Below are 141,852 nucleotides of genomic sequence, written 5' to 3' on the forward strand. Positions count from 1 at the left end.
TACAAGAAGAAATGAAAAGCATAATTATAAAAATTTTAAAATATTGAAAAGACTACATATTAAAACTTATGACAGGCAGTCAAAATTGCAACCAGAGGCAAATTCATACTACGAAATGGTTTCACTATTAAAGAAGAATAACATACGGGACATATGAACAGATTCATAAAACAAGGAAAGCAGAAGGAAGGGATCAATAAAGATAAAAGCAGATATTGGTGAATTTGAACACACACAAAAACAGTTGAATTGATAAACTATTCCCAAGAACTGGTTCTTTGAAAAACCTCTAAAATATACACTCCTCTACCTCACCTAATAAAAAAAGAGATAAAGTACACATATACAAAATTAAGAATGAAAAAGATGATATAATCACAGAAATAGATACAATTTTATTATCAAAATACTATTTCTAATTCTATGTTTAGAAATATTTAAATCTCAGAAAAATAGATTATTTTCTAGGATTAGCTTTGAAAGAATCATGGAGCACTCGCTATGTGCCAGACTCAGTGCAAGATACTTTATCTCTTTAATTCTCACAGTGGCCCTCTTAGCTACAGGCTCTCATTAACCATTTAACAAGTGAGGAAACTAGCAATTAGGGAGAAGACATAGTTTTCCCGAGGTCACATGAAAAATGACAGAGCAAGAATTTGAACCCGGGCTTCCCTGGTGGCGCAGTGGTTGAGAGTCCGCCTGCCGATGCAGGGGACGCGGGTTCGTGCCCCGGTCCGGGAAGATCCCACATGCCGCGGAGCGGCTGGGCCGGTGAGCCATGGCCGCTGAGCCTGCGCGTCCGGAGCCTGTGCTCCGCAACGGGAGAGGCCACAACAGTGAGAGGCCCGCGTATGGCAAAAAAAAAAAAAAAAAAAAAAAAAAAAAAAAAGAATTTGAACCCAAGTTGCCTGATTCCAGGGCCTGCACATGTAAACGCTGAGCTATATCAGGAAAAGAAGCAAACATTCTAAAGATTTAGAAAATCTGAAGAATCCAATAAATACGGAAGAAATAGGAAAAGCTGCCAGAATTATCCCAGGAGAGTTATATGGCTGAGTTCTTTCAAGCTTTCATGAAATAGATCATTTAAATGATGTATATATGGTACAGAATACAGAAAAAGGTGGATGGTTCCCTAATTCATTTTACAAAGCCAGCATAACTTTGAAATCAGATGAACAAAAAATTAATTTGAGATACTAGCGGACCAAATCATGTAGTATATTAAAAGGCCAGTATACCACAACCAGGTAGAATTTGATCCAAAAATGTTTCTAAGTTATGAAACATTATTATAATTCATTGCATCAACAGGTCAATGGAGAAAAACAACACCAATATCTCTATAGATATCAAAAAAGTATTTCATAAAATTCTAATCCATTCCTGATTTTAATCGTACATGAAATAGAAATAAATACTTAATTAGCATTATAAAAACATACAGCCTTAAAAAAGTATCTGTTATCATACTTAACATGAACCAGAAATGAGATAAAGTTTTCTGTTATCAACAATTTAATGTTTTGGAAGATCTAGCCAATACTATAAGACCAGGAAGAGAAATAGAAGAGATAAAATTTTTAAAAATTTGCTGTAATTGTATAGATATGAATGACTCTTTACCTAGAAATTCCAAAACATTCAACTAAAAACTTGTAGAACATATGAGAGAATTCAATGAGATAGCCAAAACAATACATACATAATCTCTTCCCTACATACCAGTAACAACCAGTCAGAAAATATAAGAAAACATTCACAATAGAAGCAGTACTTAATTCCTTGAAATCAACTTAATGACAAATTGTGAATCTGTCAAATTTGACAAATTGTGAATATATATATTAAACTGCAGAATATGTAAAGCCACAGTATCAAAAAATACCAATTCTTTTTAATTTACAATTTTATAAAATTCCACAGAATATCTATAAAGCATGTTTTTAACTTCACCATATTACTAAAATTCACCTGGAAGAATAAACAAATGAGACTAAACAAGAAAATCTTGAAAAATAAGAATGAAGGAAGACTATTGCTATCAAATAATAATACATATTACAACTATACAATATATTATAACAAAGCAATACTAGGGTAAGAATAGACAGATTAATGGCATCCTAGAAAGCCACAATGAGAAACAAAAACTATAAAAGTATCTAGCATGTGGTAAACGTGGAAATGAAGGATGCAGTTGCTTCTCACAATAATTAAAGGATTAAAGATTCAATATAAAGAAGAAATCATGAAAGAACTAGGAAAAAATAAAAGTGACTAATTATATGAGCTTCTAAGCAAGAAGAAACTATAAGAACAAATTAGTGATAGATTTTTAGAACTTAAAATTTTTTTAAATAAAAATGTTGAGAGCTCCATGAACAAAATGGAATGGCAAATGAAAAATGGGGGGGGGGAATGTTGGTAATATAGGATGGAAAAAGAGTTACTATTCTTATTTTGAAAGGTATTATAAAATAAAAGATACACCAGTAGAGAAAAATGGGAAAATAACTTTCAGTTCAATATGGTGAATTACATATAGATATTCACCTTGATATAGATATTCTCTCTTGAAACTGCGCTAAATGAAAGTGAAGGGATTTTCACCTGGAACATGAGGACACAGGGAAGAGGACAAGAAGATAGGGGAGTGGTAACTGATTCAGAGCTGGGAACGCTAGACTGGCAGTGAGGAAAGCTGAAATAAAGGCCAGGGTATGCCATGGAACCCACTGAAGTCTCAGGACTTGGCAGTACCAGGTGCCTCCAGGAACACCTGGGCCTAAATAAGATGAATTGGCTAAAAGTCTGTTAAAGAAGACAGAGCCCCAGATCTTCACCCATTAGGCAAAGCCTTCCCTAACTGTGAGAGAAGACTGAAAAGGTATTACACGCAGAAAGCAAAGCAGAGGTGACTGGAGCAGAGATGCACCAGTTGAGGGCAAGAGTCCTCAAGTTGAAAAAGAAGGCCAAGCTTTGCAAGTTGGATGCTGAGACCACCCAGTCTTCCTCTACAAATCTCCCAGAGCACTGGCAGCCAGTAATACTCTAGACCAGAAACTGAAAAACTTTCTTTGGAGCATCTGAGCAATCTAAAAGAAAAAAAGCATAAAAATGCTGAAACCTGGGTTCCCCAATGAAAAAGACCAGTTAGTTCACTCTACAGTAAAGCCCATCGTTTACAGGGCTCAGCCACATACTGAGAGCTTCCAAATACCTCATTAGTGTATTTGGATGCATGCATTACAGATGTGCATCTATATCATCTATATCTATATATCTATCTATATGACCAGAGAGTTGAGAAAAGCACCTAACATGGAAGTTAGAGACTCACTTGGAAGGAGGAAGAGACAAAAAAAAAAAAAAAAAGCTTGGAGACTCTGTGAGAGAAAGAAAATTTCAGAAAACCTATTATTAATATTTTCAGAAATATCAAAGAAGCAATTACCTCCATGAAACAAAATGCTATAAAATACTGTTCAGGGTATAATTAAAAAAAAAACCCTTGAATATCAGAGATTGCAGAAGTGAAAACAGGTTAAAAGAAGAAGACAGAGAAATCTCTCAGGAAGAGAACAAAGAGGTGAAGAGATGAAAATCAGAGGAAAAATACATGAGTAGCAGAGAACCAGTCAAAGAGATCCAACATACAAACAATATAAGTTCAAGAAAGAGAAAAGTGATAGGACATTGTCCAAGGAATCGTTTAAGAAAAATTTTCACAACTGAAGGACACATATTTTCAGATCAAAAGGGCCTGGAAAAATGGATGAACGCAGATCCCCATCAAGACGCACACACATGAAATTCAAAGCACAAGAAGACAATGAGAAAACACTGCAAGTTCCAGAAAGGGAGGAGGAAGAAAAGATCACATACAAGGGATGAGGAATCAAAAAGTTTTCAGACTTCTGGTCAACAGCACTAGAAGCCAGAAAGCAATTATATATGCTTTCCAAATCTGAAGGGGAAAAAAGATACTAACTAGAATTCTATTCCCAGACAAGCCATCAACATCAGTGCGGACTAGACATTTTCCTTTTCAGATGTGAAAGGTCTCCAAAAATTTACCTCCCATGAACCCTTTCTCAGGAAACTGCTAGAGGATGCGCTCTAGCTAAACAAGGGAGTAAACCAAAAAAGGGGATAACACGGGATTTACAAAATCAGGGATCCAACCAAGGAGAGATGGTCAAGGGAATCCCCGGGTAGAGAATGAGGAGGAGATCCCAAGATAAGGGCAGGAAGCCCAAAGATGAACGAATCCAGAAGAGAACAGGCAAGGAGGCTCCAGGAAGAGATTTCTTCAAAAAGATAAAACACATTAAATACAAACAAAAAATACTGATGTGTTTGACTGTCTTGAGAGGCTGGGGATAAAGTTGTGATAAGTTCATTAAAAACTAACCAACCAATCAAAGGGAGAAGGAAAAAAAGAAACAAACAAACAAAAACCAAGACAATTATTACCTCCAGAGAAAACAACAAGTTGTAAGGAGAAGTAAATAAACATCGTGCTGTTGTTCTGCTATCAAGAGTATTTACACTGTTAAAATAATGTAAACACTGAATACCAATCAAACCAAAAATGTGAGCTAAATATATGGAAAGGATGGGACAGAGAGGTCTTCCTGTGTGTGGTGAGGCCAAGGGCATTTGTGAAAGAGATTTAAATCTTCATCTTCTGTGGCTGAAAAGTCAAGATAATGCTTAAGCTAAAAAAATTTTTCTGAGAACTAGAAAAATCAGAATGTTACTTAGAAAAATGGTTGTAAATGTCAAGAGACTCAGTTAAAAGAGTTAAAAACTGTTGCTTCTGTGGAGCAGGCTATGGGATTGGAGTGGAGAAGGCTGATGCTTCTACAAAATTTTGTAAAACTATTTGATGCTTAAAATGACGTATGTGCATGATTTCAACAAAAATAAAACTCAATGAAAAATGCAAAGAACCTGAAATGACAACTCAGATACGAAGCACCAATAAAGATATGGGAGGAAATGCTCTTATCGCAGGTAATAAAATAACTGAAAATGAGAACAATGAAATATTGCGTTTTGACAAATTGGCAAATGTTTTAAAACTTTGATAATTCCCAGAAAAACGGTCACTTCTTAAACTAATTCTGAGAATGTAAGTAAGTTGGTACAAAGGAGGGCAATTTGGCCATAAAATGCTCACACCTTTTGACATGGCCATTCCACTTTCAGAGTGCACTGCAGGAAACTGAAAGATGAAAAAAACAAAGTTGTTCAGCCCAACTTACACCATCCAACTATTAAAAATCATGTAAATATCTGACAAGAGCAGGTCAATTATATCAATTATGATTTAGTCATTTGCTAGGATACTAGGTCAAAAAATCACAAGACAGGAAATTACTTAATGGCATGGGAAAATGTTCAGGATGTATAGTTAGGTGAAAAATTAGGATGACTGTGATGAACCCAATTTACAATATAGAGACATATGTGTGTACACGCGCACACACACACACACACACACACACACACACACGCGCGCGCATACACACACACTTTTGCAATTTATGGGTGAAACCAAAAGACCAGAGGCTGGTCACCAAAATGCCGGCAGTGGTCATCTCTGAGCAGTGAGACTCTTGTTCTTTTTAGTATTTTACAAGTTTTCACAATAAACGTATTTCTTTTTTCTAGAATTATTACATGCAATAAAGTTTAGTTATCAGCTTAGTAACTTTTACGGGAAAAACTCACATGGCTCCCCCGTCATCATTCTCCACGACAGAAATGAGTTCACAAAACACAATTATCTGCATAAATTATAAGAGACTCAGCGGGGGACAGGGGTGTGAAGGTAACCCTGAGTCCCAGCTCAAGCGGCCAACAAGGACTCTGGCGTCTGGTCAGCTGCAAAGTGACCACTTGGGTGGGACCAGAGATGAGGGCCAGGTATCTGGGGTTGGGACCCTGCTGACCTCCCTTCTATGCTCGGGGTAGCTTCTGAGTGGCTTCATCCTTCACTCAGAGAAGCAGCTGCCAGAAACGGCCCAGCCTCTACCTGCCACTGCCCAGGTGGGCAGTGCGTGCACTTGGGCCCCTCGGAGGCCTTCACACATGCTAGTATCGCCTCTAGTCTTTACCTTTTCTAGACCAAGCCTGGCCCTTAGTCACGGGCACACAAGCCTCTTAGAGTGTAACCAGGAAAAGCACAACTCACCCAGCGAAGCAAGGGCTCCACCCATTGGAAGTGTCCTCGGGAAGCCTTGCGCTCAAGCAACCACACCTCCACGGGCTCCGTGCGAACAACCTTCCAAGACAAGAGGGCTGAGTCACAAAACCATGTCCAACTGTGTGAGCACGTGTCTGACCCCCAGGGTCCATCCCTGGAGGGGTGGCTGGTTAATGGTGAGGCCAGCCCTGGGGACGTGGGGCCAGAGCAGAGGCAGCTCCCCGACTCAGATGCTCCTAACCCAACGTGAGACGAACGGGGCAGATCTGGGTCGGGGTGATAGGAGGTGTGAATGGGGGAAGGACGAGAAACTCAGGCTGGAGCAGGGCGGAGGGGAGGAAGCAGAGGATGACCTCGGTTTCGGCCAGTTGGGACGTCTGTCAAGATAAAGAACACAGGGGCCTGTGGGATTGGCCTAGCCGATCAGTGCCCTCGGACCTGCACCCGTCGAGTTAGCACTGTTGTTAGCATCACTGTCATTGTCTATTGTATCCAGGGATACATGGAGTTGGACTGATGACAGTCTTCATCCCATGACACCAATCATCACTGGTCCACGAAGGGCTCTTTTAGTTTATTCTTTTTAACTTTTTAAGGATTTAATGCTCATTCATAAACCCACCAGAGCTCCAAACCAGAGCTAGGACACTAACTGTAAGTTGCATCCCCCAGGGCTGGGTGGCCATTCCGTAGAGCCCCGGGGTCATGGGGCTCCCCTCCAGCCCTGCCATTGGAGGCTGACACCCCCCGATGCTGGATTTGGGAGCCACGCCCCAGCTATTTACTCCCTGCTCCGATCCATTCCAGCCACGCCATTCCTGGCCTGGGAACTAAGCGAGGCCAGGCTCTCGACACTGTGAAAGAAACGGGCTGGTCTCAGACAAAGGCCCAGCTGGAGTTCTCCCTGAGGTCACAGAAGCCAGGGTCTGGGGGCAAGTGGGCACCAAGTGGGCTCTGGGGCAGGGGGCAGTTCGGGCGGGCCAAGGGTGGCCCGACACCTGCTCCCCTGATGGTTGGAGTCTCGCGTTAAGTGTATTTTGAAACATGCTGTTTGGGGCAACACTCAGGAGCGGAAGAGCATTTTCCAGAAGGTTCCCTGCAGGGCTTTTATGAAAGGTCACCACGCTCGCTGGTGGAGTCGGCCTGGAACATTTGTTCAGTTCTTTCATCCTGATGAGCAAACCATAAATACGTGCTTTCCTCAGGACCTGACCCCTTGCACAGAAGGGGACACTGCCTCCGATCCCACAGGTGAGGACAGCAGACACCCAGGCTCTGCCCCCAGAGCACCCCTCCGGCTTCACTCTCTCCTACCCTACGACCCAGGGAGGTGACCAGTGCCGGGGCTGCTGCGGGACCCAGGGGACCGGCGCTGGGCTCAGGCACAGAGCTGGGCTCATCACATCTGAGCCTTGGTTTCCTTCTTTGCAAGGGGGAGCCAACGATGTGCCCCTGTGGCACTGGGGGCTTCGGTGAGGTGCAAATGAAGCAGCACCCTCTGACTCAGCCAGCTCCCGGGGAGGGGCGGGAAGGGAAGGGAGAGCAGCTCCTGGGGCGGGGGGCAGGGAGGATGTGCACAGGTGGGCTGTGGGTCCCCGAAGGGCCTCTCCCTCCCTTGTGTCTCCAACATCTGCCCAGCATTTTCTAGCTCATAAAACCCTTCCCTCTGTGTGCCCTGTCGCAGCCCAGAGAAGGGCTATCATATGGGGAGCCTCATCTTCCAGCCATCCCCGCCCTCACGTCCCCCAGTCTCCCTCCAAACCGGGCACCGAGCGCAGTCCCTGAGAAGGCGTGGCAGGGAGAAAGAGTTGGGCGGAGAGGCTGGGAGACGTGCAAAGTGAAGGACTCAGACCGGAGGGTCCCAGTGGCCCTCTCACGCCCTGTCTTCTGCGAAGGGAATGAGTCTCCTTTGGTGACCTCCCCGCCCTTCAAGCTCGGCTCCTTCAAAGTGTGATGAGCGCCCGCCAGCTGGATGAACAGCCGAGCGAGGAAGGTAGGCTCACGGCTTGCCGGGGTACTGAATATCTGGATATGCGACCTGCAGATCAGCGGGGTTGTTTTGTGGGGAGGGAAGAGGGGCCGGGCAGAGGGTCCATATAGAGAGGAGGGGCATGAACAGGAGGAGGCATGGGCCCAGAGATGCAGGGGGAGGCCAGGGGCAGAGGCAGCTGGACACATGGCCTTTGAGAAGTCTGAACGTGGGCCGGGGTTCCCCGGAGAACCCCACAGGAGGGGCCATCAGAAAATGAAGCCAGGATCCCGGCGGCACCAGGGGTGGGCGGTGCAGCAGGGGTGAGTGGACAGCTGAGGCTGCAGCAGGGACACCTGTGCCCGGGCCCACCTTCCTCCCCACTGGGCAGCTGCCAGCAGCTCGGGCCGATACCAGGAATATCTGCCACAGACAGGGTCCAGCCCCCACCAAGCTAGCGGGACTGTCATCGCATCATGTTGAAAAACCACGTGCTGGGAGAAGCCTTGGATCTCAGGGAAAAGTAAATAAAACTGGGGACTTCCCTGGTGATCCAGTGGGTAAGACTCCACACTCCCAATGCAGGCCCCAGGCTCGACTCCGGGTCAGGGAACTAGATCCCGCATGCATGCTGCAACTAAGAGTCCACGTGCTGCAACTGAGAAGCCCACATGCTGCAACTAAGACCCAGCAAGCCAAAATAAATAAATAAAATAATAAATAAATATTGAAAAAAAAAAAAAGAAAACTGGCCCCAAATTACAAGGGAGGCTCAAGGGCCTGGAAGGACAGAAGAGAGCAGGGTCAGGACCACAGTGAAATAGGGAGACATCTTTTCTCTCTCCCCAGCAGGCAAGACATCACCCTTCTTCCAGGTCTGCAGATGGGGAAACTGAGGCCAGGCTGGGTGGCCACTGGCTCCAGCTCGAGTCTCAGATGCTGGAAGGAGGAAACATCACCCTCTGTGAGGGTCCCTGGGGGATACTGAGGTCCCCTGCGAGCCTGGGAGGCCAGTGGAGGGAAGACGTGAGGACGAAAAGGCAAGTGGGAGATTCCTCGTGTGAGTGAGCACCTCTGAGGCTCCGGAAGGGCAGGGACAGGAGAAGAACCCATGGCACGGCACACGCTCCACAGGGGCGGAGCTGCATGCAGGGGCCACGAGCTCTGGTCAGTGCACAGCTCTTAGCCCTTTCGAGATGTCTGCAGAATAAATGAATGAAATTTACTTCCCTTTTACAGATGACGGGCATGGGACTTGGAGGGGCCTGGTGACTTCTCCAAGGGCACTCTCTGCTATCTTTCCTGGCAGAGAAAAGAACAAAGAAGTCAGAAGAGAACGAGAGACAACAGAATCACCTGTCCTTGGGGGCCAGTCCAGGGCCAGTGTCCACTCACCGAGGACAGCAGGGACAGGGGCCACGGGGCGTGAACACTGAGAACTGATCTCCAGGGCTGTGTAACCCTGTGCCCCACCGCCACCGCTTCTGTGGTCCTGAAGCCCGGCCTCAGGCTTTGCTCTGTGTGTCGGGCGCCCATTGAGGAAAAGCCCAGGGAGAGCGCAGGATGTGGAATCAGGACTGTCTGGCTGAACTGCGGCCCTGAGGGGACCCAGGGCACATCTCCACCCCTCCCCCCAGGCCCCAGTGACCTCGTCTCCACAGTGAGGAATGAGTGTCACCCATCTCCAAGTGAGATGTGGACACTTTGGGCTGTGAGAGCAGACACGCTATAACGTCATTATTCTTTCACCCCAATGCCAGGCCCACTGAGCTGCAGTGCACAGCCCCTCCGGGGCCTGCTCCCAAAGGGAAGGGGAGCCTCTGGTCGCCGTGGTCCCCCAAGTGGGGCTGGATGGTCCCCGAGCCTGCCCCTGAGCATCTCTCTCCTCCAGGCCTGGGCCAAAGCCCTGGTCCCTGTAGCGCTCACACACTTGTCCCATTGATTTCAGGACCAGCTCAAACTCCCCTCTGGCTTCGGGAGGGTTTGAGGCTTCCGCCGAAAGTTTGAAAGAAGAGCTGATGAGGGTGACCCAGCCCGCTCAAGTTTCATCAGAGAAGCGAAACCAAACCGCGGAATTCTGTCTTGCAAACCTTCAGCCTATTCGGTGACGGCTGAAGGTTTGTTTTCAATCTTCCCTTCCCTTCTTTGGGAGGAGGCCCCAGCGACCCCCACAAACCAGACTCGGCTCTGGCCAGTGGCCACGGGGTTTCAAATTCTGAAACGGGCCTTTTGCAAAATGTTCAGTTTCGAGCCCTGGTCCGATTGCCCACATCCTGTCCAAACTTCCTGGGGGAGCGAGATTTATTTAAGAAAGGAATAAAATCCCCATGTTCAGGCCATTGAGTGAAAACACGCTCCATCACAGGCAATTTCAAGGATTAAGGTTACATATCTCTTAATGAGTCACAGGCAGAAAGCAAAGTGGAGTTGGCTGGAGGAGGAGGGCCGGCCTCGGTCCTGAGGAGGCGCTAGGCCTCAGCGCCAAAGACCCCGGTTCTCTGCCAGGGATATAATCTGCCCCCCAGCACGGCCTCACAATCATTCTTTTGTGCATTCATTCATTCTTTCACTCAACCCGTATTCTTACTGATGGATGAGCTACTCTGCACAGGTTCTGTACTGGAGAGTGGGAAGTCCGAAGCACCCAAGACCGAGCACCCCCAGTCGGGAAGCTCAAGGTGTGGTTGGGAAGGCAGATGCCTAACCAGATCACGGCCAAGCAATAGGACCGGTTTCCGCATGGAAGTCAAGTTCATGGCCATGGAACAGTTGTGAGTGTGGGGGCACTCATCCCATCTGGAGGGGCAGGACAAGCCCTCCGGTGATTGAGCACTGTGGGGAGAGGGCTAAAGGGTGAGCTTGTGCAAAAGGCACAGGGGCACAGATGCACGCGAACTCGGGGGGGGGGATGGTCTGCTGGGTGATGCACGAGGTCAGGGAGCTTGTGATGGGAGGCCAAGTCATGAGGATCCTTGAGCATGAAGCCAAGGAGCCTGGACTTCACCCTGGGGCTTTGGGAACTCATGAGAGAGCTCTAAGGAGCAGAGGACTCTTTCTCAGTCATTCTAGAAGGATGCACATGGAGGAGAGCAAATTGGAGGAGGAGCAAGAAGACCAGTCGGAGGCGGATGACAGCCCAAGGAGCCTGGACCAACATGGGGGTGATGGTGATGAGAACCGTAGACTCATGGGCTCCCTGGAGAGATGCTGAAGGGGGTGGACTGGAGTTGGAAGCAGAGGGAGGGAGGCATCAGGGATGGCGACTGAAACAACGTATGCCCATTTGCCGGGGGTGCTGTAGAACATTCTAGTAATGTTAGTGATAGCCAGTGTCCCAGGCAGCCATTTTGAGAAACTCAAAGAAATATGGTAGAGGGAAGCAAAAAGGTCAACATATATTCCATTCTACCCTCGGTTTGTCATTTGGCAACACATCTAAGAGAAATACTTGAAAGTTGACAGGGCAGATCAAACCCTGACACTCAACAGAACTTTCCTTAACAAGCACGGTGCTTGAGTGAATGTTGTGTTGGGCTGGCTGGTCACAACTGCCCAGGAACTGACCAGGCAGCAGCTGCACAAACTCCAAAGTACACTTGTCTCTCTTTCCTCCAAGGATGTCCAAAGACTCTGCTGACCTGATTGACCCCAGGGAGCCAAAGCCATCAAGCAGCTCCCACCAAGTCTATAGCTTTGTCCTCCTTTCAGTGGCCCCCAAAACACAGGAGAGAAGCAGATTCAGCTTCTTATGAGGGTCAAGACCAGTCCAGCTGGCAGGTTAACAAAGCCCCGGGCACCTGGGCTTCATAGCACTGGTCACATATGTAATCAGGTAATTTTGCCATATGCATAGTTGTTTAAAATCTATCTCCCACTCAAGACTTGACGCTCCACCAGGATAGAGATGGGATATGACTTATTTCTTGCTATTTATCACCCAGCCTCTGGTGCCATAGAAAGGGCCCAATATTTTTTGAGTAAATGAAAGAATGAATGATTAATTCGCCAAGCATTTCCAGATGCCCAGACCTTCTGCTGGGTGAGCGTGACTCAAAAAGAAGACCCCAACTTCAAGAAGTTCAGAGCCCTTTGGGAGAGACTGGTGGCTCATAATTTAACAACGTAATATGGGCTCTGTCAGTGGTACTGATGAAAGATGAATGAGTGAGGAAGGGCAAATTTGGACACAGGGATGTGGGAAGTCAAAGGAGGGGCAAGGGACTGTGGGAATGTGAGAGGCAGGTGACATCTGTGTTAGGCAGTGAGGGAAGCACACCTCGTTTACCCAGGAACTCTGGGGAAATGTGAGAACCTGATTCCCATATGTGTACACACTTGACAGCCGAATCTTAGCCTCTGGCCCAAAGGCATCAATGCTGACCATACTGCTCACCCTCAGCATGCGGAGGGCCCACCTGCTACCCACATGGTCTGAACGCCTCTCCGGAGGGACTGGAGTTTGCCCAGATGGGAGAGAGTTGACCCAGAAGACTCAAAATTAGAGGCCCAGACGCCCACAGTTAAAAAGGGGGATTCTACCTGATTCAGGTGAATGGTTTGAGTGGACATCAAATCCTTGAGAAGGAGATGGCTATATTCCAAGCCAGATGACCAAGTACCATCACCAAGTTCAAAGGAAGGATGCAAGACCAGGAGTGGGAGACGGAATCCAGGGTCAGGAGCTGGTCAAGACAAGAGAGGAAGAGTAGTGGTCGGTATTAGGTAAATAGTGGATACTGAATGTGTAATTTCCGGGGGGGAGGGAGGGAGGAATAGAAGGAGGGAGGGAAGGAGGACGGGAGGGAGGGAGAATCTTGGGCAAATGCCCCACACAGTGCAAAATTGTTGCCAACTCACATTTCTTGTTGTCTGTCCCTGGTAGAGGGTATGATATGATGCCTTAAATGTGCATGGTCTGGGCTGGCCTGTCCCACCCAAACTGGTACTCTTCCAAAACTTAGTTGAACTCTCTATTCTTCTGGGACAGGGGAATTTGGGTACCACATCCATTTGGGAGCTTTTAAATGAATGCAGTTGACACCATCAATTACACCTCCTTCAGGTAATTTCTGAGGCATCTCTTTCCTCTCTGGTACCATACTATTATGTATAGGATAGGTATTACGCCAGATAAGGGCCTTATAATAAGCTCCTGTTAGACAAGGTTAATTCTCACAACAATCCAGCCAGGTAGGTATCATTATTCTCATCTAATAGGTGACACTGAGGCTGGAGGTCCGGAGTGCTTCCTGTCTAACCCAAAGTTCCACAGCTAGAAGCAGGATGAAAGACAAGGAGTGGCCCCCCTCACTGGAGGCATGAAAACAAGACTGGGTTATTTTCAATCTCCTGTCTTGGCAGAGGCCGGGGCAGCTTTCGGGAAGACCCAGGGCTTCCATTCCACCAGTCCAAGCCAACGTTGCCCAAGGATGGGCCAAGGTCCAGGGCAGTCAGAACTGCCAGGATCCTGTCTCACTGTCTGGCACTGGCCACAGGAAGCTGGACTCAAGGGAGAATTTGCACTTGGGTAGGAGGATGCCACAGACCATCTGACACACAGCACACCTCCCTGCAGAAGAGTTCCCGGGCCATTCTGAGAAGGGCCATCCCGGTTCCACAAAAGCACGTGTATTTTTAGCTATTCATTCAGCAGTAATTTACTGGGCGCCTCCTAGGCTCAGGCTGGGCAGGCCCTGGGGAGACAGAGAAGAATTTGACCCAGTTCTTGGCTCATGGAGCAGGTCAGTTTAATGGTGACATGTAAACAAATGCCCACGACGGAGTGGGATGGGTGTTCCATGCGGTATTTAGAATGTGCTCTGAGGCTGGGGTGTGGTTGACTTTGGACTGGTCAGGGAAGGAAGCCCAGTGGGACCTCATCTACTCATTGCCTCACACACGGGTCACTGACTCATTCATTTACTGATTCGTTCACTTATTCACTCGTTCATTCATAGAGCACTCAATTTATTCTTGGATGACATATTCACTGACTCGTTGAATCACTCAATTATTATTCTTTTATTCAATGACTCTAAGATATTCATTCCTCCATCCATTTGCCTGTCCATTCCCTCATTAATTTGTCTCAGGCCTTGACTTACTTATCTAGTCATTAGTTAAATTATTCAACTTTGTCCTCTTTTCATTGACTTCTTTATTCCCACACTCCTTTTTTGACTTATTCATCAATTAATTCATTTGGTTCCTCATTGACTCACTGGCTCACTCATTCTTTCCTTACCAATTAACTTTCACTAATCCATTTATTGATAAACTCATTCTGGAATCCACTTATTAATTCACCCATCTGGTTGCATACTCATCTTTCTCTTATTGAGTCATTGAACAGCTAGTCTTTCATTCATTCCCTCCTTCACTTACTCATTCATCACTCGCCATCCGCCTCTTGACATCTGTACCTACACATCGACTCATCCACTCATGAATTCATCGTACACTTAAGTACTCATTGACTTAGTTACTCTACGCATTATCAATGTGTTCACTCATTTGTGTACTCCACATTTTCACTCCTTTTTTTCCATTCCTTTTTTTACTCAAAGACTCATTCAGGGGCTTCCCTGGTGGCGCAATGGTTTTGAATCCACCTGCCAATGCAGGGGACACGGGTTCAAGCTCTAGTCCAGGAAGATCCCACATGCCGCGGGGCAACTAAGCCTATGTGCCACAACTACTGAGCCTGCGCTCTAGAGCCTGCGAGCCACAGCTACTGAAGCCCGTGCATCTAGAGCCTGTGCTCTGCAACAAGAGAAGCCACCACAGTGAGAAGCCCTCACACTGCAACAAAGAGTAGCCCCCACTCGCCACAACTAGAGAAAGCCGGCAGGCAGCAACAAAGACCCAACACAGCCAAAAATAAAATAAATAAAATTAAATAAATAAATTTATTTTAAAAAAGACTCATTCACTTACTCGCTGCTTCATTCATTCATTATTTCATTCACCTGTTATTCAATGACTCATCCAACAATTGTATTACATGTGTTCTTTGTGCAGTGCGTAGGAGGAGTGTGAGTCCTAACGCCCTGGACCTTACAGCCCAGGGAGGTGGTCATTGGCACAGGCATCTTCTCTTTTATAAAGCATCTGATACTTTAGACTGAGCTGAAGTCCTGCCATCTGTGCTTCTGGAAAGCCCATCTACTTGCCCTATTTATATTGAATTATTATATTTATCAGTAGGTCTCCACCTAATCCCAAAGAGCTACTTGATTGCTGGAACTAGATCAGATTTAGATATGAATGCCATGACCAATACAGAGCCTGACACAGATCTGGATCAATACTTGTTGAGCTGAAATTAGTACCTTAGTATCAGTTATTCTTGCACTCTCTCAGATACCAAGTGCCAGAAAATTTTAAAATATGGGGTACAGGGACCTCCTGCCATCACCTCCAATCAGGTCATTAGTATTTGTTCCTGAGATAGGGTAAAAAAAAAAATCCAGATAAGCAGCATGCAAAAATATCCAAATTAGTTCAGTACAACAAGAACTGCACACTACGTACTATTAAAACAAACATTTTAAAAAGTGTTTTATTTTTATAAATGTCAGTGGTGCAGAACTGTAATAATCATAACCCTTGTTTCAAAACACATTTCCATCACTGGCCCTCTTCTAATTTACTTTTTCATAGATTGATTTACTAAACAATAATAATAATGATAATAGTAACACCCAAGAACCCACTAAAATACAACAACAAATATTTTAATATCTATGTCCCCCTTATAAACAGAGGTAACAGATTAAATCTTTTTGGTTAAATGGATCTCAGCGAAGCAAAATTGGGCCCCTCATAATTCTTGTTTCATAAAATGTTATCATTGAAGTACTCTTGGTCATTTTAATTTTCTTTATATATGGATTTTCTCTTATTTATTAATTTAGTCAGGTACTCATTTTCAAAAGTAAAGTCAACAGCAAAGAATCCACTTCCAAACAAGAGGGTAAACTTTGACTATTACGTCTCCCTATAAACTCCTTAAACAGAGTGGTACAATAGCTGACTTGGGTTAAACAAATCCTTGTTTCATGAATAATCACATCATTGGTCATGAGTGGCCATTGTGATTTTACTAGCATATTTATCTTTAATTTGTTCAATTATTTATTACCCAAGGAAAACACAACCAACCCAAGAACAAGATCTTTGACTAAGCCTAGAATTCATCTATGCTCTTCTTACTCTAAGAGGTAGCAGTCTAAATCTATTTTTTAACAGAAATCTTTTTTTTTTTTTTTGGTTTTGCAAAATGAATTAACCACGATCCTTGTCAGACAAAGTCTTGTCATTGGTCCCTGCATAATCTTCTTTGATTTGTTCTACAGTTACATGAAGTCATCTATTCTTTTTAAAGAATATAGTCATCATCCATAAACAAAATGACCAAACCAAGAATAAAAACTTAATCTCTTACTTACCCTGATCTATACTCTCCTTGGCCACATAGGTAACAGTCAAGATCTTCATCATGAAATAATGACTAAAACAACCAAGGTGTGGCCATTCTGGGGCACAAAGCAGATGGAAAAAAGAATAACATGCACTGATCATTGGTTCCTATTTTGCACTCTTTCATTTAGTTAACCATTTGTTTAATCCTAATTTTGTTTCCTTCATGAATCAAACATCTAGTAACCCACTTCAGACTAAAAGCTGAACATTGATTATTAAATACCTCTTTCTAGCTGCTTCCTACACAAAGTGGTAACAACTTTATGTATATGTTTTCTTATTGGGCCAACATATTTCAGAACTGAAGTAATTATATTCCTTATTTTATAACACATCCTAAAAATTGGTCCGTGTTTTGACCTCTCTTTCTTTTCTTTTGAATGTATTTGTTTATTGATCCATTCATTTATTCACTAATAGTATAAAACCAATGTCTATGAACTAGATTCTCAAACTTTCCTGAGATCATTCCCAAAAAAGTCATACTCTAGTTCTCTTTTTGCCATGGACCTCAGTGGTTCAAAAAATGATTGATCATAATTTTTATTCAGATGCATTCCATTCACATCATTGGTCCAGGTGTGGCCCTTCTGCATTTAATTTGAACAATTTTTAGATGTTACAATGAACAACCATGAAACTGTTGTCCTACTCAACAACTAGAGTACTGACTTCCTAAATGAGTAACAGCCTAGATCTTTATCAAGAGGGGGATGTTTAAATAATCAATGGGACAAACATAAAATGGGACATTTCAGTTTTGAAATGAATGGGAAAAGTTAAGTTTTTTTCTTGTACTTCATTTGTGCTAAATTGCATTAATCATAAACTTTGGCTCATAACACATTCTCATTGTAGGTCTATGCATGGCATTTAATTTTAATTACATTTATTCTTTTTAAATGATACAACGGAAACCCATGAGCTAACCACCCAAACCAAGAACTTTATTACTTACATGGCAAGATATGGTCCTCCCCCGGAGGGATTAGGCAAATATCTTCATGATTGGAGAATAATTTAATTAGTTATAGTTCATCCATCCTGTGGAATGTAAGAGGCTGACAAGTGAGAAGGCCTGGATTGGGGTTTTAATTTAGTGAACCTGAGGTAACCATGACAACAGTTAATTGTAAACAATGATTTATGCCACATTCTTATCTCTGCTTCATGAATGGACCTCCATTTTATTAATTAATGTATTCAGTTACTCATTTTAATAACACAATAAGCACCTGTAAATGAACACCCAATATAAGAAGAACTATGAGTGTTGCAGACAAGAGACTCTAGGTCCCTTACCCACAGAGCTAAGAAGTCAGAACTTCTTTTTTTTTTTAAATTGGGGTATAGCTCTTTTACAATGTTGTGTTAGTTTCTACCATACAGCGAAGTGAGGTAGAATTCCCTGTGCTACACAGCAGCTTCTCATGAGTAATCTATTTTATACATATTAGTGTATAGATGGCAATCCCAATCTCCCAATTCATCCCACAACCCCCTTACCCTCCTTGGTGTTCATACGTTTGTAGAACTTCATTTTTTAAAAGGTGTCTGTTGTGCTGAATCAGATTCTTCACGAACCTTGGTTTACGACACAATCTTATCATTGGTCCTTATGTGGCCTTCTTTGATTATAGTCCATACTTTCTTTTTTTCAATTGTTCGATCTGCAAAAATCAGGAGTCACTATCGGACAGACAATCCATCCGCATGGTGCTCTGAGTGAAAACAGATCAGCTTGCTATATGATGGACTAAAATCCCACTACCCAAGACGTAAAGTAGTGAGAGAAACAGCCATCAAATGTATTCCATACTTTTAAATCATACACTGAATATTCTAAATAAGTTATCCCAACAAAGACAAGAACTTGACCATTACTCACATTGAACCATGAAGGTCTTGATAATTACAAAATGATTATCCACTCATGTCCATTCTGTGAAGCACAAAGCAAAGAGCACAAAAAAGGGCGGGGGAGGAAATGAATACGGACTCTTTTATAACTTTAAAAATGTTAAATAAAATAGGACAGAATATCTTTTGGCCAAAAAGGCAAATATGCAAAATTCTCTCCACTGATTCGTGTTTTCCACTTGATTGACTTGCTATTTAGGTATTAATTCATTTCATTATTTATTTCTGTTTCTCTTAATTAAATAAACTAGAACTCACCACTGCTCTAGACCAAGAACATTGACTATGACCATTCTCTGTCTAAATGACCTTCATCCCAAACAGGTAACACCTCTGATTTGTTTGTTTATTAATGAACCTGTGTCCTAGGATGATATTTAAAAATATATAGTTCAACAGTTGTACTGACTGGTTACATACTAATCCTTGATGTATAATTCATTCTCATCTCTGGTCTTATAAATTTTTGTGTACGTATATAGGCATTTATCCATTTTTTGTAATACAGCGAACACCCATGAGCAAACTACCCACCCAAGGATGAGAACTTTGTGTACCACGTATACGGGCCTATAGGCTTCTTACCCAGAGACTCCCCAGCCATGACGTTTAACCATGAGAAGATATTCTGGGGAGTAGAAAGCAAATGTTAAAAAGAATGAAACAGCCTAGATCTTAACTTTGCTCTAATACGCTAATGGATGCAGGGTGAGCAGGTTGAGATTAACCTTAAAACTTTGGGCCATGTTACTTGCTACAATTGGCAAAAAAGTAACCCCTCTTTTAATTTAATTAATTCAATGATAAAGTTTACATAAAAAAGGGATACCTTTGAATCCAGTACCTGAATCAGGGACAGGAGCATCTGTGAGCATCCACACATACATACAACCACCTGAATCTCTGAGCCTTACTTGTGCAGAATTAGATTCATCTCAGCCCTTGTTCCAAGGTAATTTCATACCAATGAACAATATTAAATCCTACTTTATTTATTCATAAATTAATTCGGAAACTATTCATTCTTTTTAAAGAAATGGAACGTTTAAAACCTCCAAAACCCTGAACAGAAATGCTACTGTATGTATCAATGTTCTTCTTACCCAAACTAGCAGAATTTCTGCCCTAAGAGGGACATCAACTGAATGGAACTGGTTAAATCATAATTATTTCAAGACACGCTCATTACTGGCCCACACTTTGTCCCTTTGAGCTAGTGATTGTTATTAACTTATCCATTTATTCACTGTAATGATAAAACTGCACACGCTCAAATGCAATAGCATGAATAATAGTAATACTTGCGCAGTTTGCTGCTCATTAGCAAGCTGAAAACAGACTGGGTAACTCTGCAATGGAATTCAGTGAGCACAATAGCTCATGCTGCCTAACAAACTTTTATCACTGGCCTTCTTTAATTTAAACGGCACTTAATCTTTTATTTAATTTTATAAACATGTTTCCGAATTAGTAATAAAACAAACAACCAGTAGACCAAAGACATCCCAGAATGAGAACATTGACAATTCATGCATCTGTCTGTACGTGCTGCTTCTGAGAGATAAGGAACATGAATCCCAACTCCTCAAAAATAGATTAGTACTGACACTTGTTTCATCACATCTGCGATAGTTAGTCCAGGACTGGCCATGTTTTTATTCACTTATTCCTATTTTTTAAACCTCCATGCATTAATTCACTTATACTAATATAATCATTACCCTTGACCCACAAAAGCGCAAAAACAGGATAACAATATTCGAAACAACTGTCTATAAGATCATTTCCAATACAGACATAGACTAGATTCTTCTTGTGGTGGACCTCAGATGTCCCGACACATATTATTCAACATCCTTGACTCAGACATCACCAGTTGTTAGCAAAGGTCCAAGCACAGAATCTTTTTTCTTCATTTATACTTTGCCTCTTGATTTTATTTATTAAGTTACGACTTACAAATAAAGAAATATACATGAATCAGAAAAAACCCAAAATAAGAAACTTGATATCCCTAATGTAGATCTATAAAATCATTTCCTAGACACCAGATCTGTTTCTTGAATTGACCTCAGTGTTTCATACATGGATACCTCAACATGTTTCCATGTCCATTATTGGACTATGGTTGCCCTGCTCTGATTATATTTCCTATTTCTTAATAATGCATTGACCACCATAAACCACCCAAACCAAGACAAGGACTTTGACTATTACTCACACTGGTCTCCATGTTCCTAAGACAACTGAGTTTGAGGCCACAGTAGAATGCTAAAATCAGTGCAGGAGTGACCGTTCTGAGGAGTAGAAAAAATAACAAAAAGTAAAGTTTGAGACCTTCTATGCATTGATTGTTTGCGTTCCACCTTTCATGGACTCAGTTATTTAATATTTATTAGTTTATGGTAATTCTTTCCGGTTGGACCTCAGAGTTCCAGACACGTATTCATCATGTACGACTCATACGCCACCAGTAGTCATCATCAATCCAGTATTGCCCCTCTTTTTCTTCGTTCATTTCTATGTGTTTATTGATCAAATCACTAATTCACTCATAACAATTTTAAATCACTATGATTCACAAAAACCCAAGAAGAGTTTTTACATACATAATCTGTACACAGAATAATTCTCACATCAATATATATTTCACTATATCCTCAGTTTTACAAACATTCCATAAACAATACAGTGCATCATATCAATCTCATATTTATTGCTAGTCTAGAGTTGACCATCTTTGATCATTTTTCACACTTTTTAATAATATTTTGGATACTCTTAAACAAACCAACCAAACCAAGACAAGAACTTTGACTATTACTCACATGGTCTTCATGCTCCAAACACAGATGTAACCAGAAAGCTCCTGACAATGGAAGATGCTTAAATCAGCTCAAGTGCATTCATTCTGGAGAGTACAAAGCAGGACAAAGAAATCAAAAAAACTCAGACCTCATCTCCATTGATCCTTGATTTCTGCATTTCAGTTACTCATTGAGGTATTTATTAATTTTGCATAAATATACATTTTTCCTTAACAAAAAAGGACTAACCTTAAACTTGGAACTGATCCAGATCAAAAAACTGATTCTTACAAAACAGTGTCCAGATGATCCTAAACCAAAGAGGTAACATTCTTGAATCATTTATTTCTTAAGGAACAACGTTTCAATATTAACATGAAAACCTTTATGAGCAATATTTTTTGTGTCACCACATATGTTCATGTTGAAAAATGCTTCACCCTCCTCTTCTTTATCTATTTATTTATGTTTGCTTAATGGTTCTATCATTGATTCATTAGTAATAGCAAATCTAAATCTATGGATCTAAATAAGAACACGATATTTGTATATTGCTGACATCTGTCTATAGGATCATCTCAAACAGAGGGAATAGACTAGATCTCAGGTTGACCCCAAGTTCCACACACATACTACTCATCATCCGTGACTCACATGCCCCAGACATCATTAATGGTCCACATTAGACCCTCGTTTTCTTCATTTGTTTTACATTGGTATCAATTAAATAATTCATTCATGGATTTTAACAAAAATCAAATTATTTAAGAAAACACACGAACAAGATCCTTAAATATTCCTGAAGTCTGTCTACAGAATCTTTTCCCATATACACTATATTTTTTCATTAAGTGACTTCAACATTGATTAGTCAACACAATGATTCCTATGACATCTCTTATTATCTATTATGGATAATTTTTCATTATATTTAGTACTTTTTAATAATGCCAGGAATATTCAAACAAATTACTGAAACCAAAATAAGATCTCTGACTACTACTACTCATCCATTCTCTTTCCTGACACAGAGGCAACATAATCTTGATCACGACAGAACCTAAAATCAGCTCAGTGCATCCATTCTGAAGAGTACCAAGCAGACATAATGATAAAAAAAAGTTGAGATATTCTCTTCTCTCCATTTATCCACAATTTCCATCCTCCATGTACATAGTCATTTAAGTGTTTATTAATTCACGGTAATTTTTATTTTTCTTTCAATACAATAAATATCAAACATGCAACTGACTCAGGGCAATAACTGGCTACTACTTATCCCTGTCAATATCATGCTTATTTAGTTCAAGACATAATATATTTGGTCCATCTTATTATCTATTCCAGTATATATTAATATTCATTTTGCTGACTAAATATTTTATTAATTAACAATGCTTCACCCCTCTTCACCTTTATTCATTTACACATTTGTTAATTTATTCTGCCATGGATTCTTTTATAATTATATTTTTAAAATTCATGAGCACAAAGACCAAGAAAAAGATCACTGTATAATCCTGAAATCTATCTATAGTCGCTTAAAATATGATGAATAGACAGAGTCCCTTTGTGTTGATCCTCAGACTTCTGGACACGTAGAATTCATCGTATATGACTCATACACTAGTCATCATCATTAGACCATGATTGGCCAACGTTCTCTTTATGTCACCAATATTTGTTTACTAATTCACTAATAAGGAAATACATGTAAATCACCAAAAAAAGACAAGAATAACATTCTTGAATATCTCATAACATCCACCTATAGACTCATTCATTTCAATCATCTCTTTCAATTAACTGAACTCAATGTTCCATTTATGGATTAATCAATGTAATGCTTCATATTAATCTGATATTAAGCATCAGTATGGTTGGTTTTCTTTGATTATATTCAATACTTTTTAATAATACAGTGAATAGTTGTTTTTAAAAAAAACACTCAAACCAAGTCAAGAACTTTGACTATTATGCTGTTCTCCACACTCCTAATACAAAGATGCAACCATACAGCTTGTGACTTTGGAAGAACCTTTAAATAAGCTCGAGTGGGTCCATTCTGAGGAGCAAAATGAGGAGCAGATGATTAAAAAAATAAGACATTCTATCCATTGATCTATAGATTACACCGTTCATTTATATAGTTGTTGAGGTATTTATTAAAATAGGTTAATATATTTCTTCTTAATAAATCAAATTGTCAAACTGGAAACTGACTCAACAATAACTGACTCTTACTTACAAGGTTCTGTTATTGTCCTTTTGTCAAAGACAAAACACACTTGGCAAAATACACACGGTACGTTTACTGTCCATTCCAAATTATAATATTATTTTTCCTCATACATTCCTGCCATTAGTTTAAAGCGTCAATTCAAACAGAGATAATGAACTAGATTTTTTTCAGGTTGGACCACGTTCCAGACACACATTCATCATATATGACTCATACGCCACCAGTGGTCATCACTGATCCAATATTGCCCCTCCTTTTTTTCATTAATTTCTATAGGTTTGTTGATTAAATCATTACCTCATTAATAATCATTTTTAAATGTTATGATTCACAAAAACTCAAGAATACTTTTTGTGTCCCGAATCTATATATGGAATTATTCTCACAACAGTATATCTCTCACTAATTATCCTCAGTTTTTCATATATACATTGATATGATAACTTTATCCCATATTTATCACTGAGATAGAGTTGCATTCTCTAAATCTATTTTGCACTTTTTTTAAAATTAATTAATTAATTTATTTATTTTTGGCTGTGTTGGGTCTTTGTTTCTGTGTGAGGGCTTTCTCTAGTTGTGGCAAGCGGGGGCCACTCTTCATCGTGGTGTGCGGGCCTCGCACTATCACGACCTCTCGTTGCAGAGCACAGGTTCCAGACATGCAGGCTCAGTAGCTGTGGCTCACGGGCCTAGTTGCTCCGTGGCCTGTGGGATCTTCCCAGACCAGGGTTGGAACCCGTGTCCCCTGCATTAGCAGGCAGATTCTCAACCACTGAGCCACCAAGGAAGCCCCTTATTTTGCACTTTTAAATGAATCGCTTAAAAAAACAACAACACTGAAACCAAGAGAGTAACCTCACTATTACTCACATTAATCTCTGTCTTCCTAGTATATACAGGCAACCGTAGAGCTCATGAGGGTGGAAGATGCTGAAAGCACCTCGAGGGCATCTGTACTGAGAAGTACAACATGGAGCAGACAATTAAAAAAATGAGACTTAATCACCTTTTCTGAATAGGTATCAATGTTTTCAATTTTATTAATATCTTTTGCCATGCAACATACATTCATAATTGGACAATGCTTCACCCTATTGTTTTTAGTGTATGTATTTATATATGTCTAATGATTCTATAGTAATTCCATAATAGTAACAAATCTAAGTTATGAAATGAATACAAGAATATGATCTTTGTATATGTTTCACATCTCTTTATAGAAACAATTTCAACAGAGGAACAGGTTAATTTTGTTCTGTGTTGGACCTCCGAGTTTCAGACACAAATTGTTTCATCGTCCATGACTCCTATGCCATCAGACATCACCACTGGTCCATGATTTGGTCTGTTTCTCTTCATTTGTATGTTTGTACTGATTAAATTATGAATTCATTGATAAGAATAAAAATAATACATGGTTCATAAAAACTCTAGGACAAGATTCCTAACACTGGTTTACAGAATCATTTTCCACACAGACTATACCTTTTTCATTAATAGACCTCAATCCTGCACATTATTGATTAATCAACATAATGTTTCATATCCTATTTATCATTAGGAATATTTTAATGAATTTAATACTTTTTAATAATATTGTAAATACCCTTAAACACATGACCCAATCCAAGACAACAGTGTGGACCATTACTCACCTTGGTCTCTTTCCACACAAGGAAGCAGCAGACAATCTTGATGACAACAGGAGCTGAAGTCATCTCCAGCATCTGTTCTGAAGAGGACGAAGCAGACAAGATGATAAAAATGTTGAGACTTTCTCTCCACTGATTTAAAGTTTCCACCACTCATCTGCATAGTCATTTAGGCATTTATTAATTTATGGTAAGATTTATTTATTTTGCTCTTAAGAAATCAAATGTCAAAGTTGTAACTGAATCAGTAAATGACAATTATCACTATTATTCTCAAAGACATATACACTTGATCATTTTATTTTCCGTCCCAATTTACATCATCAGATTTCTTCATAATACCTTTTAACAATGAACAGTGTTTCTGCTCTTCATATTTATTTACTTACCTATTTATTTACTTATCCTGCCATTGATTTCTTAATAATAATACTTTTAGGTATTTCTGTACACTAAGACTAAGAACATGATCCTCATATATGCCTGGCATCTCCCTACAGGATCACTTCAAAAGAGGGGAGAGGGCTTCCCTGGTGGCGCAGTGGTTGAGAGTCCGCCTGCCCAAGGAAGGGACACGGGTTCGTGCCCCGGTCCAGGAAGATCCCACATGCCGTGGAACGGCTGGGCCCGTGAGCCATGGCCGCTGAGCCTGCGCGTCCGGAGCCTGTGCTCCGCAACGGGAGAGGCCACGACAGTGGCCCGCGTACCGCAAAAAAAAAAAAAAAAAAAAAAAAAAAAAGAGGGGAGAATGTTAGGTTTGTTTTGTGTTGGGCCTCAGAACTCCAGACCCGTAGTGTTCCTCATCAAAGACTCATACCACAAGTCATCATTGTTTATGCAGACTTGGTCCTCATTACCTTCATTCACGTCAACACTTTTTATTGATTAATTCATCAATTCACTAATAATAATAAAATAAATGCTTCACGGTCACAAAAACTTAAAACAAACAAGGTCCTTGGCTCTTTCATTTGTCTATAGAATTACTTCCCACAGAAACTGTCATTAATTGACCTCAAAGTTTCCTATATAGATTCATTAATATGAATCCTATATAAATTTATTAATGCTTCATATTAACCCTACTTTTACTGTTTAGCCATGGTCGACAATCATCAATTATATTTCACATTTTTTTTTAAAGATTTTTTGATGTGGACCATTTTAAAAGTCCTTATTGAATTTGTTACAATATTGTTTCTGTTTTATGTTTTGGTTTTTTGGCCCCGCAGCATGTGGGATCTCAGCTCCCTGACCAGGGATCGAACCCACACCCCCTGCAATAGAAGGCGAAGTTTTAACCACTGGACCACCAGGGAAGTCCCTCACAGGTTTTAAGAATGCAGTGAAAATCTTATAAAAAACAAAACCACAAAACCAAGAAAATAATTCTGACTATTACTCACTTTGCTCTCCAAGCTCTTAACACATAGATGAAACCACAGGATTCGTGACGTCGGTGGAACACTTAAGTCAGCCCATTGCAACGATTCTAAGGAGCACAAGACAAAGTAGAAGATAAAAAAAGAGGTTAAGATATTTTCATTAGTCCTTGAATTGCACATTTCATTCAGTCAGTCATTTAGGTAGGTAGTGAATTGGGATCATTTGTATTTTATTTTCTCCTGAGTAAATGAACAATATCGATCTTGACAATGACAGTGAACATGAAAATTTGACTTATCAATAACTATCTCATCCTTAGTCAAAGAATAACCCCCTTGTACCATATGTTTCCAACATACATTTGTTTTTAATATATATTGATAGTATTTCTTGTCTAACCACATATTTCTATAATTGGAGAAAGTTCCACCACCTTCATCTTTATTTATCTATTTATTATTTGATTGATCCCATTATAAAAAGAAAATGAATGAACATAAAACAAGATCCTTGTATACTCCTGACATGTGTCTATAGGATCACCTGAAATAGGGGCAATGGGCCAGAATCCATTTGCATTGGACCTCAGAGTTCCAGACGCGTATTCATCATACACAACTCATAACGCACCGAACAGTCATCATGGATCCAATGTTGTACCTATTTTCTTCATTCATTTCTACAGTGTTTATTGACTAATTCATTAATTCACTAATAATAATTTTAAAACTCAATTATTCGCAAAAAGCCAGAAAAGCCCTGAAATCCCTATTCTGTATATATAATAGAATTATTTACACATCAGTATATCTCTTTGTTTATATCCTTTGTTTTTATGTTACGTATTAATTCAGTATTTATCACTGGGCTACAGTTGGCCATTCTTATTATATATGGTACTATTCAATAACACACTAAATACCCTGAAAGGAATCACTGAATCCATACAAGACTTTGACTATTACTCACATTAGGTGTCTGTGTTAGGTGTCTGTTCTCCTAACACAGAGATGCAATCACAGAGGTCACCATCACGGTACACTGCTTAAATCAGCTCAAGTGTTTCCATTCTGCAAAGTACAAAGAAGTCGATGATAAAAAAACATTTAAGTATAATCCCCATTGATCCTTGATATCCACATTTCATTTACTCATGCATTTAGGTATTTATAAATTATTCACAAGGGAGATATTTGTTTGTTTGTTTGTTTTTGTTTTTTAAATTTACGGCTTTATTGAGCTAAGATGGACAAATAAAAATTGTTCATGTTTAAATTGTACAAAATGATGTTTAAAGCTATTCAACATTATTTAACACACATACAGATTGTGAAATAATCAATAAAATCATGTTAATGAACACACCCATCACCTCACATAGTTGACTTTGTGTGTGATGAGAACACTTAAGACTTACTCTATTTGCAAATTCCAAGAACACAATAGAGTATTATTAACCATAGCCACGAAGGTGTGCATTACATCCCTAGATATTATTCATTGTGTAATGGAAATGTGTACCCTTTGACTAACATCTCCCATTTCTCCCACCTCCCGGTGGCTCCTGGCTACTCAGCATTTTTTTTTTTTTTTACATCTTTATTGCTTTACAATGCTTTACAATGGTGTGTTAGTTTCTGATTTATAACAAAGTGAATCAGTTATACATATACATATGTTCCCCTATCTCTTCCCTCTTGCGTCTCCCTCCCTCCCACCCTCCCTATCCCAACCCTCTAGGTGGTCACAAAGCACCAAGCTGATCTCCCTGTGCTATGCGGCTGCTTCCCACTAGCTATCTATTTTACGTTTGGTAGTGTATATATGTCCATGCTACTCTCTCACTTTGTCACAGCTTACCCTTCCCCCTCCCCATATCAAGTCCATTCTCTAGTAGATCTGTGTCTTTGTTTTTTTTTTTTTTGGTCTGTGTCTTTATTCCTGTCTTACCCCTAGGTTCTTCATGACCTTTTTTTTTTTTTTCTTATATTCCATATATATGTGTTAGCATAGGGTATTTGTTTTTCTCTTTCTGACTTACTTCACTCTGTATGACAGACTCTAGGCCCATCCACCTCATTACAAATAGCTCAATTTCGTTTCTTTTTATGGCTGAGTAATATTCCATTGTATATATGTGCCACATCTTCTTTATCCATTCATCCGATGATGGGCACTTAGGTTGCTTCCATTTCCTGGCTATTGTAAATAGAGCTGCAATGAACATTTTGGTACATGACTCTTTTTGAATTATGGTTTTCTCAGGGTATATGCCCAGTAGTGGGATTGCTGGGTCATATGGTAGTTCTATTTTTAGTTTTTTAAGGAACCTCCATACTGTTCTCCATAGTGGCTGTACCAATTCACATTCCCACCAGCAGTGCAAGAGTGTTTCCTTTTCTCCACACCCTCTCCAGCATTTATTGTTTCTAGATTTTTTGATGATGGCCATTCTGACTGGTGCGAGATGATATCTCACTGTAGTTTTGATTTGCATTTCTCTAATGATTAATTATGTTGAGCATTCTTTCATGTGTTTGTTGGCAGTCTATATATCTTCTTTGGAGAAATGTCTATTTAGGTCTTCTGCCCAGTTTTGGATTGGGTTGTTCTTTTTTTGATATTGAGCTGCATGAGCTGCTTGTAAATTTTGGAGATTAATCTTTGTCAGTTGCTTCGTTTGCAAATATTTTCTCCCATTCTGAGGGTTATCTTTTGGTCTTGTTTATGGTTTCCTTTGCTGTGCAAAAACTTTGAAGTTTCATTAGGTCCCATTTGTTTATTTTTGTTTTTATTTCCATTTCTCTAGGAGGTGGGTCAAAAAGGATCTTGCTGTGATTTATGTCATAGAGTGTTCTACATTTTCTTCTAAGAGTTTGATAGTTTCTGGCCTTACATTTAGGTCTTTAATCCATTTTGAGCTTATTTTTGTGTACAGTGTTAGGGAGTGATCTAATCTCATACTTTTACATGTACCTGTCCAGTTTTCCCAGCACCACTTATTGAAGAGGCTGTCCTTTCTCCACTGTGCATTCCTGCCTCCTTTATCAAAGATACGGTGACCATATGTGCGTGGGTTTATCTCTGGGCTTTCTATCCTGTTCCATTGATCTATATTTCTGTTTTTGTGGAAGTACCATACTGTCTTGATTACTGTAGCTTTGTAGTATAGTCTGAAGTCAGGGAGCCTGATTCCTCCAGCTCCGTTTTTCGTTCTCAAGATTGCTTTGGCTATTCGGGGTCTTTTGTGTTTCCATACAAATTGTGAAATTTTTTGTTCTAGTTCTGTGAAAAATGCCAGTGGTAGTTTGATAGGGATTGCATTGAATCTGTAGATTGCTTTGGGTAGTAGAGTCATTTTCACAATGTTGATTCTTCCATTCCAAGAACATGGTATATCTCTCCATCTATTTGTATCATCTTTAATTTCTTTCATCAGTGTCTTATAATTTTCTGCATACAGGTTTTTTGTCTCCTTAGGTAGGTTTATTTCTAGATATTTTATTCTTTTTGTTGCAATGGTAAATGGGAATGTTTTCTTGATTTCACTTTCAGATTTTTCATCATTAGTGTATAGGAATGCCAGAGATTTCTGTGCATTAATTTTGTATCCTGCTACTTTACCAAATTCATTCATTAGCTCTAGTAGTTTTCTGGTGGCATCTTTAGGATTCTCTATGTATAGTATCATGTCATCTGCAAACAGTGACAGCTTTACTTCTTCTTTTCCGATTTGGATTCCTTTTATTTCCTTTTCTTCTCTGATTGCTGTGGCTAAAACTTCCAAAACTATGTTGAATAAGAGTGGTGAGAGTGGGCAACCTTGTCTTGTTCCTGATCTTAGTGGAAATGCTTTCAGTTTTTCACCATTGAGGACGATGTTGGCTGTGGGTTTGTCATATATGGTCTTTATTATGTTGAGGAAAGTTCCCTCTATGCCTACTTTCTGGAGGGTTTTTACCATAAATGGGTGTTGAATTTTGTCGAAAGCTTTCTCTGCATCTATTGAGATGACCATATGGTTTTTCTCCTTCAATTTGTTAATATGGTGTATCACATTGATTGATTTGCATATATTGAAGAATCCTTGCATTCCTGGGTTAAACCCCACTTGATCATGGTGTATGATCCTTTTAATGTGCTGTTGGATTCTGTTTGCTAGTATTTTGTTGAGGATTTTTGCATCAGTGTTCATCAGTGATATTGGCCTGTAGTTTTCTTTCTTTGTGACATCCTTGTCTGGTTTTGGTATCAGGGTGATGGTGGTCTCGTAGAATGGGTGTGGGAGTGTTCCTCCCTCTGCTGTATTTTGGAAGAGTTTGAGAAGGATAGGTGTCAGCTCTTCTCTAAATGTTTGAAAGAATTAGCCTGTTAAGCCATCTGGTTCTGGGCTTTTGTTTGTTGGAAGATTTTTAATCACAGTTTCAATTTCACTGCTTGTGATTGGTCTGTTCATATTTTCTATTTTTTCCTGATTCAGTCTTGGCAGATTGTGCATTTCTAAGAATTTGTCCATTTCTTCCAGGTGGTCCATTTTATTGGCATAGAGTTGCTTGTAGTAATCTCTCATGATCTTTTGTATTTCTGCAGTGTCAGTTGTTACTTCTCCTTTTTCATTTCTAATTCTGTTGATTTGAGTCTTCTCCCTTTTTTTCTTGATGAGTCTGGCTAATGGTTTATCAATTTTGTTTATCTTCTCAAAGAACCAGCTCTTAGTTTTACTGATCTTTGCTATCATTTCCTTAATTTCTTTTTCATTTATTTCTGATCTGATCTTTATGATTTCTTTCCTTCTGCTAACTTTGGGGTTTTTTTGTTCTTCCTCTAATTGCTTTAGGTGCAAGGTTAGGTTGTTTATTCGAGATGTTTCCTGTTTCTTAAGGTAGGATTGTATTGCTATAAACTTCCCTCTTAGAACTGCTTTTGCTGCATCCCATAGGTTTTGGGTCATCGTGTCTCCATTGTCATTTGTTTCTAGGTATTTTTTGATTTCCTCTTTGATTTCTTCAGTGATCGCTTCATTATTAAGTAGTGTATTGTTTAGCCTCCGTGTGTTTGTATTTTTTACAGATCTTTTCCTGTAATTGATATCCAGTCTCATAGCGTTGTGGTCGGAAAAGATACTTGATACAATTTCAATTTTCTTAAGTTTACCAAGGCTTGATTTGTGACCCAACATATGATCTATCCTGGAGAATGTTCCATGAGCACTTGAGAACAATGTGTATTCTGTTGTTTTTGGATGGAATGTCCTATAAATACCAATTAAGTCCATCTTATTTAATGTATCATTTAAAGCTTGTGTTTCCTTATTTATTTTCATTTTGGATGATCTGTCCATTGGTGAAAGTGGGGTGTTAAAGTCCCCTACTATGAATGTGTTACTGTTGATTTCCCCTTTTATGGCTGTTAGTATTTGCCTTATGTATTGAGGTGCTCCTATGTTGGGTGCATAAATATTTACAATTGTTATATCTTCTTCTTGGATTGATCCCTTGATCATTGTGTAGTGTCCTTCTTTGTCTCTTGTAATAGTCTTTATTTTAAAGTCTGTTTTGTCTGATATGAGAATTGCTACTCCAGCTTTCTTTTGGTTTCCATTTGCATGGAATACACAGTGGAGATATTTTTATCTTAACAAAATGAATAACAGCAAACTTGAGACAAACCCACAACAATATAATTGATTCTTAATTATCTGTATTGATATGATCCTTAGTCAAAGCGATGCTCTTGATCCATTTATTCCTGAGTTTCAGTGTTTTCAATTTTATTAATAGTATTTCTTGTCTAGCCACATGTTTATACTTAGACAAAGTTCACCCTTTTTTCTTTACCTGTTATTTATATTTATTTAATGGTTTTATAATTAATCCATTAATAATAATAAATCTAAATCTATGAACCAAATACGTATACTGGGTATATCTTAACATGAAATACAAGAAATACACTAGGTATTTTGTTGGACCTCAGTATCTAGACATATATTACTCATTATCCAGACTCATCTGCTACCATTCATCATCACTGGCGCATGAAAGCCCTCTTTCTTTTCATTCTCATAAACATCTGTTTATCGATAAATTCATTGCTAAATACACAGAAATAAAAAATAAACTAAAATATTGTCAATATCTATCTCTAAAATCTTTTCCAGAGACTAACTCTGTTTCAAAAGCTGACCTCAAGGATACATTTATAGATTAATCAACATAACATTTCATGTCACTCTGATACTAACATGGCATTTTTCCTTCTTTGATTATATTTCATATTTTGAATAATACATGAATAACCTTAAACAAACCACTGAAACTAAAACATTGACTATTACTCACATGGTCTTCATACTCCTGCAGCACAGATGAAACCAGAGAGCTCGTGACCATGCAAGATGTTTCAATCAGCTCCAGTGTGTCCATTCTGAGGAATATAAAGCAGAGGAGATGATAATAAAATGAGATGCTCTTCCTGACATCTGTCTATAGGATGCCTTCTCAAGTTGAGAATGGACTAGCTTAATTCAATACTGGACCTCAGAGTTTTAGACATGTATTCATTGTATATGACTCATATTGATGATGACCAGAAATCATCATCGATCCAATATTTGTCTTATTTTTCTACATACATTTCTATATCTTTATTGATTAAATCAAAAATCCACTAATAATTTCAGCAGTACAATTCAAAAAATAAAACAAGAAGAGCCTTGGTGTACATAGAAGTATTGTTACTTCCTCGATAATACATTGTTTTCCATATATACATTAATCAATATAATGGTTCATATATTCATACTCAGCACTGAGATGTAGCTGCCTTCTTTACTTATATTCCACATTTCTTAATAATACCGTAAATTACTTTAATAAAAAAACAGAGAACGTCAACTGTTACTCAGAGCTCCTGTCCATGGAAGATGCTAAATCATCTCTACTGCCTTCATTCTGAGGAGTACAGAACACGGAAGATGATAAAAATATTGAGACCTAATAACCACTGATCCTTGTTTTCTGCATTTCATTTACTCAGTATTTAGGTATTTATTACTTTTTCTTTCTCTATATACTTTTTATCTTGTTAAAAGAGAAAGCTTAATCTATAGTCTTAGGCAGAACAATTAAACTGTCTGTACTGATGCATTTCTATCTAAGCTTGGTCAAAGAGATGACCTTCAGCCATTTATTTAATGGGCATCAGTGTTTTCAGTGTTTACTAACAGTGTCTTTTGCTAAACCAAATACGTTCATATTTGGACAGTGCTTCACCCTATTTTTCCTTATGTTTATTTGTATTTGTTTAAGGGTTCTATCAGAGATCCATTAATAATAACAAATCTAAGTCTGTGAAATCCATACAAAGATATGATCTATTTATATTCCTGTCATCTCTCTATAGAGACAGTTTCACCAGAAGGAAGAGACTACTTATGGTCTGGGCTGGACCTCAGAGTTTCAGACATGTTTTCATCGTTCAGGACTCTTCCCGTCACGATCATCATCATTGGTCCATCACTGAGTCTCTTTTCTTCCATCATTTCTATATTTGTATTGATTAAATCATTAATTAATTGGTAATAATAAAAATAATATATGGTTCACTAAATATTCCAAAAATAAGACTCTTCAATACCCCTAACCTCAGTTTACAGAATCATTTCCCACTAAGGGCCCATCTCTTCCAATTTTCAACCTCAATCCTATCCATTATCAATTATTCAAAAGAATATTTCTTATATTTATCATTGAACTATGAGTAAGTTTTTGATTAATGTAATACTTTTTAATAACACCATGAGTACCCTCAAACGCACCACCAGTCCAAGACAACAACCTTGCCCATTGCTCACCTTAGTTTCCTTCCTGACACAGGGGCGGTGTGACAAGTGAGCACAGCAGAAGCTGAAATAGCAGGAACATCCATCCTGAAGAATAACAAGCAGACAAGGTGATAAAAATACTGAGATACGCTCTCCATTGATCCAAATATCACACTATTCATTTGCACAGTAATTGAGGCATTGACTAAATTATGGTAATATTTGTTTCTTTTTCCCTTAATAAATCACATGTCAAAGTTGTAACTGACTCAGTCAGTAACCAATACCTGTCACTTTCTATATCACCCAAAGAGGTAACACCCTTATACCACATCTTTCTCAATGGTTATCAGTCTCTTCAATATTTATTAATGTATTACTATATGATAGTAACTTTTGCCTAACCACATATTTTTATAATTGAAAAAGGCTTCACTTTCATCATTTTTTTATTCTACACATTTGTATATTGACTATTTCATTGATTCAATTATAAAAATAGAAAAAATGCACGGTAATAATAACCGAAACAAAGATCTTTGTATATTCCTAACCACTGCCTATAAGGTCACTTCAAACAGGACAATGGACTAGATTCCATTTGCATCAGACCTCAGAGCTCCAGACACATATTCATCGTACACAACCCATATGCCACGGATAGTCATCATCAGACCAATATTGTCCATCTTTTTCAACATACATTTCTATTTCTTTATTGTGTAAATCACAAATTCACTAATAATTTTAATCAGTACAATTTTAAAAAAACAAAGAGAGCCTTGATGTATAAAGAATTATTCTTACTTTAACACATTAATACAAGAATATGATCTATTTATATTCCTGAAACCTCTCAACAGAAAAAGTTTCATCAGAGGAAATATACTACTTATGTCTGCATTGGACCTCAGAGTTCCAGACATGTTTTCATCGTTTAGGACTCTTCCCGAAACGATCATCATCATTGGTCCATGATTGAGTCTCTTTTCTTTGCTCAATTCTGTTCATTGACTAATTCAGTAATGCACTTACAATAACTAAAAAACCCTATTATTCACAAAATCTTAGAAGAGTCATGATATCCCTATTGTGTACATAGATCATTCTCACATCAACGTATCCCTTTTTTTAAATTAGATTCTGTTTTTCACTGATGCATAATCAATTAATGTGTCATAAAATTCAATAGTTATCACTGAGCTACACTTGGCCTTCTGTTATTCTATATGGAACATTCAAACAATACAATGAATACACACACAAACAAAAACAAACAAACAAACAGAAATCAACAAAACTGTGACAAGAAATTTGACTATTACTCACATTGGTCTCTGTGCTTCTAACCCAGAAATGCAATCATAAGGTGCATCACCACAGAATAATGCTTCATCAGCGTGAATGTGTCCATTTTGAACAATATGAAGTACAGTCAATGATAAAAATAAAGGAAAGAAAATTTATTGTCATTGACTCTTGCATTCTACGTCTCGTTTACCCAGACATTTAAGAATGTATAGCTTTTTCTAATGTAGACATTGTTTTCTCCTGAAAGAAAGAAAAACCTAATACTTGACACTGACTCAGAAAAACAAAATCGACTTCCAATACTTCAAGTCTATCTGAATCTTAGCCACAGAGGTAACATCTTTCATCCACTGATTTCATAATGGGCACCAGTGTTGGGAGTTTCTCTTACTATTTCTTTCCTCACCATTTATGTTCACAATTAGACAATAATATATCTGTTCTTCTTCATCTATTATCTATATCTTTAAAGGTACTCTCACTGATGTATTAATAATTTTAAAACTCAATCTTAGAACTTGAACTTTAAACATTCATAACGTCTGTCCATAGGATGAAATAAACAAAGAACTAGAGTATGGAATGTCTTAGGCCTCAAGGTTCCAGACATTTTTCATTTGTCATCCATGACTCATCTGCTAATCATCACTGGTTCATTTGAGACCTAGTTTTAGTTCATTCATTTATATATTTGTATCAATTAAATCCTTATTCATTGATAATAATAAAATAAATACATGATTAACAAAGAACATGACACTCGAATACCCCTGACTTGTCTCTAATTAATACTAAAATAGATTATACCTTTCATTAATAAATATCAATGTTATATATTATCAATAAATCAACATAAGGTTTCATATCATATTTATCATTGGGCCATAGTTAACCTTTTGATGATATCTATCACGTTTGAGAATACAATGAAAACACTTGAACCAATTCCCCAAACCAAGACAGGACCCCACCCGGGTCTCTGTCCCACAGCAACCTGAAAAGGAGAACCTTGATCAAAATGCAGGCTGAAATCACCTTGAGCTTCTATTCTGAAAAGTACCAGAGAAGGTGATGACCGAGATTGAGACTTTCACACCATGGATTGGCAGATTTGTTGATTGATGCTTTCATTGAATCAATTAGCATAACCAATGAAAACGCATGAAGAGAAAGACCACATTTCTTGTGTATTGGACCTCAGAGTTCCAGACACGTAATTATTCGTCATCGATGACTCATATGCTGGCATTTACCGTCATCGATACAGAAAAGATGACCTTCTCTTCATTCTATATGGTTCACTGATTCATACGTTAATTCACTAATGCCAATTTTGGCACTCTTGGGTTTGCAAAATCCAGCGAGGCCTCGATATCACTCACCTGTCTCTAGAACCATTCTCACGTCATCATATCTCTCTCATATTTATTATCAGGTTTTTGCTTCACAACAGTTCCTTGTTTATCAGTGGGATAAAGATGCCCTCCTTTAATTTTCTTTCACTCATTTTGTTAGCACAGTCATTACTTTTAGAGAATCCACCCACCCCCAGACTAGGAACTAGATGATGCTCACATGGGTGTTCTCGCTCTTACAACCAAGATGTCATCCTAGGCTGGCACTCGAGGAGGAATCCTCATTTCTGGTCCAGTGTGTCCACTCTGAAGAGTATAAAACAAAGCAGAAGATAAAAATGGTGGAGACAATCCACTCATCCCTGCTTCCACATTCACATTGTTATGTAAGCTATCCCTAATGTAGCAGATATGTGAAATCTTATGAAAACGAACCATTTTGATCTTGACACTGCGCTACATGATGAAGATTGTCCATCACTTCTCTTGGCACCTCCATCCTTACCCTAAGTGGTAACAGTCAGGTACCATTCATTTTTAATTGAAATTCAGGGTGTCCGTGGTACATTAATAATATTTCTTGGCTCAGCACGTATTTCAGTAATTGGAAATTGTTTTACTCCATTCATCTTTATTTTTAATTATATATTTATTTACAGATTCTAGCATTTTCCAATTACAATAAAAGAATGACTATCCATGAACACAAAGACCACAAATAAGCCCCTCCTTTATTCTTGACATCTGTTTATAGGATGCCTTCTCGAGTTGAGCATGGACTCAATTAATTTAATATTGTACCTCAGAGTTCCTCAGTGCTCCAGAGTTCCAGAATATACTGGTATATTCACCATATACCACTCATAATGATGACCGGAAATCATCACTGATCCAATATTGTTCCTATGTTCCTACATATATTTCTATTTTTTATTGATTAAATAAAAAATTCACCAATAATTTTGGCAGTACAACTCAAAAAAAAGAAACAAGAAAAGCCTTGATGTATATAGAATAATTTGTACTTAAATATATCTCTCTTTAATACATTGTTTTCCATATGTGCATTAATCAATATAATAGTTTGTATAACAATACTCAACAATGAGATGTAGCTGCCTTCTTTACTTATATTCCACACTTCTTAATAATACAGTAAATTACTTTAATAAAAAAACAGAGAATTTCAACTGTTACTCACATAAATCTCCATCCTCCTATTATACAGAGGCAACCAGAGCTCCTGTCCATGGAAGATGCTAAATCATCTCTACTGCCTTCATTCTGAGGAGTACAGAACACAGAAGATGATAAAAATATTGAGACCTAATAGCCACTGATCCTTGTTTTCTGCATTTTATTTACTCAGTAGTTAGGTATTATTAGTTTTTCTTTCTCTCTTATCCCGTTAAAAGAAAAAACACTCAATCTTTAGTCTGAGGCAGAACAATTAAACTGTCTTTACTGATGCATTTCTATCTAACTTTGGTCCAAGAGGTGACCTTCACCCATTTATTTAATGGGCAGCAGTGTTTTCAATGTTTGTTAACAGTATCTTTTGCCAAACAAAACACGTTCACATTTGGACAATGCTTCACCTTATTTTTCCTTACACTTATTTATATTTGCTTAAAGGTTCTAACACAGATCCGTTAATAATAACAAATCTAAGTCTGTGAAATCCATACAAAGATATGATCTATTTATATTCCTGTTATCTCTCTATAGAGACAGTTTCACCAGAAGGAAGAGACTACCAGGGTCTGGGTTGGACCTCAGAGTTTCAGACATGTTTTCATCGTTCAGGACTCTTCCCGTCACGTTCATCATCATTGGTCCATCACTGAGTCTCTTTTCTTCCATCATTTCTATATTTGTATTGATTAAATCATTAATTAATTGGTAATAATAAAAATAATATATGGTTCACTAAATATTCCAAGAATAAGACTCTTCAATACCCCTAACCTCAGTTTACAGAATCATTTCCCACTAAGGGCCCATCTCTTCCAATTTTCAACCTCAATCCTATCCATTATCAATTATTCAAAAGAATATTTCTTATATTTATCATTGAACTATGAGTAAGTTTTTGATTAATGTAATACGTTTTAATAACACCATGAGTACCCTCAAACGCACCACCAGTCCAAGACAACAACCTTGCCCATTGCTCACCTTAGTTTCCTTCCTGACACAGGGGCGGTGTGACAAGTGAGCACGGCAGAAGCTGAAATAGCAGGAACATTCATCCTGAAGAATAACAAGCAGACAAGGTGATAAAAATACTGAGATATACGCTCTCCATTGATCCAAATATCACACTATTCATTTGCACAGTAATTGAGGCATTGACTAAATTATGGTAATATTTGTTTCTTTTTCCCTTAATAAATCACATGTCAAAGTTGTAACTGACTCAGTCAGTAACCAATACCTGTCATTTTCTATATCGCCCCTAGCCAAAGAGGTGATATACCACATCTTTCCCAATGGTTATAAGTCTTTTCAATAAATTTTTTAAAAAAGAATTATGGGGGTGTTTTTTGGATGTGGACAATTTTTAAAGTCTTTACTGAATTTGTTCCAATATTGCTTCTGTTTTATGTTTTGTTCTTTTGGCCACGAGGCATGTGGGATCTTAGCTCCCCGACCAGGGATTGAAACCGCACCCACTGCATTGGAAAACGAATTCTTAACCACTGGACCGCCAGGGAAGCCCCTCAAAAAATATTAATGTATTAATATACGATAGTAATTTTTGCCTAACCACATATTTTTATAATTGGAAAAGGCTTCACATTCATCATTTTTTAAATTTTACACATCTGTATATTCACTATTTCATTGATTCAGTTACAAAAATAGAAAAAAATGCCTGGTCATAATAACCAAAACAAACATCTTTGTGTATTCCTAATCACTGCCTATAAGGTCACTGCAAACAGGAAAATGGACTAGAATCCATTTGCATCGGACTTCAGAGCTCCAGACACGTATTCATCGTACACGACTCATACGCCACCGGTAGTCATCATCGATCCAATATTGTCCCTTTTTTTCTAAATATATTTCTATTTCTTTATTGTGTAAGTCACAAATTCACTAATAATTTTATCAGTACAATTAGAAAAACAAGAAGAGCTTTGATGTATATAGAATATTCTTACTTTAATACATCTCTCATTAACACTCTCAGTTTTCCGTATATTCATTAATCAATATAATGATTCTTATACCAATACTCAACACTGAGATGCAGCCGCCTTCTTTACTTATAGTCCACATTTCTTAATCATACACTGAATTACTTTAATAAAAAAACAAACTGAGAAAAGAACTTCGACTATTACTCACATTAATCTCCATCCTCCTACTATTCAGAGGCAAGCACAGAGCTTATGCCCATGAAATACGCTAAATCATCTCTATTGCCTTCATTCTGAGGAGTACAGAACACAGGAGATGATAAAAATATTCAGACCTAATTGCCATTGATCCTTATTTTCCAAATTTCATTTACTCAGTATTTAGGTAGTTATTATTTTTTCTTTCAATACTTTCTATTTTGTTAAAAGAGAAAGCTCAGTCTTTAGTCTGAGGCAGAACAAGTAAACTGACTCTTACATATGCATTTCTATCCAAACTGGGTCAAATAGGTGACCCTCAGCCATTTATTTAATGGGCATCAGTGTTTTCAATGTTTGTTAACAGTAACTTTTGTCACAAAGTTCCAATTTGGACAATGTTTCACCCTACTCTTCCTTATATGTTTATTTATACTTGCTTAATGGTTCCATCACAGATCCATTAATAACAACAAATCTAAGTCTATGAAATCAATATAAGAATATGATTTCTTTATATTCCTGACATCTCTCTATAGAAATAATTTCAAACAGGGAATAGATACTTATGATCTGGGTTGGACCTCAGTTTCAACCATGTTTTCATCATTCAGGACTCTTCCCATCACAATCATCATCATTGGCCCACGATTGAGTCTCTTTTTTTGTTCATTTCTATTTGTTTATTGACTAATTCAGTAAGTCACTCATAATAATTTAAAAACCCTATTATTCACAAATCCAAAGAAGAGTTATGATATTTCTATCTATAAATAGATCATTCTCACAGCAATGTACCTCTTTTTAAATTATATGCTGTTACTCATCTATGCATTAATCAATTAATGTTTCATAAACTTCTGTATCACTGAGCTGCATTGTCCCTCTGTCATCCTATATGGAATTTTCAAATAGTACACTGTATACACACACAGAGGAAAAAAAATCACTGAAACCAAGACAAGAAATTTGACTATTACTCACATTGGTCTCTGTGCTTCTAACACAGAGATGCAATCATTAAGGTGCATCACCACGGAATAGCGCTTCATCAGCGCGAATGTGTCCATTTTGAACAATATGAAGCACAGTCAATGAGGAAAAAAAACAAATTTATTGCCATTGACTCTTGCATTCTACATTTCATTTACCCAGTCATTTAGGAATTTATAACTTTTTTATAACGCAGACATTGTTTTCTCTTAACAGAAAGAACAACTTCAAACTTAAGATTGACTCAGAACAATAAAATCAACTCTGAATAGTTCAAGTCTATTTGATACTTGGCCAGAGAGGTGATACCCCTGAGCCATCCATTTCATAATGGACATCAATGTTGGCAATTTTTATTAATATTTCTTGCCTCATTATATATATTCCTAATTAGACAATAATTTACTGTTCTTCTTCATCTATTATCCACATATTTTTAATGGTGCTCTCATTGCTGTATTACTAATTTTTAACCTCGGTCTAAGCACTTGAACTTCTTAACATCTGTGCATAGGATGAAATAAACAAAGAAAAAGAGTATGGACTGTGTTGGGCCTCAGCGTTCCAGACCCTTATTTTTCGTCATCCATGGTCATGTGTTAATCATCATTGATTCATTTGGGCCCATGTTTAGTTCATTTATTTATATATTTGTATCAATTAAATGATTACTTCACTTATAATAATAAAATAAATATTTGAGTAACAAAAACCAAACAACTAGCCATTGGATATCCCTGACTTGTCTCTAATACCAACATAGATTATACCATTCATTAATAAATATGAATGTTATATATTATCAATTAATCAACATAAGGTCTCATATGATATTTACCATTGGGCCATAGTTAACTTTTTGATTATATTTACTACTTTCAAAGAATACAATGAAAACACTTAAACCAACTCCCCAAACCAAGACAGGAACCCTGGCTATAGCTTACCTGGGTCTCTGTCCCATAGCAACCTGAAAAGGAGAACCTTGATCAAAATGGAGGCTGAACTCACCTTGAGCTTCTATTCTGAAAAGTACCAAACAGAGAAGGTGATGACCGAGATTGAGACTTTCACACCATGGATCGGCAGATTTGTTGACTGATGCTTTCATTAGCATAACCAATGAAAACACATGAAGAGAAGACCACATTTCTTTTGTATTGGACCTCAGCGTTCCAGATATGTATTATTCGTCATCAATGACTTACACGCTAGCATATATCATCATCAATCCAGAAAAGATGACTTTCTCTTCATTCATTCTATATCATTTATTGGTTAATTCATTAATTCACTAATTACAACTTTAAAACAATATGATTCACAAAACGCCAAGAAGTCCTTGTTATTCCTGATATGTATTTTGAGTCATTCTCAAATCAATGTATCTTTGTTATTAATTATACAACTTTTCATAAATGCTTTAATCATTGTGATTCTATTAATCACATATTTGTTACAATGACACATTGGACTTTCTGGAATATTTTTAATTCTTTTTGTTAACACAATGAAGACCCTTAACAAAACATCCAAACCAAGGAAAGAATTTGCTTATTACTCACATAGATCTCTGGGATCCTAAAACACAGATCCTATCCTAAGGCTGTCAATCAAGGAAAGGTCCTTAAATCAGGTCCACTGTGTTGCTTCTGAGGAGAAGAGGGAAGAACAGATGATCAAAATGGTTGAGACATTCTCTCCACTGATCATTGATTGCTTTTACCTTTCATTTAATCAATCCTTAGGCAATCATTAATTTGGTGTGAATATTCATTTCTCTTAAGAAAATGAACAAGTTTGACCCTTGACCAGATTATGAACATTATGTAAGACTTTTATTCCCTTAGAAAACAGTTAACAGTCATATACCATTCACATATTTATATAATGGCCAATGCTTCACGCATTCATCTTTACTGATTTATATATTTATAGATTCTCTCGTTTATCCAATTATAATAGTAGATGAAAATGCATACACATAAGGAACAAATCAAGATCTCGGTATATTCCTGACATCTGTCTATAGAATACCTTCAAATAATGAAAATGGACTAGATTAATTTTATTGGGCCTCAGAGTTCCAGACACACACTCATCGTATATGACTCACATGCTGCCAGTAGTCATCATTAATCCAGTACTGTATCTCTTTTTCTTCATTCCTTTCCACACTATTTATTGGTCAATTCATAATTCGGTAATTATAATTTTTAAAATGGTTATTCATCGGAACCACCGAAGAGCTTAGAAATATCTTATATTTAGAATCATTCTCATGTCAACATCTTTCATTAATAACTCTCATTTTTCATTTTATGAATGAATCAATATAGTACTTCATATTAATCCCATTATTTCACACTGGGCTATTTGGATTTCATTGATTATATATCACAACTTGCAATAATACAGTCAATAGCCTTAAATAAAATATTGAAACTAAGGCCAAAATTTGTCTATTACTCACATGGTCTCCACAGTCCTAACACGTGAATGCAGCCAGAGCTCTCAGGACCACAGAAGAATCCTTCAACCAGCTTAAGTGCTCCCATTCTAAGGAGTACAGAGCAGAAAAGATGATAAAAAATTTCAGACCTTATCTCCATTGATCCTTGTTATCCACATTTCATTTACTCATTTAAGCATTCATGAATTTTTCATAGTGTAGTATTTTTTTCTCTTAACAAAAGAAAACCTTAAACTTGAGACTGACCCAGATCAACAATGTTGACTCTTACTTATCAGTGTCTGTATGATCCTTTCAGCAAAAGGGCAAGACACTTATTCATTTATTGCTTAAAGGGCATGAATGTTTTCTATTTTATTAATAATATTTCTTGCCTGACCACATATGATCCTGGTGGACAATGCTTCACCTTCTTCTTTTCATCTTTTTTTTACATTTTTTCAGGGCTCAATTACTGATTTATTATTATTAATACATCTAACCCCAAAAATGGAATATGATGCTTGTATTTTCCTAACATCGACCCATGGGGTCATTTATCACAGAACATTGGCTAGATTTTGCGTTGTGTGGAATCAGGGTTACAGACACATGGTATTCACCATATATGACTCCTATGCCTCCAGTCATCATCAGTGGTCCAGGAGGGGCTCTTTTCTCCAGTATCGTCTACATCTGTTTATTGATTAATTCACTATTATTTAAATGACTCCCCTGGTAGTCCAGTGGTTAAGACTCCATGCTCCCCATACAGGGGGCCCGGGTTTGATCCCTGGTCAGGGAACTAGATACTGCATGCCACAACTAAGAGCTCACATGCTTCAACTAAAGACCCTGCATGCTGCAACTAAAGATACTGAATGCTGCAACTAAGACCCGGCATAGCCAAATAAATAAATAAATATTTTAAAATAAATAAATAAACATAAGTCACACAAATAAATCATGAGTGAGACCCTTAAATATCCCTAACATCTATCTAAACCATCATCTCCCCTGACACTCAACTCTCTCATTAACTGAGCTCAGTGTTTCATATATGGATTAATGATCATATTCCTTGACTTTGGCAAGTTTGGACTTCTACTATATTTTTTAACAGTACAGTAAGTGTCTTTTTAAAAATACGGCTCAATCCAAGACACGAACACTGACTACTACTCACATTGTTCTCTATCCTCCTAACACAGATGCAACCATAGGGCTCCTGACCATGCAAGATGCTTAGATCAGCTCAAGGGCATCCATTCTGAGGAGTACAGGGCAGAGCACATGACAAAAAATTGAGAACTAATCTCCACTGATCCTTGCTTCTGCATTTCATTTTTCAGTGGTTTAGACAATCATTAATTTGGAGTATATTTATTTCAATTTCTCTTAAGAAAATGAACTTAAAACTTGATGCTGACCAAGAAAATGAGCAGTGATTATTACTACAATTGTCCATCTTTCTCTTAGTCAAAGATTTTTCATGTACCATTTATTTCTCTTTGGACTTCACTGTTTTCAAATTTACTAATATTGTTTTTTCTATCACCACATATGTTTATAATTGGACAATATTTCACTGCCTTCATCTCTATTTATTTATATGCTTGTTTATTGCTTATTTGATTAGCCCAATTATAAAATATAAAGAAAATGCATAAACATAAAGACCAAAAACAAGTCCCTTGTATATATCAGACAAGTGTCTCTAGAATCAACTCAAATAGGACAATGGACTAGATTCCATTTGCATCGGACATCAGACTTCCAGTCATCGTACACGACTCCTTCACCACCAGTAGTCATCATCGATCCAATATTGTCCCTCTTTTTCTTCACTCATTTCTACATGGTTTATTGACTAATTCAGAAAAATCAATAATAATAATTTAAAACAGTTTATTTACAAAACCCAAGAAGAGTCATTATATCCTTATTCTGTAAATAATTCATTCTCACAGCAGAGTATCTTTCTTAAAAATAATGATGCCGTTTTTCATCTAAGCAGTATTCAATATATATCACTGAGCTACAGTTGGCCTTCTTTTATTCTGTATGGAACTTTCAAATAAAACAGTGAATAATGCACAGGAAAAAAAAATCACTGAAACTGAGACAAGAAATTTGACTATTACTCACATTGGTTCCTGTGAATCTAACACAGCGATGCAATCATAAGGTGCATGACCATGGAATCATGGTTAATCAGCTCAAACATGTCCATTTTCAGAAGTACAATGCACAGTGGATGTTTAAAAAAAAGGAAAATGTATTGCGATTGATTCTTGCTTTCTAGATTTATAGTACACAAATCATGAAGAATTTATAACTTTTCATAATTTAGAGAATTTTTCTATGAACAAAAAGAACCTCAAACTTGAGAATGACACAGATCAATAAAACTGACACTTAATCATCACATCTGTATGATGCTTGGTCAAAGAGGTGACACCATTGATCCATTCATTTCCTAATGGGCATCAGTGCTGGCAATCTTCATTACTATTTCTTGGCTGACAATATATTTTCATAGGTACCTAATAATTTACCTTTTCTTCTTAAGCTATTATTTATATATCTTTAATGGTTCTATTATTTATCCATTAATAATACTAAATCACAATCTATTAACCCAAACTAAGAGCATGACTTTATATATTTCAAACATGTGTCCACAGGACAAAATCAATGTAGAAAATAGAGTGTGTACACTTCTTGGTCCTCAGGCTTCCAGATACTTATGGTTCCTTGCCCATTAATGCCTCATCCTCTACCCAACTTCATCGTTGGTCCCCTTGGGTCCAATTTTAGTTCATTCATTGGTACATCTCTATCAATTAAATCATTACATTATTAATACTAATGAAAGAAAAACATGAATACCCAAAACCCAAGAACCAGACCAGCGAATATCCCTAACTTCTCTCCAAACATTATCACCATACATGAGATCTCCTTGGTTAATGAATTTCCAGGTTCTAGATTATCACTTCATCAGCATAAGCTCTCACGGTTATTTATCAACAGGCCATCATCAACCCTTTGATATATATCATGTTTGAAAATACAATGAAAACACTTAAACCAATTCCCCAAACCAAGAGAGGAACACTGGCCATTACTCACCTGGGTCTCTGTCCCATAGCAACCCGAAAAGGAGAGCCTTGATCACAATGGAGGCTGAAATCACCTTGAGCTACTATTCTGAAAAGTACCAAACAGAGAAGGTGATGACCGAGATTGAGACTTTCTCTCCTTTGATCCGCAGATTTCTTGATTGATGCTTTCATTGGCTTAATTAGCATAACCAATGAACATGCATGAAAAGAAAGACCACATTTCTTTTGTATTGGACCTCAGAGTTCGAGACACGTATTATTCATCATCGATGACTCATACGCCGGCATTTATCATCACTGATCCAGAAAAGATGAATGTCTCTTCATTCTATATTGTTAATTGATTAGTTCATTGATTCACTAATTATAATCTATAACTCTATGAGTCACAAAACCCAACAAGGCCTTGATACCACTAACATGTCTCTAGAAAGATACTCACATAATTATATCTCTTTCATATTTATGATCAGTTTTTCAAATCTGCATTAATCAATATAATGCTTCATATTAATCTCTTTATTATCAATAGGATAAAAATAGCCTTCTTTAATTATACTTCAAGTATTTTATTAATTCAGTAAATATGTTAGAAAAACCACCCAACCCAAGACTACAAATTTGATTTTGCTCACACTGGTCTCTTGGCTCCTAAAACAAAGATGCCATCCTAGGCTGGTGCTCAAGGAAGAATCTTTCTTTCAGGTCCAGTGTGTCCACTCTGAGGAGTATAAAGCAAAGCAGATAATAAAAATGGTGGAGACACTCTCCACTTACCCTTACTTCAACATTCACACAGATATTTAGGCAATCATTAATTTAGTGTATGTATTAAGTCTGTTGAAAACGAACCACTTCAATCTTGCCACTGAGCCAGAATATGAAGGTTGTCTACAAATTATCCTGTCTACCTCATTCTTACCCTAAGTGGTAATGGTCATGTACCATTCATTACTAATTGAACTTCAGGGTTTCCATGATATATTAATAATATTTCTTGTCTCACCACATATTTTGGTAATTGGAAAGTGTTTTACTCCATTCATCGTTATTTTTAATTATATATTTATTTATAGATTCTCATAGTATCCAATTATAATAATAGAATGAAATGCATGAACACAAAGACAAAAAACAAGCCCCTCATTTATTCCTAACATTTGTCTATAGGACACCTTCTCAAGTTGAGAATGGACAAGCTTAATTTAATATTGGACCTCAGAGTTCCAGACATGTATTCATCATATACAACTCATATTGATGATGACCAGAAATCATCATCAATCCAGTACTGTTCTTATTTCTACATACATTTCTATTTCTTTATTGATTAAATTAAAAACTCACTAATAATTTTCGCAGTACAATTCAAAAAACCCAAGAAGACCCCTGATGTACATAGAATTATTCTCAGTGTAATACATCTCATACTAACAGTCTCAGTTTTCCATATATGCATTAATCAATATGATGGTTTGTATATCCATACTCAATACTGAGATACAGCTGCCTTCTTTATTTATATTCCACATTCCAAACAATACAGTGAATTACTTTAATAAAAAAGCAAACTGAAAAAAGAACTTCAACTATTACTCACATTAATCTTCATCCTCCTATTATACAGAAGCAACCACAGAGTTCATGTTCATGGAAGATGCTAAATGATGCATTCATTCTGGAGAGTACAGAACATGAAAGATAATAAAAATATTGAGACCTAATCACCAGTGATCCTTGTTTTCTACATTTCATTTAGTCAGTATTTAGATATTTATTAGTTTTTCTTATTCTCTCTATTTTTTGTCTTGTTAAAAGAAAAACCACAACCATTTGGCTAAAGCAGAACAATTAAACTGATGCCTACTTATGCATTTCTACCTAATCTTGGTCAAATAAGTGACCCTCACCCATTTATCTAATGGGCATCAGTGTTTTCAATGCTTATTAACCATATCTTTTGCCTCACAAAATACGTTCAATTTGGACCATGCTTCACCCTATTCTTTCCTTACATGTTAATTTATATTTGCTTAATGGTTCCATCACAGATCCATTAATACTAACAAATCTAAATCCATGAAATCAATACAAGAATATGATCTTTAAATATTCCTGACCTCTTTCTACAAAAGCAATTTCAAAGAGGGAGAGACTACTTATGTTCTGGGTTGGACCTCAGAGTTTCAGACATGTTTTCATCGTTCAGGACTCTTCCCGAAACGATCATCATCATTGGTCCACGACTGAGTCTCTTCTCTTCATTCATTTGTATATTTGCATTGATTAAATCATTAATTACTTGATAATAACCCCAAGAATAAGACCCTTCAATATCCCTAATTCTCAGTTTAAGAATCATTTCCCATTAAGCGTCCACCTCTTGCATTATTCAACCTCAATCCTGCCCACTATCAATTATTCAAAATAATATTTCTTCTCAGATTTATCATTGAACTATGAGTAATTTTTGATTAATTTAATACTTTTTAATAACACCATGAGTACCCTCAAACACATCACCTAATCCAAGAATACCAACCTTGCCTGTTATTTACCTTAGTTACTTTCTGACACAGAAGCAGCAGGACAACTGAGCACAGCAGAAGCTGAAGTAGGGGGAACATCTGTCCTGAAGAGTAACAAGCAGACAAGGTGATAAAAATATTCAGATTTATCCATCTATTTATTTATTCTCCATTTATCCAATATTCCGCTATTCATTTGCACAGTAATTTAGTCATTTACTAAATTAAGGTAATTATTTATTCGTTTTTTCCTTAATGAATCAAATGTCAAAGTGCTTACTGACTCAGTCAGTAACTAATACCTATCATTTTCTGTATCACTCTTAACCAAAGAGATAACATCTTTATATAACTTTTTACTTAAAAATGTCGTTTCAATATATATTAATGTATTTGTATATAATAGTAATTTTTGACTAACCACATATTTTTATTATTGAAAAGCCTTCATATTCATTATTTAATTTACAAATTTGTATACTGACTACTTCATTGATCCAATCATAAAAATTTTTTAAATGCATGGTCATAATAACCAAAACAAATATCTTTGTATATTCCTAACCTCTGCCTATAGGATCACTTCAAACAAGATAATGGAATAGATTCCATTTGCATTGGACCTCAGAGTTCCAGACACATATTCATCGTACATGACTCTTACGCCACGGGTAGTCATCATTGATCCAATATTGACCCTCTTTTCTACATACATTTTTATTTCTTTATTGTATAAATCACAAATTCACTGATAATTTTAGCATTAAAAAAAAACAAGAGCACTGATGTATATGGAATTATTCTTAGTTTAATATATGTCTCATATTAATGCTCAGTTTTCCATATATGCATTAATCAATATAATGGTTTGTAATAACATACTCAACACTGAAATGCAGCTACCTTCTTTACTCATATTCCACATTTCTTAACGATACAGTGAATTTCTTTAATAAAAAAAAACTGAAAAAAGAACTTCAACTATTACTCACATTAATCTCCATCCTCGTATTATACAGAGGCAACCACAGATCTGGTGACCATGGATGATTCTAAACCATCTCTAGTGCATTCATTCTGAGTACAAAACACAGAAGATGATGAGAATACTGAGACCAGAAGCCACAGATCCTTGTTTCTGGAATTTCATATACTCAGTATTTAATTATTTATTAGTTATTGTTTTTCTATTTATTTTTTACCTTATTAAAAGAAAAACCTAAATCTTTAGTCTGAAAAAGAATAATTTAATGACTCTTACATAGGCATGTCTATAGAACTCTGGTCAAGGAGGTGACCCTCACCCATTTATTTAATGGGATTCAGAATTTTCAGTTTTTATTCACAATATCTTTTGCTTCAACAAAGGTGTTCATATGAGAAAAATACTTCACCCTATTTTTCCTTATACATTTATATTTGCTTAATGAGTCCATCACAGATCAATTACAAATAACAACTATAACTCTATGAAGTCAACAAGAATATGATCTTTTGGTATTCCTGACATCTCCCTATACAATTTTAATGAAGGAAATAGACTACTTATGCTCTGTGTTGGACCTCAGAGTTTCAGACATGTTTTCATCACTAAGGACTATTCCTGGAACAATCATCATACTTCGTCCATGAATATGTCTCTGTTCTTTGTTCATTTCTATTTGTTTATTAACTGATCAAGTAATCCATTCACAAACATTTTTAAATTCTATTATCTGCAAAACCCAAAAAGAGCATGATATCCCTACTGTGTAATAGTTCAATTTCATATCAATGAAACTCTTTTTTGAATTAGATGCTGTTTTCATTTATTTATTAATCATTTAATGTTTCATCAAATTCTCTATTTCTTATTGAGCTTGGCCATCTACTATTCTGTACGGAAATTTTGAACTTTACCCTTAATACACACAGACACACACACAGACACACACACACACACACACACACACAAACACAGAAACCAACAAAACCATGAGAAAAAATATGATTAAATATTTCTTAATAGATCTTTATTGGAGTATAATTGCTTCACAATACTGTGTTAGTTTCTGTTGCACAACAAAGCAAATCAGCCATATGCATACACATGTCCCCATATCCCCTCCCTCTTGAGCCTCCCTCTATCCTCCCTACCCCACCCCTCTAGGTCATTGCAAAGCACCGACCTGATCTCCCTGTGCTATGCTGTTGTTTCCCACCAGCCAAATATTTTACATTCGGTAGTGTATATATGTCAATGCTACTCTCACTTCGCCCCACCTGCGCCCTCCCACCCCATGTCCAAAAGTCTATTTTCTATGTCTACCTCTTTATTCCTGCTCTGCATCTAGGTTCATCAGTACCTTTTTTCTTTTAGGTTCCATATATATGCGTTAGCATATGGTGTTTGTTTTTCTTTCTGACTTACTTCACTCTGTATGACAGACTCTAGGTCCATCCACCTCACTACAAAACTCAATTTCGTTTCTTTTGATGGCTGAGTAATATTCCATTGTTTACATGTGCCACGTCTTCTTTATCCATTCATCTGTCGATGGGCATTTAGGTTGGTTCCATATCCTGGCTATTGTAAATAGTGCTGCAATGAACATTGTGGTGTATGTCTCATTTTGAATTATGATTTTCTCAGGGTATTTGCCCAGTAGTGGGATTGCTGGGTTGTATGATAGTTCTATTTTTAGTTTTTTAAGGAAACGCCATACTGTTTTCCATAGTGGTTATATCAATTTACATTCCCACCAACAGTGCAGGAGGGTTCCCTTTACACCACACCCTTACCAGCATTTACTGTTTCTAGATTTTTTGATAATGGCCATTCTGACCAGCATGAGGTGATACCTCATTGTAGTTTTGATTTGCATCTCTCTAATAATTAGTAATGTTGAGGATCTTTTAATGTGCCTGTTGGCCATCTGTATGTCTTCCTTGGTGAAATATCTATTTAAGTCTTTGGCCCATTTTTTAACTGGATTGTTTTGTTTTTTTTTGATATTGAGTTCCATGACCTGTTGTATATTTTGGAGATTAATCCTTTGTCTGTTGTTTCATTTGCAAATATTTTCTCCCATTCTGAGGGTTGTCTTTTTGTCTTGTTTATGGTTTCCTTTTCTGTGCAAAAGCTTTTAAGTTTCATTAAGTCCCATTGTTTAGTTTTGGTTTTATTTCTGTTACTCTAAGAGGTGGGTGAAAAAGATCTTGCTGTGGTTTATGTCAAAGAGTGTTTTTCCTATGTTTTCCTCTAAGAGTTTTATAGTGTCTGGTCTTATGTTTAAGTCTTTAATCCATTTGGAGTTAAGTTTTGTGTATGGTGTTAGGTAGTGTTCTAATTTCACTCTTTTACATGTAGCTGTCCAGTTTTCCAGCACCACTTACTGAAGAGGCTGTCTTTTCTCCATTGTATGTTCTTGCCTCCATTGTCGTAAATTAGGTGCCCATATGTGTGTGGGTTTATCTCTGGGCATTCTATCCTATACCATTGATCTATATTTCTGTTTTTCTGCCAGTACCATACTGTCCTGATTACTGTAGCTTTGTGGTATAGTTTGAAGTCAGGGAGCCTCATTCCTCCAACTCCGTTTTTCTTTCTCAAGATTGCTTTGGTTATTCAGGGTCCTTTGTGTCTCCATACAAATTGTAAAATTTTTTGTTCTAATTCTGTGAAGAATGTCATTGGTAGTTTGATAGGGATTGCATTGAATCTGTAGACTGCTTTGGGTAGTATAGTCATTTTCACAATATTGATTCTTCCAACCAATTGATGGGAAGATCAACTGATCACCTCCTTAGGAAGATTTATTCCTAGATATATTATTCTTTTTCTTGCAATGGTAAATGGGAGTGTTTTCTTAATTTCTCTTTCTGATTTTTTGTTGGTGGTGTATAGGAATGCCAGAGATTTCTGTGCATTAATTTTGTATCCTGCAACCTTACCAAATTCATTGATTAGTTCTAGTAGTTTTCTGGTGGCATCTTTAGGATTTTCTGTGTATAGTATCATGTCATCAGCAAACAGTTACAGTTTTCCTTCTTCTTTTCCAATTTGTATTACTTTTATTTCTTTTTCTTCTCTGACTGCTGTGATTAGGACTTCCAAAACTATGTTGAATAAGAGAGGTGAGAGTGGACATCCTTGTCTTGTTCCTGATCTTAGTGGAAATGCTTTCAGTTTTTCACCATTGAGTATGATGCTTGCTGTGGTTTTGTCATATATGGCCTTTATTATGTTGAGGCAGGTTCCCTCTATGCCCATTTTCTGGAGAGTTTTTACCATAAATGGGTGTTGACTTTTGTCAAAAGCTTTTCTGCATCTATTGATATGATCATATGGGTTTTATTCCTTATTTTGTTAATGTGGTGTATCACATTGATTGATTTGCATATATTGAAGCATCCTTGCATCCCTGGAATAAACCCCACTTGATCATGGTGTATGATCCTTTTAATATGTTGTTGGATTCTGTTTGATAGTATTTTGTTGAGGATTTTTGCATCTATGTTCATCAGTGATATTGGTCTATAATTTTCTTTTTTTGTGATGTCTTTTTCTGGTTTTGGTATCAGGGTGATGGTGGCTTCGTAGATTGAATTTGGGAGTGTTTGCGCCTCTGAAATTTTCTGGAAGAGTTTGAGAAGGATGGGTGTTAGCTCTTCTCTAAATGTTTGATAGAATTAGCCTGTGAAGCCATCTGGTCCTGGGCTTTTGTTTGTTGGAAGATTTTTAATTACAGTTTCAATGTCACTACTTGTGATAGGTCTGTTTATAGTTTCTAATTCTTTCTGGCTCAGTCTTGGAAAATTGTACTTTTCCAAGAATTTCCATTTCTTCATGGTTGTCCATTTTATTGGCATATAGTTGTTTGTAGTAGTCTGTTATAATCCTTTGTATTTCTGCACTGTCTGTTGTGATTTCTCCTTTTTCATTTCTAATTTTATTGATTTGTGTCTTCTCCCTTTTTTTCTTGATGAGTCTGGCTAAGGGTTTATCAATTTTGTTTATCTTCTCAAAGAACCAGCTTTTAGTTTTATTGATGGTTGCTATTGTTTTCTTCGTTTCTATTCCATTTATTCCTGCTCTGATCTTTATGATTTCTTTCCTTCTACTGACTTTGGATTTTCTTTGTTCTTCTTTCTCTAGTTGTTTTAAATGTTTATTTGAAATGTTTCTTGAGGTGAGAGTGTATTGCTCTAAACTTCCCTCTTAGAACTGCTTTTGCTGCATCCCATAGGTTTTGGGTCGGTGTGTTTTTACTGTCATTTGTTTCTATGTATTCTTTTATTTCTTCTTTGAGTTCTTCAGTGATCTTTTGGTTATTAAGTAGCACACTGTTTAGCCTCCATGTATTTGTGTTTTTTACAGTTTTTTTCCTGTAATGGATTTCCAGTCTTATAGCTTTGTGGCCAGAAAAGATGCTTGATATGATTTCAATTTTCCTAAATTTTCCAAGCCTTCATTTGTGACCCAAAATGTGATCTATCCTGGAGAATGTTCCATGTGCACTTGAGAAGAAAGTGTAATCTGTCACTTTTGGGTGGAATGTTCTATAAATATCAATTAGATCTATCAGGTCTGTTGTGTCATTTTAAAGCTTGTGTTTCCTTATTTATTTTCTGTTTGGATGACCTGTCCATTGGTGTAAGTGGGGTGCTAAAGTCCTCTACTATTATTGTGTTACTGTCAATTTCCCTTTCATGGTTTTTAGCATTTGCCTTATGTATTGAGGTGCCCCTATGTTGGGTGCATAAATATTTATAATTGTTATATCTTCTTCTTGGATTGATCCTTTGATCATTATGTAGTGTCCCTCCATATCTCTTGTAAGAGTCTTTATTTTAAAGTCTATTTTATCTGATACGAGTATTGCTACTCCAGCTTTCTTTTGATTTCCATTTGCATGAAATATCTTTTTTCCATCCCTTCACTTTCAGTCTGTATGTGTCACTAGGTCTAAAGTGGGTCTCTTGTAGACAGCACTGGTCTCCTGGCTCCTAAAAAAAGATGCCACCCAAGGCAGATGCCCAAAGAAAAATCTTTAGATTAGCTTTGAATAGGACATCAAAGTTACAGACACAAATTCAACTTTCATGACCTATAAGCCACCAGGAGTAATCAGCCATACAATGTAACTTCTGTGACCTCAAGTATTTGGGCATTGTTTATTGAATAATTCAATACATCACAAAATAATTGAAAGTGCTATTAAACACAAAACCTGAGGATAATCATGATATCCCTATTCTGTAAATAGTTCATTCTCACAGCAATGAATCTCTTTTGTGAATTATGATGCTGCTTTTGTATTTTTTTTCACCTATGTAGTAATCAACTAATGCTTGAAAATGCAACATTTAAAACTGAGGTGTATTGGCTTTATGTTATCCTATATGGATCTTTCTAAAAATAAACTGAGTGTATGCTCAGAGGAAGGAAAAAGACTGAAAGAAAGGCAAGAAATTAGCTTATTGATTACATGGGTTCCTGCAGTTATATGATGCATCGCCATGGAATCGATCTATTATGGCCTTTCCTTCTCTTTGCTTATTACTACATTGTTTACTGATTGAAGAAATAAATCTCTCATAAATATTGGAAAACCTATTAATCACAAAATCTAAGGGCAGTCATGATATCCCTCTTATCAAAAGAGTTCATTCTCACAGCAGTGCGTCTCTCCTGTAAACCATGATGCTGGGTTTGTGTTGATTTGTTTTGTATTGTTTTGATTTGTTTGTTTTTTTCCATCCGGGCAGTAATCAATTAATGTTTCATAAAATGTAACATTTATCACTGATCTGCATTGGCCTTACTTTTCCTGTATGTATCTCTCCAATAATACACTCAATGCACACACAGAGGGACAAAAAAAATAACGGAAACCATGACATGAAATTTATTACCCACATGGGTTCCAGCAATCATAAGGTGCATCACCATGGAATACTGATAGCTTAATCAGCTTGAACATGTCCATTTTAATCAGTAGAAAGCACAGTCAATGAAACAAAAAAGAGAAAGAAAAAGGAAACTGTATGGACATTGATGCTTTCTGTCCAAATTTAGAGTTCTCAATATTCACGAATTGATCACTCTTTCATAATGCAGAGATTTTTCTTATTCTACAATCAAAAATACCCTCAAACTTGAGAGTGCTCCAGAACAATAAAATTGAATCTTAATTATTCACATCTAAATGATGCTTGGAAACAGTTGACCTCCTAGGTCCATTTGTTATTAACGGTCCTAACTGATGGAAATATTTAGGATTGCTTCTTGCCGAACCCCATGTGTCCACAGTAGACAATAATGGACCTTTTCTCTTAATCTACTATTTATATATTTTGAAGTGTTCTATCACTGATCGATTAATAGTATGAAATATAAATTGAGTAATGCAAAGTAGGAGCATGATTTTATATATTCCGAACATTTGTCCAAGGGAAGAAATCAATGTAGAAAATGAAGTATGTATCCTTTCTTGGACCTCAGGATTCCAGATACTTATAGTTCCTTGGCCATGCCTCATCCTCTACCGAACATCATCGTTGGTCCCCTTGGGTCCAATTTTAGTTCATTCATTGATACATCACTATCAATTAACTCATTACATCATTGATATTAATGAAAGAAAGACACGAAAAAACAAAACCCAAGAACAGTATACCCACAAACATCCCTAATTTCTCTCCAATCACTATCACCATACATGAGATCTCTTTCCTTAATGTATTTCCAGTATCTAGATGATCACTTCATCAGCATAAGCTCTCATGTCTTGTTTTTAAATGGGCCATATCATCAACCCTTTAATATATATCGATGACTTTTGAGAATACAATGAAAACACTTAAATCAATTCCCCAAACCAAGGCAGAAACCTTGGCCATAACTCACCTGGGTCTCTGTCCTATAGCAACCTGAGAAGGAGAACCTTGATCACAATGGAGGCTGAAATCACCTTGTGCTTCTATTCTGAAAAGTACCAAACAGAGAAGGTGTCGACTGAGATTGAGACTTTCTCTCCATGGATAGGCAGATTTGTTGACTGATGCTTTCTTTGGCTCAATTAGCAAAACCAATGAAAAAGCATGAAGAGAAAGATCACATTTCTTTTGTATTGGACCTCAGAGTTCCAGACATGTATTATTCATAATCAGTGACTCATACGCTGGCATTTATCATCATCAATCCAGAAAAGATGACCTTCTCTTCATTCTGTATGTTTCACTGATGCATGCGCTAATTCACTAATGCCAGTTATGACCCTCTAGGGTTCGCAAAACTCAGTGAGGCCTTGATATCGCTCACTTGTCTCTATAACCATTCTCACATCATTATATCTCTCTCATATTTATTATCTGGTTTTTGCTTCACAAGAGTTCCTGTTTATCAATGGGATAAAGATGCCCTCCTTTAATTTTCTTTCATCCATTTGGTTAGCATAGTCATTACTTTTAGCGAAAGTGCCCACCCCCAGACTAGGAACTAGATGATGCTCACACAGGTCTCCTGGCTCCTACAACCATGATGCCATCCTAGGCTGGCCCTCGAGGACGAGTCCTCGTTTCTGGTCCAGTGCATCCATTCTGAGGAGTACAAAGCGAAGCGGAAGATAAAAATGGTGGAGACACTCCCCACTCATCCTTGCTTCCACATTCACATCGTTACTTAGGCTATCCCTAACATAGCAGGTATGTGAGACCTGTTGAAAAGGAACAACTTCAATCTTGCCTCTGCGCCAGAATATGAAGGTTGTCTACCACTTCCCCTGGTCCCCTTCTCCTTACCCTAAGTGGTAACAGTCATGTCCCATGGCTTTAAAATTGAAATCCAGGCTTTCCTTGACATATTAATGGTATATCTTGTTTCCACCCATATATCCATGAATAGAAATTGTTTTCCATCATTTTTCTTTATTTTAATTCATATATTTATGAAGAGGGCCTCAGTTTTTCATTTGCACAAACAAAATGAAAAGGCATGAACACAAAGACTGCAAAGGAGCCCCTCATTCATTCCTGACCTCAGCCCCTAGGGTCACTTCCAATAGGACAATGGACTAGATTCCATTTGCATCGGACCTCAGAGTTCCAGATATGTATTCATCATACACGACTGGTACGCCACCAGTAATCATCATCAATCCAATAGTGTCCCTCCTTCTCTTCATGTATTTCTACATTGTGTACTGATTAAGGCAATAAATCTCTCATAAATACTGAAAAGCCTATTAATCACAAAACCCAAGGGCAGTCATGATTTCCCTCCTCTCTCCATAGTTCATTCTCACAGCAGTGTGTCTCTCCTATAAATCATGATGCTGATTTTGTGTTGTTTTGTTTTGTTTTATTTTATTTTTTTAATTGGGGCAGTAATCAATTAATGTTTCATAAAATGTAACATTTATCACCGAACTGCACTGGCCTTTTGTTTTCCTATATGAATATCTCGAATAATACCTTGAATGCACACCCAGGCAGACAAAAATAAACGGAAACCATGACAAGAAATTTGCTTATTACTCACATGGGTTCCTGCAATCATAAGGTACCTCACCATGGAATACTGATAGCTTGCTCAGCTCAAATGTGTCCATTTTAATCAATAAAAGCACAGTCGATGAAACAAAAGAGAGAGTAAGGAAACTTATGAACATTGATGCTTTCTTTCCACAGTTAATGTTCTCAGTCATGAGGAACTGACCACTCTTTCATAATGAAGAGATGTTTTTTTCTACAGAAAATAATACCCTTAAACTTGAGAGTGGCCAAGAACAATAAAATTGACTCAGTTATTCACATCTACATGACTCTTGGCCAAACAGTTGACCTCCTAGGTCCAATTGTAATTAAGGGGCATAAGGGGTGGAAATCGCCCACGTGTGTCCACATTTGGCAATAACTGACCATCTCTTCTTAATCTACTATTTACATATTTTGAATGGTTCTATCATTGATCGATTAAAAGTATTAAATATAAATTTAGTAAACCAAACTAAGAGCATGACTTTATATATTCTAAACATCGGTCCATAGGAAGAAATCAAAACAGAGTACGTATCGTATCCTTGGCCCTCAGGCCAGTAGTCATCATCTATCCAATACTGTCCCTCCTTCTCTTCGCGTATTTCTACATTGTGTACTGATTGAGGCAATGAATCTCTCATAAATATTGAAAACCCATTAATCACAAAACCTAAGGGCAGTCAGGACTTCCCTCTTCTCTCCATAGTTCATTCTCACAGTAGTATTCTCTCCTGTAAATCACGATGCTGGTTTTGGGTTGTTGTGGTTTGTTTTGTTTTGTTTTGCTTTGCTTTGTTTTTTTCATGGGGCAGTAATCAATTAATGTTGCATAAAATGTAACATTTATCACCAAGCTACACTGGCTTTCTGTTTTCCTATAGGGATCTTTCCAATAATACACTGAATGCAACACAGAGGGACAAAAAAATAACGGAAACCATAACATGAAATTTGATTATTACTCACATGGGTTCTGGCAATGATAAGATGCCATCACCGTGAAATAGTGATAGCTTGCTCAGCTCGAATGTGTCCACTTTAATCAGTAGAAAGAACAGTCGATGACAGAAAAGAGAGAGAGAGAAAAGAAACTTTATGGACCTTGATGCTTTCTTTGCAGATTTAATGTTCTCAGTCATGGAGAATTGATCACTCTTTCATAATGCAGAGATTTTTCTTTTTCTACTCACCAAAATACCCTCAAACTTCACAGCGACCCAGAACAATAAAACTGACTCTTAATTATTCACATCTAAATGATGCTTGGCCAAAAAGTTGACCTCATAGGTCCATTTGTTATCAATGAGCATCAGTGGTGGTAATCTTTAGGATTACTTATTGCTGGAACACGTGTCCAATGTAGGCAATGATTGACCTTTTCTTCTTAATATACTATTTCCATATTTTGAACCATTCTATCACTGATCTATTAACAGTATGAAATCAGAATTGTGTAACCCAAACAAAGGGCATGACTTTATATATGCCAGACATCTGTCTATAGGAAGAAACCAATGGAGAAAACAGAGTATGAATCCTTCTCGGCCATCAGGCTTCCAGATACTTATGGTTCCCTACCCAGGCCTCATCCTATACCCAAACTGATCGTTGGTCCCCTTGGATCCAATTTTATTTCATTCATTGATATATATCAATTAAATCATTACATCAGTGATACTAATGAACAAAAGACATGAATACCCAAGACCCACGAATATCCCTAACTTCTCTCCAATCACTATCACCATACATGAGATCACTTTCCTTAATGAACTTCTAGGATCTAGATGATCACTTCTTCAGCATAAGCTCTCATGGCTTGTTTATCAACAGGCCGTCGTCAACCCTTTTATATATATTGATGACTTTTACAAATACAATAAAAACAGTTAAACCAATTCCCCAAACCAAGACAGGAAACCTGGCCATAGCTCACCTGGGTGTCTGTCCCATAGCAACCTGAAAAGGAGAACCTTGATCACAGTGGAGGCTGAAATCTCCTTGAGCTTCTATTCTGAAAAGTACCAAACAGAGAACGTGATGACGAGATGGAGACTTTCTCTCCATGGATCTGCCTATTTGTTGATTGATGCTTTCATTGGCTCAATTCACATAACCAATGAAAACCAATGAGGAGAAAGACCACATTTCTTTTGTATTGGACCTCAAAGTTCCAGTCACATATTATTCATCACCGATGACTCATGCTGGCATTTATCATCATTGATCCAGAAAAGATGACTTTCTCTTCATTCAATATGTTTCACGGATTCATGCGTTACTTCACTAATGCCAATTTTGACACTCTAGGTTTTGCAGAACCCAGCAAGGCCTCAATGTCGCTCACCTGTCTCTAGAACCATTCTCACATCATCATATCTCTCTCATATTTATTATCGGCTTTCTGCTTCACAGCAGTTCCTTGTTTATCAGTGGGATAAAGATGCCCTCCTTCAATTTTCTTTCACCCATTTTGTTAGCATAGTCATTACTTTTAGTGAAAACACCCACCCCCAGACTAGGAACTAGATGATGCTCACATGGGCTCCCATGACCAAGATGCCATTCTAGGCTGGCACTCGAGGACGAAGCCTCTTTTTTTGTCCAGTGCATCCACTCTGAGGAGTATGAATCAAAGCAGAAGATAAAAATGGTGAAGACACTCACCACTCATCCCGGCTTCCACATTCCCATTGTTATTTAGGCAATCTCTAACACAGCAGATATGTGAAATCTGTTGAAAAGAAACCAGTTCAATCTTGCCGGTGTGTCATATTATGAAGTTTTTCTACCCATTATCCTGGCCTGCTCCTCCTTACTCTAGTGGTAACAGTCACGCGCCATGGCTTTCTAATTGAAATTCAGGCTTTCCTTAATATATTAATGGTATATCTCGCCTCCACCCATATTTCCATGATTGGTAATTGCTGCCGTTAATTTTTTTTTATTCATATATTTATGAAGACAGCCTCAGTTTTTCAATTGTTGAACAGAATGAAAAGGCATGCATACAAAGACCACCAAGAAGCCCCTCATCATTCCTGACCTCTGCCTCTAGGGTCACTTCCCATAGGACAATGGACTAGATTCCATGTGCACTGGAACTCCTAGGTCCACTTGTTATTAATGGGCATCACTGGTGGCAGTCCATAGGATTACTTCTTGCTGAAGCACATGTGTCCACAGTAGGCAATAATTGACCTTTTCTTCTTAATCTACTATTTACTTATTTTGAAGGGTTCTATCTCTGATCGATTAATAGTATGAAAACTAAATTGAGTAACCAAAATAAAAGCATGACATCATATATTCCGAACATCTGTCCATAGGAAGAAATCAATGTAGAAAACAGAGTACGTATCCTTCTTTGCCGTCCGGCCTCCAAGTACTTATGGCTCCTTGCCGATGCCTCATCGTCTACCCATCTTCATCGTTGGTCCCCTTGGGTCGGATTTTACTTCATTTATTTATATATCTCTATCAATTAAATCATTACCTTATTGATACTAATGAAAGAAAGACACAAATACCCAAAACCCAAGAACAAGACCTGCGAATATCCCTAACTTCTCTCCAACCACTACCACCATACATGAGATCTCTTTTCTTAATGAATTTCCAGGATCTAGATGACCACTTCATCAGCATAAGCTCTCATGGCTTGTTTTACAATGGGCCATCATCAACCCTTTGAAATATGTCAATGAGTTTTGAGAATACAATGAAAGCACTTAAATCAATTCCCCAAACCAAGACAGGAACCCTGGACAAAACTCACCTGGGTCTCTGTCCCACAGCAACCTGAAATGGAGAAACTTGATCAAAATGGAGGCTGAAATTACCTTGAGTTTCTATTCTAAGAAGTACCAAACAGAGAAGGTGATGACGAGATGGAGACTTTCTCTCCGTGGATCAGCAGATTTGTTGCTTGATGCATTCATTGGCTCAGTTAGCATAACCAATGAAAATGCATGAAGAGAAAGATCACATTTCTTTTGTATTGGACCTCAGAGTTCCAGACACATATTATTCATCATCGACGACTCATACGCTAGCATTTATCAACATCGATCCAGAAAAGATGACTTTCTCTTCATTCTGTATGGTTCACTGATTCATGCATTAATTCACTAATGCGAATTTTGACACTGGGGTTCACAAAACCCAATGTGGCCTCGTTATTGCTCATCTGTCTTGAACTATTCTCACACCATTATATCTTTCTCATATTTATTATCAGCGTTTTGCTTCACAACAGTTCCTTGTTTATCAATGGGATAAAGATGCCATTCTCTCATTTTCCTTCACCCATTTTGTTAATATACTCATTACTTTTAGGGAAAACACCCATCCCCAGACTAGGAACTAGATGATGCTCACAAGGGTCTCCTGGCTCCTACGACCAAGATGCCATCCTAGGCTGGCACTCAAGGAAGAATCTTCATTTCTGGTCCAGTGCGTCCACTCTGAGGTGTATAAAGCAAAGCAGAAGATTAAAATGGTGGAGACACTCTCCACTCATCCCTGCTTCCACATTCACATCATTATATAGGAAATCCCTAATGTAGTGGATATACGAAAGCTTTTGAAAAGGAACCACTTCAATATTGCCTCTGCGCCAGAATATGAAGGTTGTCCACCACTTCCCCTGGCCCCCACCTCATTACTGTAAGTGGTAACACTCATGTGCCATGGCTTTCTAATTGAATTTCAGGCTTTCCTTGATATAGTAATCGTATATTTCATCTCCACCCAAATTTCTGTGACTGAAAATTGTTTTCCATCATTCATCTTTAGTTTTATTCATATATTTATGAAGAGAGCCTCAGTTTTTCAATTGTACAAACAGAATGAAAAGGCATAGACACAAAGACTGCAAAGAAGACCCTCATTCATTCCTGACTTCAGCCTCTAGGGTCACTACCAATAGGACAATGGACTAGATTCCATTTGCATCGGACCTCAGAGTTCCAGACACATATTCATTGTACATGACTCGTACGCCACCAGTAGTCAACATCGATCCAATAGTGTCCCTCCTTCTCTTCACGTATTTCTACATCGTGTACTGATTGAGGCAATAAATCTCTCATAGGTATTAATCACGAAACCTAAGGGCAGTCATGATATCCCTCTTCTCTCCATAATTTATTCTCACAGCAGTGTGTCTCACCTGTAAATCACAATGCTGATTTTGTCTTGTTGTGGTTTGTTTTGTTTTGCCTTGTTTTTTTCATTGGGGCAGTAAGCAATTAATATTTCATAAAATGTAACATTTATCACCGAGCTGACTGGCCTTCTGTTTTCCTATAGGGATCTCTCTAGTAATATACTGAATACATATACATAGGGACAAAATAATAATAGAAACCATGATATGAAATTTGATTATTACTCACATGGGTTCCTGCAATTATAAGGTGCCTCACCATGGAATACTGATGGCTTGATCAGCTCGAACATGCCCACTTTAATCAATAGAAAGCACAGTCGATGAAACAAAAGAGAGAGAGAGAAAGGAAACTTTATGGACTTTGATGCATTCTTTCCAGATTTAATGTTCTCAATCATGAGGAATTGGTCACTCTTTCATAACGCAGAGATTTTTCTTTTTCTACAAACAAAAATACCGTCAAACTTGAGAGCACCCCAGAACAATAAAATTGACTCTTAATTATTCACATCCACATGAAGCTTGGCCAAACAGCTGACCTCCTAGATCCATTTGTTATTAACGGTCATCACCAGTGGAAATATTTAGGATTGCTTCTTGCCAGACCACATGTGTCCACAGTAGGAATTAACTGACTTTTTCTTCTTAATCTACTATTTACATATTTTGAACGGTTCTATCACTTATCGATTAATAATATGAAATCTAAATTGAGTAACCCAAACTAAGAGCATGATGTTATATATTCTGAACATCTGTCCATAGGAAGAAATCAAAGTAGAAAACAGAGTATGTATCCTTCTTGGCCCTCAAATTCCAGATACTTATAGTTCCTTGCCCATGCCTCATCCTCTACCCACCTTGTTTGTTGGTCCCCTTGGGTTCAATTTTAGTTCGTTCATTGACATATCTCTATTAAATAAATCATTATACCATTGATACTAATGAAAGAAAGACATGAATACCCCAAACCCAAGAACAAGACCTGCAAATATCCCTAACTTCTATCCAATCACTATCACCATACATGTGATCTCTTTCCTTAATGCATTTCCAGGATCTAGATGATCACTTCATCAGCATAAGCTCTCATGGCTTATTTTTCAACGGGCCATCATCAACCCTTTGATATATATCGATGACTTTTGAGAATACAATGAAAACACTTAAACAAATTTCCCAAACCAAGACAGGAACCCTGGCCATGACTCACCTGGGTCTCTGTCCCATAGCAACCAGAAAAGGAGAAGCTTGATCAAAATGGAGGCTGAAATCGCCTGAGCTTCTATTCTGAAAAGTACCGAACAGAGAAGGTAATGACCGAGATTGAGACTTTCTCTCCATGGACCAGCAGATTTGTTTACTGATGCTTTCATTGGCTCAATTAGCATAACCAGTGAAAACGCATGAAGAGACAGACCACATTTCTTGTGTATTGGACCTGAGAGGTCCAGACATGTATTATTCGTCATCGATGACTCATGCACTGGCATTTATCATCATCGATCCAGAAAAGATGACTTTCTCTTCATTCTATATGTTTCATTGATGAATGCGTTACTTCACTAATGCAAATTTTGACACTCTAGGGTTTGCAAAACCCAGCGAGACCTCGATATCACTCACCTGTCTCTAGAACCATTCTCACGTCATCATATCTCTCTCATATTTATTATCAGGTTTTTGCTTCACAACAGTTCCTTGTTTATCAATGGGATAAAGATGACCTCCTTTAATTTTCTCTCACCCATTTTTTTTAGCTTAGTCATTACTTTTTGAGAAATCACCCACCCCCAGACTAGGAACTAGATGATGCTCACATGGGTGTCCGGGCTCCTATGACCAAGATGCCATCCTAGTCTGGCACTCAAGGAAGAATCCTCATTTCTGGTCCAGTGCACCCACTCTGAGGAGTATAAAACAAAGCAGAAGATAAAAATGGTGGAGACACTCTCCACTTATCCCTGCTTCCGCATTCACATCATTATTTAGGCAATCCCTAATGTTGAGGATATGTGAAATCTGTTGAAAAGGAATCTTCGATCTTGCCGCTGCGCCAGAATATCAAGGTTGTCAACCACTTCTCCTGACCCTCCTCCTTACCCTAAGTGGTAACAGTCATGTCCTTTGGCTTTATAATTGAAATTCTGGCTTTGCTTGACATATTACTGGTATATCTTTTTTTTTTAAACATCTTTATTGGAGTATAATTGCTTTACAATGGTGTGTTAGTTTCTGCTGTATAGCAAAGTGAATCAGCTATACATATACATTTGTCCCCATATCTCTTCCCTCTTGCATCTCCCTCCCACCCACCCTCCCTATCCCACCCCTCTAGGTGGTCACAAAGCACCGAGCTGATCTCCCTGTGCTATGCGGCTGCTTCCCACTAGCTATCTATTGTCTCCACCCATATTTCCCGTAACTGGAAATTGGTTTTTTTTTCGCTCACCTAATATTTTAAATTTTTTATTTGGGTATAATTCAGCATAGTTTTGGAAGCCCTAACCACTGGTATCAGAGAAGAAAAGAATTAAAAGTGATCCAAATTGGAAAAGGAAATGTAAAACTGTCACTATTTGCCAATGATATTATATTATACATATAAAATCATATATATGATACCGGAAAACTAGTAGAGCTCTTCAATGAACTTGGAAAAGTTGCAGGATTCAAAATTAATACACAGAAATCTCTTGCATTACTATACTCTAACAACGGAAGTTCATAAATAGGGATTACGGAAACAATCACATTTACCGTTGCATCAGAAAGAATAAAATAGCTAGGAATAAACCTTCATAAGGAAGCCAAAGACCTGTAATTAAGAAACTATAAGATGCTGATGAAAGAAATAAAAGATGACACAAACAGATGATGAGATATACCATATTCTTGGATGAAAGAATCAATATTCTGAAAATGGCTACATATCCAAAGATATCTACAGATTCAATGCAATCCTTATCAAATTACCAATTTTTTTTCAGAATTAGAACAAAAAACTTTACAATTTGTATGGAAATACAAAAGACCATGAAGAGCCAAAGCAATCTGGAGAAAGAAAAACAGATCTGGAGAAATCAGGCTCCCTGACTTCAGACTTTTCTAGAAAGCTATAGTCATCAAACAGTATGGTACTGGTACAGAAACAGAAATATAGATCAATGGTACAGGATAGAAAGTCCAGAGATAAACCCACGCACATATGGTCACCTAATCTATGACAAAAGTGGCAAGTATACATATACAATGGAGAAAAGACAGTCTCTTCAATAAGTGGTGCTGGGAAAACTGGACAGCTACATGTTGAAGAATGAAATTAGAACACACCCTAGCACCATACACAAAAATAAACTCAAAATGGATTAAAGACCTAAATGTAAGGCCAGATAGTGTAAAACTTTTAGAGGAAAACATAGGGAGAACCCTCTGTGACACAAATTGCAGCAAGATCTTTTTTGATCCATCTCCTAAACTAATGAACATAAAAACAGTAATAAACAAATGGGACCTAATTAAACTTAAAGGCTTTTGCACAGCAAAGGAAACCATTAACAAAACGAAAAGAAAACCCTCAGAATGGGGGGACATATTTGCAAACCAAGCAACTACAAGGAATTAGTCCCCAAAATATACAAACAGCTCATGCAGCTCTGATTCATTTTGTTGTGCAGTGGAAGCTAACACAACATTGTAAAGCAACCATGCTCCAATACATATTAATTTAAAAAATAATAAATAAATAACAACCCAATCAAAAAATGGGCATAAGATCTAAACAGACATTTCTCCCAAGAAGGTATACAGATCATTCACCTTTATTTTTAATTACATATGTATTTATAGATTCTCCCATTTTCCTATTTTAATAATAGAATGAAAAATATGAACACAAGACCAAAGTAAGCTCCTCATTTATTCCTGCCTATAGGATGCCTTCTTGAGTTGAGAATGGAATAGATTAATGTAATATCGGACCTCAAAATTCCAGACAAGTATTCACTTTATATCACTCATACTGATGAACAGAAATCATCATCGATCGAACATTGGTCCTTTTTCTATGTACACATTTTTTTTTGATTAAATAAAAAATTCACTAATTATTTTTAGCAGTACAATTCAAGAAAAAATACAAAAAGCCTTCATCTATATAGAATAATTATTACTTAAATATATATCTCATTTTAATACATTGTTTTCTATATATGTATTAAACCATATAGTGGATTTTATATCCATACTCAACACTGAGATGCAGTCTCCTTCTTTACTTATATTCCTCATTTCTTATTAAATACATTGAATTACTTTCATAAAACCATAGAGGAAAGAACTTCTACTATGACTCACAGTAATCTCCATCTCCTATTTCGCAGAGGCAAACCCATAGCTCATATCCATGGACGATTCTAAATCACGTCTAGTGACTTCGCTCTGAGGTGTACGCAACACAGAAGATGATAAAAATATTCAGACCTAATCACCACTATCTTTGTTTTCGGCATTTCTGTTACTCAGTATTTATGTTTTTATTACTTTTTCTCTCTAAATTTTTTACCTTGTTAAAAGAAAATCTCAGTCTTTTGTCTGAAGCAGAACAATTAAACTGACTCTTGCTTATGCATGTCTTTCTATCTAACCTTGGCCAAACAGGTGACCCTCACCCATTTATTTAATGGGCATCAGTGTTTTCAATATTTATTAACAGTATCTTTTGTCTCGCTTCACCCTGTTTTTCCTTATGTTCATCTATATTTGCTAAATGGTTCATTATAGATCTATTAATAATAACAAATCTGTCTATGAAATCCATACAAAAATGTGACCTATTTATATTCCTGTCATCTCTCTATAGAAACAGTTTCACCAGAAGGAAGAGACTACTTACGGTCTGGGTTGGACCTCAGAGTTTCAGACATGTTTTCATCATTCAGGACTCTTCCCGTCACAATCATCATCACTGTTCCATCACTGAGTCTCTTTTCTTCCATCATTTCTATATGGAAGAATAATAAAATAATATATGGTTCACTAAATATTCCAAGAATAACACCCTTCAATACCCCTAACCTCAGTTTACAGAATCATTTCCCATTAAGGGTCCATCTCTTCCAATTTTCGACCTCAATCCTGCCCATTATCAATTATTCAAAAGAATATTTCTTATATTTATCATTGAATTATGAGTAAATTTTTGATTAATACTTTTTACTCTTTTCTTTGTTCATTTCTATTTGTTTATTGACTAATTCAGTAAGTCACTCATAATAATTTTAAAATTATTAGTCACAAAACCCAAGAAGAGTCGTGATATCGCTAACTGTAAATAGATCATTCTCACAGCAACGTACCTCTTTTCAAATTATATGCTATTATACATCTATGCATTAATCAATTAGTGTTTAATGAAGGCCTATATTTATCACTGAGCTACACTGGCCTTCTGTTACTCTATATGGAAGTTTCAAGTAATACACTGAATACACAGGGGAAAAAAAATCACTGCAACTAAGACGAGAAATTTGACTATTACTCACATTTGTCTCGGTGCTTCTAATACAGAGATGTGATCATAAGGTGCATCACCATGGAATAACGCTTCATCAGCGCGAATGTGTCCATTTTGAACAATATGAAGCACAGTCAATGAGAAAAAAAGAAAATTTATCTCCATTGACTCTTGCATTGTACATTTCTTTTACCCAGTCATTTAGGAATTTATAACTTTTTCTTAATGTAGAAATTGTTTTCTCTTAACAGAAAGAACAAGCTCATACTTAAGACTGACTCAGAACAATAAAATTGACTCCTAATTTTTCAAGTCTATCTGGTATCTGGAAAAAGTGATGACACCCTTGATCCATCTATTTCATAATGATCATCAGTGCTGGAAATTTTTATTAATATTTCTTGTCTCATCATAGATGTTCATAATGAGAACATAATTTATCTTTTCTTTGTAATCTATTATTTATGTAACTTTAATAGTGCTCTCATTGATCTAGTAATAATTTTAAAACTTAATCGAAGAACTTGAAAATTATACATTCCTAACATCTGTCCATAGGATCAAATAAACATGAAAATAGAGTATGTATTGTCTTGGACCTCAGGGTTCCAGATACTTATTATTCATCGTCTGTGCCTCAACCTCTACCAATCCTCATCATTGGTTCATTTAAGCCCAATTTTAGTCCATTCATTTATATATTTGTATCAATTAAATCATTACTTCATTGATAGTAATAAAATAAATATATGATTAACAAAAGCCAAAGAACAAGACACTCGAATATCCCTAACTTCTCTCTAATCATTACCAAAAGAGATTACAACTCTTTCATTAATGAATATCAATGTTATACAATATCAATTTTTTAAAAATAAATTTATTTATTTATTTTTGGCTGCGTTGGGTCTTTGTTGCTGCGCTCAGGCTTTCTCTAGTTGTGACAAGTAGGGGCTACTCTTCATTGTGGTGTGCGAGCTTCTCATTGTGGTGGCTTCTCTCGTTGCGGAGCACAGGCTGTAGGCACACAGGCTCAGTACTTGTGGCTCGTGGGCTCTTGAGCACAGCTCAGTAGTTGTGGCACACGGGCTTAGTTGCTCTGCAGCATGTAGGATCTTCCCGGACAAGGGCTGGAACCCGTGTCCCCTGCATTGACAGGCAGATTCTAACCACCGCACCACCAGGGAAGTCCCTACAATATCAATTAATCAGTATAAGGTTTCAGGTCATATTTATCAATGGGCCATTATTAACCTGTTGATTAGATTTATTACTTTTTAGAATACAATGAAAACACTTAAGTAAATTACCCAAACCAAGAGAGGAACACTGGTCATTGCTCACCTGGGTCTCTGTCCTATACCAACCTGAAAATGATAACCTTGATCACAATAGAGGCTGAAATCACTCTGAGCTTCTATTCTGAAAAGTACTAAACAGAAGGTGATAAAGATTGAGACTTTCTCTCCATTTGTCCACATGTTTGTTTATTGATTCTTTCATTGCTTCAATTATAATAAAGAGTGAAAATGCATGAAGAGAAAAAAGACATTTCTTTTGCTTCGGACCTCAGAGTTCCAGAAAGTATTCATTGTACATGACTCATATGCCACCAATGGTCATCATTGATCCAATACCATACCTCTTTTTACTCATTCATTTCTATATTACTTATTGTTCAATTCATAATTCAGTAATTATAATTTTAAAAATGGTTATTCATTGGAACCACCAAAGAGCTTAGAAATCTCTAATATATATTTAGAATCATCCTTGTGTCAACATCTTTCATTAATTACTCTCATTTTTCATTTTATGAATGAATCAATATAATACTTCATATTAATCCCATATTTCACTCTGGGCTATTTGAATTTCATTGATTATATTTCACAACTTGCAATAATACAGTCAATAGCTTTAAATAAAATATTGAAACTAAGGTCAAAATTTGTCTATTACTCACATGGTCTCCACAGTCCTAACACGTGAATGCAACCAGAGCTCTCAGGACCACAGAAGAATCCTTCAACCAGCTGAAGTGCTCCCATTCTAAGAGGTACAGAGCAGAAAAGATGATAAAAAATTTCAGACCTTATCTCCATTGATCCTTGTTATCCACATTTCATTTATTCATTTAGGCATTCATTAATTTTTCATAACATAGTATTTTTTCTCTTAAGAAAAGAAAGCCTTAAACTTGAGACTGACCCAGATCAACAATGTTGACTCTTACTTATCAGTGTCTGTATGATCCTTTCAGCAAAAGGGCAAAACACTTATTCGTTTATTGCTTAAAGGGCATGAATGTTTTCTATTTAATTAATAATATTTCTTGCCTGACCACATATGTTCCTAGTGAACAATGCTTTGCCTTCTTCTTTTTATGTGTTTTTTTACATTTTTTAATGGCTATATTGCTGATTTATTATTAATAATATGTATAAATCTATTAACCCAGAATAGGAATATAATGTTTGTATATTCCTAACATCGACCCATGGGGTCATTTATAACAGAAGATAGGCTAGATTTTGCGTTGTGTGGAATCAGGATTACAGACACATGGTATTCACCATATATGACTCCTATGCCTCAAGTCATGGCCAATGGTCCAGGAGAGGCAGTTTTCTCTACTGTCCTCTACATTCGTTTATTAATTAATTCCCTATTATTTAAATAAACATAAATCAGGGACTTCCCTGGTGGCCCAGTGGTTGAGAGACCACCTGCCGATGCAGGGGACACAGGTTCAATCCCTGGTCCAGGGAGATCCCACATGCCACAGAGCAAGAAAGCCCATGCACCATGACTACTGAGCCTGCGCTCTAGAGCCCGCAAGTCACAACTACTGAGCCCGCACACCCTAGAGCCCTCATGCCGCAACTACTGAGCCCATGTGTTGCAACTACTGAAGCCTGTGCGCTCTAGGGCCCGCTTGCCACAACTACTGAAGCCGCATGTGTAGAGCCCATTCTCCGCAACAAGAGAAGCCACTGCAACGAGAAGCCTGCACACCACAATGAAGAGTAGCTCCCACTCGCCGCAACCAGAGAAAGCCCGTGCGCAGCAACGAAGACCCAACAAAGCCAAATAAATAAATAAATAAATCACACAAAAAATTATGTGTAAGAGTCTTGAATATCCCTAACATTTATCTATACAATCATTTCCCCTGAAACCCAACTCTTTCATTAACTGAACTCAGTGTTTCATATATGGATTAATCATATTGTTTTGTACCAATGGTATTTGACATTAGCATGCTTGGACTTTTTTATTATATTTAATTTTTTAAATAATACCTTTTAAAATAATAATTTAAAAAAAATACGGCTCAATCCAAGACAAGAACATTGACTACTACTCACATTGTTCTCCATCCTCCTAACACAGATGCAACCATAGGGCTCCTGTCCATGGAAGATGCTTAAATCAGCTCAAGGGCATCCATTCTGAGAAGTACAGGTCAGAGCAGATAATAAAATATTGAGAATTAATCTCCATTGATCCTTGCTTCTGCATTTCATTTTTAGTAACTTAGACAATCATTAATTTGGAGTATGTTTATTTCATTTTCTCTTAAAAAAGTGAACTTAAAACTTGTCCCTGACACAGAAAATGAGCAGTGACTTACAGTAAGTAACCTTACTGATTACAGTAAATAATCTTACTATTGTCTGTATTATTCTTAGCCAAAGATTTAACAGTTATGCACCACTTGTTTCTCTTTGGACTTCACTGTTTTCAAATTTATTAACAGTATTTCTTGCATGACCACATATTTTTATAATTGGATAAGGATTCACCCATTCAGCTTTATTTATTTACATATTTGGTTTTTGATTATTTCATTTCTCCAATTATAAGAGTAAAGTGAAAATGCATGAATGAACACAAAGAATAAACAAGATCCTTGTATATTCCTGACTTTTATCTATAGGATCTTTACAGAGTTAATGCATTAGATTTCTTTTTGCTGCACCTCAGAGTTTCAGACACATATTATTTATCATCCTTGATTCAAATCATCAGTCATCATCACTGGTCCAGGATTGGCTCAATTTCTCTTTGTTCATTTCTAAATTGTTTATTAATTCATTAATTCACACTAATCATACAGTAACTACTCTTAAGCAAACCACCCAAACCAACATGAGAACTTTGACTGACAGTGGTCTCCATGCTTCTAATGTATAGATGCAACCAAAGAGCTTGTGATCGCGGAAGATGGTTAAATCCCTCAAGGGTGTTCACTCTGAGGAGTATAGAGCAGAACAGTTTATAAAAAAAAAAAAAAAGTTAGGACCTTATCTACATTGGTCCTTCCTTTCCACATCACTTACTCCAATTTTTTAGGTATTCATTAATTTTTCATTATATATACACATTTTCTTTATTAACAAAGAGAACAACCTCAACCTTGCAACTGATCCAGAATAATGAAACTGACTGTTAATTATCTATGTCTACATGATCCTTAGCCAAAGAAGTAACACCCTTGATTCATTTATTTCTTAAAGGGCTTCACTGTTTTCAATATTTATTAATAATATATCTTGCCTCACTACATATGTTCATGATTGAATAATGCTTCATTTTCACTTTTATCTTTCTCTAATGGTTCTATCTATGATCCATTAAATCTATGAATCTAATATAAGAACATGACCTTTGTATATTTCTGACAGTCGTCTATATGACCATTTCCAAAAGAAGGATCGAACACATTATGTTGTGTATTGGATCTCAGCATTTCAGACACTTATTTTCATCATCCACTACTCATATGTCACCAGTAGTCATCAATGTCATGTTATTCCATATTAGGGTGTTATTTTCTTCATTGGTGTTTGTATTGATTAAACTATTAATAATTATTAATTCTTTGATAATAATAAAATAAGTATATAATTCACACACAAAAAAAACCAAGAGCAAGATTCTACAGTCTGTCTATACAAGCATTTCCCACATGGATCATATCTCTTCTGTTATTCAATCTCAGTGTTACACATTATTGATTAATCAACATGTTTCATGCATATTTATCATTGACAATAGTTAACTTTTTGATTTAAGAATTTTTAATAATACCATGAACACCCTTAAACGAAGACCCAAACCAAGACAAGATCTTTGACCATTACCTACCTTTGTCTCTTTCCTGACAGAGGCAGTACGGTAACCTTGATCATGGTGGAAGTTGAAATCAGCTCCAGTATCTGTTCTGAAGAGTACCAAGCAGAGAAGGTAATAAAAAGATTGAGACATTCACGCCATTAATCCATACTTTCTACCATTCATATACATAGTAATTTAGGTATTTATTAATTTATAGTAATATTTATTTATTTTTCTCTTAATCAATCAAACATCAACCTTACTCTGCTATTGATTCTTTTATAACAATATTTTTTAAGTCTATGGTCACAAGTTCAAGAAAAAGATCCTTGCATATATGTGACAAATGTCTAATGGAACATGTCAAACAGGGTGAACGTACTAGATTCTTTTTAAGTTGGACCTCAGAGCTCCCGACACGTAATATTCACTGTACATGCCTCATATGCGCCAGTCATCATAATTGGTCCATAATTTACCCTTATTCTTCATCTTTTGTTTAACTCAATCATTCACAAATAATAGCAAAATAAATTCACGTAAATCACAAAAACCTAAGAAGTTTCTTGAAAATTCCTAAGATCTGTCTATAGAATTATTTCCCACAGAGACTAGATCTCTTTCTCTATTTGACCTCAATGTTTAATATATCAATTAATCAACATCATGCTTCATGTCAACACCAGCTTCACTATCAGACTATGGTTGGTCTTCTGTCACTATATTTCATAGATATTTATTTTCTGGTGCAACATGTGGGATCTTAGTTCCCCAACGAGGGATTGAACCCTCACCCCCTGCAGTGGAAGCACGGAGTCTTAACCACTGGACCACCAGGGAAGTACCCGATAGTGAATGCCATTAGTCGCCTCGACAAGAAATTTAATTATTACTTACGCTGGTCCGCACATGTAGATGCAAACGTAAATTTTTTGATCACAGGGATCATGGCAGAACCTTGAACAGCATTCAGTACCCACCCTGAGGAGTACAAAGCATAGCAGATGATAAAGAGATTGAAGCATTATTGATCATTGCTGTCCACATTTCATTTTATTAGGCATTTAAATATTTACTAATTGATGTTAATAATTCTTTGTCTCATCTCCTAAAAGAAGAGAACAACATTGAACTGACTACTGATCCAGAACAGTAACATTGACTATATACTATCCCTGGCTATGTGATAGTTAGCCAAAGATGTAATACCCTTTATCCAATTATTTCTTTTATTTTTTTAATACAACTCAAGTAAATTTATTACATAAAACAAAAATATGACAAGGCCAAGTAAAATGAAGGCTCAGTGTTTGGTATAAGTGAAAAAATTATTCATGAAAATTCAAGATAGGTCAATTGCTACTAAAATACTTGCCAGAGAGAGGAGCTTCAAGATGGTGGAAGAGTAAGACGTGGAGATCACCTTCCTCCCCACAAATACATCAGAAATACATCTACACGTGGAACAACTGCTACAGAACACCTACTGAATGCTGGTGGAAGACCTCAGACCTCCAAAAAGGCAAGAAACTCCCCACGTACCTGGATAGGGCAAAAGAGAAAAGAAAAAACAGAGACAAAAGAATAGAGACAGGACCTGCACCTCGGGGAGGGAGCCGTGAAGGAGGAAAGGTTTCCACACACTAGAAGCCCCTTCTCGGACAGAGACAGCGGGTGGCGGAGGGGGAGCTTCGGGACCGCGGAGGAGAGTGCAGCCACAGGCGTGCGGAGTGCAAAGTGGAGAGATTCCCGCACAGAGGATCCGTGCCGACCAGCACTCACCAGCCCGAAAGGCTTGTCTGCTCACCCGCCGGGGCGGGCGGGGCTGGGAGCTGAGGCTTCGGTCGGAGCGCAGGGAGAGGATTGGGGTTGGCGGCGTGAACACAGCCTGTGAGGTTAGTGCGCCACAGCTGGCCGGGAGGGAGTCCAGGGAAAAGTCTGGACCTGCCGAAGAGGCAAGAGACTTTTTCTTCCCTCTTTGTTTCCTGGTGCGCGAGGAGAGGGGATTAAGAGCGCTGCTTAAAGGAGCTCCAGAGACGGGTGTGAGCCGTGGCTAACAGCGCAGACCCCAGAGACGGGCAGGAGATGCTAAGGCTGCTGCTGCCGCCACCAAGAAGCCTGTGTGCGACCACAGGTCACTGTCCACACCCCCCTTCCGGGGAGCCTGTGCAGCCCGCCACCGCCAGGGTCCTGGGATCCAGGGACAACTTCCCCGGGAGAACGCACGGCGCGCCTCAGGCTGGCGCAACATTACAGCGGCCTCTGCCGCCGCAGGCTCGCCCCGCACTCCATGCCCCTCCCTCCGTCTGGCCTGAGTGAGCCAGAGCCCCCGAATCAGCGGCTCCTTTAACCCCGTCCTGTCTAAGCGAAGAACAGATGCCCTCAGGTGACCTACACGCAAAGGCGGGGCCAAATCCAAAGCTGAACCCCAGGAGCTGTGCGAACAAAGAAGAGAAAGAGAAATCTCTCCCAGCAGCCTCAGGAGCAGGGGATTAAAGCTCCACAGTCAACTTGATGTACCTGCATCTGTGGAATACCTGAATACACAACGAATCATCCCAAACTGAGGAGGTGGACTTTGAGAGCAACGACATATATATATTTCTTTTTTCCCCTTTTTCTCTTTACGTGAGTGTCTATGTGTATGCTTCTGTGTGAGATTTTGTCCGTATAGCTTTGCTTTTACCATTTGTCCTAGGGTTTTGTCTGTCCGTTTCTTTTTTTTTTTTTAGTATAGTTTTTAGCACTTGTTATAATTGGTGGATTTGGTTTGGTTGCTCTCTTCTTTCTTTCTTTCTTTTTTTATTACTTTAAAAAACTTTTTAATAATTATTTTTTAATAACTTTTATTTTCTTTTATCTTCTTCTTTCTTTCTTTTTTTTTCTCCCTTTTATTCTGAGTCATGTGGATGACAGGCTCTTGGTGCTCCAGCCAGGCATCAGGGCTGTGCCTTTGAGGTGGGAGAGCCAAGTTCAGGACATTGGTCCACAAAGGACCTTCCAGCTCCATGTAATATCAAACAGCAAAAATCTCCCAGAGATCTCCATCTCAATGCCAAGACCCAGCTCCACTCAAAAGACCAGCAAGCTACAGTGCTGGTCACCCTATGCCAAACAACTAGCAAGACAGGAACACAACCCCACTCATTAGCAGAGAGGCTGTCTAAAATCATAATAAGGCCACAGACACCCCAAAACACACCACCAGACGTGGACCTGACCACCAGAAAGACAAGATCCAGCCTCATCCACCAGAACACAGGCACTAGTCCCCTCCACCAGGAAGCCTGCACAACCCACTGAACCAACCTTAGCCACTAGGGACAGACACCAAAAACAACAGGAACTACGAACCTGCAGCCTGTGAAAAGAAGACCCCAAACACAGTAAGTTAAGCAAAATGAGAATACAGAGAAATGCACAGCAGATGAAGGATCAAGGTAAAAACCCACCAGACCTAACAAATGAAGAAGAAATAGGCAGTCTACCTGAAAAAGAATGCAGAATAATGATAGTAAAGATGATCCAAATCTTGGAAATAGAATGGAGAAAATATAAGAAATGTTTAACAAGGACCTAGAAGAATGAAAGAGCAGAGAAACAGTGATGAACAACACAATAAATGAAATTAAAAATACTCTAGAAGGGATCAATAGCAGAATAACTGAGGCAGAAGAACAGATAGGTGACCTGGAAGATAAAAGAGTGAAAATAACTACCACAGTGCAGAAAAAAGAAAAAATAATGAAAAGAATTGAGGAAAGTCTCAGAGACCTCTGGGACAACATTAAACGCACCAACATTTGAATTATAGGGGTCCCAGAAGAAGAAGAGAAAAAGAAAGGGACTGAGAAAATATTTGAAGAGATTATACTTGAAAACTTCCCTAATATGGGAAAGGAAATAGTTAATCAAGTCCAGGAAGCACAGAGAGTCCCATACAGGATAAATCCAAGGAGAAACACGCCAAGACACATATTAATCAAACTATCAAAAATTAAATGCAAAGAAAAAATATTAAAAGCAGCAAGGGAAAAACAACAAATAACACACAAGGGAATCCCCATAAGGTTAAAAGCTGATCTTTCAGCAGAAACTCTGCAAGCCAGAAGGGAGTGGCAGGACATATTTAAAGTGATGAAGGGGAAAAACCTACAACAATATTACCCTACCCAGCAAGAATCTCACTCAGATTTGACAGAGAAATTAAAACCTTTACAGTCAAGCAAAAGCTAAGAGAATTCAGCACCACCAAACCAGCTCTACAACAAATGCTAAAGGAACTTCTCTAGGCAGGAAACATAAAGAGAAGGAAAAGACCTACAATAACAAACCCAAAACAATTAAGAAAATGGTAATAGGAATATACATATCGATAATTACCTTAAATGTAAATGGATTAAATGCTCCAACGAAAAGACATAGACTGGCTGAATCCATACAAAAACAAGACCCATATATAGGCTGTCTACAAGAGACCCACTTCAGACCTAGGGACACATACAGACTGAAAGTGAGAGGATGGAAAAAGATATTCCATGCAAATGGAAATCAAAAGAAAGCTGGAGTAGCAATTCTCATATCAGACAAAATAGACTTTAAAATAAAGACTATTACAAGAGACAAAGAAGGACACTACATAATGATCAAGGAATTGATCCAAAAAGAAGATATAACAATTGTAAATATTTATGCACCCAATATAGGAGCACCTCAATACATAAGGCACATACTAACACCCATGAAAGGGGAAATCGACAGTAACACAATCGTAGCAGGGGACTTTAACACCCCACTTTCACCAATGGACAGATCATCCAAAATGAAAATAAATAAGGAAACACAAGCATTAAATGATACATTAAACAAGATGGACTTAACTGATATTTATAGGACATTCCATCCAGAAACAACAGAATACACTTGCTTCTCAAGTGCTCACAGAACATTCTCCAGGATAGATCATATGTTGGGTCACAAATCAAGCCTCAGTAAATTTAAGAAAATTGAAATTGTATCAAGTACCATTTCCGACCACAACACTATGAGACTAGATATCAATTACAGGGGAAAAAAATCTCTAAAAAGTACAAACATATGGAGGTTAAACAATACACTACTTAATAACCAAGAGATCACTGAAGAAATCAAAGAGGAAATCAAAAAATACCTAGAAATAAATGACAATGAAAACAGGATGACCCAAAACCTATTGGATGCAGCAAAAGCAGTTCTAAGAAGGAAGTTTATAGCAATAAAATCCTATGTTAAGAAACAAGAAACATCTCAAATAAACAACCTAACCTTATACCTAAAACAATTAGAGAAAGAAAAACAAAAGAAACCCCAAACTTAGCAGAAGGAAAGAAATCATAAAAACCAGATCAGTAATAAATGAAAAATAAATGAAGGAAATGATAGCAAAGATCAATAAAACTAAGAGGTGGTTCTTTGAGAAGATAAACAAAATTGATAAACCATTAGCCAGACTCATCAAGAAAAAAAGGGAGAAGACTCAAATCAATAGAATTAGAAATGAAAAAGGAGAAGTAACAACTGACACTGCAGAAATATAAGATCATGAGAGATTACTACAAGCAACTCTATGCCAATAAAATGGACAACCTGGAAGAAATGGACAAATTCTTAGAAATGCACAACCTGCCAAGACTGAATCAGGAAAAAATAGAAAATATGAACAGACCAATCACAAGCACTGAAATTGAAACTGTGATTAAAAATCTTCCAACAAACAAAAGCCCAGAACCAGATGGCTTCACAGGCTAATTCTTTCAAACATTTAGAGAAGAGCTGACACCTATCCTTCTCAAACTCTTCCAAAATACAGCAGAGGGAGGAACACTCCCACACCCATTCTACGAGGCCACCATCATCCTGATACCAAAACCAGACAAAGATGTCACAAAGAAAGAAAACTACAGGCCAATATCACTGATGAACATAGATGGAAAAATCCTCAACAAAATACTAGCAAACAAATCCAACAGCACATTAAAAGGATCATACACCATTATCAAGTGGGGTTTAACCCAGGAATGCAAGGATTTTTCAATATATGCAAATCAATCAATGTGATACACCATATTAACAAACTGAAGAATAAAATCCATATGATCATCTCAATTGATGCAGAGAAAGCTTTCAACAAAATTCAACACACGTTTATAATAAAAACCCTCCAGAAATTAGGCACAGAGGGAACTTACCTCAACATAATAAAGGCCATATATGACAAACCCACAGCCAACATCGTCCTCAATGGTGAAAAACTGAAACCATTTGCACTATGATGAGGAACTAGACAAGGTTGCCCACTCTCACCACGGTTATTCAACATAGTTTTGGAAGTTTTAGCCACAGCAATCAGAGAAGAAAAAGAAATAAAAGGAATCCAAATCAAAAGAAGTAAAGCTGTCACTGTTTGCAGATGACATGATACTATACATAGAGAATCCTAAAGATGCCACCAGAAAACTACTAGAGCTAATGAATGAATTTGGTAAAGTAGCAGGATACAAAATTAATGCACAGAAATCTCTTGCATTCCTATACACTAATGATGGAAAATCTGAAAGTGAAATTAAGAAAATACTCCCATTTACCATTGCAACAAAAAGAATAAAATATCTAGGAATAAACCTACCTAAGGAGACAAAAGACCTGTATGCAGAAAATTATAAGACACTGATGAAAGAAATTAACGATGATACAAACAGATGGAGAGAAATACCATGTTCTTGGATTGGAAGAATCAACATTGTGAAAATGACTCTACTACCCAAAGCAATCTACAGATTCAATGCAATCCCTATCATACTACCACTGGCATTTTTCACAGAACTAGAACAAAAAATTTCACAATTTGTATGGAAACACAAAAGACCCCGAATAGCCAAAGCAATCTTGAGAACGAAAAACGGAGCTGGAGTACTCAGGCTTCCTGACTTCAGACTATACTACAAAGCTACAGTAATCAAGACAGTATGGTACTTCCACAAAAACAGAAATATAGATCAATGGAATAGGAAAGAAAGCCCAGAGATAAACCCACGCACACATGGTCACCTTATCTTTGATAAAGGAGGCAAGAATATACAGTGGAGAAAAGAAAGCCTCTTCAATAAGTGGTGCTGGGAAAACTGGACAACTACATGTAAAAGAATGAAATTAGGACACTCACTAACACCATACACAAAAATAAACTCAAAATGGATTAAAGACCTAAATGTAAGGCCGGAAACTATCAAACTCTTAGAGGGAAACATAGGCAGAACACTCTATGACATAAATCACAGCAAGATCCTTTTTGACCCAACTCCTAGAGAAATGGAAATAAAAACAAAAATAAACAAATGGGACCTAATGAAACTTAAAAGCTTTTGCACAGCAAAGGAAACCATAAACAAGAACAAAAGACAACCCTCAGAATGTGATAAAATATTTTCAAATGAAGCAACTGACAAAGGATTAATCTCCAAAATTTACAAGCAGCTCATGCAGCTCAGTATCAAAAAAACAAACAACCCAATCCAAAACTGGGCAGAAGACCTAAATAGACATTTCTCCAAAGAAGATATACAGATTGCCAACAAACACATGAAAGAATGCTCAACATCATTAATCATTAGAGAAATGCAAATCAAAACTTCAATGAGATATCATCTCACACCAGTCAGAATGGCCATCATCAAAAAATCTACAAACAATAAATGCTGGAGAGGGTGTGGAGAAAAGGGAACCCTCTTGCACTGCTGGTGGGAATGTGAATTGGTACAGCCACTATGGAGCACAGTATGGAGGTTCCTTAAAAAACTACAAATAGAACTACCATATGACCCAGCAATCCCACTACTGGGCATATACCCTGAGAAAACCATAATTCAAAAAGAGTCATGTACCAAAATGTTCATTGCAGCTCTATTTACAATAGCCAGGACATGGAAGCAACCTAAGTGTCCATCATCCGATGAATGGATAAAGAAGATGTGGCACATATATACAATGGAATATTACTCAGCCATCAAAAGAAATGAAATTGAGCTATTTGTAGTTAGGTGGATGGACCTAGAGTCTGTCATACAGAGTGAAGTAAGTCAGAAAGAGAAGAACAAATACCATATGCTAATACATATATATGGAATCTAAAAAACAAACAACAAAATGGTCATGAAGAACCTAGGGCAAGACGGGAATAAAGGCGCAGACCTTCTAGAGAATGGACTTGAGGATATGGGGAGGGGGAAGGGTAAACTGTAACAAAGTGAGAGAGTGGCATGGACATATATACACTACCAAATGTAAAACAGACAGCTAGTGGGAAGCAGCCGCATAGCACAGGGAGACCAGCTCGGTGCTTTGTGACCACCTAGAGGGTGGAAGGGAGGGAGATGCAAGAGGAAAGAGTTATGGGGATATATGTATATGTATAACTGATTCACTTTGTTATAAAGCAGAAACTAACACACCATTGTAAAGCAATTATACTCCAATAAAGATATATGTAAATAAATAAATATAGAAAATTAAATAAAATACTTTCCAGAATTTAATAACTAACTTTTATATAGTGTTGATCCAATTATATCTTAATGGATACTCATATTTACAAATTAAATTAATAGTATTTCTTGTCTCATATAACTGGACAGTACTTCACCCTTTCATCTTTATTTACGTAATTGTATAGATTTTGTTATTGATTTTTTGTAGCAATAATACTATCAAAATTCATGAACCACAAAAGTCCAAGAACAGACTTCAGTGCATTCCTAGTCTGTCTTGAGGATCACTTCCAACAGAGACCATAGACTAGATCTCTTTCTGTACAGTACCTCAGAGCCAGATACATATCATCTATCACCCGTGATTCATACCCCACCAGCGGTCCCATCTCAGTCCAGGATTTGCCCTCTTCTCCTCGTGTATTTGCACACTCATTGATTTTTAATTTCTAATTGCCTAATAATAATAAAATAAATTTACATGAAGCACAAAAACTCAAGAACAAGAGTTTCAAGTATCCCTAACACCTGTACATAGAATAATTTCCCTCAGCAACTATATCTTTCATTAATCAATCTTAGTTTGCACCTATTCATTAAGGGACGTATGTGACATATGAAACCCATAGTGGGCCATGGCTAACTTCTTAGATTATACTTAATACATGTTTTTAACAAAACAGCGAATATTCTTAAACAAGCCCCCCACACCAAGATAAGGGCTTTGACTATTACTCACATTGGTCTCTTTGCTCCTAATACAGAATTCACAGCCAGGGCAAAAGGCTTACATCAGTTCAGTTCATTCATTCTGAGTATAAGCAATGCAGATAATAAAATATTGAGACATTCTTCCCATTAATACATGGTTTTCTCATTTCATTTTCTTAATATTTAAGTATTTATTATTTTATAGTGTGATACACTTCTTTTTATCTAAAGTAAACAAACTACTCAAACTCACGACTGACTCAAAGCAAGAAGACAGACTAATACATATAACTATCTATATCATCCTTACCCCAAAGTGTAACCTGCTTGATCCATTTATCACTTAATGAACTCTCATGGTTCTAAGTTATATTAATAGTAATTCATATCTCACCACATATTTTCATAATTTGATATGCTTCACCCTTTTCATCTTTATACACTGACATATCTGTTTATTCTTTCATTTATTCACTTAATAAAATCAAAATCCATGAAGCACCAAAAACTGAGAATATGATCCTTGAATATTACTGAAATCTATCCATGGGCTCATTCCCACAAATGTAAACACTTAATATTTTTTTGTAATGGACCTCAGTAGTTCGTAGATGTTTTCATCATAAAATATAGTTCAGAATCGGTCCATGGTCGGCCTTTTCTTCATATAATTTGTATATTGTTTCTATATATAGCATGAACCCACCATCAGCACTACAATACTGACTAGTACTTACGTATCCTATGTGCTCCGTCCTCATAATGAAAATAGCTTACATCGTTATCAATTAAGGAATGTGTAGGGAAAACCTAAAACAAATTTAAAGAGCTATAAAATGAATGACATGGACTCAACCTGTTTTTAAAATCATCCTAAGTGATCAAATTAATCATAATCAAATTAATCATAAACTTTGGTTCCTCATCCTTAGTACAGACCTAACCTTGTTTGATTTTGTTCATGTATGTAGCCGCGTACTCATTTTAAATATACATTCCTAAACATACTGGCAGCCTACAGATCTTTGTCTTTTCAGAATGCTTAAATCAGTTCAGGGGCACCCATTTTGTAGAGTACAAAGATGATGACATTTTCTCCATTGGACCATGCTTTTCTCCTTTCGTTTACTTAGACTTTTAGATGTTTATTAATTAATGTATTTGTTATTTCTTTAAAAATGAGCAACCTGGAACTCATCACTGACACATAGCAACAGCACTAACTATTATGACATATATTTGACTTTATCGGTGATTCTCGAAACGTTGTTTCCTGATAGGCAGCATTAGCAGAACTTGGGAACGTGTTAGGAATGCAGATTAGCGGACCCGACACTAATTTTACTGAATCAGAAATGCTGAGAGTGGGACCAGCAATCTGTAGTTTAACAAGCCCTTCGGGTGATTCTGATTCTCACTCAAGAACACTGCTCTATTATTAACCTATCCCAGAGAGGTAAAACCCTTGATCTACTGGTTTCTTAATGCACTGCTGTGCTTCAGAATTATATGAACAAAAATCTCTCTCACAACATTTTTTCTTAATTAACCCAGCTTTACTCTCTTTATCTATCTACCTATCACCTATCTATCCATCTTTTGATTCTTTAATTTATTCCCTTAGAATAATGTAATAAGTCCCCATGATCCATTTAAACCTCAGAATTAGTTGCTTGAAAATTACTGAAATCTAGCTATACACTTATTCCCACAGATATCTCAAATCTCCTTTTGAAATGAACTTCAGTGATGCAGAAACGAATTAATCACAAGACACATTCAGACTGCATTCCATTCACATCATGGATCCGTGCTTGACTCGTTTTCATTTAACTTCTGCATTCTTTAAAGATGTCAGAAAGAACGACCATGGGCCCGCCAACCACTCCACATCCAAACACCGTAAATATCTGACATTTTTCTGTGGGTTGCTTCACTCAATTCACAGCTTAGGTCTTTTCCACAGAGGAATGTTTATAAACTGTGGTGCAAACCTACTATGGAATAAGTAGCTGTGAAAGTGAATGTAAAACCCTCAAACTTTTAAAAACTTGTACTGAATTCGATGACTTCATAAAACTTGCCACATTGCATATCTTCAGCATATATCCATATTTGGTCTTCTTTGAATTTATTTGTCGGTAGCTATTTATTAATAGCTTTAATTTTCATTCATCCATTCTTTAATGCGTGAAAGAATCTGACAAACTATTCGTGTCATAAAGAAAATGCAAAATGTTTAACTTCCCAGAAACCAAGAGACAAATGCCTATTGTGTATATCTGTCTAATCCCCCTTATTCAAACTGGCCAGAGCTAAGATTCGTTTTTCTCAAGAGGGACACAACAGGAGTAAAACTGATGAATCATGTTTCATCACATATTCATCACTGGCCAGGTGCTTTGTCCCCTTTGATCTTATTAAGGTATTAACTTATTTATTAATTTATAATACTAAGATCAGTATCCTTGTATACAAACTCAATTCAATAACACTCATTAATAGTAACTGCATCCAGCCCCTCATTATCATTAAGCTCAAGGGACTATATACTTTTTATTCCCAACTTTATTTAGGAGTAATTGACAAACATAGTTTGCATATATTTAAAATGTACAACATGAAGATTTGATTTACGTATACACTGTGGAATGATTACCAATGGAACACTGAAGCCAAGGGCTTGATCATAACTTGTCATGTGACACATTTTTGTCACTGGTTCATGTTAAGCCCTCTTTAATGTAGTAAGGGGGTTCAATTATATAAACTTTTTTTTCCCATTTCTTAATTGAAAAAAAAAATGCCTGCAACCCAAAGACAACCCAGAACATAAACATCAACAATTACAAACATCTTTCTCTGGGTCTCATGATATAAAAGCCGCTACATGTTTATAATAGACTTCGGTTCCTTAGAAATAGATTGGTCATGATGTTTATCACATACTCTACGGTTATTCCATATTTGGCCCTATTTTTCCTTCATTTATTCATACATTTGTTTAGTTATTATTGTATTGATTAACTTTTAACAAGCAATCAATATCTATGAAACTCAAAAGCCCAAAAATAAGATCCTTGGATATCCTTAACAAGTCTTTATAGGCTCATTTATATCAGAAGAATGGACTAGATTTCTTTCTGCTTTGGACTTCGGCGTTCTAGGTAAGCATTGCTCATCCTTGACTCACATGCCACCAGTCCTCAATATTACTTCAGACTCCATCCTCTTTTTTTCATTCAATTATAATTTTGTTTAGAGATAAATCGTTAATTCATAATGAGAAACATATACTCATAAATTTTTAAAGTAGTTTTAATATCCCTAACATCTGTATGTAGAATCATTTTTTAAAGCGTGAAAAGTCCAGATCTCTTTTGTTAATCGGCCTTGTGTTGAACGTACAGATCAGTCATCATATTTGCTTCATTTTCACATCTAACTTTACTTATTGTTAGTCCAAGGTTAGCATGGACTAATCCCTAACATCTGTCTGTAGAATTATTTCCCTCATCAAACCAGCTCTTCCATTAATTGACCTCAATGTTTTGACTTGGATGAATAAACATAATGCTTCATATTAATTGCATTTGGGGGCCATGGTTGGCATTCACTGATTATATTTCACATTTTTAAATAATACAATGAATACCCTTAAACAAACAACCCAAACCGAGGCAATAACTTTGACTATTACTCACATTGGTCACCATGCTCTAAACCATAGAACTTGTGATCATAGAAGAATCACTAAGCCAGCTTGAGGGGGTCCATTCTGAGTAGTACAGAGCAGACGAGATGATTTTAAAAGGCTGAGACCTAATCAACATTGGTCCTTGTATTTCACGTTTCATTTAGTGAGTTATTTAGGAAATTAGCAACTTGGGAAAATGTTTACTTAATGTCTCCTAAGTAAACAAACAATAACGATCTTGCCACTGACACAGAATATGGACATTGCCTATTAACTACTTCACACTGCCTATAAAATCCTTAGCCAGAGGTAACACCTTGTATGATTTGTTTCCTAATAAATAGAAGTATTTTCAAAATATGTTAATAGTATTTCTTGTCTTGCTACATATTTTTATAATTGGACAATGCTTAATGACCTTCATCTTTATTTATGTATGTATTTATCGATTATTTCATTGATCTGACTATAAAAATAGAGAATGCATGAACGTAAACCAAAAATGAGATTCTTGTATATTCATGGCATCTGTCTATAGGATCACTTCACACAGGGCAACGGACTAGTTTCCATTTGCATCAGACCTCAGAGTTCCAGACACAGATTCATCATACACGACATACATGACTACACCAATAATCATCATCGATCCAGTATTGTCCCTCCTTTTCTTCAATCGTTTGTACATTGTCCATTGATTAATTTATTAATTCACTAATAATAATTTTTAAACCCTATTATTCACAGAAACCCAAGAAGAGCCTTGATAGCCCTAAACTGTATACAGGATAATTCTCACATCAATATATCTCTCTCATTTATTATTCCGATTTTCCTATATGCATTAATCAATATAATCAACCCCATATTTATATAATCAAGTCCATATTTGTCACTGGGCTATAGTTAGCCTTATGCAATTATACTTCACATTAATACTTCATAATGATACAGTGAACATGCTTTTTTAAAAAACACTAAAATAAGACAAGAATTTTGACTCTTACTCACACTGGTCTGTATGCTCCTAACACACGGGTGCAACCGTAGACCTGGTACCCATGGAAGATGCTTAAATCAGCTCAGGTGTGTCCATTCTGAGGCCTACAGAGCAGAGCAGATGATAAAGATAATTGAGACCTTATTTCCATTGATCCCTGCTTTCCACCGTCCAGTTACTCAGTCATTTAGGTATTTATATATTTTTCATGATATGGATTTTCTTTTCTCTTAACAAAGGAAACTCTCTCAAACTTGAAACTGATCCAGTAAATAAAACTGACTCTTATTCATCAGCCTACGTGATTCTTAGCCACAGAGGTAACATCCTTGATTCATTTATTTCTTAGGAGGCAGCAGTGTCTTCTTCCATTTTTATGAGTAATATTTCTTGCCTCACCACATATGTTCATAGTTGGACAATGCTTAACATTCTTCTTTATCTATTTACTTCTATTTTATTCTACCGTCAATCCATTAGTAATAATAAATCTAAATCTATGAACTCAAAATAAGAACACAATATTCGTATATTTCTGACATCTGTCTGCTGCAGGGGTCTCCAATCCCCAGACTGCGGACGGGGCTGGTCCAAGGCCTGTTAGGAACCGGGCTGCACAGCAGGAAGTGAGCAGCGGGCGAGCGAGCGAAGCTTCGTCTGCCGCTCCCCATCGCTGCTCTCCATCACTCGCATTGCCGCGTGAACCATCTCCCTCCGTGCCATCCGTGGAAAAATTGTCTTCCACGAAACCGGTCCCTGGTGCCAAAAATGCTGGGGACCGCTGGTCTACTGGATCATTTCCAAAAGAGAGATTCAACTAATTATGTTTTGTGTTGGAGCCCGGAGTTCCAGACACGTAGTATTCATTGTTTATAACTCATATGCCACCAGTTGTCATCACCGGTATATGTTTCTCTTTTTCTTCATTCATTTCTGCATCTGTATTAAATAAATCAAACTAATTCACTGATAATAATATAATGAATACATGATTCCAAAACCCAAGAGCAAGATATTTGCATATCCCAAGCATAGTATATAGAGCCATATCCCATGTAGACTTTGATCAGTGAATTTCAATGTTGATTAAATAACATAATATTTCATATGATGTTTAAATTTGGACATAGTTCATTTTAATTATATTTATTATTTTTTTAAATAATACTGTGAAACCTTTAAACAAATAACCCAAACCAAGACAAGAACTTTGACCTTTGACTGTTACTCACCTTTGTCTCTTTCCTGACACGGGAGCAACATGACGATCTTAATCAGCTTGGAAGATCCATTCTGAATAGTACCAAGCAGAGAAGAAAATAAAAAGATGGAGACATTCTCTCCATTGATTCATTGTCTCCACCATCCAGATACATAGTCATTTAGGTATTTATTGATTAATGGTAATATTTATTTATTTTCCTCTTAACAAATTCAGCATCAAAGTTGTAACTCACTCAGATGAGAAACTGTACATATCACTGTCTATACCATCCTTAGTCAAAGATGTAATACACTTGATCCATTTAATATTGATTTCAATTTATATTAGTATTATTTTCTTTACTATACACTTTAAAGATGAACAATACTTCAGCCTCTTCATTTTTACTTACACATTTGTTTATTTATTCTGCCATTTATTCTTTCAGAATAAGGTTTTGTAAAATTCACAGACACAAACATCAAGAACAATATCTTTGTATATTCCTGACATCTGTCTATAGAATCACTTTAAACAGGAGGAATGGGCTGGATTTCTTTGTGCTGGACCTCAGAGTTTCAGACACACAAGTACTCATCGTATACAACTCATACGTCACTAGCCGTCATCATCGGTCCACGATTGGACTCTTTCTTCATTCTGATCTATATTTACTGATCAATTCATCAATAATAATAAAATAAATATCTGTGAATCACAAATACTCAAGGACTACTAGATCCTTAATATCTTTAATAGCTATCTATAGAATCATTTGCCTCATTGAATATTCTTCTTTCATTAATCATCTTCATTGAGGCAAATACCTATTAAGCAACATAACATCTCATGTCAATTCTATATTTATCCATAGACCATGACTAGCCTTCTTTGAATACATTTATTTATTATCACAGCGAATAAATGAACACCCAAACCAAGAGAAGAATCTGACAATTACTTACATGGACCACATGTACTTATACACAGGACAACCAGCAGAGTTCCTGATCATGGTCAATGCTTCGCCAATTCAGGTGCATCCATTCTGAGGAATACAAAGCAGAGAAGATGATGAGAAGATTGACAGACACTCCACTGATATGTACATTTCAACTTTCACATGGTCACTTACTTAGGAAAACAGTACATTGGGGTCATGTTTATTAATTTATTCTTAACAAACGAAACAGCATCAAGCTTGACACAGACCAATAATAAGAACTTTGATCGTTATTTACTGTCTGCATCATTCTCAACCAAAGAGGTCAGACATTTGAGCCACTTACATTTCCTAATGAACTTCAGTATTTTCAATCAATGTTAATAGTTTTTATTGACTCACCACATATATGAAGAGTGAATATGCTTCAGCCTCTTCATCTTAACTTATTTACACTTGTACATTGATTATTTCTTTGGGCTAATTTTTATAGTATCAATAAAATCAAAGACTCATAAACACAAACCAAGAAGATTGTTCTTTTATTTTCCTAATACTTGTCAGTAAAAGCACACCAAATAGAGGTGACAAATTATACTTCTTTTTTTACTGGACCTCAGAGTTTCAGACACATAGTATTCATCATCCAGGACTCATACGATATCAGTCATCATCACTGGTCCATATATGGGCCTCTATTTCTTTATTCTCATCGGCATAGTTCATTGATTAATTCATTAAGTGACTGATATTATATTTCACACTTGTACAATATAGTGAATACTTGAGAAAAAAAACTCTCAAAGACATGAATTTAATTACTGTATTACTCACATTGGTCTATAGAGCACAGGACCGTGCAAGATGCTAAACCCACCAGCATGCGTCCATTCTGAGGAGTACAGAGCAGAGCAGAAAAAAAAAATTTGAGATGTTCTCTGAATTGGTCCTGGTTTTCTTCATTTTATTTACTCAGACATGAAAGTATTTATTATTTTCCATAATTTATACACATATATAAGCATAAATATAAATATAATATGATCCTTAGAAAAACGATCCTAACATCTTTCCATAAGATCACTTCAAAGAGAGGCAACAGATTATATTTCCTTTTTGATTGGACCTCAGAGTTTCAGACACAAAGTAGTCATCGTCCATGGCTCATACTCCACCAACGGTCATCACTGGTCCATGCCTGAGCCTCTGTTTCTTCATTCTCGTGGACATTTTCTATGACTGTGTTTTGGATTATATTTCACACTTTTAACAGTGCAGTGAATACCCTTAAAAAAAACTTCTTAAACACAAGAACTTAACCTTTACTCACATTCATCTCTAGGCTCTTAACACACAGAGGAAACCATAGAAAATGCTTGAATCAGCTTGAGTGTGTCGTTTCTGGGGAGTACAAGATGAGGCGGATGATTAAAAATCTAGACCTTTCAAAAGAAGATCCACGTCAGTCTTTGTTTACATCATTTCATTTTTTCATTTACAAAAGTATTTATTAATTTTTCCAAATATATGTACATATGAGATATATACCTATGAAACAAGATTGACATCCTCTACTGAGACAGACCCAGGCCTATAAAACTAGGTATTACTTATCGAGGTCAGTGTCTGTATGATCTTTAGGAAAAGAGGTAACACCGTTGGTCCATTTATTTCTTAACATGCATCAGTTTCCTCAGTTTATATTAATAGTATTTCTTGCCTCTCGTGTATATTCATAGGTGGGCAAAGCATCATCCTCATTTTTATTTATTTGTTTATTGGCTCTATCATGGATCGATTTATATTAATAATATATAAATCCATGAAGCCAAAATTACAAGAACAGTATCCTTGTAAACTCTTAACATCGATCCACAGGATCATTTGTGAGAGAGGAAACAGATTAGATTTTGTTTTGTGCTGGACCTCAGACTTCCAGACATGTGGCATTCATCGTATAAGACTCCTAGGTCATCAGACATCATCACTGATCTGGGGTTGGGCCCCTTTTTCTTCATTCTCCTCTACAGTTGTTTATACATTAATTCATCAACCTACTAATAAAAATTAAGTAAATATATGTGAATTACAAAAATGCAAGGACAAGAGCCTTCAGTATCCCTGTCATTTATCTTTAGAATCATTGCCTAATTGAATATACCTCTTCCATTAATCATCATTGTAAAAACAGATTAATCAACATAATGTTTCAGACACTTCCAATTTAATCGCTGGACCGTAGCTGGTCTTTTTTCTTATATTTAATACATTTTAAATTATTACAGGGATACCCTGAACAAATCACCCAAACCAGGACAAAAACTTTGATTATTACTCACACTGGACTTAATGCTCCTACACAGAGATGCTCCCATGAGCTCCTGAGTTCAGGGTCCTCTTTCTGAGAAGTACAAAGCAAAACAGATATAACAAGATCAAGACATTATCTCCATGGTTCTGTGCACTCCACCTTACATTTAGTCAATCATTCAGTAATATGTTAATCTGGGATAATACTTAACAAATTTCCTCTTTAAAAAATGAATAAGATCAGACTCGCTATGGACTCAGAATAAGAACGTCTCTATCAGCATGAGCCAAAGAGGTAAGGCACTCGAACCACTCGAACCACTTATTTTTCATAATGGCGTTCAGTATTCTCAGCACGTTTTAACAGTTTCCATCGCCTTACCCCATATCTCAAGAGTGCATGTGCTTCATGCTCAGCATCCTCGCTTTTTTATATTTGTACACTGATTCTTTAATTGATCCATTTATAATAAAAGAATCAAAATTCACAAAAAATAGTCAAGAAAAGAGTCCCTTTAGATTCCTGAAATCAGTCTATAGGATTTCAAGCAGAGGCAACAGACTATATTTCTTTCTGATTGGACCTCAGATTCCAGAATGAAGTAGTCATCATCCACGACTCATACTCCACCAGCGGTCATCATCGATCCACATGTCAGTCTCTTTTTGCTCATCCTCCTGTACATTAGCTCATTAATTAATTTCTTATCCACTGATATTAATTTTTAAAACCCCATGATTCACATAAAAACAAAGAATAAGAACCTTGGGGCTTCCCTGGTGGCGCAGTGGTTGAGAATCTACCTGCCAATGCAGGGGACACGGGTTCTAGCCCTGGTCTGGGAAGATCCCACAGGCCGCGGAGAAACTGGGCCTGTGAGCCACAATTACTGAGCCTGCGCATCTTGAGCCTGTGCTCCGCAACAACAGAGGCCGCGATAGCGAAAGGCCCGTGCACCACGATGAAGAGTGGCCCCCGCTTGCCACAACTAGAGAAAGCCCTCGTGCAGAAACGAAGACCCAACACAGCCATAAATAAATAAATAAGATAAATTTAAGAATAAGAACCTTGACTATTTTACTTCTGTCCATAGAATCATTTATCACATTGATATCTCTCTTTCATTAATTACTCTTACAATACCATAAATTGATTAATAAATACTATTGGGAATAATCCCATATTTATCACTGGCCATGGATGGCCAATAAGTACACTTTTTTAAAAAACGTTTCGAATGAAGATATGAACGTTATTACTCACATTGGTCTCTATACACCAAAGACGTGGAGACAACCAGAGAACGTGACCACGAGAGAATTTTCCAATCAGCTCGACTGGTCCATTCTGAGGAATATAAAGCAGAGTAGATGATGTTTTAAAAATGAGACCGGGCTTCCCTGGTGGTGCAGTGGTTAAGAATCCTCCTGCCGATGCAGGGGACACGGGTTTGAGCCCTAGTCCGGGAAGATTCCACGTGCCACGGAGCAACTAAGCCTGTGTGCCACAACTACTGAGCCTGCGCTCTAGAGTCCACGAGCCGCAACTACTGAGCCCATGTGTCACAACTACTAAAGCCCGTACGCCTAGAGCCCGTGCTCCACAACAAGAGAAGCCACCGCAATGAGAAGCCTGCGCATCACAACGAAGAGTAGCCTCCACTCGCCGCAACTAGAGGAAGCCGGCGCGCAGCAACGAAGACCCGACGCGGCCAAAAATAAATAAATAAAATAAATTTATAAAAATGAGACCTTGTCTGAATGGATTTTTCCTTTTCACAATATATTCGTTCAGTCCTTTAGGTAGTTATTAATTTTTCATAATTTAGATTTTACCTCTTAACAAAAGGAACAACCTTAAATTTGATACTGACCTAGAAAATAAAATTGACTCTAATTATGAATCTATATGATCCTTAGCCAAAGAGGTGACACTCTTGATACATTCATTTCTAAAGAGGCATCAATATTTTCAATTTTTATTAATAGTAATTCTTGCCTCACCACAAATGCTCACAGTTGAACAATGCTTCACTCTCTTTTTATCTGTTTATTTATTATTTCTTTAATGGTCCTTTATCTATTTATTGATACTTCTTCAACAGTAATATCATTCATCCATTCATTAACAATAATAAATTTAATCAATGAATCCAGGGTAAGAACATGGTCTCTGTATATTTCTAATATCTGCCTACAAGATCATTTCCAACACAGGTATTTGATGAATTATGTTTTGTGTTGGACCTCAAAGTTCCAGACACATATTATTCATCATCCACAACACATACACCACCAGTTGTCTTCATTGGTTCAGGTTTGGCTGTCTTTTTCCTCCTTCATTTATCAAGTAAATCATTAATTTATTAATAACCATAAAATAAACACATAATTCACAAAATCCAAGAATAGGATCCTTGAATATTCCCAACATCTGTCTATAGAACTATTTCACACACGGACTGATTCTCTTTATTAACCAACCTCAATGGTGCACAATACTGATGACTCAACATAATGTTTCATATCATATTTATCATTGGGCCATAGTTAACTTTTTTATTATGTTTAATACTTTTAATAATTCAATGAATACCTTTAAACAAATGACCCAATCTAAGATGACAAACTTGACCATTACTCACCTTTGTCTCTTTCTAATACAGAGGCAATAGGACAATCTTGATCACAGCAGAAGCTGAAATCAGCTGGGGCATCAATCCTGAATAGTACCAAGCAGAGCAGGTGATAAAAAGTTTGATATTCTCTCCATTGATCCATACTTTCCACCATTCATATACATAGTCATTTAGGTATTTATTAATTTATGGTAATATTTATTTGTTTTTTCCTTAATAAAACAAACATCAAGCTTGCAATAGACTCAGATCAATAATTGACTATTACGTATCACTGTCTATATCATCCTTACTCAAAAATGCATAATATACTTGATCTGTTAATTATCCATTCTAACTTATATTAATATTATTTCTCTTTACTATGTATTTAAGTAATGAACAGTACTTAACCCTCTTCATCTTTAGTCACTTATATACTTGTTTATTCAGCCAGTAACATTTTATAATAATATTTTTAAAAACTCGTGAACCACAAAGAATAAAACAAGGTCCCTATATATTCCTGACATCTGTCTATAGGAACACTTCCAACGGAGGAAATGGACTAGATTTCTTTTGCTGGACCTCAGAGTTTCAGACACACAGTATTCATCATATACGACTCATATGCCATCAGTCATCATCAATGGTCCAAGCTTAGACTCTTTTTCTTTATTCTCATCGACATTTGTTTACTGATCACTTTATTAATTCATTAATAATAACAAAATAAATATCTGTGAGTCAAAAAACTCAAGGACAAGATCTTAAATACTAACTTCTGCCTATAGAATCTTTTGCCTCATGGAATGTACTTATTTCAATAATCATCCTCATTGTGGCAAATATCGATTAATCAACACAAAGTTTCATGTCAATTCCATGGTAATCATTAAGCCATGTTTGGCCATCTTTGAATATATTTAATAATTTTTAGTATTACACTGAATATCCTAGACAAACCACCTAAACCATGAGAGGAATCTGTTGTTCACATTGGTCTTCATGATCTTACACACAGGGCCATCCATGGAGGTCCTGATCATGGCCAAATACGTAAATAGGTTCCAGTGTATCCATTCTGAGTCGTAAAAAGCAGGAGAGATAATAACAACATTGAGATACTCGTTATTGATCCACACATTCCACCTTCATCTAGTCAGTCATTTAGGAATATCATAAATTCAGGTCATATTTCTTATTTTTCTCTTAGAAAAAAGAACAATATCAAACCTGGTACTACCATAGAATAAGAACTTCGACTGTTATTCATTTTCTAGACCATTCTTAGCCAAAGAGGTATGACATTTGCACCATTTACATTTCCAAATGAACTTCAGTATTTTCAATCAATATTAATAGTTTTTATTGCCTTACCACATATATTAAGAGTGAATATGCTTCAACCTCTTCATCTTAACTTATTTATACTTACACTTATTTCTTTGGGCTATTTTTTTAAAGTAAAATCAAAATTTATGAACACAAAACAAGAAAATTGCTCTTTTATTTTCCTAATATTTGTCTATGGTGTAATACCAAATAGAGGCAACAGATTATATTTCTTTTATTTACTGAACCTGAGTTTCAGACATGTAGTATTCATCATCCATGACTCACATGATATCAGTCATCATCATTGGTCCATACATGGGCCTCTATTTCTTCATTCTCATCTGCATAAGTTCATTGATTAACTCATTATTACTAATATTAATTCTATTCCACACTTTTAACAATACAGTGAATATCTGAGGAAAAAGAGAAGCTCTCAAAGACATGAATTTGCTTACTGCATTACTCACATTGGTCTATAGAGCACGTGACCATGAAAGATGCTTAAATCCACTAGCGTGCGTCCATTCTGAGGAGTACAGAGCAGAGCAGATGATAGAAAAAAATTGAGACTTTCTCTAAATTGGTCCTTGTTTTCCTCATTTCATTTACTCAGTCACAAAGGTATTTATTATTTTCCATGATTTATACACATATATAAGCATAAATATGAATATAATGACATGATCCTTAGAAAAAGAGCTAACACCCTTGGTCCATCCATTTATTAATATGCATCAGTTTCTTCAATTTATATTAATAGTACTTCTTGCCTCACCACATATACTCATGGTTGATAAGGCTTCATTCTTGTTTTTATTTAGTTATACTTTGTTTATTGGTTGTATCATTGATCTATTTATATTAATAACATAGAAATTCATGGATCCAAAATTAGAAGAACAATATCCTTGTTTATAAGGATGATTTGCAAGAGAGGAAACAGACTAGATTTTGTTTTGTGTTGGACCTCAGACTTCCAGACACATGGTATTCATCGTATATGACTCCTACGCCACCAAATGTCATCATTGGTCCAGTTTTGCGACTCTTTTTCTTCCTCCCATCTACTTCTGTTTAGTGATTAATTTATCAATTTACTGATGGTAATTAAATAAATACCTATGAGTCACAAAAGCTCAAGGACAAGAGCCTTCAGTATCTTTATAATTTTCTTTAGAACCACTGCCTAATTGAGTACACTTCTTTCATTAATCACCCTCATCATTCTAAAGATAGATTAATCAACAGAATGATTCATACATTTCCAATTTAATCACTGGACCATGGTTAGTATTTTTTCTTATAGTGAATATTTTTTTTAATATTTCAAAGAATACCCTAAACAAACTACCCACGGTAAGATGAGACCACTGACTATTACTCACGTTGGTTTCCATGTACAGGCAAATTCAGAGACTGTTGACCAAGACATATGTTTAAATCAGCTAAAGCGTGTCCATTCTAAAGCACAGAATGCAGAGTAGATGATAACATGATTGAGATGTTTCCTCTACTGATCTTTGTATCTACATTAATTTTCAGTGATTATGTTATATATGAATTGGGTAATATATAACTTTTTCCTAAGAAAACAAACCACATTGAACTTTCTACTAACCCAGAGTAAATACTGGCCATTATTTATATTATCTATAACATCCTTAGCTAGAGGAAACACCCTTGAACCATTTATTTCTTAACTGACTTAGTGTTTCCATATTTATTAATATTATCTCTAGCCTTAAATTTCTTCATAATTGGACGATGCTTCACCCTCTTCATCTTATTTATTTACATCTGTACATTGATTCTTTATTGATTCATTTATTATAATAGAATCAAAATCCATAAACACAAAGACCCCTGAGCATGAGCTTTATAAAATAAATCCTAAATCTGTCTATAGGATCATTTCCAACAGAGGCAATAAACTAGATTTCTTTTTTATATTGGACCTCAGAGTTCCAGACACATATTCATCATCCACGATGCGTATGCCACCGGTGGTCATCATTGCTCCAGGCTTGGCCTCTTTTCTTCCCCACTCTCATCTACCTTTGTTTAGTAATTAATTCAACAAATTCTCTAATAGGAATAAAATGCATACCTATGAAGCACAAAAATCCTAGAACATAGGCCTTGAATCGTTTAACTTCTGTCTATAGAATCGTTTACTACACTGATATATCTCTTTCATTAATCACCCTCAAAGTTTCATATAGGAATTAATCAATATAATGCTGCATTATTAATCAATGGACCATGTCTGGCATTCTTTGCTTATATTTCATACTTTTTAAATAGAGTGTTTACCCATAAAAACTCACATTTGTTTCTACGTGTCAAACACAGAGACAACCAGACATCTTGTGACCTCAGATGAATCCTTAAATCAGCTCCAATGTATCCATGCTGAGAAGTACAAAGCACAGAAAGTGATTTTTAAAAATTGAGACCTTATCTGCATTGACTTTGCTCTCCACATTTTAGCTATTCAGCCTCTTAGGGATTTATTAACTTTCATAATTTACAGTGCTTCACTTATTCATATTTATTTGTTTATATTGAGTGACTCTTTCATTTATCTGTTTATACTAATAAAATCAAAGTTCTTGAACACAAAAACCAAGAACACAATCCTTGTATGTTACTAACATCTGTGAGTATGGCAATTTCCAACAGAGGAAATAGACTAGATCTCCTATTGTGTTGGACCTCAGAGTTCTGGACACATAGTATTCATCATCCATGACTCATACACTACCAGTGGTCATCATTGGTCCAGGCTCAGCCCACTTTTTCTTCATTCACTTCTACATTTCTTTACCGATTAACTTATCGATAAAGCAACAATTGTAAAATAAATATCTATGAGTCAAAAAAAACTTGAAAATAAGACCTTCGAGAATCTCTACAAACATATGGACACCAAGGGGGGAAAGCGCGGGGGTGGGGTGGGGGTGGGGGGATGAATTGGGAGATTGGGATTGACATGTATACACTAATATGTATAAAATAGACAATTAATAAGAACCTGCTGTATAAAAAATTAATTAAATAAAATTCAAAGAAAAAAGAATCTCTAACGTCTCTCTATAGAATCATTTGCCTCCTTGAATTTACATTTCGCTAATCACCTACGTGGTTGCAAATACTGATTCATCAATATAATGTTTCATGTCAGTTCCGTATTTATTAGGGGGCCATGCTTGGCCTTTTTTATTATATTTAACTATTTTTAAATATTACAGTTAACGTCCTAAACAAACCACCAAAAACAAGACAAGAACTTTGACTATTTCTTACACTTAGAGCTCACGGTCATGCAAGACGTTTAAGTTGGCTTGGTGCACCCACTCTAAGAAGTACAAAGCAGAGAAGATTAAAAAAAAAAAACTGAGATATTATCTTCATTAATCCTTGTATTTCACCTTTGATTACCTCAGTAATTTAGGTATTCATTAATTGGGGGTAATATTTATTGATATTTCCCTCAAAAAAACATCAAACTTGCCACTGAGCCAGAATAGGAATAATAATTATTACTTGTACTTTCTATAGAACCATTAGCCAAAGAAATATCATAAAACCATGTCCTTCTTAATTGAATCAGTGTTTTTAACATATATTAACAGATTCTCTTACTTCATGACATATTATCATAATTGGACAATGCTTCACCCTCTTTATTTATTTGTATACAGTTGACCCTTGAACAACACGGGTTTGAACTGCATGGGTCCATTTGTACATGGATTTTTTTCAACAAATATAGTACCTGTATTTTCATTTCAGGGATCTTTAAATTAACTAAGTGTGGGAAAAATTTGTGTTTGATTAGAGATCACAACATGTGGTATCAAAAGAACCAGGGTTTGAGTCCTGATTCTATCCAAACTATTTAAGATTCCTGGCCTTGGGTGAGTCATTTATCAATTCCTTTGCTTCTGAAGCAGAGATAGCCTTACAAGGACTTTCGACTGCGTGGGGTTACACCACGTTGTTCAAGGGTCAACTGTATTTACTGATTGATTCTTTCATTGATCCACCTGTAATAACAGAGTCAAATTCCATAACAAAAACTAAGAACAAGATCCTTGAATATTACTAACATATGTCCACAGGATAATTTCTAACAGACGTATGGTATAGACTAGATTTCTTACTGGGTTGGACCTCAGAGTTCCAGACAAGTACTCATCATCCATGACTCACACCCCACCAGCATCACCATTGGTCCAGGATTGGCCCTCATTACCTTCAATCATGTCTGCATGTTTTTATTGATTAAGTCATCAATTCACTAATAATAATAAAATAAATGCCTGGAGGTCATAAAAACTTGAAACAAGATCCTTGAATATCTCTAACATTTCTCTATAGAATTACTTCCCACTGACAATATATATATATTTCATTAATTGGCCACAATGTTTTCTATGTAGATTAATTAATACAATACTTTATATTGACCCCATTTTACTGTTTGAATGTGACAAAACCATGTTTTTATAGAGGGAGGTTTAAATCAACTGTGACTCAAATTAAAATTGATTAATGTACAATTAATTAATTGTACATTAATTAATTAATTGAATAATTAACTGTGAAAATAAATAAAATGGTCTTTCTTTTTTCTCCTTAATTGACCACAGATGTACTGAATTGGCCCACACATGATCTCCATTCATTTAATTTGTACATGTAGCCATTTATTCCCTTCCAATAACAGAGTTAACACCCATGACAAACCACCAAACCAGAAGCAATTACTTTGACTGCTACTTACCTAAGTTTCTATAGTCCTTAATTGAATCGTTGTGCATCCATTCTGTAGAGTACAAAGCAAATATGAAAATAGATTAGATTAGGTAGATAGATAGATAGATAGGAAAGGCTAGATTCAGATTTTTCTAGTTGACTTCAAGTCAATAACTGATGAGGAATAAACCTTAAGTGCTTGTATATTAAAACTCTCCATGGTATATTGCTTGATTGATTGAATCAAGTATTAAATGTAACGAATATAATGAACACCTCTGAAAGCAACACCAGACAAAAGAATAAGAACTATGTGTGTCCCCTACCCAGTCAGGTAAGAGCTACAACAACTTTCTAAATGAACCTTTCTTGGAGAGAATCGGTTAATCTGAGTCTTAGATTCGAGCACATTCTCAGCAATTGTCCATGCTTGTCCCATCTTTATATATGTATGTATGTATATAGGTATACATGGAGTCATTTTATCTTCCATTTTTTTAAAGTAATTGCACCAACAAGCCAGGAAGAGAAATCCTCTCTAAATATATTGACAATTTCAAAAATTAAGAGCCTAGGTCTACTTTTTTTATCTAGAGAGCAACTGTTAGAACTGGATTAATCACTCTCCTTGTTTCATAACACATGGTCCTCACTGGGTCATGCGTTACCTTCTTTCAAGGAACTGATTAAAATATTAACTTATTCCTTGATACATTTATAATAATAACATTAATACTTGTGACTCCACAGAAACAGAACAATATTAATGCCTGTGCATATGCTCACTAGGCACAGAAAAAAGATCAGATAATTTTTTCTTGTTCTTTTTTTAATTAAAAAGTAGAAGATCATTGAATTAATCATAACTTGTCATGTGACATTCTCAACATAGGTCCAAGTATAAGCCCACTCTCAATTATGTAGTTATTTAATCAATAATTAAGTAAATGTTTTGCCCTTCTCTTAATAAAACAAAAACCAACAACCCAACCCAGAAAAACAGCATGAGCTCTTACACCCATTTATCGAGATGCTCTTTACTCAAAATGGTCAGCTTCAATCAATTTATTTTACTGGAACTCAGTGCTTCAGAAATGTATTAATAATGATTTTTATATTACATATATTACATTACATTCTCCCATATTTGGACCAGGAATAAACCATTTTGTCCTTATTCATGTATACTTTCTTGATTTATTCATGCATTGAGTTACTGAAAATACAATACTCAGAAACCCAAGCACAAGAACAAACTCTTGAATATTTTTAAGTCCTTGAACAAGTTCATTTCCTGTAGAGATAAAGAGGAATGAATCTTTTTGTAATGGACCTCAGAGTTATAGGGTTTAATCAAAGTCCTTGACTTCAGACACCCCAGGGTACTCATCATCGATCCAGGCTAAGCAATCTTTTTCTGCATTTATACCTTTGCTCATTGATCCATTCATTGATCCACCAACAGTAATAACATCAATATCCATGAATTAAAAAAAAGCCAAGAACAAGACCCTTGAATATGACCACCATCTGTGTATAGGCTCTTTTCCCATAAACTAGATCTTTCTCAATAGATGAGATCTCTTTTTGTAGTGGCCCTCATTGAGGTATGTATGGATCAATTATCATCCTTGTTTTCTATGCTTCCCCTTCCAGCTCTCTTGCATCTTCCTAATCTAAATAATTCAACAAACACTAATGAAAAATTCACTCCAAGATCTTTTGACAAGATCTTTTGACTATTATTATTTTAGTTTAGTCATTAGAATCCTTACCCACAAAGGTAACAGTCAAGATCTTCCTCAAAACAGACTGATGAAAGCAGCCATGGTCTTCATTCTGTGGAGTCAAATGCCAATGTTCAAAAGAATGAACAGTCCAGAATTAGATTGATTTAAAAGGACATTAGTTGCGTGGTACTAGGTTAATCATTAAGTTGATTCAAGTGTCATTTTCATCACTGACCTGAGAACAGCACTCCTTTTTATTACTTGATTTAACTATTACTTATAAATAATATAATGAACACTGTTGAATTCATCACTCAAAAATAAGAACTATGACTATTGCTCATAGCTGTCTATAGACCCCTACCCACATAGGTAAGAGCCTAGATAATCTTTTTTTAATGGTCTCAATTTGTGTAGAAATGGTTGAATTTAAAATCTGTGATTTATGGCATAGTCTCACCAAGGTCTATGCTTGACCATACTCATATATTAATTCAATTGTTCATTGTTTTATTTATTCATTTATGGAATTATTCATGGAATACTTGATCATATATTCAAATATACAAACACACGCACACACAAAGTGATAAACCCATGAAAAACCCAGAACAGAAACGATCTTCATGTACATGTCTATATGTTCATACCTAAACTAGGAAGAGAAGATTAGTAGTATACATAAAGATTAGTCATTATTCTTGCTTCTTACTGAGCCATGTTTGCCTCCTTTTAGACTATTGACTGTGATTAGGACTTCATCTATTTACATGTAAGAATACATCGATATCTAGGAATTAACTAACATTAGATAGGAAACTTGAATAATATTTATTATCTCCATATGTCTATTTCACTACACAGAGGTTTGAAAACTAGATTCTTTTATTATTTTTAATAAAACTCAGTGAACAGAGTTGGATTAATAATAACTCTTCTCATAAGGCACATTCTGAAGATGAGCTTTGCTCATTCTTTTTTCAATTAAATAATTATTTAATAAGCATTTATTTATGTAATTTTTCCCTTCTATAAGTAAAAACAACCAACCAGCAAACAACCACCTACATCAAACAATAATTCTGAATCTTACATACATCTGTATACATATTCCTTCCAAAAGAAGGCAAACAGCCTTTATGTATATATTTCACTGGAATTTAGTGCTACAGAAACATATAACAATAATCCATGTTTCATTACATACTCTCATAACTGGTCCAGACCCAGCTTCTTTTACATTTACCTATCTTTACATTTCTTCATTTATTCATGCATTGATTTACTTATGAAAATCAATCTATACCCAGAAGGTGTGGACGCCTGTCATCAAGACACCTGAATATTCTGAACTTCTGCTCTACACTCATTTCCATAAAGGAAAAAAAAGAGAAGGCCACTTTTAAATGATGGACCTCAGAGTTACAGATGGCTTTAATCAAAAGTTTTGATTCAGACACCCTCCAATCTCATCATTGGTCCAGGCTCGGCACTCTTTTTCTTTGTTATTTATACCTTCATTTTCCCATGAGTCACAGACTCCCAAGAACAGGATCCTTGATATAACTATGATAATTGTCTCTAGACTGATTTCTGACAGAGCTTTCAGACTAGATCTAAGGGTAGCCTTGCTTCATCTCAGTACCATCACAAAAAATGACCCATGATTGGGCCATGTTCATTTAATTCACCCAATTTTAAACATGCTGTAGTGAACATCCAAAAACCACAATGGTGCCCTACATCTAGAACACACACAGTAAGTTCCACCTTCTAAGAGCTTCCTCTAAACAATGAATAGGCTGGATCTCTAACAATATGGAAATGCTTAAACCAACTGCAGTGCAGAAATAATATGAAATAGCAAATGGTTCTGAAAATTAATTAAATACCTTTCATTTCTTTTTAAAATGAATCTCAGAGGTGCTGAAATGTGTTCATTCTACTCCTTGGCCCATAACACATTCTTCACTATTGGTCCCTACTTGGTGTCCTTGGATTTGGTTTTTATGTATACAGCCTTTTGTTCTCTTGAACTACCTCAGTGACCACACATGAACAAACCATACGAACAAAACACAGAAACTTTGATTGTTACTTACATTGCTCCTCACCTACAGAAGTAACAGCTAAGATCTTCATCATTGGACAACGACTGAATCCAACATGGAGTGTTCATTCAGAAGGAAAAGGCAGATTTTTAAAAGAATGAAAAGTGTAAACTTAGATTTTTAAAATAGAAGTCAGTTCTGCATTACTAGATTAACCAGAAACATTGGTTTGTGTCACATTTTCATCAATCCATCCAACAGTGGTATCCTTTTCATCTATTGACTTAAGTTTTAGTGTGAAATAAAATAATAAAGACTTCTTAAATGTTTTTATGAAGGTGTTTTAATCTATCACCCAATATAAGGACTATAACTATTATTAATATTTGTCTATACCCCTACATAATCGCAAAAAGGCCACATAATTTTTTTAATGGGGAAAACTTTTGCAAAATGTGATAAATTTAAATTCTTATTTCAAAACACAATCTGACCCCTTGGTGCCATATACTTTAACTATGTACTTATTGATTAATTTATTCACTCATTTATTTAATAATTCTAAGCATAATTTAATTATCTAGATTTTTTTTTGAAAGGAAATACAAACTGATAGAGCCATCTGCTATTCAAAACTAAATACTATTACATGCAACTTTCTCTATCAGCAATGACCAAAATGGTAGCCACTGGCCACTTATAGCTTGAAATGTGCCTAGTGTTACTAAGGAACTAAATTTTTATTTTTGGCTGTTTGAATTTAAATGTTAACAGCAAGATGTGTTTAGAGAGTGGGGTCTATGTGATCCTTCCTTAAAGATGGAGGGGCTCAGATCTTTTTTATTTAAGTGGATTTCTAGGCAATAAAACAGGATTAATCATGCTCCTGCACATATTACATATGCTCCTAAGGGGCCCACAGTTTGTACTCTTTTAAATAATAGATTGAGATATGAAATTATGCTTTACTCACTTATAATAATAGCACTAATATTGGTGAAGCCTAAGAACACTTGACAAAAGCGCTGAGAGACACTAAATCTATCCATTTGATGATTACTCACAAAAATCATCAACAACGTGCATTTACTTTTTTAAAAATAAAAATCAATGAACACAAGAGGATTCATAATTAGTATATTCTCATGCTTAGACCTTTTGTATGTTTCAATAACTATCTAATCATTTGTATTTTATTTTCATTATTGATTGTATTAAACTACTAATTAAATGTTATATTAATATGTTTATCATGATTTGTTATATTACTATTGAATATATTTATTATTATTATTGTACAGTTATGTAAATATTCTTAAAATAAGACATACAACCAGAAACTCACCACCAACCAAGAACAACACTGATGTTCACATATATCTATGCTCCCAAAGGAGGAGTAGCCTTGGTCTATTTTATTGAACTCAAATTTTCAGAAATGTATTAACAATCATTTTTGGTTCATAAGCTCCTTTCATAATTGGACAAGGTGTAGCCCTCCTCTTTATTTATACTTTATTTATTCATACATTTATTTACTTACAATAATACAATCCATATTCATAAACAACAAAAGGTCAAGAACACAATCCTTGAATATTTCTGACTTCGTAAGCACATTTCCCAAAGATGCAACGGACCTCAGAGTTACAGACTGGGTTTAATCAAAATGTTATTCAGATGCCCCACGCATACTCATCATTGATCCAGACTTGGTATTCTGTGCCTTTGTTTGATATATTGTTCTTGACTTATTCATTGATTCATTAATAATAATACAGTCAATGTCCATTAATTAGGAAAATAAAACCAAGATCCTTGAAGATATGAATATGTCTGTGAACATTCACTTCCTACAGAGCTAGAGAAGTAGCTCTCTTCGTGCAATGCAGCCCAGCATTGAAAATAGGAGTGAATCCATTTCCTTGCATCATATCAGTTCCATATTAGCCATTTGTCCATGCTTGGACCTCTTTCACTTAACATCCATATTTTAAAGATGAACAATGAACTTCATTTTATACCACAACTAAGAAAAATGCAAAATTTTCCATTTTTGTATATTTTCCTCCTCAGTGGGTTCGTGGTCTATAACAATACCAATGGAGAAGTTTATATCCACTGTGGTAAAAAAGTTAAATGGAATATTAAAATTTTCTGAAAATGAGTGAAATGCCTTTCATCTTGTTGTCCTAATAAATTCAGTCATGCTGAAATGCTGAAATGGAGTAATCATAATTCTGAATTCCTAACACACTTTAATCATTGGTCATCCACCTTGAATTGTTTGTGTATGCAGCCATTTATTCCTTCAAAACATCTCAGTGGATACCCATGACCAAGACCCCCAAGTAGAACATGAACTTTATTACTTACATAGATCTCTTCTCTCTTTATCCGAAGAGGTAAAACTCAAGATCTTTGCCATGGGCTAATAATCAAATACGGTAGAGTTGTTCATTCTGAGCAGTAAAAAGCAAATTTTAAAAAGAATCAACCTACAATTACCCATTTTTAAACATCAATAATCAGGTAACAATAATCCTTGGTTTGCATTCTATTCTCAACATTTGGAAAGAGAGAGCTCTACTTTATATTTATTAACTTGTGCAATTCTTAATTTTAAATAATACAACGAACACCACTGGATCTAGCAGTAAACAGAAGAAAAATAACTATAATTATTAAGAATATGTCTCGGGGCTTCCCTGGTGGCGCAGTGGTTGAGAGTCCGCCTGCCGATGCAGGAGACATGGGTTCATGCCCTGGTCCGGGAAGATCCCATGTGCCGCAGAGCGGCTGGGCCCGTGGGTCATGGCCGCTGGGCCTGCGCGTCCAGAGCCTGTGCTCTGCAATGGGAGAGGCCACAACAGTGAGAGGCCCACGTACCACAAAAAAAAAAAAAAAAAAAAAAAAGAATATGTCTCTCTACTTACTACCCACGAAGAGCCAAGATCATCTTTTTTATTGAACTTTATTTGTGTGGCATTGGATACATGGGAGATTCAACTCATGGCACAATCTCACCAATAGTTCAAGCTTTACCCTACTTAATATATTTATTAATTCACTCACTAATTTCTTTATTTAATTACTCATGGAATAATAAGACCATCCCTTTATTTTTCTAAAAGAATTCCAAAAAGCTTAAACAATCATCAAAACAGAACTGAAACACTATTATTTACAAATGTCTATGTACACCATTGGAAAGGCCTATGACTCTTTATCTTCCTGTGGACATCAGTTGTGTAAAACATGATGAATCACAATCTTTACATCCAATTGCATGCTTTCCATTGAGGTAATATTGACTGACTTTTTTGAAAAATTGATTGAGATACAAATGTATACATTTGTTCACTTATAATTAAACTTCAATATCTGTGACCCACCCACACTGGATAAGCACCTTGAATAATATTTACATTTGTCCTAATGTCATTACCCAATTGAATAATATTTACATTTGTCCTAATGTCATTACCCAAAAGAATAGCAAACTGGTTCCTTTAAGTTTGTTTGTATGCAACATAAAATTGCATAAAAAGATTGAATTAATCACAAATGTGGCTGAATAAAAGAGTCTCATCATCATTCAATGCCTTCCCTCCCAATTACACAGTTTATTCAATCAACTATTTATGTAAATGTATTTCTCTTCCCTTAATAAAATGATCGATTGGCAACTCGCCTCCACACAAAACAAAAACATTGAGTTTTGTGTGCAAATGACCATATGCTCCTTACAAAAATGATAAGAGCCTTGACTATTAATTTACTGGGACTAAAAATCTCAAAATTGTTTTCGTAATTATCAATGTTTCATTGCATGCCTTAAAAAGTAGTACACATATATCTCTCTTATTCCTCATTCACTGATATATTTCTTTATTCATAGGCTAAATTTATTCTAATAATGCTATTCATACCCCAAACCAAAAAGCCTGAGAATAAGGTGCTTGTACGCTCATTTCCCACAAAGAGAATAATGAGATGTCTCTTCGTTATGGACCTCAGAGTTGCAGATGGGCTTAATCAAAATTCTTGTTTCACAAACCCCATGAGATTCATCACTGGTCCTTGCTAGAAAAATTTTTTTCATTTATTGATTAATTTTCTGATGCACAAATAATACAATCACAGAATTCCAAAAACAAGATCCTTGAATTTTAGGCTCTCACCCTATAGAGCTAATAAACGACATTTCTTCTATAATGGAACTCAAACCTGCACGTGTGGATGGATCAACATCCCGGCTTTGTATCAAACCCACATTCAGCATTGCTTCCTGTGTGGCCCTCTTTTATTTAATTCATTTGTATGTCAAAGATGGTTCCATGAAAAACAATGAAACCACCATCTGAATCACCTCTGGGCTGCCCACAAAGCGTTATCAGCCCCTCTACCCATATGCAAACGGTGAAATCAACCATGGTAGAAAATAGAAAATAATATTAAACAGCTAGGAGAATAAATTAAATAACTTTATCTGCTTTTAAAATGACCTCAGTTGTGCTGATTTAGATTAAACATAATTTGGGGTTTGTAACACATTCCCATCATTGGTCCATACTTGAAGTATTTTATATATTTCATGTATGTAGTACATAACTATTACTTTGGAATTCTTCAGCTAACACTCATGAATAAACTATCCAAACAAAGAATGTGAACCAAGGGACTTACTTATATTAGACTTTATGCTCCTTGCTTGCGATAACAATTCTTTATTAAATGATTAAATCAGCTGTCTTGTGTTCACTCTGGGGAGGAAAAAAGCAGATTTAGACTAGATTTCAATTTTTTAATTATTGTTAGCCAGGCAGAACTAGATAACAATAAACTTTGGCTCAAAAATGTAATTTTTTTACTAATCCAGTATTGAATTCTTAGTTATGAATAATATAATAAACATTATTAACTCCACCACTTAGCCCAAGATTAAGATCTGTAATGATTACAGATATCCACGAATATAAACATCTGTTAAGTACATGGTTATTTAATAGATTTTTGACTGATGCAAACACTTTTCCTTTTCCTAATTAAAAAATAGCAAACTACCAAAACTCAAAACATTGCCTCCTGACCACAGATACTCATATGCTCCATGTGAAAGAGGATTGCAGACTAAACCTGTTCATTCTACTTCAGGACTGTATTAATATTAATACTTATTTTATTGCACTCTACTGATTGCTCCATGAGCAAATCTCTTCGTTTTTCAGATGTACATTTCTTTCTTTATTCATGCACTGATTCACTTGCAATAATACAATCCGTATCCATGAACCACAAAAGCCCAGGAACAAGTTTATTGCCTTTTCCTAACTTCTACTGCTAGTTAATGTCTACAGAGAATATTTACTAGTTCTCTTTCCATAGTGGACCTCAAAGTTACACAGAACACTTAATCAAAGTTATTGACTCAGATACCTCCACCAATACCCATCATCGACCCAGGCATGTCTTTCTATTTCTTCATCCACTTATGCCTTCTTGAACTGATTCACTCGTTCATGAATTCACGAATAATTATACAATCAATTACCTTCGGTGACACAAAACTAAGAACAAAAGCCTTAAATACAACCAAGATCTGTTCGTTGCCCCTGTTCATGTAGAGTGAATAGACTCAGTCACTTTTCACTGTGAGGCTCTGTTTTACATGTAGGGATTAATCAACATGCTTGCTTCATATCAATCCCTTTCTTAAGATTAGTGCCCACCTGCTACTCTTTCACTTGATCCGTCCTTATATTAAAGCTAGTGTAATCAACAACCACAGACCTATCATCTTAGCCCACAACTGACAAAAATGACATCTGCCATCTTCCAAAGTACTCCAGCCTCAAAGAGTTAACAACTGAGATCTTAATCAATGAAGAAATGGATTCAGCAAATGTGGCAAGAATATTAAGTAGGAAGTTAAACTGCTCTGAAAATATGTGAAATGCCCTCCATCACTTTAGTAACAGTCCTTAGTTGGGCCGAGTCAAATTAATCATAAATGTTAGTTTATGACACATTCCAATCATGAGCTGGTAACTGGCATTCCTTAATTTCATGTACTATTTAACTATTTATTTTATTGAAATAATTTAGTGGGATCCCATTAACAACCCCCATTGGAGCTTAGAACACCAACATTGATGTTTCCTTATTTCGGTCTTTAAGCTCCTTAGTCTCAGAAGTAAGGGTCTTCACCTTTAGAGAATGATTAAATCAGATGTGTGGTGTTCATTCTATAAAGAAAAATAAGAGCCTATTATCAAAAACTATAGAGTTAACTTTTTTCAAATTGCTATAACACATTCTCATCATTTTCCTAAGAATGGCACTCTTTTATTTACTTACTTACATTTTACTATTAAATTATATGAATACCACCAAATTCATTGTTCAACACAAAATTAAAACTACAATTCCAGATATCTGACTTTACCTGCTACTTACATAGGAAGAGCCAAGATCATCTTATTGGACTTCTGCAGAATTGGACATATTTAATATGTTTCATGGTACAATCTCACCAATCCTCCACTATATGGACTTATGGATTCATTCACTTACTGATTTATTTTATTTTTCAAGGAATAATATTATCATGTCTTTATTTTTCTAAAGAAAACTCAAAATGGTTAGACACTAACCCAGAATCAAATTACTGGAACTTGGAAAAGTTCAGGTGTACCTTTCAAAGAATAGAAGAGCTTAGAATTTTTCCTAGAATATCTGACTCAGAAAACAAAATGAGTCAGTATCCTGATATCAAAACATGTGTTCTGAATTGGTCTGTGGTTTGCTGACTTCCTAAAAAATAGATTAAGATATAAAATTATACCTTCTTTCTTTTATACAAGCATATCAGTATCTGTGATCTTATCCACTAGACAAGAACACTGAACAAAATTTATGTCTATCTATGGTCATTGCCATTGAGAATAACAGACTTGCTTCTTTTTTTATTGTTTTAACAAAAATCAATGAAAAACAGGATTGGATTAATTAGAAGTGTTGTCTTACAAAACATTCTCATCAGTGGTCTCTGGCTCTCAATTAAGTGGTTATTTAAACAAGTATTTATACAAGTAAATGCATTTGCATTTCCTTAATACCACAACCAGTCAGCAACCCACCACCACCACAGAACAAAAACTGTTATATACAAATGACCATACATATACCACTTTCCAGAGCAGTAACAGTCTCTACTATTAATGTATAGTAAAGAGTCAGAGTCTCAGCTAGATTTTAATAACAATCCATGTTTCGTTACATTCCTTAATAATAGGTACATGACTTATTATATTTTTAAATTCATTGATACATTTCACTTATTTATGGCTCAACTTTATAATAAAAATACAATCCATCCCCAAGAACCACAAAAGTACAAACACAAGGTACCATGTGCTCATTTCCCACAGAGGGAATAATTTAACCATGTGCCTCTTTGCAATGGACCTCAGAATTGCATATGGATTTAATCAAAACTCCTGTTTCAGATACCCCATGGAACTCATCATCAATCCAGACACGTTGTTCTTTCTGTATTTACTTATTAATTGATCCACGAATAACAATATAATCATAAAATTCCAGGAACAAAATCTCCTTTTATAATGGACCTCAGAGAACATGTGTGATCAATCAACATCCATGCTTCATACCAAATCCACATTGACCATTGGTCCATCTGGGTGTTACTTTTATTTAGTTTGCCCATGTTTTAATGATGGTTCAATGAAAAGTGATGAAAGCACCACCTTTAATCACTTCTCAAACACAGAGTCTTCCATGGGCTTGTGGGCTGCCACACGGTTACCAGCCAGTGCTATACCGATATGGAAATGTTTAAGTCATTTGTGGAGGAACATAAAATGTAATATTAAGTAGTTCTAAAAATGAATGAAATGACTACTGAATTAGACTGCTGAATTAGACTAAACATAATTTTTGATTCATAACATATTTCCATCATTGGTCCATATTTGGGATTTTTATTTCCTTTATACACATTGATTCTTTTGAAATACCACTAAGTATTTGTGAACAAATCATCCTACCCAAGGATAGGAACTTCAATTCTTACTTATTTTTCTCTAGGTTCTTAACTCACAGAGCTAACTGCCAAGATTTTGCTTCTTAGAAAATGAATAAGTGTGCTGTCCTGTGGTCATTCTGTGGAGGAAGAAGGAGAATTAAACTAGAATTTAAGCGTATTTTAGTTACTTGGAGCTAGGGAGTTATAAACTTCGGTCCTTTTTAATTAATCCAGTATTCGACTTTTACTTTTAGATACTTTTAGTTATAGCCACTGTTGAATTCACACATAAGAATAAGAAAGATATTTATCAAAAATATATTTATAGGGGGCTTCCCTGGTGGTGCAGTGGTTGAGAGTCCGCCTGCCGATGTAGGGGACACAGGTTCGTGCCCCGGTCCAGAAAGATCCCACATGCCGCGGAGCGGCTGGGCCCGTGAGCCATGGCCGCTGGGCCTGCGCGTCTGGAGCCTGTGCTCCGCAACGGGAGAGGCCACAACAGTGAGAGGCCCGCGTACCGCAAAAAAAAAAAAATATATATATATATATATATATCTTTATAGTTTAACAGTTTTAACAGAATAAAAGATAATTTTAATGGATGCTACTTTTGCAGAATTAGGTACATTTAAATCTTTATTTGGGTACCTTTAAATCCAATAAGGAGTTAATATCCAACATATACAAACAGCTCATACAACTCAACATAAAAAAAAAAAATTAAAAATGAGCAGAATAACTGGATAAGCATTCTTCCAAAGAGGAAAAGCAGGCGACCAACGGGCACATGAGAAGATACTCAACATCGCTAACCATCAGGGAAATGCAAATCAAAACCACAGTGAGATACCACCTCACACCTGTCAGAATGGCCATCATGAAACATAACACAAATAACAAATGTTGGCAAGGATGTGGAGAAAAGGAAACCCTCATATACTGTTGTAGGAATGTAAAACATGGAAAACAGTATGGAGGTTTCTCAGAAACCTAAAAATAGAACTATCATATAATCCAGCAATTCCACTCCTGGGTATATATTCAGAAAAAAACCCACTAATTTGAAAAGATACATGCACCCAAATGTTCACAGCAGCATTATTTACAATTGCCAAGATATGGAAGAAACCTAAGTGTCCATGAACAGATGAATGGATAAAGAAGATGTGAGGTGTGTGTGTGTGTGTGTGTGTGTGTGTGTGTGTGTGTGATGGAATACTACTCAGCCATAAAAAAGAATGAAATAATGCCATTTGCAGCAACATGGATGGACCTAGAGATTATCATATTGATATTAAGTGAAGTCAGACAGAGAAAGAAAGTATGAATCTAACAAATACAACAAACTAGTGAATATAACAAAAAAGAAGCAGACTAGCAGATACAGAGAACAAACTAGTGGTTATCAGTGGGGAGAGAAAAGGGGGAGGGGAAATATAGGGGTAAGGAATTATGAGGTACAAACTATTAGGTATAAAATAAGCTAAAAGGATGTGTTGTATAACATGGGGAATATAGTCAATAGTTTATAATAACCATAAATGGAGTACATAACCTTTAAAAATTGTGAATCACTATATTGTACCCCTGTAATTTATATATTATATATCAACTATACTTCAGTTTAAAAAAAACAGAAAAGGAAAGAACCCATAATCTCATTTTTAAAAATTCTTATTTCACATTCTCAGTGATGACTCTGCTTGATTCAATTTTCTATGTTCATTTATTTATTTACTTAACTACTCATGGAATGATTAAATTATATGCTTATAATATGAAGAAAGTCAAAATGGTAAACCAGCCAGTAATCCAGAACAGAAATATTATTATATGCAATGAATTATATGTCCCTTATCAAAAATGGGAGTAGGCTAGGAATTTTTCTTTCTATAAACATCAGTAGCAAAAACCCAAACTAATAATTATCATTGTCTCATAAAACATGGTCTTCCAATGATCTGTGCTTTCTCTTATTTTAAACAATTAAGATAGGATTTTATTTATGCATTCAATTATAACAATACATCAATATCTATGAATGCAAAGACACTAGGAATAAATCCTGAATGATACAAACATCTGTCTATCCACTTGTTAGTCACAGACATAACAGACTAGATCATGTTTGGGCTGTTAATAAAATTTAGAGAACACAATCTGTTCAATCCTAATGTTTTTTATATGACCTGTCATCAACATATGTCCATAACTGCTTCTCATTCAATGAGCTTCTCGTTCATTTATGTTAACGTCTCCTGTTTCAAAAACACCAAAAAAACAAAAAAATGGATGCAGCAAAAACAGTACTTGGAGGGCAATTTATAGCATTGAATGCATACATTAGAAAAGAAGACCTAAGTGTTTGCTGACAGATGAATGGATAAAGAAATTGTGGTATATATATACAGTGTAATATTTTTCAGCCTTAAAGGAGGACATCCTGTCTTTTGCAACAACATGGATGAACATGGAGGACATTATGCTAAGTGAAATAAGCCAGATACAGAAAGAAAAATGCTGAATGATCTGACACATGGAATCTAAAAAAGGTGAATTCATAGAATCAGAGACTAGACTAGTGGTTACCAGAAGCAGGGAGGTAGAGGAAATAGAAAGATGTTGGTCTAAGGTACAAATCTGCTATTATGTAAGGTAGGTAAGTTCCAGAAATCTAATGTACAGCATGGTGACCATAGTTAATAAATATATTGTATACTGGAAATTTGTAGTTTCAGATGCTCTTATCACAAAAACAAAAAAGCAAAATATAAAAGTGTGTGAGATGAATATGTTAATTAGCTTGTCTGTGGTAATTATTTCTCTCTATATATATGTACATCAAAACATCATGTTGTACATCTTAAATATATACAATTTTTATTTAAAGAAAAAAAGAAATATGTAAAATCAGTAATCTAAGTTTCTGCCTTAGAAAACTAGGAAAAGAACAAACTAAATCCAGAGTAAGCAGAAAAAAAGACATAATAAAAATTAAAGCAGAATCAATGAAATTGAAAACAGAGAATCAACAGGGAAAAATCAATGAAATGAAAAGCTATTTATTTTAAAAGATCAATAAAAACAGTAAGCTACTAGCCAGGCTAAGAAAAAAAATGAGAGGACACAAATTACTATTATAGAAAGTCTAAGGAGAAAGCATTACAGATCCCTGGGACATTAGAAGAATAGTCACAGAATGCTGTGAAATCCATGCCCACAAATTTGATAACCTAGATGAAATAGACTAGTTCCTCAAAAGACACAATTTGCTAAAATCCAAACAAGAAGAAATAGACAATATGAATAGGCCTACATCCATTAAAGAAATAGGTCTAAGATTAATAACCTTCCAAAACAGACAGCACCACACCCAGGTGGATTGTCTGGTGAATTTTACCAAATATTTAAGGAAAAAATTATAACAGTTCTCTTAAAGCCTTTTTTTAAATTTATTTATTTAACATCTTTATTGGGGTATAATTGCTTTACAATGGTGTGTTGGTTTCTGCTTTATAACAAAGTGAATCAGTTATACATATAAATATGTCCCCATATCTCTTCCCTCTTGCATTTCCCTCCCTCCTACCCTCCCTATCCCACCCCTGTAGGTGGTCACAAACCACCTAGCTGATCTCCCTGTGCTATGCGGCTGCTTCCCACTAGCTATCTATTTTACGTTTGGTAGTGTATATATGTCCATGCCACTCTCTCACTTTGTCCCAGCTTACCCTTCCCCCTCCCCATAACCTCAAGTCCATGATCTAGTAGGTCTGTGTCTTTATTCCGGTCTTACCCCTAGGGTCTTCATGACCATTTTTTTTTTCTCTTAGATTCCATATATATGTGTTAGCATACGGTATTTGTTTTTCTCTTTCTGACTTACTTCACTCTGTATGACAGACTCTAGGTCCATCCACCTCACTACAAATAACTCAATTTCATTTCTTTTGATGGCTGAGTAATATTCCATTGTATATATGTGCCACATTTTCTTTATCCATTCTTCTGTTGATGGACACTTAGGTTGATTCCATGTCCTGGCTATTGTAAATAGAGCTGCAATGAACATTTTGGTACATGACTCTTTTTGAATTATGGTTTTCTCAGGGTATATGCCCAGTAGTGGGATTGCTGGGTCGTATGGTAGTTCTATATTTAGTTTTTTAAGGAACCTCCATACTGTTCTCCATAGTGGCTGTATCAATTTACAATCCCACCAACAGTGCAAGAGGGCTCCCTTTTCTCCACACCCTCTCCAGCATTTATTGTTTGTAGATTTTTTGATGATGGCCATTCTGACCAGTGTGAGATGATATCTTGTTGTAGTTTTGATTTGCATTTCTCTAATGATTAATGATGTTAAGCATTCTTTCATGTGTTTGTTGGCAATCTGTATAACTTCTTTGGAGAAATGTCTACTTAGCTCTTCTGCCCAGTTTTGGACTGGGTTGTTTGTTTTCTTTTTTTTTTCTTTTTTTTTTTTTTTTGCGGTACGCGGGCCTCTCACTGTTGTGGCCTCTCCCGTTGTGGAGCCCAGGCTCCGGATGCACAAGCTCAGCGGCCATGGCTCACGGGCCCAGCTGCTCCACGGCATGTGGGATCTTCCCGGACCGGGGCACGAACCCGTGTCCCCTGCATCGGCAGGCGGACTCTCAACCACTGCGCCACCAGGGAAGCCCTGTTTGTTTTCTTGATATTGAGCTGCATGAGCTGCTTGTAAATTTTGGAGATTAATCCTTCGTCAGTTGCTTCATTTGCAAATATTTTCTCCCTTTCTGAGGGTTGTCTTTTTGTCTTGTTTATGGTTTCATTTGCTGTGCAAAAGATTTTAAGTTTCATTAGGTCCCATTTGTTTGTTTTTGTTTTTATTTCCATTTCTCTAGGAGGTGGGTCAAAAAGGATCTTGCTGTGATTTATGTCATAGAGTGTTCTGCCTATGTTTTCCTCTAAGAGTTTGATGGTATCTGGCCTTACATTTAGGTCTTTAATCCATTTTGAGTTTATTTTTGTGTATGGTGTTAGGGAGTGTTCTAATTTCATACTTTTACATGTAGTTGTCCAGTTTTCCCAGCACCACTTATTGAAGGGCTGTCTTTTCTCCACTGTATATTCTTGCCTCCGTTGTCATAGATTAGTTGACCACGTGTGCGTGGGTTTATCTCTGGGCTTCCTATCCTGTACCATTGATCTATATTTCTGTTTCTGTGCCAGTACCATACTACCTTTTTTTTGTGGTACGCGGGCCTCTCACTGTTGTGACCTCTCCCGTTGCGGAGCACAGGCTCTGGATGCGCAGGCTCAGCAGCCATGGCTCACGGGTCCAGCTGCTCTTCGGCATGTGGGATCTTCCTGGACTGGGGCATGAACCCGTGTCCCCTGCATTCGCAGGCAGACTCTCAACCACTGCGCCACCCGGGAAGCCCATACTATCTTGATTACTGTAGCTTTGTAGTATAGTCTGAAGTCAGGGAGCCTGATTCCTCCAGCCCCATTTTTCTTTCTCAAGATTGCTTTGGCTATTGGGGGTCTTTTGTGTTTCCATACAAATTGTGAAATTTTTTGTTCTAGTTCTGTGAAAAATGCCAGTGGTAGTTTGTTAGGGATAGCACTGAATCTGTAGATTGTTAAAGCCTTTTTAAGAAGATACAAGCTGAGAAGACACTTCATAACCCATTCTATGAAGCCAGCATTACCCTAATAAAAATTACAGAAAAACTACAGAACAATATCTCTCATGAACATAGATGCAAAAATCCTCAACAAAATATTAGCAAATTGAATCCAACAATGTATAAAAAGAAATACAATATGATCAACTGGAATTTATCCCACTATGCAAGGCTTGTTCAGTATTCAAAAGTCAATTAGTGTAATCTATCACATCAAAAGGCTAAAGGAGAATACTCACATGATCATATCAATAGATGCAGAAAAAGCATCTGATAAAATACAACAGCAATTCATGAGAAAAAAAAAACTCTCAGTGAACTAGGAATACAGAGGAATTTCCTCAACTTGAGAAAGAATATTTACCAAAAAACCTATAGATAATATCATACCTAATGATGTAAAATTTGAAGCTTTCCCACCAATATCAGTATCAATGCAAGGATGTTCCCTCTCAACACTTCTTTTCTACATTGTACTGGAAGTTATAGCTAACATAATAAGAGAATAAAAGGAAATAAAAAGTATATTATTAGTGAAAAAAGAAATAAAACTGTCTTTATTAACAGATGAAATGGTCATCTATATAGAAAATACAAAAGAACTAACCAAAAAACTCCTGGAACTCATAAGCAAATATAGCAAGGCTGCAGGATACAAGGTAAATAAATAAAAGTCAATCACTTTCCTATATAATAGCAATGAACACGTGGAATTTGAAATTAAAAACATAATATTATTTACATTGGCACCCAAAAAATGAAGTACTTAGGTATAAAACTGAAAAAATATGTATAAATACTATATGAGGAAAACTATAAAACTCAGATGAAAATAATCAAAGAAGAACTAAATAAATGGAAAGATATTCCACGTTCATTGATAGGAAGAGTCAATATTGTCTAAATATCACTTCTTTCCAACTTGATCTATAGATTCAAGGCAATTCCAATCAAAATCCCAGCAAGTTGTTTCGTGGATATAGACACAGTGATCCTAAAGTTTATATGGATAGGCAAAAAAAAATAAATAAAACCCAGAATAGCCAACGCAATATTGAGAAACAAAGTTGGAGGTATGGCAGTATCTGACTTCAAGACTTACTATAAAGCTACAATAATCAAGACTGTGGTATTGGTAAAAGAATTCACAAACTGATCCATGGAACCGAATAGAGCCCAGAAATAAGGCCCACATAAATATGGGCAACTGATTTTTGACAAAGGAGCACTTTTCCATAAGTGGTGCTGGAACAACAGGACATCCACATTTAAAAAAAGAAAGAAAGAAATCTAGACAGAGATCTAACACTCTTCCCAAAAATTAACTCAAAATGGATCTCAGACCTAAATGAAAAATGTAAAACAATAAAACCCCTAGAAGATAACCTAAGAGAAAATCTAGCTGACGTTGTATTCAGTGATGACTATTTTTTTTAACATCTTTATTGGAGTATAATTGCTTTACAATGGTGTGTTAGTTTCTGCTTTATAACAAAGTGAATCAGTTATACATACACATATGTTCCCGTATCTCTTCCCTCTTGTGTCTCCCTCCCTCCCACCCTCCCTATCCCACCCCTGTAGGTGGTCACAAACCACCTAGCTGATCTCCCTGTGCTATGCGGCTGCTTCCCACTAGCTATCTATTTTACGTTTGGTAGTGTATATATGTCCATGCCACTCTCTCACTTTGTCCCAGCTTACCCTTCCCCCTCCCCATAACCTCAAGTCCATGATCTAGTAGGTCTGTGTCTTTATTCCCGTCTTACCCCTAGGTTCTTCCTGACTGTTTTTTTTCTTAGATTCCATATATATGTGTTAGCATACGGTATTTGTTTTTCTCTTTCTGACTTACTTCACTCTGTATGATAGATTCTAGGTCCATTCACCTCACTACAAATAACTCAATTTCGTTTCTTTTGATGGCTGAGTAATATTCCATTGTATATATGTGCCACATTTTCTTTATCCATTCTTCTGTTGATGGACATTTAGGTTGCTTCCATGTCCTGGCTACTGTAAATAGAGCTGCAATGAACATTTTGGTACATGACTCTTTTTGAATTATGGTTTTCTCAGGGTATATGCCCAGTAATGGGATTGCTGGGTCATATGGTAGTTCTATTTTTAGTTTTTTAAGGAACCTCCATACTGTTCTCCATAGTGGCTGTATCAATTTACATTCTCACCAACAGTGCAAGACTGTTCCCTTTTCTCCACATCCTCTCCAGCATTCATTGTTTCTAGACTTTTTGATGATGGCCATTCTGACTGGTGTGAGATGATATCTCATTGTAGTTTTGATTTGCATTTCTCTAATGATTAATGATGTTGAGCATTCTTTCACGTGTTTGTTGGCAATCTGTATATCTTCTTTGGAGAAATGTCTATTTAGGTCTTCTGCCCATTTTGGGATTGGGTTGTTTGTTTTTTTGTTATTGAGCTGCATGAGCTGCTTGTAAATTTTGGAGATTAATCCTTTGTCAGTTGCTTCATTTGCAAATATTTTCCCCATTCTGAGGGTTGTCTTTTGGTTTTGTTTATGATTTCCTTTTCTGTGCAAAAGCTTATAAGTTTCATTAGGTCCCATTTGTTTATTTTGTTTTTATTTCCATTTTGCTAGGAGGTGGGTTAACTGATGACTTTTTAAATACAACACCAAAGACATATGTGAAACAATTGATAAGCTGGACTTCATTAAAATGAAAAGTTTCGGCTCTGCAAAGAAAGTTTCAAAAGAACAAAATACAAGCCACAGATTGGGGGAAAAAATATTTGCAAGACATGTCTGATAAATGACTATTATCCAAAACACACAAAGAATCCTTAAAGTCAACAATAAGAAAACAAACAACTTGGGACTTCCCTGGTGGCGCAGTGCTTAAGAATCTGCCTGCCAATGCAGGAGACACGGGTTCGAGCCCTGGCCCAGGGAGATCTCACATGCCATGGAGCAACTAAGCCCATGTGCCACAACTCCTGAGCCTGCGCTCTAGAGCCTGCAGGCCACAACTACTGAGCCTGTGTGCCACAACTACTGAAACCCACACACCTAGAGCCCATGCTCTACAGCAAGAGAAGCCACCACAATGAGAAGCCCATGCACTGCAACGAAGAGTAGCCCCTGCTTGCTGCAAGTAGAGAAAGCCCATGCGCAGCAACAAAGAACAACACAGCCAGAAATAAATAAATAAAATTAAGGGAGAAAAAGAAAATAAACAACTTCATTTAAAAATGAGTCAAAGAAGCCACTTAGATAGTCTCATCCACCAGAGGGCAGAGAGCAGAAGCAAGAAGAACTACAATCCTGCAGCCTGTGGAACAAAAACCACATTCACAGGAGGATAGACAAGATGAAAAGGCAGAGGACTATGTACCAGATGAAGGAACAAGATAAAACACCAGAAAAACAACTAAATGAATGGAGATAGGCAACCTTCCAGAAAAAGAATTCAGAATAATGATAGTGAAGATGATCCAGGACCTCGGAAAAAGAATGGAGGCAAAGATCGAGAAGATGCAAGAAATGTTTAACAAAGACCTAGAAGAATTAAAGAACAAACAAACAGAGATGAACAATACAATAACTGAAATGAAAAGTACACCAGAAAGAATCAATAGCAGAATAACTGAGGCAGAAGAACGGATAAGTGACCTGGAAGACAGAATGGTGGAATTCACTGCTATGGAACAGAATAAAGAAAAAAGAATGAAAAGAAATGAAGACAGCCTAAGAGACCTCTGGGACAACATTAAACGCAACAACATTCGCATTATAGGGGTGCCAGAAGGAGAAGAGAGAGAGAAAGGACCAGAGAAAATAGTTGAAGAGATTATAGTCAAAAAGTTCCCTAACATGGGAAAGGAAATAGCCACCCAAGCCAGGAAGCGCAGTGAGTCCCATACAGGATAAACCCAAGGAGAAACATGCTGAGACACATAGTAATCAAATTGGCAAAAATTAAAGACAAAGAAAAATTATTGAATGCAGCAAGGGAAAAACGACAAACATACAGGGGAACTCCCATAAGGTTAACAGCTGATTTCTCAGCAGAAACTCTACAAGCCAGAAGGGAGAGGCATGATATACATAAAGTGATGAAAGGAAAGACTCTACAACCAAGATTACTCTACCCGGCAAGGATCTCATTCAGATTCAATGGAGAAATCAAAAGCTTTACAGACAAACAAAAGCTAAGAGAATTCAGCACCACCAAACCAGCTCTGCAACAAATGCTAAAGGAACTTCTCTAAGTGGGAAACACAAGAGAAGAAAAGGACCTACTAAAACAAACCAAAACAATTAAGAAAATGGTCACAGGAACATACATATCGATAATTACCTTAAACGTGAATGGATTAAATGCTCCAACCAAAAGACATAGACTGGCTGAATCGATACAAAAACAAGACGCATATATATGCTGTCTACAAGAGACCCACTTCAGACCTAGGGACACATACAGACTGAAAGTGAAGGGATGGAAAAAGATATTCCATGCAAATGGAAATCAAAAGAAAGCTGGAGTAGTAATACTCATATCAGATAAAATAGACTTTAAAATAGAGAATGTTACAAGAGACAAGGAAGGACACTACATAATGATCAAGGGATCAATCCAAGAAGAAGATATAACAATTATAAATATATATGCACCCAACATAGGAGCACTTCAATACATAAGGCAACTGCTAACAGCTATAAAAGAGGAAATCGACAGTAACACAATAATATTGGGGGACTTTAACACCTCACTTACACCAATGGACCGATCATCCAAAATGAAAATAAATAAGGAAACAGAAGCTTTAAATGACACAATAGACCAGATAGATTTAATTGATATTTATAGGACATTCCATCCAAAAACAGCAGATAATATTTTCTTCTCAAGTGTGCATGAAACATTCTCCAGGATAGATCACATCTTGGGTCACAAATCAAGCCTCAGTAAATTTTAAAAAATTGAAATCATATCAAGCATCTTTTCTGACCACAACACTATGAGATTAGAAGGGAATTACAGGGGAAAAAACCTAAAAAACACAAACACATGGAGGCTAAACAATACATTACTAAATAACCAAGAGATCACTGAAGAAATCAAAGAGGAAATCAAAAAATACCTAGAGACAAATGAGAATGAAAACACGACGATCCAAAACCTATGGGATGCAGCAAAAGCTGTTCTATGAGGGAAGTTTATAGCTATACAAGCCTACCTCAAGAAACAAGAAAAATCTCAAATAAACAGTCTAACCTTACACCTAAAGAAACTAGAGAAAGAAGAACAAACAACCCAAAGTTAGCAGAAGGAAAGAAATCATAAAGATCAGAGCAGAAATAAATGAAATAGAAACAAAGAAAACAATAGCAAAGATCAATAAAACTAAAAGCTGGTTCTTTGAGAAGATAAACAAAATTGATAAACCATTAGCCAGACTCATCAAGAATAAGAGGGAGAGGACTCAAATCAATAAAATTAGAAATGGAAAAGTTACAACAGACACTGCAGAAATACAAACCATCCTAAGAGACTACTACAATCAACTCTATGCCAAAAAAATGCACAACCTGGAAGAAATGGACAAATTCTTAGAAAGGTATATCCTTCCAAGACTGAACCAGGAAGAAATAGAAAATATGAACAGACCAATCACAAGTAATGAAATTGAAACTGTGATTAAAAATCTTCCAACAAATAAAAGTACAGGACCAGATGGCTTCACAGGTGAATTCTATCAAACATTTAGAGAAGAGCTAACACCAATCCTTCTCAAACTCTTCCAAAAAATTGCAGAGGAAGGAACACTCTCAAACTCATTCTATGAGGCCATCATCACCCTGATACCAAAACCAGACAAAGATACTACAAAAAAAGAAAATTACAGACCAAAATCACTGATGAATATAGACGCAAATATCCTCAACAAAATACTAGCAAACAGAATCCAACAACACATTAAAAGGATCATACACTATGAACAAGTGAGATTTATCCCAGGGATGCAAGGATTCTTCAATATATGCAAATCAATCAATGTGATACACCATATTACAAATTGAAGACTAAAAACCATACGATCATCTCAATAGATGCAGAAAAAGCTTTTGACAAAATTCAACACCCATTTATGATTAAAACTCTCCAGAAACTGGGCATAGAGGGAACCTACCTCAATATAATAAAGGCTATATATGACAAATCCACAGCAAACATCATTCTCAATGGTGAAAAACTGAAAGCCTTTTCTCTAAGATCAGGAACAAGACAAGGATGTCCACTCACCACTATTATTCAACATAGTTTTGGAAGTCCTAGCCATGGCAATCAGAGAAGAAAAAGAAATAAGAGGAATACATATTGAAAAGAAGAAGTAAAACTCTCACTGTTTGCAAATGACATGATACTATTCATAGAGAATCCAAAAAATGCCACCAGAAAACTACTAGAGCTAATCAATGAATTTGGTAAAGTTACAGGATACAAAATTAATGCACAGAAATTTCTTTCATTCCTATACACTAATGATGAAAAATCTGAAAGAGAAATTAAGGAAACACTCTCATTTACCAATGCACCAAAAAGAATAAAATACCTAGGAATAAACCTACCTAGGGAGACAAAAGACCTGTATGCAGAAAACTCTAAGACATTGATGAAAGAAATTAAAGATGATACCAACAGTTGGAGAGATATAACATGTTCTTGGGTTGGAAGAATCAATATTGTGAAAATGACTATACCACCCACAGCAATCTACAGATTCAATGCAATCCCTATCAAATTACCAATGGCATTTTTTATGGAACTAGAACAAAAAATCTTAAAATTTGTATGGAGACATAAAAGAGGGAAAAAAACGGAGCTGGAGGAATCAGACTCCCTGACTTCAGACTATACTACAAAGCTACAGTAATCAAGACAATATGGTACTGGCACAAAAACAGAAACATAGATCAATGGAACAAGATAGAAAGCCCAGAGGTAAACCCATGCACCTATGGTCAACTAATCTATGACAAAGGGGGCAAGCATATACAGTGGAAAAAAGACAGTCTCTTCAATAAGTAGTGCTGGGAAAAACTGGACAACTACATGTAAAAGAATGAAATTAGAACACTCCCTAACACCATACACAAAAATAAACTCAAAATGGATTCGAGACCTAAATTTAAGACTGGACACTATAAAACTCTTAGAGAAAAACATAGGAAGAACACTCTTTGACATAAATCACAGCAAGGTCTTTTTTGATCCACCTCCTAGAATAATGGAAATAAAAATAAACAAATGGGACCTAATGAAACTTATAAGCTTTGACACAGCAAAGGAAACCATTAACAAGACAAAAAGACAACCCTCAGAATGGGAGAAAATATTTGCAAACGAATCAACAGACAAAGGATTAATCTCCAAAATATATAAACAGCTCATGCAGCTCAATATTAAAGAAACAAACAACCCAATCCAAAAATAGGCTGAAGACCAAAACAGACATTGCTCCAAAGAAGACATACAGGTGGCCAAGAAGCACATGAAAAGCTGCTCAACATCACTAATCATTAGACAAATGCAAATCAAAACTACAATGAGGTATCACCTCACACCAGTTAGAATGGGCGTCATCAGAAAATCTACAAACAACAAACGCTGGAGAGGGTGTGAATAAAAGGGAACCCTCTTGCACTGTTGGTGGGAATCTAAATTGATACAGCCACTGTGTAGAACAGTATGGAGGTTCCTTAAAAAACTAAAAATAGAATTACTATATGATCCAGCAATCCCACTACTGGGCCTATACCCAGAGAAAACCATAATTCAAAAAGACACATGTACCCCAATGTTCATTGCAGCACTATTTACAATAGCCAGGTCATGGAAGCAACCTAAATGCCCATCGACAGACGAATGGATAAAGAAGTTGTGGTACATATATACAATGGAATATTACTCAGCCATAAAAAGGAATGAAATTGGGTCATTTGTTGAGACGTGGATGGATCTAGAGACTGTCATACAGAGTGAAGTAAGTCAGAAAGAGAAAAACAAATATCGTATATTAACGCATGTATGTGGAACCTAGAAAAATGGTACAGATGAACCGGTTTGCAGGGCAGAAGTTGAGACACAGATGTAGAGAACAAATGTATGGACACCAAGGGGGGAAAGCCGCGGGGCGGTGGGGATGGTGGTGTGATGAATTGGGCGATTGGGATTGACATGTATACACTGATGTGTATAAAACTGATGACTAATAAGAACCTGCTGTATAAAAAAATCAATAAAATTCAAAACAAAAAAGAAACGAAATTGAGTTATTTGTAGTGAGGTGGATGGACTCAGAGTCTGTCATACAGAGTGAAGTACGTCAGAAAGAGAAAAACAAATACCGCATGCTAACACATATATACGGAATCTAAAAAAAAAAAAAAAAAAGATACTGCTGAAACTAGCTGCAGGGCAGGAATAAAGAGGTAAGCATAGAGGATGGACTTGATGACATGGGTGGGAGTGTGAAGCTGGGGCGAAGTGAGAGTAGCATCGACTTATATACACTACTGAATTTAAAATAGTTGGCTGGTGGGAAGCAGCAGCATAGCACAGGGAGATCAGCTCGGTGATTTGGGACGACCTAGATGGGTGGAACAGGGAGGACGGGAGGGAAGCTTACGAGGGAGGGGATATGGAGACATGTGTATGCATTATGGCTGATTCACTTTGTTGTGCAACAGAAACTAACATGGTATTGTGAAGCAATTATACTCCAATAAAGATCTATTTAAAAAAAAAGTCAAAGACCTCAACAGATACCCCACCAAAGAAGATATACAGATGGCAAATAAGCATATGAAAAGATTCTCCACATTATATGTCATGAGGGAAATGCGAATTAAAACAATGAAATACCACCTATTAGAATAGATATTTGGCAGCTCCTTACGAAACTAAACATCATCTTACCATACGATCCAGAAATCACACTCCTTGGTATTTACCCAAAGGAGCTGAAAATTTATGTCCAGACAGAAACTTCCACATGGATATTTATAGCAGCTTTATTCATAATTGCCAAAACTTGGAAGCAGCCAAGATATCGTTCAGTAGGTGAATGGATAAACTCTGTTATATCAAAATAATGGAAGATTATTCTTCACTAAAAAGAAATGAGCTATCAAAGCCATAAAAAGGTGTGAAGGAAACTTAAACACATATTACTAAATTTAAAAAGACAATAAGAAATGGCTATGTACTGTATAATTCCAACACTATTACATTCTGAAAAAGGCAAAACTAGGGGGACAGTAAATGGAGAGGTTGCCAGAGGTTAAGGGGAGAGAAGGATGAATGGAGCACAGAGGATTTTTAGGGCAGCAAAATATTCTGTATGATACTATAATGGTGGATACATGTCATTATACATTTGTCCAAAACCACTGAATTTACAACCAAGAGTGAACCCTGAGGTCAACTATGGACTTTGGGTGAAAATGATGTGTCAGTGAAGGTTCATCAATTATAATAAATGAACCCCTCTGGTGCAGGATGTTGATAATGGGGGAGGCTATATACATGTAGAGCCAGGGGGATTATGGGAAATCTCTGTGCATTCCTCTCAATTATGCCATGAATCTAAAACTGCTCTAAAAAAATAAAGTATTTTAGAAAAGTAAGCAACATCTAAAAAAAAAAAAAACAAAAACAAAATTTTGCTTTTCATCAATTGCAACATTGACTCATATAAAATTGTCTTTTATGTTTCTTACTCAAAAGTGTAAGAGCTTTGATCTATTTAATTTTATTGGAACTCAGCATTTCTAAATCATATTAGTTTTGTTCCTTATTTAATTGCATACACTCATAATTGTTCCATTCAGGACATTCCTTGTCTTCATTCATTTACAGATTTTATTCTGATTTAGTTAAAATATAATCTATACTCAAGAACCTCAACAGACCAAGAATAAGAACTGACACTTCCTCAGTTCTGCTATATGATCATTTCCCACAGAGATAATAGGGTAATTTTCTTTTTCTAATAGATCTCACAGCTATAAGGCTTAATCAGAATTTCAGATTCAGACACCCCAGGATACTCATCATTGGTTTAGGCTTTTTCTTCATTCATTTGCACCTTTATTGATTGACTCATTCAGTGATTCACTAACAACAAAATGTCAACACACAAAAATCCCAAAATTAAGAACTGTGATATTGCTAAGATCAATGTGTGAATCTCAAAGTCACACACATGGATTAATTAACTTCCTTGCTTCTTAGAAATTCTGTACTCATGGCAGATCCATGCTTACTCCTTTTCATTTAATTTGTCCCTATTTTAAAGATGATACAATAAATGACCATGAACCCACAATCTTTACCCCACAATAGGAGCCCTGACAACATCAACCATCTTCTTATGTGCTCTCATTAAAGAGTCAATAGCCTAGGTCACTTGAGGAAATTTAAATTAGCTGTGGTACAAAAATACAGTGGAATAATCATCCACTCTGAAAGGGATGAAAAGGTCCTCCATCTTATTTTCTTTCACAGCCCAACTTAGGTTGAGTAGATGTCACTTGTGCAGGATTGGATTCACTTAAATACTTCTTTCATGGCACATTTTCACCAATAGTCCATGCTAGACCCTACTTTGTGTATTTATTTATCCATTCATTGTTTTATTTATTCATTTACTTTTGTATTCATGAATAATTTGAACATCAATTTATTTTTCCAGAGAAAACACAATATGATCAATCCATAAACAACTCAAAATGCAATACAATTAGATACACATGAACCTGAGATAATGTGAGAAGAGCCTAGTTTGATTTTTCTTTGTCTTAATATCAGCAAGGAACAATAGGACAAATGAGTCACATTGTTTTTTTAACACATGTTCCTCTTTGGTCCATGCTTTACCTAGTGGTCCTCAATGGGGGCGATATTGCCCCCAGAGGACATATGTCAATGTTGAGATATTTTTGGTGGTCACAATGGGAGAGGGGGTCAATACTGGCATCTAGTTAGTAGAAGTCAGTGAAGTTACCAAACATTCTACAATGCACCGGACAGCGCTCCAACAGCAATGAGTTACCCAGCTCAAAATGCCAATAGTGCGAGGTTGAGAAATCCCACTTTACCTTCTTCAAAATAACTGGTTGAAAGATGACTGTCTTTATACATTCACTCATAATATCACCAGTACCACTGAACATAGAAACTGGATCAGAAATTTCAATGGTATTAACAGCTGCTCAGTGTTCATTACTCCCAGACATAACCAATTAGATCATATCTTCTTATTTTCAATAAGCAAACAGCACTGTCCAAATAATGCAGAACAACATTGATTTCCAGGTATTTATCTCTATATGCTACTGACTCAAATAGATTCATGTTGGAACTGAGTATTTCAGAAAAATATTAATAATAAAAAATATATTAAACATTCATAATTGGGCCATATATGGCTCTCCTTGTCTTCATTTATTTATATATATATATATACATATATATAAAATATATATATATTTCTTTGTTCATTAATTCACTTACAGTAATACAATCCAGACCTACAAACCTTAATAGCCTAACAAAATCCTAAATATTATTAACTTCTGCTGTAAGTTCATTTACCATATAGGTATTAACTAGGTCTCTGGCCTCAGAGTTATAGGGTTTAATCAAAATCATTGATCCAGGCACCCCAGATATTCACTGGTCCAAACTTGGAGCCTTTTCCATTCATGCATACTTTTGCTTACTGATTCTCTCATTAAGTCACTGATAATAATAAAGTCAATGTGTAAAAATAAAATTAAAAAAACTAAAAACAATATCCTAGAATGTTACGAAGCTCTATCTATAGGTTTGTTTTCCATAAAACTAAGAGGCTACTTCTTTTTTGCAGCAGATCTCAGCATAGAGATTATCAGCTTACTTGCTTCATGCCAATCCCATATTTATGCCTTGTCCATGCTTGTCCTTCTTTTAATTTTTCCACATTTTAAAGATGGTAGCCAGCCTCCAAGATGGCGCCCAATGATCCATGATGCCTGGTATTCACAGCCTTGCACAATCTCCTCCCATATTAAACCATGCCTGGCCTCTATAACCAACAGGATACTTGAGAGAGTGATGGTGTATGACTTCTGAATTTAGGTTATAAATACATTGAGTTTTCCACCTCCCTTTCTCTTGTATTTATTACTCTTGGGGAAGTCAGCTGTCATGTTGTAAGGACACTCAAGCAGTCCTGAGGAGAGGCCCATGTAGGAAGAAATTGTGGCCTCCTGCCAACAACCAGCACCAACTTTCTAGCCACATAAGTGAGCCATGGAGGCAGCTCCTCCAGCCCAAGCTTTCATATATCTACAATTCTACCTGACATCTTGACTACAACCTCACAAAAGACCCTAAGCCAAAACTGCCCACTAATCCTCTCCTGGATTCCTGCCCCATAGCAACTGTGATAGGTAACAAATATTTACTGTTGTTTTCAGCCACTAACTTGTAGGGTAATTTGTTACACAGCAATAAATAACTAATACAATACAATGATCAACCAACCACTGTCATATCTCACCATGAGGACATTAATACTATTTTCTCTTCTCCTATCTACTCTCCCTTCAAGGAGTTATGGACTAGTTCTTTATCACTGAGGAAAGGTTTAAATTAACCATGGTATAAAATAAAATAAAATATTAAAAACTCTGAAGATGAATAAAAGCCCTCCATCATTTTTAATGAATCTCAGTTGCCCTTAATTGGATTACATGTAAAATTCGGTTAATTACCATTATTGGTCCCTGCATGGCATACTTTGATTTTATTTATGTATTTAGTATTTTTTCCTTTAACATAATGTCAGGATGGACAAATCACCTTCACCAAGGACATGAATTGTGACTGTCGTCTACCAGAGTCTCTAGACTCCTTACCCAGAGGTAAAAACTAAAACCTTATGACTATTGAATAATTAAATCAGCTATAGTGCTTTCATTCTGTGACGTAAGATGCACATTTTTATAGAGAATGGAACAAGATAAATTTAACTATTTTTAAAGAACTGGAGTCATGAGGTACTAGATTAATCATAAACCTTGGTTCCTATCACTTTCTTATTATTGAATTTTCATATATTGACTTGTTTACTGTTTCGTTTTTAATTAACGTAGTGAATGCTGTTAAGTCTACCACCTAACATGAGAATAATTAACGTAACTGGTACTTCTATTGATCTATATACTCCCTAGCCACACAGTTCACAGCCCCATTCATCTTTTTTAAAGGACCACATTCATGCATTGCTTAGAGTGTGCCATGAAATACTGGTCCAAGATTTACCCTAATTTTTCATCCACTGACTCACTCATGTTTTTCTCTTATTTAAATACTCAAAGAATAATGTGATCATTTATTCATCTTTTTAAAGAAAGACTAAAACCCACCAGTATTCAGAATTGAAATACCATTTCATGCAACTGCTGACATGCTTTGTCCAAAGTAAAATAAGGCTAGATTTCTTTTCTTTCATCTAAAATGGTGTAATCATTATCTTTGTTTCATGACACCTGCTCCTCACTGACCCACGTACTACCTTCTTTTAAATAATTGAGCAAATGTGAACTCATTCATTTATTCACTTTTAACAACACATCCGAAATGAATGCAAGCCAAGACCCTGAACGAGAATACTGACAAATACTAGTTTCTGTCCATAGACTCATTGTCCACAGATATAACTTGTTAGATCCTTTCTTGTTTTTTAAAATAATAGTCAGTGAATAGAATTGATTTCATCACATATACTATCATATTCCCAGTATTAGTCCATGCTTGGCCTTCTTTCAATTAGGCACTTATTTAAACAATTATTTTTAATGTAAATGATTTGTTCCTTTTCTAAATAAACTAACAACCAGCTACCCGACACCAACCCCAAAACAACATGGACTCCTGGAATAGAATATATCCCATATGTAGAACAGTTAAGAGAGACTTGATCTATTTAGGTTATGAAACTCAGTGCTTCAGGAAATATTTAAATAATAATCCTTGTTTCATTGCAGACTTGAATCATTGGTCATCATTCATTTACACTTCTTCATTTATTCTTGCATTGCTTCACTTACAATACATTTCACAGGCATTTAGAATTAAACCTCAAGAACCACATCTTTGACTACTCCTGACTTTCGCTGTAAGCCCCTCTTCCACAAAGGAAATAAACAAGATTTCTTTTTTCTAATAAATCTCAAAGTTACAGAGCTTAATCAAAATCTTTGATTGATACATCTCAGAATACTCATCATTGGTCTATATTGGGCATCTTTTTCTTCCTTTTTTATGCATTGTTTATTCCTTTATTCATTGATTCACTAATAATAATATAATCAATTCTCATGAATCAAAAAGCCCAAGAACAACATCCTTGAATATCACTAATAACTGTCTATATGCCTACTTCCCACAGTGCTAACAGACATTTTTTGCAATATGTATATATGCTTTTTGCACATATAAATTAATCAGCATCCTTGCTTCATATCAGTCCCATTGGTCCATGCTTGGCCCTTTTCACTTAAAGATGACGCAGTGAATAACTAAGGGACCCATAATCTCACTCCACAACTAGAATAATTTTTTCCATCTTCTTATGCGCTCCTCCCTCAAAAAATTAATAGCTTAAATCTTTATCAATGGAGCCATACTTAAATGAATTGCACTACAAAAATAAAACACAATGTGAAGCAGCCCTGAAAGTGACGGAAACACCTGCATCTTTTTTTATTGGACTTTAAGAGTACTAAATCAGGGCTTCCCTGTGGCACAGTGCTTAAGAATCCACCTGCCAATGCAGGGGACACGGGTTTGAGCCCTGGACCGGGAAGATCCCACATGCCGCGGAGCAACTAAGCCCGTGCGCCACAACTACTGAGCCTGTGCTCTAGACGTCGCAAGCCACAACTTCTGAGCCCGCGTGCCTAGAGTCCGTGCTCTGCAACGAGCCCGTGCTCCACAACAAGAGAAGCCACCGCAATGAGAAGCCTGCGCACCGCAACGAAGAGTAGCCCCCGCTCGCCGCAGCTAGAGAAAGCCCGCGCACAGCAACGAAGACCCAACGCAGCCAAAAATAAATAAATTTATTTTTTAAAAAGAGTACTAAATCAGATTAATCAATCATAAATCCCAGTTCTGGTCTAAGTTGGTGCTATTTGGTTTTATTTATTAATATACCCAATTATTACTTCGAAAACTTTAAGCAACACCCATAAACCAACCGCCCAACCCAAGAACATAAACTCTGTTACTTACATCACTCTCTTCTGTCCTTACCCACCAAATTTGTAAAAGCCAAGATCTTTAGCATTAGATAATGATTAAATCATCTGTAGTATGTTCACTTGGTGAAAACACAGACTTTCCAAAAAAAGAAAGAGCCTATAGTTAGATTTTCTTTAATGGGAGTTCGTTTTTCAGTATTTGATTAATTATAAACTTGGGTCATTTAATAATCTCATCATTGCCCAAGAATGGCACTCTTTACTTGTTGATTCATTTAATTTTTATTTTTAAATAATACAATGAATACCAATATGAGAATAAGAAGCTTCATCTGTCATAAATTGTGTCTACATACTCCCTATTCATAAATTTAACAGCTTGGTGAGTGCTTTTAATGAATCTCACTTGTGCAAAATTGGATACATGTAAATCTTTGTTTTGTGGTATATTCTCACCAATTCACACAATTTTTTCTGATTTATATATCTAGTGATTCATTTATTGATTCACGTATATAATTAGGCATGAAATAAATTACCCATTTTTCTAAAGAATTTCTCCATGTGAATTTCTATATCAGTCCCATTGGTCCGTGCTTGACCACTTTTAGCCAAAGTGGGGAGAAACCCAGAATTCTCGTTCTTTATCTGGACAACATTTGGGTATAACTGGAGTAATCATTACCTCTGGTTCATAACACATGTTCCTCACTGGCCCTTCCTTGGCCTTCTTTTGAGTAACTATATATAAAATACATTCCTTCATTCTCTTATAACAACATATCAATATCAATGAAAAGCAAGGCACTGCATAAGACCACTGAATATCCTACTTAGTGCTCCATGGACATAACTGACTAAATCCTCTTGATTTTTTTAAAAATAAGACTCAGCGAATAGAGTTAGATTAATCCTAACTCTGATCATATGACACAGTCTCAGTACTGGTTCATGTTTGGCCCTCTCTCAATAAGACAATTATTTAAGCAACTCTTTATGTAAACTTTTTTTTTTCTCCTTTTCTAATTAAAACAACCAAACCAGCAATGAAAGCAGCAACCTGGACTCTGAGGTATCTCTGTCTATACTGTCCCTACGGAAGGGTTCAGAGCTTTGATCTCTTCATCTATGGAACCCCGTGTTTCAAACAGGCGCTAATAATAACCCTTATTACATAATTTCATAATTGGTCTCTGTGTGGCCCTCCTTATCTTCATTCATTTACATATTTCTTTATCCGTTCATGAGTTCATTTCCCAGGGAGTTTATCTTCTGCTTTTTACTCAATAGACCACAGATTTTGAGATAGGAATTAATTACAATTTTGGATTCAGACCTAACCCCCACTCTAGGAGTCATCATTGGTCCAAGCTCAGCACTCCTTTTCTTCAATCCTTTATCCCTTTGTTTATTGTTTCATTCACTAGTCCAATAATAACACAATCACTACATATAAATTACAGCATCTTGAGAATAAGATCCTTGAATGTTACTATGATCTATCTATATGCTTATTTCCTATAGAGCCAATAACACTAGATCTCTTTGCAATGACCCTCAATGTAGGACATATGTCCTTCCTCTCACTGAGATCTTTTGAAGGGAAAAATGTTGATATCAACTGGCATGTAAATATAAAAGAGAATAGCAAACATCTCTGAAAATGTGTGAAACACTTCCATCTTTTTGTAGGAGTCATCAGTTGTGCAGAAGTGAATTAAACATCATTACCTGTGGTTCATAAGCTATTCTTGTCATTGGTAATGTACAGCCTTCTTTAATTTTATACTTTTATCTAGCCATGTATTTTTTTTAATATTTCAGTGAGCACAAATGAACAAATTCCCCTAACCAAGAACATAAACTTTGAATGTTACCCACCTTGGTATGTATGCTTCTTAAACAGAGAAGTATTAGCCAAATGCTTCTTCATTAGATATGATTAAATCAGTTATGGTGTGTTAATTCTGAGGTGAAAAGCAGGCTTTAATGAAAAATCATGAATTTAGGTATGTTTAGAGGATACTAACTGTAGAGTTCTAGATTAGACCTAAAACTTGTTTCATTTCTTTGACCCAAGAATATCACTATTTTTTATTTACTCAATTATTTAATTTTCATTTTAAGCAATATAATGAACACCACTGAATCCACAATCTAACCCACAAGTCAGAACTTTAACTCAGATTTCCTTTTTAATGAATCTTTCTTGTGCAAATTGGACAAATTTTAATCCTTGTTTTTCATGGCCCAAGCTTGACTCTTCTTTATGTATTCATTCACTCACTCACTCATTCATTCATTCAGTTAATTACTCATGGAGTAAGTTCACCAGCTGCTCATTATATAAAGAAAACAGAAAATGCTAAATTGGGCAGCAACCCAGAAACAAAATACTATTATGTGCATCTGTCTATGTGCACATTATGCAAAATAGGAAAAGCCTAGAGTTTTTTTAAAGTATGGAAATCAACTGTGTAAAACAGGATAATCACTATGCTTATTTCATAATAGAGCTCCTCATTGGTGTGCGATTTGCATCTTTTAAGGAAAATATGAATCCATTCATTCAGAAACAGCAATATGTAATTATAATATGTCACTATTATAATTATAACCCACTGGACAAAAACTTTCCAATAATATTAACATGTGATCATATACTCACAGTCAACCATCTTAAATTAATCATAACTCTCGTTATAGGACATATTCTCATCACTGGTCCATGATTTTTTTCCATTAGATATTTAATTATTTGTGCAAACATTTTGCCCTTTTCTTAACAAAATAAACGATCAGGAACCCACCATCAATCCGTAATAACAACATTCAATCTTGGGCAGGCTTGTCTGTTTGCTCCCTGCTGAAAGAGGTAAAACCTTGATATATTTATTTTCCTAGACCTCAGTGCTTCAGAAATATTTGAAAACATACTCTCATAATTGAACAGTGTATGGCTTTCCTTGTCTTTCTTCATTCCTTCATGTCTTTCTTTACTCATGCATTGTTTCATTTATAATAAAAAAATATCCATAGGGAAGGTGGGAGGGAGATGCAAGAGGGAGGAGAAATGGGGATATATGTATATGTATAGCTGATGCACTTTGTTATACAGCAGAAACTAACACACCATTGTAAAGCAATTATACTCCAAAAGAGATGTTAAGAAAAAGAAAAATCCATACCCAAGGAACACGTAGCCCAAGAACAGGATCCTGAATATTCCTTTCTTATGCCACAAGCACCCTTACGATAGAGTGAATAACTAGATCTCTTTTTATAACGACCTCAGAGCTATAGAGTTTAATCAGAATCCTTAATTCCGACATCCCAAGACACTCATCATGGATCCAGACTTTGCAGTTTTTGTCTTCTTCATTCATATCTTCCTTTCTGGATCATTTTTACATGCATAAATTATAATACAATCAATATCCATGAATTATAAATGCCAAGAACAAGATGAGTGATTGTTACTAAGGAAGGTCTGTTCACACTTGTCCCACAGAACTAATACATTTAATGTCTTCTTTCAATGCACCTCTGTGTTGCATGTACAGATTGATCAACAGTTGTGCTTCATAGCAATGCCATATTGATAAAAGGTTTTTGCTTGTCTCTTTACCTAATTTGTCCATATTGTAAAGATGGTAGAGTAAAAACTATGAACCACCATCTTCCCTCACAACTAAAACAATGTAATTTTCTTCCTATGTTCTCCATCCTCAACAGGTAAATGACCTTGATCTTGATCAAGGAATGGATTTCTAAATATATTTGGGGGTCAAACTAAAATGGGATATTATGTGGCCCTAAAAATGATTAATCATGAACCTTGGTTCATAACATTCCCATTCTTGGTCGATGTTTGGTGTTCTTTAATTTTATTTATATATGTAAAAACAGTTTTTAAAAAATAACTCCTTAAAAATCCATGAACAAACTCCCCAAATTAAGAACATGAACTTTAACAGTTATTTATATTGGTCTCTGTGCTCTTTACTGACAAAGGCAACAGCTAAAATATTCGCCATTAGCAAATGATTGAGTTGGCTGTGGTATGTTCATTCAGTGAAGGAAAAAGCCAATTCTAAATAGTCTATATTAGATGTTTTTAAATGGATGTGAGCTCTGCACTGCCAGATTAATCATCAACTTGGATCATATCACATTCTCATTATTGGTGCAAAAGCTGCAATCCTTTTTAATTTATCAACTTATTCTATTTTTAATTTTAAGCTATGTAGCAACAAGCATCATTGAATCCAACACCTAACTCAAGAATAAGGCTTTAAACTCAAGAATAAGGCTTTAAACATTACGGTGCATGGCTGTATACTCCCTGCTCTTAGTTAATGGCCTACTAATTATTTTCACGAACTTTGTGCAGAATTGGATAAATTTTAAATCTAGCATCATGGCACATTCTCACAAATAATCCTAGCTTTATCTTACTTTATGACTGTACAAATCCTTTCATTTATTTATTTAATTTTCAATGGAATAATCTGACTAGGATTAGTCATTAACCTTACTTCACATCACATGCTCCATATTGGTTCATAGTCTGCCCTTTTTTAAATAATCATTTGAGATACAATCATATTAATTCAATAACTTATAACCATAAATAATTACCTGAGAATCTATACTTGAACACCAAAAATGCTAACAATTGCCCACAGGCTGATTACCCACAGAAATACATGACTAGATCATCCTCCCACCAACCCAGAATGCCAACATGGACACTCATGTGTAACCTGTTTTGTCTTCATTCACTTACACATTTATTCATTTATTCATTCATGCACCCATTGATTCATTTACATCAATACACGCCATAACCAGGAACAACTAAGACCTAAGAACAGATCCCCAATTGGCTCTGAACTCTATTCCCCTAGAGGTAAAAACTAAGTCTTTTTCTAATGGACCTCAGAGTTAGGGTTTAATCAAAATTCTTGATTCATATACCCCAGAACTCTCATCATTGATCCAAGCTCTTGTTTATGGATTGTTTATGCATTCATTATTTACTGATTATTTCATGGTTTCATATATTCATGGTTTCATTGAGTTAAAAAAAAATGATTCCCGTGAATCAAATTCCCGTGAATTCAAAGAGCAAGATCTTTGAATATTGCAGAGAGCTGTTACAGCTATTTATTCCCCACAGAGCTAGCAAATGAGGTCTATTTTCAATTGGCTCTCAGTGTTTCACATATAGATTAATCAATAACCTTGCATCATGCCCATCCCATGGGCATGTAGTTTTACTACTCCCTGCTTACTCATCTTTCATCTAATTTCTTCATATTTTAAAAGTACTACAATGAACCTACTATCTTACCCCACAACTAGAGCACTGACAATACTTTCTATCTTTCTAGGTGCCCCCTCCTCCATGATTTAACAATCTAGACTGTTATCAGCTGAAAAATATTCTTAAAATGTTGTGCAAAAATAAAATGGAGTATTAAGCAACTGTGAAAATGAATGCAAAACCCTCCAACTTTGTTTTTAACGGATCTCAGTTTCACTAAAATGGATCAGTCTTAACCCATGGTTCATTACACTTTCTCAGCAGTGGTCCATATGTGACATCTTTTGATTTTATGTCTGCAGTGGCCACTCATTCCTTTGAAACAATTCCATGGACCACATGAATTACCTTCAAACCAAGAACACAAACTTTTTTACTTACATGAGTCCCTTTGCTTTTTATCCACAGAAGTGACAGCCGAGATCTTCATCATTGGTAATGAATAAATCAGATTGGGGTATATTGAATCTGTGCAGTAAAAAACAGATTTTAGAAAACTGAAGAGGCAGTGTAGATTTTTTTTAAGAGACCTTAGTCTTACTGTAACAGATTTATCATAAAACCCTGTTTTCATCACACTCAATTAGCCCAAGAATGGCCCTCTTTTTATTTAGTTTTTAATTATTAATGTACATAATATGATGACAACTGCTAAATTTACATCCTAGTAGAATAATTAAGAACTATGCCTGTTCCAAATTCTTTCCATTAAACCTTACTCACATAGGTAAGAGCCCATATTACCTTCTTTATAGGTCTTCCTTGATTAGAATGAGGTGAATTTACGTCATTGTTTCTTGATATATTCTCACCATGTTTGACCCTACTTTATGACTTTATTCATATATTTGTTTATTTTTTATTTATTTACTCATGGAATAACTTGTTCATTTTTTCAAAGCAAATGCAAAATGGTCTAAAATACTATTATAGGTAACTATCTCTATGGCTCTTTACCCAAAGTGGGCATAGCTCAGTCCCCTTTTATTTATACGCATGGCAGAAGAGTACAGTGAGATTAATAAACCATTTTTAATGACACAATATACTCATGGGTCCATGTTTGCCCTCTTTTAAATAACCTCTTCCTTCATTCACTAACAATAATATCACTTACATACCCCAGGTAAGGATCCTAAATAACACTAACATCTGCCCATAAACTCAATACCCACGGACTTCCCCAGTGGCGCAGTGGTTAAGAATCCACCTGCCAATGCAGGGGGCACAGGTTCGAGCCCTGGTCCGGGAAGATCCCACATGCTGCAGAGCAACTAAGCCCGTGCACCACAAATACTGAGCTCACGTGCCACAACTACTGAAGCTCACGCACCTAGAGTCCATGTTCCACAACAAGAGAAGCCAACGCAATGAGAAGCCCACGCACTGCAACGAAGAGTAGCCCCGCTCGCCACAACTAGAGAAAGCCGGCGCACAGCAATGAAGACCCAATGCAGTCATAAATAAATAAATTTATAAAAACTCAATACCCACAGAATAACAACTAGATGTGTTTTTCAAAAATGATACTGGTTGAGACAAACTGATTTAATCATAACTCCTCTCATGTCATGAATTCTTAATATTGGCCCATGCTTGATCTTCTTTAATTAAGTAGTTCTGTAATCAATTATTACGTTTCCCTTTTCCCCCCTTTCT

The 141,852-nt window shown here is 36.4% G+C and overlaps 2 long non-coding RNA genes, 58 other non-coding genes and 7 pseudogenes across 60 annotated transcripts; all 67 read right to left on the reverse strand.

Annotated features, from left to right (window-relative positions):
* Positions 1-17,177: 17,177 nt before the first annotated feature.
* On the reverse strand, positions 17,178-17,251 carry LOC132506192 (small nucleolar RNA SNORD113/SNORD114 family). Its single transcript, XR_009535746.1, has one exon. It is a non-coding gene; the product is annotated as a small nucleolar RNA SNORD113/SNORD114 family (small nucleolar RNA).
* Positions 17,252-18,332: 1,081 nt separating this feature from the next.
* On the reverse strand, positions 18,333-18,478 carry LOC132506329 (small nucleolar RNA SNORA79). The gene has a single exon (XR_009535784.1). It is a non-coding gene; the product is annotated as a small nucleolar RNA SNORA79 (small nucleolar RNA).
* A 21-nt stretch (positions 18,479-18,499) lies between these two features.
* On the reverse strand, positions 18,500-20,893 carry LOC132529074 (uncharacterized). Its single transcript, XR_009543371.1, has 3 exons — positions 20,815-20,893; positions 19,179-19,221; positions 18,500-18,615 (listed from the first exon to the last, which is right to left on the reverse strand). It is a non-coding gene; the product is annotated as an uncharacterized LOC132529074 (long non-coding RNA).
* Positions 20,412-20,486, reverse strand: LOC132506043 (small nucleolar RNA SNORD113/SNORD114 family). Its single transcript, XR_009535687.1, has one exon. It is a non-coding gene; the product is annotated as a small nucleolar RNA SNORD113/SNORD114 family (small nucleolar RNA).
* A 119-nt stretch (positions 20,894-21,012) lies between the features above and the next one.
* Positions 21,013-21,084, reverse strand: LOC132505901 (small nucleolar RNA SNORD113/SNORD114 family). The gene has a single exon (XR_009535614.1). It is a non-coding gene; the product is annotated as a small nucleolar RNA SNORD113/SNORD114 family (small nucleolar RNA).
* Positions 21,085-22,007: 923 nt separating this feature from the next.
* Positions 22,008-22,080, reverse strand: LOC132506160 (small nucleolar RNA SNORD113/SNORD114 family). Its single transcript, XR_009535734.1, has one exon. It is a non-coding gene; the product is annotated as a small nucleolar RNA SNORD113/SNORD114 family (small nucleolar RNA).
* An 895-nt stretch (positions 22,081-22,975) lies between these two features.
* Positions 22,976-23,047, reverse strand: LOC132506088 (small nucleolar RNA SNORD113/SNORD114 family). The gene has a single exon (XR_009535702.1). It is a non-coding gene; the product is annotated as a small nucleolar RNA SNORD113/SNORD114 family (small nucleolar RNA).
* A 767-nt stretch (positions 23,048-23,814) lies between these two features.
* On the reverse strand, positions 23,815-23,883 carry LOC132505991 (small nucleolar RNA SNORD113/SNORD114 family). Its single transcript, XR_009535668.1, has one exon. It is a non-coding gene; the product is annotated as a small nucleolar RNA SNORD113/SNORD114 family (small nucleolar RNA).
* A 673-nt stretch (positions 23,884-24,556) lies between these two features.
* Positions 24,557-26,789, reverse strand: LOC132529080 (uncharacterized). The gene is made up of 3 exons (XR_009543372.1): positions 26,704-26,789; positions 25,301-25,377; positions 24,557-24,596 (listed from the first exon to the last, which is right to left on the reverse strand). It is a non-coding gene; the product is annotated as an uncharacterized LOC132529080 (long non-coding RNA).
* LOC132506037 (small nucleolar RNA SNORD113/SNORD114 family) lies at positions 24,906-24,981 on the reverse strand (annotated as a pseudogene).
* Positions 26,790-27,261: 472 nt separating the features above from the next.
* LOC132506013 (small nucleolar RNA SNORD113/SNORD114 family) lies at positions 27,262-27,334 on the reverse strand. The gene has a single exon (XR_009535675.1). It is a non-coding gene; the product is annotated as a small nucleolar RNA SNORD113/SNORD114 family (small nucleolar RNA).
* A 5,314-nt stretch (positions 27,335-32,648) lies between these two features.
* Positions 32,649-32,721, reverse strand: LOC132506186 (small nucleolar RNA SNORD113/SNORD114 family). Its single transcript, XR_009535745.1, has one exon. It is a non-coding gene; the product is annotated as a small nucleolar RNA SNORD113/SNORD114 family (small nucleolar RNA).
* A 494-nt stretch (positions 32,722-33,215) lies between these two features.
* On the reverse strand, positions 33,216-33,292 carry LOC132506061 (small nucleolar RNA SNORD113/SNORD114 family; annotated as a pseudogene).
* Positions 33,293-34,128: 836 nt separating this feature from the next.
* LOC132506133 (small nucleolar RNA SNORD113/SNORD114 family) lies at positions 34,129-34,200 on the reverse strand. The gene has a single exon (XR_009535722.1). It is a non-coding gene; the product is annotated as a small nucleolar RNA SNORD113/SNORD114 family (small nucleolar RNA).
* A 914-nt stretch (positions 34,201-35,114) lies between these two features.
* Positions 35,115-35,186, reverse strand: LOC132506104 (small nucleolar RNA SNORD113/SNORD114 family). Its single transcript, XR_009535710.1, has one exon. It is a non-coding gene; the product is annotated as a small nucleolar RNA SNORD113/SNORD114 family (small nucleolar RNA).
* Positions 35,187-35,411: 225 nt separating this feature from the next.
* On the reverse strand, positions 35,412-35,483 carry LOC132506101 (small nucleolar RNA SNORD113/SNORD114 family). Its single transcript, XR_009535709.1, has one exon. It is a non-coding gene; the product is annotated as a small nucleolar RNA SNORD113/SNORD114 family (small nucleolar RNA).
* Positions 35,484-37,009: 1,526 nt separating this feature from the next.
* LOC132506089 (small nucleolar RNA SNORD113/SNORD114 family) lies at positions 37,010-37,085 on the reverse strand (annotated as a pseudogene).
* Positions 37,086-38,942: 1,857 nt separating this feature from the next.
* LOC132506109 (small nucleolar RNA SNORD113/SNORD114 family) lies at positions 38,943-39,014 on the reverse strand. The gene has a single exon (XR_009535711.1). It is a non-coding gene; the product is annotated as a small nucleolar RNA SNORD113/SNORD114 family (small nucleolar RNA).
* A 1,133-nt stretch (positions 39,015-40,147) lies between these two features.
* LOC132505964 (small nucleolar RNA SNORD113/SNORD114 family) lies at positions 40,148-40,219 on the reverse strand. Its single transcript, XR_009535650.1, has one exon. It is a non-coding gene; the product is annotated as a small nucleolar RNA SNORD113/SNORD114 family (small nucleolar RNA).
* Positions 40,220-41,099: 880 nt separating this feature from the next.
* LOC132506199 (small nucleolar RNA SNORD113/SNORD114 family) lies at positions 41,100-41,169 on the reverse strand. The gene has a single exon (XR_009535750.1). It is a non-coding gene; the product is annotated as a small nucleolar RNA SNORD113/SNORD114 family (small nucleolar RNA).
* Positions 41,170-42,674: 1,505 nt separating this feature from the next.
* LOC132506016 (small nucleolar RNA SNORD113/SNORD114 family) lies at positions 42,675-42,749 on the reverse strand. The gene has a single exon (XR_009535676.1). It is a non-coding gene; the product is annotated as a small nucleolar RNA SNORD113/SNORD114 family (small nucleolar RNA).
* An 836-nt stretch (positions 42,750-43,585) lies between these two features.
* On the reverse strand, positions 43,586-43,657 carry LOC132506002 (small nucleolar RNA SNORD113/SNORD114 family). The gene has a single exon (XR_009535671.1). It is a non-coding gene; the product is annotated as a small nucleolar RNA SNORD113/SNORD114 family (small nucleolar RNA).
* An 899-nt stretch (positions 43,658-44,556) lies between these two features.
* LOC132506057 (small nucleolar RNA SNORD113/SNORD114 family) lies at positions 44,557-44,630 on the reverse strand. Its single transcript, XR_009535691.1, has one exon. It is a non-coding gene; the product is annotated as a small nucleolar RNA SNORD113/SNORD114 family (small nucleolar RNA).
* A 1,097-nt stretch (positions 44,631-45,727) lies between these two features.
* Positions 45,728-45,791, reverse strand: LOC132506135 (small nucleolar RNA SNORD113/SNORD114 family; annotated as a pseudogene).
* Positions 45,792-47,324: 1,533 nt separating this feature from the next.
* LOC132505944 (small nucleolar RNA SNORD113/SNORD114 family) lies at positions 47,325-47,399 on the reverse strand. Its single transcript, XR_009535640.1, has one exon. It is a non-coding gene; the product is annotated as a small nucleolar RNA SNORD113/SNORD114 family (small nucleolar RNA).
* Positions 47,400-48,305: 906 nt separating this feature from the next.
* On the reverse strand, positions 48,306-48,382 carry LOC132506033 (small nucleolar RNA SNORD113/SNORD114 family; annotated as a pseudogene).
* Positions 48,383-49,265: 883 nt separating this feature from the next.
* LOC132506120 (small nucleolar RNA SNORD113/SNORD114 family) lies at positions 49,266-49,337 on the reverse strand. Its single transcript, XR_009535715.1, has one exon. It is a non-coding gene; the product is annotated as a small nucleolar RNA SNORD113/SNORD114 family (small nucleolar RNA).
* A 902-nt stretch (positions 49,338-50,239) lies between these two features.
* Positions 50,240-50,311, reverse strand: LOC132505930 (small nucleolar RNA SNORD113/SNORD114 family). The gene has a single exon (XR_009535628.1). It is a non-coding gene; the product is annotated as a small nucleolar RNA SNORD113/SNORD114 family (small nucleolar RNA).
* An 868-nt stretch (positions 50,312-51,179) lies between these two features.
* Positions 51,180-51,251, reverse strand: LOC132506204 (small nucleolar RNA SNORD113/SNORD114 family). The gene has a single exon (XR_009535751.1). It is a non-coding gene; the product is annotated as a small nucleolar RNA SNORD113/SNORD114 family (small nucleolar RNA).
* Positions 51,252-55,670: 4,419 nt separating this feature from the next.
* Positions 55,671-55,742, reverse strand: LOC132506158 (small nucleolar RNA SNORD113/SNORD114 family). The gene has a single exon (XR_009535733.1). It is a non-coding gene; the product is annotated as a small nucleolar RNA SNORD113/SNORD114 family (small nucleolar RNA).
* A 1,355-nt stretch (positions 55,743-57,097) lies between these two features.
* On the reverse strand, positions 57,098-57,172 carry LOC132506174 (small nucleolar RNA SNORD113/SNORD114 family). Its single transcript, XR_009535742.1, has one exon. It is a non-coding gene; the product is annotated as a small nucleolar RNA SNORD113/SNORD114 family (small nucleolar RNA).
* Positions 57,173-57,736: 564 nt separating this feature from the next.
* LOC132505957 (small nucleolar RNA SNORD113/SNORD114 family) lies at positions 57,737-57,811 on the reverse strand. Its single transcript, XR_009535645.1, has one exon. It is a non-coding gene; the product is annotated as a small nucleolar RNA SNORD113/SNORD114 family (small nucleolar RNA).
* Positions 57,812-58,694: 883 nt separating this feature from the next.
* LOC132505962 (small nucleolar RNA SNORD113/SNORD114 family) lies at positions 58,695-58,766 on the reverse strand. The gene has a single exon (XR_009535648.1). It is a non-coding gene; the product is annotated as a small nucleolar RNA SNORD113/SNORD114 family (small nucleolar RNA).
* Positions 58,767-61,302: 2,536 nt separating this feature from the next.
* On the reverse strand, positions 61,303-61,375 carry LOC132506007 (small nucleolar RNA SNORD113/SNORD114 family). Its single transcript, XR_009535674.1, has one exon. It is a non-coding gene; the product is annotated as a small nucleolar RNA SNORD113/SNORD114 family (small nucleolar RNA).
* A 1,769-nt stretch (positions 61,376-63,144) lies between these two features.
* On the reverse strand, positions 63,145-63,219 carry LOC132505936 (small nucleolar RNA SNORD113/SNORD114 family). The gene has a single exon (XR_009535630.1). It is a non-coding gene; the product is annotated as a small nucleolar RNA SNORD113/SNORD114 family (small nucleolar RNA).
* An 880-nt stretch (positions 63,220-64,099) lies between these two features.
* On the reverse strand, positions 64,100-64,171 carry LOC132505952 (small nucleolar RNA SNORD113/SNORD114 family). The gene has a single exon (XR_009535643.1). It is a non-coding gene; the product is annotated as a small nucleolar RNA SNORD113/SNORD114 family (small nucleolar RNA).
* Positions 64,172-65,752: 1,581 nt separating this feature from the next.
* On the reverse strand, positions 65,753-65,827 carry LOC132506066 (small nucleolar RNA SNORD113/SNORD114 family). Its single transcript, XR_009535694.1, has one exon. It is a non-coding gene; the product is annotated as a small nucleolar RNA SNORD113/SNORD114 family (small nucleolar RNA).
* Positions 65,828-68,292: 2,465 nt separating this feature from the next.
* LOC132506168 (small nucleolar RNA SNORD113/SNORD114 family) lies at positions 68,293-68,366 on the reverse strand. Its single transcript, XR_009535740.1, has one exon. It is a non-coding gene; the product is annotated as a small nucleolar RNA SNORD113/SNORD114 family (small nucleolar RNA).
* Positions 68,367-69,219: 853 nt separating this feature from the next.
* On the reverse strand, positions 69,220-69,291 carry LOC132506126 (small nucleolar RNA SNORD113/SNORD114 family). The gene has a single exon (XR_009535717.1). It is a non-coding gene; the product is annotated as a small nucleolar RNA SNORD113/SNORD114 family (small nucleolar RNA).
* A 1,134-nt stretch (positions 69,292-70,425) lies between these two features.
* On the reverse strand, positions 70,426-70,500 carry LOC132506045 (small nucleolar RNA SNORD113/SNORD114 family). The gene has a single exon (XR_009535688.1). It is a non-coding gene; the product is annotated as a small nucleolar RNA SNORD113/SNORD114 family (small nucleolar RNA).
* An 894-nt stretch (positions 70,501-71,394) lies between these two features.
* On the reverse strand, positions 71,395-71,465 carry LOC132505917 (small nucleolar RNA SNORD113/SNORD114 family). The gene has a single exon (XR_009535624.1). It is a non-coding gene; the product is annotated as a small nucleolar RNA SNORD113/SNORD114 family (small nucleolar RNA).
* A 910-nt stretch (positions 71,466-72,375) lies between these two features.
* Positions 72,376-72,449, reverse strand: LOC132506177 (small nucleolar RNA SNORD113/SNORD114 family). Its single transcript, XR_009535743.1, has one exon. It is a non-coding gene; the product is annotated as a small nucleolar RNA SNORD113/SNORD114 family (small nucleolar RNA).
* A 1,362-nt stretch (positions 72,450-73,811) lies between these two features.
* On the reverse strand, positions 73,812-73,884 carry LOC132506111 (small nucleolar RNA SNORD113/SNORD114 family). The gene has a single exon (XR_009535712.1). It is a non-coding gene; the product is annotated as a small nucleolar RNA SNORD113/SNORD114 family (small nucleolar RNA).
* Positions 73,885-74,574: 690 nt separating this feature from the next.
* Positions 74,575-74,647, reverse strand: LOC132506140 (small nucleolar RNA SNORD113/SNORD114 family). Its single transcript, XR_009535726.1, has one exon. It is a non-coding gene; the product is annotated as a small nucleolar RNA SNORD113/SNORD114 family (small nucleolar RNA).
* A 706-nt stretch (positions 74,648-75,353) lies between these two features.
* LOC132506085 (small nucleolar RNA SNORD113/SNORD114 family) lies at positions 75,354-75,427 on the reverse strand. The gene has a single exon (XR_009535701.1). It is a non-coding gene; the product is annotated as a small nucleolar RNA SNORD113/SNORD114 family (small nucleolar RNA).
* A 13,037-nt stretch (positions 75,428-88,464) lies between these two features.
* Positions 88,465-88,539, reverse strand: LOC132506074 (small nucleolar RNA SNORD113/SNORD114 family). Its single transcript, XR_009535697.1, has one exon. It is a non-coding gene; the product is annotated as a small nucleolar RNA SNORD113/SNORD114 family (small nucleolar RNA).
* A 1,180-nt stretch (positions 88,540-89,719) lies between these two features.
* On the reverse strand, positions 89,720-89,794 carry LOC132506026 (small nucleolar RNA SNORD113/SNORD114 family). Its single transcript, XR_009535680.1, has one exon. It is a non-coding gene; the product is annotated as a small nucleolar RNA SNORD113/SNORD114 family (small nucleolar RNA).
* An 859-nt stretch (positions 89,795-90,653) lies between these two features.
* LOC132505996 (small nucleolar RNA SNORD113/SNORD114 family) lies at positions 90,654-90,729 on the reverse strand (annotated as a pseudogene).
* Positions 90,730-91,642: 913 nt separating this feature from the next.
* LOC132505948 (small nucleolar RNA SNORD113/SNORD114 family) lies at positions 91,643-91,717 on the reverse strand. Its single transcript, XR_009535641.1, has one exon. It is a non-coding gene; the product is annotated as a small nucleolar RNA SNORD113/SNORD114 family (small nucleolar RNA).
* Positions 91,718-92,153: 436 nt separating this feature from the next.
* On the reverse strand, positions 92,154-92,228 carry LOC132505922 (small nucleolar RNA SNORD113/SNORD114 family). Its single transcript, XR_009535625.1, has one exon. It is a non-coding gene; the product is annotated as a small nucleolar RNA SNORD113/SNORD114 family (small nucleolar RNA).
* A 725-nt stretch (positions 92,229-92,953) lies between these two features.
* LOC132506022 (small nucleolar RNA SNORD113/SNORD114 family) lies at positions 92,954-93,028 on the reverse strand. The gene has a single exon (XR_009535678.1). It is a non-coding gene; the product is annotated as a small nucleolar RNA SNORD113/SNORD114 family (small nucleolar RNA).
* An 893-nt stretch (positions 93,029-93,921) lies between these two features.
* On the reverse strand, positions 93,922-93,994 carry LOC132506006 (small nucleolar RNA SNORD113/SNORD114 family). Its single transcript, XR_009535672.1, has one exon. It is a non-coding gene; the product is annotated as a small nucleolar RNA SNORD113/SNORD114 family (small nucleolar RNA).
* A 1,590-nt stretch (positions 93,995-95,584) lies between these two features.
* Positions 95,585-95,659, reverse strand: LOC132505987 (small nucleolar RNA SNORD113/SNORD114 family). The gene has a single exon (XR_009535667.1). It is a non-coding gene; the product is annotated as a small nucleolar RNA SNORD113/SNORD114 family (small nucleolar RNA).
* Positions 95,660-96,543: 884 nt separating this feature from the next.
* Positions 96,544-96,618, reverse strand: LOC132505910 (small nucleolar RNA SNORD113/SNORD114 family). Its single transcript, XR_009535622.1, has one exon. It is a non-coding gene; the product is annotated as a small nucleolar RNA SNORD113/SNORD114 family (small nucleolar RNA).
* Positions 96,619-97,538: 920 nt separating this feature from the next.
* LOC132506040 (small nucleolar RNA SNORD113/SNORD114 family) lies at positions 97,539-97,611 on the reverse strand. The gene has a single exon (XR_009535685.1). It is a non-coding gene; the product is annotated as a small nucleolar RNA SNORD113/SNORD114 family (small nucleolar RNA).
* Positions 97,612-98,263: 652 nt separating this feature from the next.
* On the reverse strand, positions 98,264-98,338 carry LOC132505908 (small nucleolar RNA SNORD113/SNORD114 family). The gene has a single exon (XR_009535621.1). It is a non-coding gene; the product is annotated as a small nucleolar RNA SNORD113/SNORD114 family (small nucleolar RNA).
* Positions 98,339-99,251: 913 nt separating this feature from the next.
* Positions 99,252-99,323, reverse strand: LOC132505969 (small nucleolar RNA SNORD113/SNORD114 family). The gene has a single exon (XR_009535661.1). It is a non-coding gene; the product is annotated as a small nucleolar RNA SNORD113/SNORD114 family (small nucleolar RNA).
* A 688-nt stretch (positions 99,324-100,011) lies between these two features.
* Positions 100,012-100,086, reverse strand: LOC132505906 (small nucleolar RNA SNORD113/SNORD114 family). Its single transcript, XR_009535615.1, has one exon. It is a non-coding gene; the product is annotated as a small nucleolar RNA SNORD113/SNORD114 family (small nucleolar RNA).
* Positions 100,087-101,472: 1,386 nt separating this feature from the next.
* On the reverse strand, positions 101,473-101,543 carry LOC132505975 (small nucleolar RNA SNORD113/SNORD114 family). Its single transcript, XR_009535663.1, has one exon. It is a non-coding gene; the product is annotated as a small nucleolar RNA SNORD113/SNORD114 family (small nucleolar RNA).
* Positions 101,544-103,390: 1,847 nt separating this feature from the next.
* On the reverse strand, positions 103,391-103,463 carry LOC132506117 (small nucleolar RNA SNORD113/SNORD114 family). The gene has a single exon (XR_009535714.1). It is a non-coding gene; the product is annotated as a small nucleolar RNA SNORD113/SNORD114 family (small nucleolar RNA).
* A 1,739-nt stretch (positions 103,464-105,202) lies between these two features.
* LOC132506052 (small nucleolar RNA SNORD113/SNORD114 family) lies at positions 105,203-105,276 on the reverse strand. Its single transcript, XR_009535690.1, has one exon. It is a non-coding gene; the product is annotated as a small nucleolar RNA SNORD113/SNORD114 family (small nucleolar RNA).
* A 2,202-nt stretch (positions 105,277-107,478) lies between these two features.
* Positions 107,479-107,553, reverse strand: LOC132506096 (small nucleolar RNA SNORD113/SNORD114 family). The gene has a single exon (XR_009535707.1). It is a non-coding gene; the product is annotated as a small nucleolar RNA SNORD113/SNORD114 family (small nucleolar RNA).
* Positions 107,554-109,853: 2,300 nt separating this feature from the next.
* Positions 109,854-109,928, reverse strand: LOC132506150 (small nucleolar RNA SNORD113/SNORD114 family). The gene has a single exon (XR_009535729.1). It is a non-coding gene; the product is annotated as a small nucleolar RNA SNORD113/SNORD114 family (small nucleolar RNA).
* A 1,303-nt stretch (positions 109,929-111,231) lies between these two features.
* Positions 111,232-111,309, reverse strand: LOC132506148 (small nucleolar RNA SNORD113/SNORD114 family; annotated as a pseudogene).
* Positions 111,310-113,308: 1,999 nt separating this feature from the next.
* LOC132506153 (small nucleolar RNA SNORD113/SNORD114 family) lies at positions 113,309-113,383 on the reverse strand. Its single transcript, XR_009535730.1, has one exon. It is a non-coding gene; the product is annotated as a small nucleolar RNA SNORD113/SNORD114 family (small nucleolar RNA).
* A 20,444-nt stretch (positions 113,384-133,827) lies between these two features.
* Positions 133,828-133,899, reverse strand: LOC132506181 (small nucleolar RNA SNORD113/SNORD114 family). The gene has a single exon (XR_009535744.1). It is a non-coding gene; the product is annotated as a small nucleolar RNA SNORD113/SNORD114 family (small nucleolar RNA).
* Positions 133,900-139,798: 5,899 nt separating this feature from the next.
* Positions 139,799-139,868, reverse strand: LOC132506144 (small nucleolar RNA SNORD113/SNORD114 family). The gene has a single exon (XR_009535728.1). It is a non-coding gene; the product is annotated as a small nucleolar RNA SNORD113/SNORD114 family (small nucleolar RNA).
* Between the last annotated feature and the right edge of the window lie 1,984 nt (positions 139,869-141,852).

The sequence above is a fragment of the Lagenorhynchus albirostris genome, chromosome 1 (assembly GCF_949774975.1).
Source record: "Lagenorhynchus albirostris chromosome 1, mLagAlb1.1, whole genome shotgun sequence".
NCBI classification, from domain to species: domain Eukaryota; kingdom Metazoa; phylum Chordata; class Mammalia; order Artiodactyla; family Delphinidae; genus Lagenorhynchus; species Lagenorhynchus albirostris.